Genomic DNA, 144179 nt, shown 5'->3' with positions numbered 1-144179 from the left:
CTCGCTCCAGTGTAAGCTATGTCGTGAAGACAGGGCCTAATTAGCTCATATACTGCATGAATGCCCACGGGACACACCGCGGATGGACCTGCAGCTCTCGAACCGCGAAGAGTAGGAGGTTGCGGTGCTAAGCTGCGACCCGAGGATCCAATTCCGGTCCGTGAGCCGAGCTTTGGAAGTCGCCGAGCACGAAGGGCTCCTGGCCACATCACGCGACCAGCTGTGAAGCAGGGAAAGAAGAAAAGCGCAATGGAGACCCCGCCAGTAGGAAGCGCCAGCAGGAAGGGTGTTCTGAACGGTTCTGAACGGCTGTTTCCTGTGGTGCCTGTGGTTTCCTGGTGGTGCCTGCGTGCTCATCTCTGGTGAGGCCGTTCTGCGTGAAGGATTTGGCCAGGTATCAAGGGAAGTTGAAACGGTTTTCAAATTGCATGAAACGCTGCGATTGGGAAGAAGGGACTTTGAAAATAATGTGTAGTAGTAATCTGGGGTAGTCGCTCTGACTCCTGCGGCGAGCTTCTCTTGTCATGAATGTCTATGAATGCAGTGCGATGCTGCAATTACGGAGCAGTAACCTTTATGCGTGGAGTTTCTCGTTCAGTTATAGATTTAACATTAGCATCTCGTGGCCTTGGAGTATCTGCAGGGTCAACAGTAGACTCAGGTACATCTAGTGACCACTTTCCAATAACATTTACTATAATGTCCTCTCCTAACTAGTAAAGGTGGTGCAATCATGAAATTTGTAAATCACATTACGTATAAAAAAATGATATCTGCCTGGCTTCCCTCCATAGTTAGCTCAGGTTGAGCAGAAAGAGTTCAGCGGGCAATTTTTCCTTTCTGCAAGATGCTACTGAGAGCTCTGTATTCTCTGTGTGCGCTACTGTCCCTGCCAGACAGCCGTCTCCTTGTGGACGGACTAGTGTGAGAAAGCTTATCGCCTTAGAAAAGCAGCATGGAAAAGACTTTCCTATTATCAGAACCCAGATAATTGATTAAATTATAAGTTCTACTCTGCATCTTCCAAAAGAACTGTTAAACAGCAAAGGAGGATTATAACAAAATTTAAACAGGTATCTCTCTAAACCTCAGAATAAGAAGGCTCTATATAGATTCATGGCACAGAATAACAACTCTCCGGCCTCCAACCGCATAAAGTCAATGGTTTGTCTCCGCAGGAAGCTAAGCAACACCTGGAACGTATCGCTCAGGGGCTGCCTTTACGTTTCCAAGTGCAGAAAACGGAACCTTTGCACACTCTCACCCCCCCCCCCCCCCCAGCTCGGACAGCCCCGAGGTGGACGTGTCGGAACTCCTCCCAATTCTTTCCTCGATGCAGTCTGCTGCCCCGGGATCTGATGGGGTTACTTTGGGCATGTTAAAGATTTTAGCGCAAGACTTTCCAACTCCTCTTCTGGATATTGTAAATTCGTCATTGGAAAACTCTTGGATTCCTTACAGTTGGAAAATTGCGAAAATAATTTTACTTTTGAAAAATGCAGAGAATGGATTTCATTTAGACAATATTCGGCCGATTGCTTTAACCACAAATTTAGTAAAGCTAATAAAAAGAGTAGTACACAGTCGCCTCACAGAGCATGTTCATCACGTTAACGGCCTCAGCTCCGTACAGATTGGCTTTCGTCGCGGTTGTTCCATATGGTCAGCGCATGTGGATCTCGAGAGCCGAATACGGCTCTCAATGCGCAAGAGAGAAGTTGCGGCCTTGGTGAAACTTGATGTTGCTAAAGCCTATGACAGCGTTGAACACACGGTCCTTATTAACAATCTTGCTCAGCTACTTCCACTGCACTACATCTATGCTTGGATTTATGAATTTTTAAAAGATAGATTTTTCTTCTGTACAGACGGATCTTTCTGTTCTAATACCTATGTTCAATCAAGACATCTGCCGCAAGGATCTGTTTTGGCTCCACTGCTTTTCAACATATTGGTTTGGGATGTACCCATTCATAATAATTGGTTTTTCGGGGAAAGGAAATGGCGCAGTATCTGTCTCATGCATCGTTGGACACCTGAACGGCGCCGCAAGGGAAGGGATAAAGGAGGGAGTGAGAGAAGAAAGTAAGAAAGAGGTGCCGTAGTGGAGGGCTCCGGAATAATTTCGACCACCTGGGGATCTTTACCGTGCACTGACATCGCACAGCACACGGGCGCCTTAGCGTTTTTCCTCCATAAAAACGCAGCATAAAACGCATTGAGACCTAAGGTGGTGGTGGTAGTGGTTTTATTAAAAATAATAGTAAAAAGGAAGGAAAAGATTTTTGCTTGCCCCGGCATCTGCCATCGATACTGAAGCACCTGAGCGGGGGCAGCGGAAATAAAGGACAGCAGGCAGAATGAAGAAATGAAATGAAAGAGGTGAGGCGACAGGAAGAGAGGATAGGGGGAGGAGTAATATGTACAAGCTATTTACACAATAAGAAATGTGTCCAGGTTGTGCGCGCGATTAGTTCATTTTAGAGGAATTAAATCACACACGCGCACAGCACTGTGTTGGTTAAAACTGGAGTGGGGCGTCCAGTTATTAATCGTTCAAAGTAGAACTCGAGGAGCGTTCGGTCACTGCGTGTAACTACCTGACGGAGAACAGACGGGACGTCAAGCCCGTGTGTTCGAGGAATGCACAGAGGCTCACCAAAGTTCGCTCACGAGAGCGCGCACTGCCCTGCGGCCACAATAGCGTCTTGATGGAGTCTGGTAGTATGCCCTGCGCCCTATAGGCCGCGAGCATATCGCGACGAGCATCGGCGAACGCGGCACAGTGAAGGAGCAGGTGTTCTAGTGTTTGCACTGCACCGCATCCGACACACACATCTTTCGTCGCGATTCCGTGACGCACCCGTCGTTCCCCGGGCCACACGCAGCCAATGCGCGCGCGGAGGATCAATGCACGTTGTGACCGTGTAAGTGCGCGACAGCCGGTAACACTGTCGATGCGCTCACCTCCCGCGATGCGTGGGTCGGGGTGCTGCTTTCGGAGATGGTCGTGGATGGCCGCACGCACGTCCTTCAGCGCAAGGGGCAGATCGCTGGCAGGTAGTTGGTGTGCAGCGGTCGCGAGGTCGTCAGCTTCTTCGTTGCCGGCGATGCCGCAGTGACCGGGCACCCACTGGGCACGCACGGCACAACCTCTCTGCGCGAGGCGCTCGATGCGCGAACGAATTTTCCGCACTAGTGGGGTACCGCGGCCGTTAGATTGCAGGCTGCTGAGGGCGGCGCGGGAGTCGCACAGCAGAGCACTCCTGGGCGGCGGAGGGCCGAGGGTGAGCAGCAGGTCCAGCCCGAGCCGGATCCCCATCAACTCCTCCGTGGTGGAGGAGCCCAGGAAAGCTGCGTGTTGCTGGCTGTGCAGTCGCAGTGCGGGGATGGTGGCCGCCGCAGCAAGGAAGCAGGTGTCGCGGGCCACTGAGCCGTCGGTGTACACGAGGAGATGGTCCTGGAGCTCCTCGTGTATGACGGCTCTGGCCAGCTGCTACACAGCACAGAGGGGTGTGCTCCGCTTTCCCGCAATGCCGACGATCTCTCGCTGTACCTCCGAGCCAGCAGGACAGGGCGCGCAGGAGCCGTAGGGGGGTGGGCCTTGGGTCAACTGCTCACACTCGAGCAGCGCCGCGCCCATTCGTGAGCGCGGGTGCGAGCGCATACGCTGCAGCAGCGAAGCACCGCCCGGTGCGCGGTGAAGCCGGTCGATGTGATTCAATGCCTTGCGCGCTGCTTGGAGCTCAAGTGGCCACGCTCCTGCCTCGGCCAACGTTGCGGCGCACTGCGAGTTTTTGGACAGGCCTAGGCACACGCGCAGGGACTTGCGGTGCTGAAGCTCAAGTTTCTTCCAGCACGGCTTGCGCACCGTGACGAGCGGCAGCGCATAGAGCACCGCCCCCAAAGCTGCGGCATTGTATAGACGCAGCGCGGCTTGCTGGGAGATGCCCTGGCCTCGAGCGGTGAGCTTGTGCACGGCGGCGGTGATCCTCTTCATCTGCAGACAGGCCTTGGTCGCCGCTGGGCGGAAGGAAAGGCGCCAGTCGATGTCCAGGCCAAGGTACCGCACCGATTTACGCCAAGGAATCGGAGTCCCGTCCAGTGACAGTGGCGCAAGGTGCGCGCGCGAGCGCGAAACGCAGGCCATGGCCACCAATTTGTCCGCGATCAGCGACAGACCAAGGCCGCGCAAGCTGGCATCGATTGCGGTCAGGGCTCCCTGAAGGCACCCCCGCACGCGGAACGCCTCGCCCGGTGGTCCTCGGCACCACAGAGCTATGTCGTCTGCATATATGGACATGTACACATGGTGTCGACCGCTCGTGGGGATGGAGGTCGGCACCACTGACATGGCCACATTAAACAGAAATGGTGATAGGACAGAGCCCTGCGGCACGCCCAAGTCGACCGGGCGAGGCTTGGAGAGCTTACCCCCTACTCGTACGCGCATGGTGCGCCCGCTCAGGAAGCCATGAACGTATCGCAAAAGGCGCCCACTCACACCAGCCCCCTCAAGCACCGCGAGAATTGGTTCGCGGTGAATGTTGTCAAAAGCGCCCGAGACGTCCAGTAGTAGCAGCAGCGCAACCTGGCCTGCCGCCCTGGCATGCTCCAGCGCTGTAACAACGTCCGATATAGAATCAGCCGTGGACCGCATCCCACGGAAACCCGTCTGCCGCTCCTCAAACAAATCAGCCTCCGCAGCCCACTCGTTCAGACGCTGCAACGCCATATGCTCCATGAGCTTACCTGCCGCCGATGTTAATGCCACCGGCCGGTATCCGCTCAGCTCCGTAGGTGGGCGCCCTGCCTTTCGGATGGGACAAACGACCGCGCTTCGCCAATCCTCCGGTAGCTCCCCGCGTTCCCACACCAGGTTGATCTGCTTCAGGAGGATCTGTCGTGTCTGCGCATCCAGGTTTCGCAGCATCTGGTATGTCACCCCGTCCGGTCCAGGCGCCGAGCAGCGGCGGCAGCGCTGCAGCGCATTGTTCAGTTCCGCCGCGGTGAACGGCGCATCACATGGACCTTCCGAGGCGACGGGCGAGGGACTGGCGTCGCTTCTGGGGCTCTCAAGAGCAGCTATGTTAGCGGCGTTTGCGGGGATGGGCGGCGCGAAGCGATCGGCAAACCGCTCTGCCAATTCTACAAAGCTGAGCTCGCTGGAGATTGCGAGGGCGGCCAGCGGTTGACGGTTTACCTGTGGTTCAGTGATGCGCCGCAGGGTGTCAAACAGCCTCCGCGAGCTGACATCTTCCTCCATCCTTTGGTATAGTGAAGCCCACTGCCGGCGGTATAGCTTGTTAGCGTGGCGGCGCGCTGCTGCGTCCAAGCGGTTGTAGACAGTCCAGTCGGCGGCTCTGTCAGTCCGTCGCGCCGGTCGCCCTGCGCGATGTCTCTTCTTGCGCAGATTGAGCAGCTTCATATCAGGTGTGGGCTGCCCTGCCCTCACCTCTGCTCGTTGGGTGGCTGCGAGAGCGCTTCGGACTAGACGAAAATAAATCTGCGCCAGTGGCCGCCGCCTCGTCGACCGCCCGCCTGAACGCACTCAAGTTGGGAATGGAGTAGGCACGTTTGGGGCGCGCCCCCAACGCAGTGGGTTCGATTAGGATGGAGTAATGATCCGAGCCCCAGAGAGATGGTGATCGGCGCGATGTCGCCTCGATGCTTCTGGATGCGAAGGCAACGTCGGTGCAGGAGCCGGTTGTTCCGCGTCGTCGAAAGGTGGGCTCGCCGGTGTTCAAGGGGGTGAGTCCCAGCTGCGTTGCTGCGTCGTGCAGGTCGTCTCCACGCGCGGAGTGGCGCGCACTGCCCCACGCACTATGGTGGGCGTTAAAATCACCACAGATGATTTGGCGCGGGGCACAGCACGAAGACACAACACGAAAACACAGCGCGTTCCACGCGACAGCTGGACGCACATAAACACTGGCCACCGACGTGTCAACACCACCGACGAGCACTGTCACCACCACGCACTCCTGGGCGTCAGATGTCGCCGCCGCCGAGCCGACGAGGGTGTGCTGGACGTCCTGCCGCACGTATATCGCGCACCTTGATTTCCCGAGGCGATGAGATGTGTCACAACAGGGCACTGCGGCACAGGTGGGTTCCTCGCACGTGGTGGCTGAGTGGTAGCCAATGTAGCCAGGTATCCGCATCTGGGGCTCCCCGTCATGTCAACGTACGTACATCTCCTGCAGCGCGGAGGGCGCTGTGAGCGCGCGAAGCGAGTGGACATACAGCGCATCGTCTCCACCAACTTTTGGCTGGAGCCACGGTTCCTCGGCCGGAACCCCGTCAACACAGCCGCGTCTGTGTTCGCTAAATCGACAGCTACCTGTGGACACCACTCACACACAGGTGGGGCAACATTTACGAATTTTAGGGCCGATCCTCACTTGCGTTTCGTGGCGACGGCGCTAGGCCTAACGCCTACGCTGACGCTCGGCCGTGAGTGAGTCGCCCACCCGTGTCAAGATGGCTGCCCAAAAAGTACAACGCGGCTACGACCCGGGCGCCATGGCCTGGTCCGAGGTTCCTTCAGCTCCAACGCCTGAGAGTCCGGATTCTGCGCCCATCGAGAACCCCAGGCTCTTCAAACTAGTGGAACGCCGCTCCCGCAAGCGGGACGCCGCCTCCAAGAAAGCGGACGCCACGTCGGCAGGCCGCTCAACACGGCACAGCGCTGCTGCGCGCGCTGCAGCGCTTCACGGAGGGGCCCAGTCTAAGACCGGACCCTCTTGGAAACCAAAGCCACTGCCGCGTCTTCATCAAGAAGACATCGTCATCATCCTGAAGCCCCGGGTGACCGTCGCTCTCAGGGATGTCTACCAACATGGCGAGCTGGGAGCAGCGTTCGCGGACTACCTGGGCGCCAAGGCCGCAGCATCCCTCAGCCTGCTCCCCACATTTGAGCAAAACCTGATCGTCGCAGGCACCAGAGAGCCGCACGTCGCGGACAAGCTTCTGCGGGATTTTCAACTAACATCACCGAAGGGCCAGCTCTCCATGTACGGCCAGTTGAAACTCACTGGAGACGTGTGCCGCGGCTTCATCACCGTGGCCAAGCACGAGACCAGTGAATCCCTCCAAAACAAGATCCAGCGGCGTGCTGGAGAGCTTGCCGATATCCGCAAGCTTGGCAAATCCGACGTCGCGTCGCTCACCTTCGTGGGAAAAGTGGTGCCGCGATATGTGCATTACAACTCTGAGGTGACCCTTGTGCGTCCGTACAAGAGAACCATTCCGGCCTGCGTGCGGTGCGGCACTGTGGGCCACCGAGCAGACACCTGCCCCTGCCCGGATGAAAAGTGCGGCCTGCGTGGCCAAACGGCGCCGACCGTCGACGGAGTCAAGGTGCAGCATATATGCAGTCTGTAATGTGCAGTCTGTGGGCAAGCCCACGCTACCAACCCCCGCGACTGCACGGGAAAATTCCGGCAGCTCAAGGTGCATGGCTTCAAGGCTAAGCGCCCAGAGGTGCCAAAAAACCAGCGACCTGGCAAGCAGCCAAGTCATTCAAAACCAGGTGCCGGTGGCGGAACGCCGCGTGGTGCTCACGGCACCGACCACAAGACATCGTCACCTTCTTCACCGTCGGTGAAACCAGCGCCCGGGAAGAAGACGGCGCCTCCACCGCCCAGCGGCAGAGACACTGGCCACTTCCCGGCCCTCAAGACAATTGGCGCTGCCGACGCCCGGGCATCAGCGCCTCAACACCACAAACAGGTGAGCAGCTGGGCTGAGATCGCCTCCTCTTCCTCCCATCCCTCACCCTCCCCCGTAACCGTCTCCGCACTCGACGCGGAATACAAAAAACAGATAGACGTGCTCCGGGCACAGAATGAGCTTTTGCTCAACAAAATTCAAAATTTAGAATCAAAATTGGCGTCCGCCGCACCGAGCCCGCAGAACTCGGACGCAATGGAGAGCGACGCGGAGATCTCGCCTGCCCTCGTGACAGCCATCTCTGCGATGGAGGAGCGCTTAACCTCTAAATTGCGATATATGATCGAGACCGCCATGGACCAGATCTTGAAAAAGGTCAAATCTGCCGTCCCCGCGGTGGTCTCAAAACACATCAAAACACATGAGGACAACTGCCCCGCTCCTTCCGTCATAACCCCCTTGATGGCGCAAGTAGCTGGCTCTGAGGCAGCCAATCCCTCCTCCTCCTTCCCCCCAAGAATTTTAAATCATGGCGAGACACCTTAATCAAAGGAATTCCGCCATCTCCAATTCGGCCATGTCAACTTCAATAACACAGTGGAACTGTAGAGGCTTTAAGGACCGCACTAAGCGGGCCAATTTCCGCCTCTACCTTGAAAATTTCGAGCCCTTACCTGCCGTGGATGCCCTCCAAGAGCCAGGCCTGGGCGCCACAATTTCAAATTACACGACGTTCCAACAGGATCCCGCGTCTTGTCTTCTTGTCCACAAAGACTACACAGCAAATCTAGTGGATCTCGACCTCCCACTAGAGTACTCTGATGTAATGGTGACCCTCCTACCAGTCCGCCGCAGGGACCCACCGTTGCATATACTCAACGTGTACTGCTCTCCCAAACTAAAGCGAGTGACTTTTGCGGACCTCTTTACCCGCGCGCTAAGAGTAGCGGGCCGCGATCCCCTGCTTATTGTGGGCGACTTTAACGCTCCCAGTCAGCAATGAGGGTATCGCAAGGAGGAGTCACGCGGGCGTAAGCTGGCGGAGCTTGCGTCCACGTTGGGCCTCACCCTCCACACGGACCCTGTCCACCCAACCCGGCTAGGAAATTCCGTGACACGGGATACGTGTCCGGACTTAACCTTCACTCGCAACATACAACACGCAGACTGGCTCAACACCGAGGAGACCCTCGGTAGCGACCACTGCATCATTAACACTACACTACGCACACGCCCCCTCAAGCGTCCCAGAACACAAGCCCATATCCCAGATTAGACGAAATTCAGGCAAAAGTTTAACTCACTTGATAATACACCCATTTCCGCGCAAGGCTACACAGCATGGTCCCAACAGCTGCTGGCACACCTTTCCTCGCATGAAACACACATCCAGCTCTCAGAGGCGGTCACGGACGTGGATAACCACCTTCTACACCTCTGGGAAGCCCGTCGCAGCCTCGTCCGCCGTTGGCGACGCCAGAAACACAACAGAAAGCTTAAAGCTCGAATTGCCGAGCTTACCCAGAAAGCGGCAGAGTACGCGGCCCAACTCGCCGACTCCAACTGGGTAGATAGATGCAACACGGCCGCGCGACAAATGTCCAGCCGAAACACTTGGCGTCTCTTTCGAGCCCTACTCGACCCAACCCAAACACGAACCGAAACACAAAAACATTTGCAGTGAGCCATGCACCATTTTCCTGGCAACACGACTCAACTGGCACAGAAACTTCGGGACCAGTTTCTGTGTACAGCCCAAGACCCCCGTGGATCTGCGTACTCTTATGCAGGCAGAGAGAACACGGAGCTGGATCAACCTTTCCAGCTCCATGATCTGCGGGCGGCTCTCGCCAAAATGAAACGGGGCACTGCGCCAGGACGGGATAAGGTCACCGTCAAGCTTTTGACGAACCTGCCCGACTTGGCATACCAGTCCCTCCTGGAATACGTCAATGCGATTTGGCGCGGGGACACCCCCCTGCCAATCGAATGGAAGACGGCTTTGGTGACTTTTATTCCTAAAGCTGGCAAACCAATTGACACAGATAACCTCCGCCCCATCTCTCTCACCTCATGTGTGGGCAAACTAATGGAGACGATGGTGCGGGATCGGTTATCTACATATCTTGAACACAAACAAGTCTTTGCGAGCACCATGTTCGGATTCCGCCCACACAGATCCGCACAGGATGTCCTCCTGCAACTCAATCGGGAAGTCCTTGACCCCTCGAATGCCCCCATAATGACCGGGTAGTACTCGCCCTGGATCTTAAAGGGGCATTTGACAATGTAACACATGAGATCATACTCACTAACCTAAGTCACACCGACTGTGGCCTCAACACATTCCAATACATAAGCCAATTTTTAATGGATCGTCAATCCTACATTCGAATTCAAGATAGAGACCATGGTCCTTACCTAATCGGCACGCGGGAAACCCCTGAAGGCGCGCTACTTTTCCTGCTGCTCTTTAATCTGGCCATGATGCACCTGCCGGCCCAGCTGAGTGGTGTCGCCGGTGTGCAGCACGCCCTGTACGCCGATGACATCACTCTGTGGGCCACACAGGGCAGCACAGGAGACATTGAAACCAGCCTGCAAACAGCGGCGACGATAGTAGACCGCTACGCCCGCCGCTGCGGTCTTCAATGTTCCCCTCAAAAATCGGAATTTGTGCACCTCCGCCCCTCACAGAAGTGCACAACTAAAATATATCTCTCTCTTGAGAGCGGTCCCATACGCGAAAGTGATGAGATACGGGTACTCGGACTCTACATCCACAAACACAGGCGGCCAGACACTACATTGGCCAAACTCCGTAAGGTGGGGGACCAGGTGGGCCGCATGGTCCGCCGGGTTTCCAACAAACGCGGAGGGTTACGAAGTAAGGATGCCTTGCGGCTGGCAAACGCCTTCGTAACTAGTCGAATTCTCTATTCGACTCCATATCTCCACCTACGGAAACAACAGGAGGACGCCCTTGAGGTCATCCTTCGCAAAATTGTTAAACGTGCCCTTGACCTCCCCATCACTACTTCAAACAGCCGGCTTATGGCTCTTGGGGTGGTGAACACTTTCCGGGAGCTCCGGGAGGCGCACCTTACAAACCAGTACACGCGCCTGTCGCTAACGGAGTCGGGTCGCCGCCTTCTTGCTCGACTCCATATCCAACACACCCCTCCAATGGAAGACAGGTTTCGCATCCCGGAACTGTGGAGACGTGCCCTCCACGTGCGGCCTCTTCCAGCAAACATGTCACACGAAGACCATAATGGTCGGCGCCTGGCACGAGCGGAAGCGCTAGCCCGATATTATGGCAACAAAACAGGTGTCTACTACGTGGACGCCTCCGGCCCTCACCACGGGGGATGGTACACGGCCGCGGTAGTTCACAGCAGCAACACAGTTAACGGCCTAACGTTCAGAGCCCGCAGTGTAACACAAGCAGAAGAGGTCGCGATTGCTCTCGCGGCCTCACATTGCAATTCAAAATACATAATCACCGACTTGCGAGGGGCCTGTCGGAACGTCGAACAAGGCTGCACTCCCTTCCTAGCCTATCGAATATACCAAAATTGCATACGGGATACGGACCCCGCACACCGTTACCTCTAATGGGCCCCTGCTCATCAGGGGTTGGCAGGAAACGAGGCAGCAGACGCAGCCGCCCGCGCGCTCTCTCACCGGGCTGTTTTCTCCTACCCATCCGATCAGGAACCCGATTTTAATCCGGTCTATACATTCAAAGATATTACAACATATTATCAAAATTGTCATCGCCTTTTCCCTAGTCCATGTAAAGGCCTGAAGAAGGCGGATGAGCGGCTCCTTCTCCGCCCTCTCACCAATAAATTGCTGTGCCCGGCAGCGCTAATACATTTTGACCCCTCCTTTAGTGGCAGCTGCCCACACTGTAGTGCAGTGTCCTCTGACACCTATCACATGATTTGGGCCTGCCCCTCCAACCCCGCTATTCCCCCCATCCCCAACCCAACCCGGGAGGACTGGGAGGCGACCCTGCTCGGTTGCTGCCACGACTTACAGGCCCAACAAGCCTTAGTCGGGCGCGCCCGGGCGGCGGCAACCGCCACTGGGGTCCCATACTAGGGACCTCCACCTAGTGCTTGTACGGATCGGTCCCTTACGGGCTGATCCAAACATACCTCCTATTCATCCGTAATAAATGTTTTCACCACCACCACCACCTGCGCCTTGGTAGTGATAATGCGCCACGGGACCAGGCTGGCCCCAGCATCAGCATCACCAATGCCTGCGGCGCATTACTGCGGCGCGCCGCGGAGTTGGACGCGCTCGCTGCCAGCAGACGAAGCCCCAGCCGCAGCCTGGTCTCGTGCGGCGGTCTCGTGCGACGTGTGCCGCAAGGATCTGTTTTGTCTCCACTGCTTTTCAACCTATCGGTTCGGGATATACCCATTCATCCAAACATTAAAGTTTATGTATACGCAGATGATATAGCTTTTTTCGCCTCAGAAAAGGATATTCATGCACTATACGATTGTTTGCAAGCATATCTGAATGCTATTGAAGTCTGGTTGAAACAAATTAATTTATCACTTAATGTCAGCAAATGTGGCGTGTTCGTATTCCGCCCGACACTCCTTTGTACATCTAGCTAGTATACCGCCCCACTCCAATTCCGAAGGTGGAGTCGGTTAAATACCTAGGCGTTACTTATGATCAAAGTTTGGACTGGCGACACTATAATAAGAATAATGTTATTAAATGGGAACGTGCTCTGGGCTGGTTGACACGAGTGGGCAATAAAAAGTTTGGCACGCGTCGTGATGCGCGTCGTGATACGTTACTATGTATTTCACGACCCGGGATGGAGCAAACCTGGTGGCTGGAAATGAGGGACGGGAGAAGATACCGTAGACGGCGGGCGAGTAATTTTGCTAATACTTTGTAATCTGAAATTAGTAAGGTGAAAGGGCGCCAATCTCCTGGACATGTCGAGAAAAGGATTTTTTAGGAACCAGGACAATGCGGCCTCTTTTAAATGTATCGGGAAAGACATGCCGAGTGAAACAGAGTTTTAACACTTGCGAGAAAATGGGGCTACAATACGCCAGAATTGTAAATAGAACACTGGAAGACCATCTGGCCCACACGCTACCATTGCAGCCTTATACTGTTGCAAAGTTGGCTTGTTAAAACTGTTTGCAATTCAAGCCTTCATTTCGAACAACCTTTCAGAGGCTAGATCGGTTCTTAAGCTATCCCTAAATTCATCTGTGTAGTCGCGTAAAATGACTCAACTACACGCAGGTATCATGAGCTTACTTAACTTTGGTATAGGTTTTAATTAATTGATCTTTTTATCAACGCATCTCGAAAATAAAAACAAAACGACAATATAACCACGAACTCTCAAAGAGCGTCCCCTCTTGCTAGTGTGCGCTAAGTAATTGGTTTTTTTGGGGGAAAGGAAATGGCGCAGTATATGTCTCCTATATCGTTGGACACCTGAGCTGCGCCGTAAGGGAAAGGATAAAGGTGGGAGCGAAATAAGAAAGGCAGAAAGAGCTGCCGTAGCGGAGGGCTCTGCAATAATTTCGACAACCTGGGAATATTTAACGTGCACTGACATCGCACAGCACACAGGCGCCTTAGCGTTTTGCCTCCATAAAAATGCAGCCGCCGCGGTCGGGTTCGAACCGGGGAACTAATGCACAGTAGGCGAGCTACCTAACCACTGAGCCACAGCGGCAGGTATGGCTCTGTAGTTAGGCCGCTGTGCTACTGACCCGGAGTTCGCGGGTTCCAACCCGAACGCGGCGGCTGCGTTTCGATGGAGGCGAAAAGCTAAAGGCGCCCGTGTTCTCTTCGATGTCAGTGCACGTTAGAGATCCCCATCTGGTCGAAATTATTCCGGAGCCCTCCACTACGGCACCTCTTTCTCCCTTTCTTCTTCCTTTCTTCTTTCACTCCCTCCTTTATCCCTTATCTTACGGCGCGGTTCAGGCGTCCGCCGATATATGAGACATACTGCGCCATTTCCTTTCCCCAAAAACCAATTTATATATTACTCACTCTCTGCTGTGCACACCTCAATCGCGCCTTCAGGGAATGGCTTAAATAGGCCATGGCAGGCTATCTTCACACATACCCTGCGGCAGCAGCACATCGAGCGCAATTCTCAGTAAACCATTTTGCTTCATTGCGCAGGTTGGTAACTATTTATCTGCCTGTTGCTGTCGTAGCGACAACCGCTTTCTGTTGCTGCTGCCCTGCCCACTGTGTATAAGAAATGCTTTGTCGTACGTGTATTCTTTCCAAGACGATCTGTTAAAATGTGGTGACATAGAATCAAATCCAGGCCCAGATATGACGGAAAGGGAATGCTACAGCAGCTACTCTTGGGCCAAAGCTCCCTGACATCGTCTATTAATGTCATTCTGGCAAAACAGGGTTCTTTTGAAGAAAAGTTAGATAGCTTGACAGATACAATTAAAAGTTTTGAAAATGAGGTAGCAACGATCAATACTTTAAAAACGGAACTGCAGGACGTGAAGTCGACTGTAACTAAACTGGAAGGCACCGTTTCATAACTGTTAAATAAAACAGACGACCTGGAAAATAGGAGCAGTAGGAACAGCCTGCTTATTTACGGAATAGAAGAGAATGAAGAATCAGAAGCAGACCTTGAGGAGAAGAAGAAGAAGGAAGACCTTAGGGACAAAATAACACAGGAAATTTTTGACGAGACGTTAGGATTGGTAATAAACAGCATAGAAAGGTGTCACAGAATAGGTACGAAATTAACAAAGAATCGCCCTGTCATCATAAAATTTAGCGACTACCGAGAAAAGGCTTCAATAATGAAGGCATGGCCAAAGTTGAAAGGTGCAGATTTCTTGGTTAGTGAAGAATTCTCAAAAAGAATTCGTGACGTCAGAAAAAGGTTATGGGAATGTGGATGTCGGGAAAAGAGCAATGGTGCCAAGGTTAAGCTGGTGTTTGACAAGCTTAGCATTGATGGTAACATGTTCGGATGGGATAATACAAGAAACAATCGGTATAAAATCCCGAGGAATCAAAAGTGACACCAGAAAGGAAACAGTCGGGTTTTCAGGTTATAACACGAGACAAAGGCATGCACTAAATATAACCCCTTCGAACGCACGAAATAACTGCACGAAATAAATGGAATAAACTTAATAGCGAGACTGTTGATCATAATCCTTTAAAATGTTCGCCGCCGCTGATCTGGACCCGCCGAATATTTGACGCGCGGCGTCCAGTTAGACCGGAAGCGGCGGGTGACGCGGCCAATAGGAGCACAGAAAGCCCGCTTTTGCGGTTTGACTGCTTGCGCCTGCCGCCGCCAACACTATGACTGCCTTGGTCGACGAGCTACGCAGTGATTTTGGCACGGAAGTGTTATTATGGTAAAACTAACCGCTTCGTGAGGCATGAAATGACGCTTTTTTGAGAGTAGACAACATAATCTTGGGTCGAAGTGCCTATCCTCCATGAAGCGAAAAGTTTCGGAGAAAAACGCGTCGCTGGTCTCCGCGGCTGAGAGGGCATCCCAGGGTACGCGACCTCATGCAATCGAGAACGCAAATCCTCGAATGTCTATGCACGCGTGCTAAAATTAGTGCCGTGGTGTCGAAATGAACACTTTCGTAATTTTAACAGAAGGGTCAGTGTCGTTGCTCTCAAAGACCTGCTCGCTGCGTGGTATTTGCCACTTGCTGATCGCATGTGCTTTCACCTCTTCGCTCCACGTATGCCCAGCCAAGCGTCGCGCTGCCACGACGTTTTCTGCCGCGCGAATTTTGTAGAAAGATTATAAGGAATCTGCAGGAGAGCAGGGGAGACGGCGCATATGACACTGAATTGCGCTGCAGAACCCACTGAATTCCAAGCAATTACCGTAGTCCCTTTCAGCTGGCGAACTTATTGTCATTCCCGACGAATGACATTAGTCTGAGCTGACATCTTTTCTTGCATCGTTGTCACGTGACTAATGCTGCAATATAATTTGCAAATGTTTCCAATTAGGATTCGCCGGAGCATAGGCTCAGCTATACGCTCAGCGGCGGCAGATTGCTGTGTGCGCTGCCGAAGCGCCTAAACCCAGATCCGTCTCCGTTCCGCACTGCGTGTTCCGTCTGCGGTCACCTATGGTTCAAATACCGTAGCAGTTTTGCTAAAAGATTGCATTACTGAGGAGCGTAATCGTCTGCCATATTTTATAGCGACAGCTGTTAAAGGCTTGTTCGCCGGGTTTTGCGTCGTAATGGTATAGTGTGCAAGTGGAGGGCGGTTGCCAAGGGAACCGCCCGGAGGATAGAAACCGTGGAAGGAGGAGGGTTTGGGGACAGCGGAGGAATGAGTACGCTCCGTCTGCAGCTGCTGCTGCGAAACGCTCCGTACAACGAGAGGCTCAGCAGTGCTGACGCCTCGCGCCTTGAACGGCGCACTACAGAGGACTACAAGTCTAATAATCCCGTTGCCCCGTTGCCGCGCAGAAAATCCGGCGTCGGTGTTGTGAGCAAAAAATAGGGTGTCGTAGGGTGGCCCAGGTACCCACCCGTCGGAGAAGCAACCTAGGTCACGTGACCTTGTGGCGTCATCACAGCCTGCCCACTGGATTGTGAGCAAACTGACCACCGTGACAGCTGGCTGTTAAATCAATGACTGATCGCGAAAGGTCGCTCGGGAAGAGCAACTTGGGTTGCACGAGCCCCACCGATGGCAGCGCCGGCTACACACACACACACACACACACACACACACACACACACACACACACACACACACACACACACACACACACACACACACACACACACACGCACGCACACGCACGCACACACACACACACACACACACAAACACACACACACACACACACACGCACGCACACGCACGCGCACGCACACACACACACACGCACGCACGCACCTGCCTCGTCCTGAAGCGGGCTGACACGGCCGGCGGGCGGGCGCTTTCACAGTGTCCGCGCGCGTCTTTCCACGAGGAATAGTTCCTCGCCAAGAGGACGCTTGGTTGGTTTTACCGAATTGCTTTTCGATTTTTCCCACTCAAATCGCCTCCGTTAACGACGGAGAGAGAGAGAAAGCACTTTATTTGCACCCTTCAGAGAGTATGGGTGATGGGTGAGACGCAGCTCCCCTTTCACCGTCTGCCTCCCCCCTAGACGTCAGCCGGAATCAGTTGACTTCCGGCGGCGGCCTGGGCTTGACCGATGACTTGTCGCTGTACTTGTTCTTCCTGGCTATGGAGGGAGGATTCCCATGACTCTCTGTTTCCGTGTCGACCATTTAGCGCTGGGCAAGCCCACAGCATGTGATTTAGGGTCGCTATGTCTTCACAGTTTTTGCAAATTGAAGAGTGTACCTCAGGATGCCATTTGTGTAGGACATACGGGTTTGGAAAAGTACCCGTCTGCAGTTTTCGCCAGATTACTTCTTCCTTCTTTGTGAGAGATGTGTGGGGGGAGGCAGGGTTCTCCTCCCCATTCTGTAGTGTTCTAGAATTTCACTGTAAGTGATTTAGTGCCGCTGTTTGGACAGGGAGTATCCGTTAACGACGGAATATCACCCTTGCTCACTTCCTTTTTGAGCCGAAGGCGGGTTGCAGCACAATCACCCCAGTTCTAATTAACCCTCATAACGCTGCCAATGCATTTCGGCTTCAATTTTAGTTAAGCGAGGGAATGCGCTGCCTGCAGGGGAATATTTTTGCAGATTTTTTTCCTTTCGGATTCTCAATAACATTGGTAAAAGCTGGTATATGCTTCGCTTTATTCGACATTTCATTCTACCTAGTTTGTCTTATCTTATGCAGTTTGTCTCTGGCCAAGCACTCCAGTTGAAAAATGCAGAGCTAGTCGATATGAATACCGACAAAATTTCACGGAAACATCGCTCTGCGGTAATCATCTTGCGCAGATATGACACTGCCGTCATATTTGTATCGTCTTGTGCACTGCAGTACGCCACCCATCAATGCTTCGGAACACAGGCGTGCGTCTCTGGTGCCATGATGCTCGTCAGTGACGAGGACAGCTTGACCATGGCTGGGGTGAGTCAAAGGGGAAGCACAGCTTGCGACCCCTTCTCCGCAAATGCTGGACTGGATATGAAAGAGACTTGACGCTGTAGCTGAGCAATCATTTGATGCGATTCCGATAGTAGTATAGATGTCGAATTTTCGATTGCGTGTTTTCTTCTTTGTAATAACGCGTTAGACGTTAGTGTACATGAATAACCACGTGGTATTCGCCTTCGACTGTTAATAATTCATAATCAAATTCATTCACTCACCTGTATCGGTTACGGTTTCAACAGCCAAGCGACGACTATGACGTCAAAGGTCGAAAAGGTAATTTGAGGCATGAAAAACACTGCGATATGATCATTGCTTAGTCGTTTTGATTCAATGCAGCGCTGAACCCGGCCTGCCTCAAGAACCGTAATCACAACGAGTAAGGAAGCAGCGATTATTTTTTGCAGTTTTCTACATGACTCACATGCCCTGTACTGACATTTGACCTCATAGCCATCGCTCGGCTATTGAGACTGTTTCTCTACAGAACAGAAAAAAACTCTACTGAGAGGTAATAACTGTTTATGCATTCGTTTCTTTTCCCCCACAGATGATTTCTATGGTGGTGGGAGCCTGTCACTTTTTCCACCTAATCCACCTTTTCTTTAAGATCTACGTGTAACGCTGCCTACCCTTTGCGTTGCAAGTTTTTGCTAACTAAATAAGGATGTTTTTATTTTGCAGAAGCTTGCGGCATATGCTGGCAGTTTTTCTTAACCAACACACGCAGCAAAGTAGCTGGACCCATAAACAACCATTCTGAGCGGTGCCACAGTGGCCTGAAAACAGAAAACTCGTGGCTTCATGCAATGCTGCTTTAGTGCGAAAGCGCTTCTTGCCTACTCCCAGCTATTTCGACGATGTCGCACGCGAAGGAAATGCAGCCTCGGCTATAGTATCAGTAAGGCAATGGGTGTGCATGGCAATGGACTTTCTTGGTATGGTGTTGCGCACACGATGAGACGAACATAGGAAAGAGTTGGACGACAGAAAGAGCGCAACGCTCTTTCTTTGCGCTCTTTCTGTCGTCCTACTCTTTCCTGTGTTCGTCTCGTCGTGTGCGCAACGCCATACCAAAAAAGCTATGCACCAACTCGCCCAGAAAGAAGTTCTTCTACAATACATGGCAATGGGCCAAGCAAAGCTAAATTTTGGGGAAGGCCCTGCAAGGTGAGGATGGCAGCACATGGTATGGCACTTAAAGCATGTCCCAAAAATGGTTAGGACCACCCGAAATTCCATCTTGGAATGACCTTAGCCGATATAAAGGCGTGTGAGACACCAAGCAAAGCTCAGTTTGGGGATAATTATTTTAGGGTAAGGATGGCAACACATGGTATGACACATGAGGCATGTCCCAGATATGGTTGAGACACAAGAAATTTGCCCTTGGAATAACCTTAGTCGAATTTGACAGCCAATGGATCTGGGTGTGCTCGGGTGGAAGACAGGCTTGGCCTATAGTCTCAGAATGGAATTGGCCCACCTCCAAAAATTAGGTCGGCTCACCCTCGGAAATTTGAAAATTGAGTTTATCCATGTTCGGAGCCGACTTGAGACACCCCCAAAATTAGACCACCCCCGAAAATTAGAAAATGAGTTGCCCACTTTAGGAACCGACCTAGCACACCCCCAAACTGGGCTTCGCCCACCCCAAATTTTGGTTGGCTCTCTGAAATTTTAGTGGCCCACCGTGGTTTCGCACATTATTTCGTGCTTAGCAATGCTAAACCGCTAGCCATTTTTCTTTTCTAAGTAACCATCATTTTTGTGGTCGTTTACTATGTTGCTGCCTTTGCCGCATGTCAAGACAGAAACATGAGTGCAATCTACAAAATGCATCAGAAGATCCTAGGCCTTAGGGACACAGGCTCACAGGCTTACATGTAAGGCCATGGTAGTGTATTTTGGCACCTAAGGCGCCTATAAAATTACCAAGGCTCAGGGGTGAGAATGATGATTCTTCTATCCCGCAACAGATTTTGAGACTCTGGAGTGTCGAAATACCTCAATGCAGGGCTCAAAAGCCGACCCTCTGGCCTAGGAACGTTTGACGAACACTGTAGCTGATGAATAAAATGTAGAGTAAAAGAGATGTAGAGTAAGTATATAAGCCTCTGTTCGTAGCAATCCTTGCTTGATAGCTTTGCATTTTCTATTATTTTCCCCTACATCTTAAACACGCAACCTCCCTGCTCCCTGCTCCAAGTCGACAGCATCACCGGCTGTCGCGCACTCACTTACGCGGTCGCAACGTGAAATGATCCTCCGCGCGCGCAATGACTGCGTGTGGCCCGGCGAACGACGGGAGCGTCACGGAATCGCGACAAGTGATGTGTGTGACGGATGCGGTGCAGTGGAAACACGAGAACACCTGCTCCTTCACTGTGCCGCGTTCGCCGATGCTTGTCGCGATATGCTTGCGGCTTATAGGGCGGTGGGCATACTACCAGACTTACTCAAGACGCTATTGTGGCCGCAGGGCAGTGCGCGCACCCGTGAGTGAACCTTGGTGAGCCTCTGTGCATTCCTCGAACACACTGGCTTGACGTCCCACCTGTTCTCCGCCAGGTAGTTACACGCAGTGACCGAGCGCTCCGCGAGTTCTACCTTGAACGAATAATAACTGGACGCCCCACTACAGTTGTAGTCAACACAGTGCTGTGCGCGTGTGTTTTTATTTCTCCAACATGAACTAATCACGAGCACAACCTGGACACATTTCTTATTGTGTAAATAGCTTGTACATATTACTTCTCCCCCTATCCTCTCTTCCTGTCCCCTCACCTCTTTCATTTCATTTCTCCATTCTGCATGCTATCCTTTATTTCCGCGGCCCCAGGTCAGGTGCTTCAGTACCGATGGCAGATGCCGGGGCTAGCAAAAATCCTTTCCTTCCTTTTATTATTATATTAATAAAAAACCACTTACTACTACTAATCTTATTATGTAAATAGTTTGTGTACATTACCTCTTCCCCTATCCTCACTTCCTGTCCCCTCATCTCTGTCATTTCATTTCTCCGTTCTGCCTGCTATCCTTTATATCTTCTGCCCCAGCTCAGGTGCTTCAGTATAGATGGCAGATGCCGAGGCCAGCAAAAATCTTTTCCTTCCTTTGTATTGATATTTTAATAAAAACCGCTAAGAAAACTAAGGAAGCGCCATGTGACGTTTTTTTCTCTTTATTTGATGTTATGAACACTAGATGATGGTGTAACTCCGTTGCCGCAGCGTTGTGCTGCCTCAACGCCCTTCCAGAAGGCTTCTGTTCGAATGCCGTGCAGTTCGCAAAGTGCTGAGACCCAATGCCGTATAGCGCTGGGCTACGATAAATTGAGGAAAGGAAACGGCGAAGCAATTCTCTCACTTCTCGGTGGAACAACCCGCTTTCAAATTACCGTCCGTTCGAAAGTAGCAGCGCTGCTAGCGCCGTAGCGTTCTGCTACAATAAGGTGGTGGTTACAACATTTATTGGCACTAAATGGAAGGGATTAGTTGGGGCTGGGGCGAGGCAGTGTGGCTTCCAGTCGGGGCGACCTCTTGAACTTGCGTGTTGAGGGCCAGCTGCCTTGTTTTTCTTGAACTGGCTAAGAGCTTTTCCCATTCCTCCGCTGAGGGGGTTGGAAAGAGTGCCGTCGGAGAGGGTTTGCTATCGCATTCGGGCAGCGAGCGCGCCCTCCGACCCGAATTTCACGAGGAACGCGTTGATCTCATTTCATGACATCACCCTCCACTTCAGGCTGGAGAGGCGCGCATATCCCCCTCCCCACAAATCGTTAACAAAAGCCCAAGAAGTTACCTGGCGCCGACTGCAAACACGCTCCCTTCTGAATCCGGCAGTGCTTGCCCTCATGCACCCTGGCCAGTACGACCCATACTACTATAAATGAATTGAAAGGGCCACATAATATTCTGTGGAACTGAGCAAGTTATCTGCCTCCGGCGGAGCTGATAAAGCTCTCTTCTCCCGAGCGGTGGGAGGCCGTGCTGGTCAGCCCGGACACCAAGATTCAAGTACGGGCAATCGAGCGGGCCAGTGAGGTCGCCGCCAGCCATGGGCTAACGGCCATCTAGTAAGTGTCTCCTGCAAGCTGCTCTCGACGCAGTAAATGTTTTACAAACTAATCCATGAGCCGCCGTAGTGGCTCAGCGGCTACGGCCCTCAGCTGCTGACCCGAAAGACGCGGGTTCAATACTGGCCGCGGCGGTGGAATTTCGATGGAGGCGAAACTGGAGGCCCGTGCCCTGTGCGATGTCAGTGCACGTTAAAGAACCCCAGGTGGCCGAAATTCCCGGAGCCCTTCACTAAGGCGTCCCTCACAGCCTGAGTCGCTTTGGGACGTTAAACCCCCATAAACCCATAAAATTGCTATCGAAAAATCTCCTATGGATGCATGGTTGTCTCGTACGAATTTATATATGTCTAGTATGTGGCCATACGAGATGATATGAGTGCAGTATGTGCCTTGGAAAAGGCAATATGTGTCTCTTATGGCTGATATGTGTCCCTCATATCCCTCGTACGGACTGCTATGTGTCCCTCGTGCTCCTCTTGCGGGCTGACACGATTCTCACGTATCAGTTGTTTGCTCCGAAATATGGCTCTAGTATCACTCGAATGGGCTGATATGTGACTTTTGTATCACTCATTTGAGCGAATATGCAGCTCTCGTATCCCTCATATTGGTGACTGCGTCTCTCAGTCACCTCACATGTGTGCCTTTTATATGGCTTATATGAAATTAAATGGATTACATTTCATCTTGTCTTTCACGCGGTGCACTTGAGCTCATAATTAAAGAACACAGGGGATCAAAATACGTCCCGCTAATGTGGTGGGATGTTAAATCCCAAGAATAGTACCATTCCACGTTGTATCAGCTAAGCACAACATATATGAACAATAATATGGCATTCCAATGCTGTGCTGTTTCAAAGATACATCTCAGCTGAAGCACGCACATTCGAAAAAAAGTTTTAGAGAACCATCACGAAATGAAGTATAATTAAGCCAAGGACACTATCTAAAACAAAATAGATAATAAGGCGACAAAATATTGTTCCATGGGATAAATGACTCAAGTAGCCTCCAACAATAAGGAAGTGACTATACAGATGCAAAAATTTCCTATACATATATCCTAAACTTGAGAGGTGTGTTGAATAATTTGCCTTGTTGTCTATAATGTGCTAATTACTGAAAGTGAAACATAATATTGTAAAAATAAAGCTTCAGATGTCTTTTTCATAGGTGTAATTAATTTTTTGATATAGTCCCGCACTTACACTGATGCCCTTGCGTAATCGATGCACTACTGCTTACAAGCCCTCAGAGAAGAATGAGGCTGATGGCCCCAACTGGGCACTAAAGGTCTTCGAATGTTTCTACAGCTACGGAATAGCCAGAAGCTACAAGGCACTAGGTGAGAACTATGGGTGGGTGAGGCAGAACATCGCGAAACTGCAGCTTATTCAACACTGCGGTTTTTGCACCTAACTGGTTGTCATGCCAAGCGTTGTCACGTTAGATGATGGATTTTTTAGGACAAACTTTAAGCAAAAGTGCACGGTCGTTCAGCATCCTCAAGTTCAAGAATGCCCACAATAACTGTCTGCTTAATGTGACAATCATCACGAATAAATTCATCCGCATGTGCCACGAGCTCAGGTGTGAGATGCAGACAGAGGGCATCCACAGCGCTCCTCGTCTTTCGCACTCAACACAGCTGGATGTTGCATGTAAGTACAGTTTGTACCCACCTTCTGACTGGAAACATAACTTACACATTACCATAAATAGGACTCATTCGACGGTGGATAGTGATAAGGAGAAGACCTTCTGCCATGCAAAATTTGGTTTCGAAAAACCGTTCTAACCGTGCACTGATGTATACCAGGTTTCCCTGTGACTACTTCAATATCAATGGTGCCATGTGCAAAATGATAACATTATGTAAAGTGGGAACATCAAATTTTCTTTTCATTGTAACGTCTCTCTTTCATGAGTCAATGTGTTACTGACCAGGAGGTAAAAAATATAATGAACACCCCTCGTACAAACAGAATCCACAAATACCATCTGTTCAATGAAACAACCCTACATAATACACAAAAACTCTACATAATATATCATGGCACAAGTGTAAGAGTTTTGCACACAGACCACACGAACAACACCGCAGCAAGTGGCATACAATATTAGGTACATTTCTCCATATTTACTATACATGAATACAACTTAAGAATGAAGTGGCAGATGCCTCTCAAAGGACCAGGCGTTGTAATGAGCATGGAGGTGGAGGACACAACCAACAATGTTCATGCGAGTTTTGATGATGACGATGAGATGTCAGCCCGTTAACAGGCCAATGTGATTCATTAAACGTCTGCGTATACAAGCCGAGCACATTGAGCACTGCCACAATGAGATTAGCAAAAATGAGAATGACAGTGTCTCTGATGAGCTATTGGAGACGCCATGGTGGTGGGCTTCAGATTAATTTCAACCGCATATGCGCTGACAACGCACAGCAAAGAGGCGTGTTTTCCACTTCACCTCTACATGCAGCTGCCCTCGCCTGGATTTTACTCAGCTTCCTTGTGCACAGACCACAATGGAGTGAATAAAGATACATCCAAACAACTGTGACGTTACAACTAAAGAACTGAATATGGACAGGTAATGACAAAAACAAAAGTGGGCCACATAGGCCCTCTTCACTGTGCGAACATGTCCATCCATCTGAAAATAAAACAAAAATAAAAATAAAAAGACATCAAGTGTCACTTGCTGAAGAAATATAAAGCCTAAACACTAGTACACCTTTATTCACAAAAATGGAGCTACCTGTCGCAAGGCAATGGGCGTGGCAGGCATGCAGCAACCCAATTATGTATAGTGCGCCATCCTGATTGGCTCAGGATGTCGTACCATCCATGCAAACAACTTGCGAGATCAATCAATTATAGAGAAGCATTTGCCAGTTCATTCTTGAGTTGTATTCAACTATAGTTTACACAATACACAAAAGATAATACGTACTGCTTCTCAAAGGGGCACTTAAGGACATGTCCATGCAATTTCTGTTCTCAGCAAAATATGTTGTACGGCCCTTTCCAGCCATTCTGTTACTTCTTCAGCAGCAAAATATATATTTATTGTTGGGAAAAATGGATTTAAAGATGTTTTTTGTCGCTACTTCATTCAAATTTATATCTAGACTGAGAAATAGTCGGTCGTCCCTGCTAGAAAGTGAATGGTGGGAAAACAGTCTTGGCACCACATCACAATTTCCTTGAGAAAAGGGCTGATGGTGGTGATACTTGTATTAAATTTTTTACCTTTACCAGCTTAAAAAGTTTTTCAATGAAGGTAACCACTTCATCATTGGAATGCAGAGATATGTGTATACATAGCAACTTGAATTTGTCTTTAGTGTCCATTTAAACACGATACCTAACACTGCACCTTTGGTGTTCACACAATGACAAAAGTCAGTGATGAGCTTTCATGAACTGAATTGGTTGGCCATGTAAAACAGAGGTTGCAAAGACAGTTCACACCAAAAATGCCTTGGTTAAGGCTAAGAACAGTTTTAAGATACCTTTTAATGCAACACATATACAATTTATCCCAGGTTTGTGAGGGTTGTTTACTGACATTTCAGTCAGCTGTGGGTTACAACAAATACATTGACCTGTGTACAATTAAGGTTTCTATATTACAGTCATCAAAATGTTATCAGTACGATAGAATTATAGCCCGAACTCTGCAGCACAAAATGTGCAGAAAAAAGGAAGGGGCCCGTGCACACATGTTACATATTGGCATGTTTTTAACTTTATGCTAACATAACTATCATCGTTCAACATATTTGCTCAGTACCTGCAAGTGTCAGAGGCATCAATTACGATAACATGGAAAGCTAGATGAGTTAGTTGTTTCATTCTAAAAAGGAACAGAATGAAACAATGATGAACTTGCCTTTAAAGCCAAGTGCTATATGTCTGTTGAGGGCAGTTTTGGAGCTTCTCATCTTTCATTTGTATTTTGAATCCCACCGTTGTTACATGGGTATCGAAACTGTACATACAAAAAGCCAGTATCTGCCAGTGTCCCATGTATCGTGAACAAGATTTTTTTTAGCTATAAAAAGAGGGTCTTGCAAACTGTGTTGGAAAGCTTTCATAACAGGATTTTGGAGTATGTCAGCGACTACCTGTTTTTTAATGGACAGAAATAATGGGCAACATGGGCTGCAACAAGTTCAAAATGCTGTGGAGAGGATGCTGACAACTGTCCTGGGGATTAGTAATCCGTACACAGTGGGCCTCGACAAGCTCACCCTGACTGCCGGCATTGCTAATGACCTCAAAAGGGTTGCCATAACTACCCCAACTACTCAGTACCACCAGAAGGCAGGGAACCACGAGCAGATGCCAAAACGAATTCTCGCCATCTCCCGTCTCTCATTTATTTCTTCAGGTTTGCACAGTATCCCGGTAGTATCTCTGATTGAATGTTTCAGGTTGGCTGTTTGCATCTGCCAGCCTGTTTCATATCGGAGTGGATTATCTGCTACCATGCTATCAACTACAAGTTCTAAGTAACTTGCTCTAATATGCAGTAAAAGCCGCTCAAAACTTAGCTTAGGAACACAATGCTGCCAGCATGAGTGTCTACAAGTAGAAGCCTCAGATTTGTGTGGTCAATTATTCGCTGAAGAGAAGCACAAAAGCCGGACGTGCGACATGCACTGTGCTGGAATATCGATGCCCTGAGGAGCACGAAGCATTACATGCTCATCACACAGCACCGGAGCTAAGTTAAGAATATCGTAGTGCTCAACCTTGCAGGCAGTTCGCAATGAAGACAGGGGTGTATGTCCGGACACAGTGGGAAGGGATTACCCCCTTTCGTCTGCCGCTCCCTGCTTGGTCACATCAGCAGGGTCATGAGAATCGGCCGACGCCACTGGCTGGAAGGGGGTCCTTTGGCGGGGAAAAGCCGCCGTGTTCTGAAGTTGTACCCGAGTATAGCTGTTGTCCATAAATGGATGAAAGTTTGCGGTCTGTCCGTCTGCATAAGGGTAAATTTGCTGGCATGTTAAAATCACTTCACCTTTGTCCATATTTCGCGCTCCTGTACCTTTCATGAATAAGCGCCAATAAGCCTAGTTACAAGTACTCTTTAGAAAACGTGTTATGTTAGGTGCGCTTCTGAAGGAGCAACGAAGCGGTGTTCAGCAGAAAATTCTTTGTCCGTGAGATGGCAACGCTGTTCCCTGAGGTTCATTATCACAAAAAACAGCCTCTTTTTCTAAAAATGCACTCTTCTGGTTGTGTTTTGCACACTTTGCAGTCTAGCTTCTGACTGTATTTGCTGGCCTGGAGGGGAGACATGCACACTTCGCAGCAAAAATGGCTATGAACGAAGCTTGCACATTTCGGCACTCACAACTTTCTGAAGAGGTGATCTCCGTGCGGCAGGCCCGACCGGTATCCGAACAAGGCATCAAGCGCTGCTCAAATCAGCCCGTTAGCGACAACAAAGGCCATTATCAGAACACCTGCCTCAGCCAATGTCGTCGACGAGCCAGGCAGTGTTTTTGGCGTCATACGTACAGTACACATTGAGCAAGAAGCACTGCACCGTTAAACTGTGGCACATCACCACGGTGCGGTCCTCCGGCACCGTCATCTTGACCGTCGTCCGGGTCACCGCACTCATCACTGCTGCTTTAGTCACCCTCGCTTGTGGCGTCTATTTGCGGTTCCACGCAGTCCGTGTGCGAGAGAAACTATGGTTGGCCCCTCTGGTGTCGTCGTCTCTGCTGTCGTACAAGTGACAGCATTCATCGCTGCTGCCAGTTTCGCCTGTGGCGTCCGCCAACGGCACAGCCCCAAAGTGGGATTCACTGCTAGGCTCAGCGTCACTAGAGCTGCATGAAACGCGAGCGGAGCAGGAGACAAGTTGGGTTCCGGTTACCAGACGTCGAAAGCGGCGTTTCAGCAGTCTCGCTCGACGTGAGTGACCGCTGCGCTGCTTTAGTTAGCCAAGTACACCTTGCGACGCTTTGGTATCGTAGGTTGGCTGTTCTAGCTCATGGAGACGTGATGTAAATGGCCTTTAGGCCACTGCTGACCCACTGACTGTACAAGCAATGCCTCCTGAAGAACATGCCTGAAGCGTCAGAAGTTTTCCTGCCCGCCGTAGAGTGCGCATCCACCGTATGGCGGCGCTGTCAGATGACCATCTTTTTAGGGGCAATGAGCATAGATGAACATGATTCCTGAAGTCTAGGTAGTGACCACGAGCGTATCAAGTTGAGTTTCAGAAGAGAAACCAAAGTAGGACTGAAGCGAGATGAACAATCAGAGGGGAATTTTTACTCAGAAAAGCGATTGGAAGCAGCAGCCAAACTGAGAAAGTAATTTTCGAGGATAGTGAAACAGAATGGACTTGTACCAAATTAACTCGATTACTGGAGCTAGAGCTACCTAAGGTGCGAGTAAAGCTAAAAGAGAAAAGACGCAAACCCAAGAGTTGGGTGGGATGAGGAGGTCAAGAGGGCGATGGAGAAACGTCAGGAAGCGTCCAGGAAACACAGAGATTCCAAGAAGGGGGAACCAGAAGTTGAAGTAGACAGAAAATTGGATATACCTTCATAAAGTGTAGAAGGGAAGCATCCTATTTGATTAATGACAAAATTAGAAGAAAGAGTGCCCAAAGGATGTCAAAAGTAAATAAAAAGGATAGAAAAGCAGCTCAAAAATTCTGGAAGCATTAAATTCAATGAGTAATAAGACCAGGCTAGAAGAAAGGTTTATTGTTACAGATCAGGGTATTCGACTAGAAGGGGATGAAGCGATAAAACACATAGGAACAAGGATGACATAAATATTTAAAGAAAGAAATGTTGCACATAATCTATCGAAGGAGGATAGCCCGGTTACTGCTATAGCTTCACTTGAGCAAAGAGAGTGGGAAAGGGCAGAGAAGAAGGTTCCTAGTGGCACGTCAACAGGACCAGATGGTATTCCGATTATGTTAATAAAGAAGCTAGGACCAAAATCTAAGCAAACATTAATACAGGTAGTTAATAAAATGATAGTGAATGGGAAAGTCCCCGATGAATGGCGATTAAGTAGAATGAACATGATATTTAAGGGAAAGGGAGACAAAGCTGACGTAACTACCGTCCCATAACAGTGACATCTGTGGTGTACAGGGTGGTGATGCAGATTATAAAGGACAGATTGCAGGCTCGGGTGGAGAACGAGGGGGTTCTAGGGGAACTACAAAATGGGTTCCGGAAACAAAGCAGGTTGGAGGACAATCTGTTTTCATTTACACAGTGTATAGAGATTGCTGAAAAGGAACACAGGCCCCTATATGGCTAGCATTTCTGGATATTAAGGGAGACTACGACAACATTATTCAAGAGTATCTGTGGGACATTCTGGGCACATTAGATGTGGAAGATGGAGAAATTAATCTTTTAAAAGATATATATAAGGGTACCAGAGTGCTTTTAAAATGGGAGAAAATGGAACAGAACCTGTAGAGATACAGCGGGGGATCGATTAGGTAAGGATGTCCTCTGTCTCCTTTGTTGTTCATATTGTACCTGCAAGGGTTAAAGACCAAGCTAGAGAGGAGCGGACTAGGCTTCAACCTTTCTTTTTTCAAGCAAGGAGAATTGATTAAACAGTCATTACCGGTACTAATTTATATGAATGATGTAGTGCTAATGGTTGACAACAAGGAAGGTTTACAGAAGTTGATAGACATATGTTGTACAGAGGGAGATAGATTAGGTTTCAAGTTTAGTAAGAAAAAATCTGCAATCATGATATTTAATGATAAGGTCGGCCAGCATAGAATACAGGAGTTCACGCTAGAAGTAGTGGATGAGTACAAGTATCTTGGGGTGTGGATAAATAACGGTGCTGAGTATCTGACAGAGCTTAAAAAATATGTAATGAATAAAGCTAGTAGGAATGCAGCTGTCATGAAATATAGGGCACTGTGGATTTACAATAGGTATAAAGTTGTAAGAGGGATCTGGAAAGGGGTGATGGTTCCTAGCCTGACTTTCGGTAATGCGGTCTTGTGCATGAGACCAGATGTTCAAGCAAGGTTAGAAATTAAACAACGTGGCGTAGGGAGGCTAGCTTTGGGAGCACATGGCAATACACCAAATCACTGCAGGGGGTACTGGGTGATATGGGATGGGCTTCGTTCGAGAGCAGAGAAGCCAGCAGTAAGATAGCATTTGAGGAGCGATTGAGAAAAATGGGGAAAAAGCAGTGGACTAGGAAAGTTTTCAGATACCTGTATTTAAGAAATGGTGATACGACATGGAGAAAGCGAACTAGAAAATTCACAAGCAAATATCTGGACAGCAGTAGGGGGCAAATCAGCAATTATCAGTTAAGAAAAAGGTTAAAGAAATAGAGAGAGCTCTGTGGAAAACAGGGATGCTGACGAAATCAGCACTGGGAACATACAGGATCTTTAAGCAGGAAATTGCCAAAGAAAATATCTATGATAGTTGTAGGGGAAGCTCTTTGTTGTTTGAGGCCAGGACGGGAGTTTTGCGGACTAAGACATATAGAGTCAGGTACCACGAGATAGACACGGTGTGCTTTGCATGCGGAGAGGAGGAAACGGCTGAACACTTGAGAAACTTTTCTGTAAAGGGCTTCACCCTACAGTGCAAAACAGCGGGGCTGATTTATCCATGGCATTGGGGTTTAAGGACAGTGAAGGGAAAGTCGATTTTAAGCGGGTGGAAGTACCCAAGCGACGGCTATCTGATTGGTGGCTAAAATCAAGAGAAGAGTAAAATTTCATAAGTCATGGCTAGGTGGCATGAGCCACCGCTCGATTTAAAGGGTTCAGCCGTATCCATTCATCCGTCCGTCCGTCCATCCGTCCGTCCGTCCGTCCGTCCATCCATCCATCCATCCATCCATCCATCCATCCATCCATCCATCCATCCATCCATCCATCCATCCATCCACCCACCCACCCACCCACCCACCAATCCATCCATCCATCCATCCATCCATCCATCCATCCATCCATCCATCCATCCATCCATCCATCCATCCTAGCAGACGACACGCAGGCAGAACATAATTTTCTTGTGACTGCAGTTGCAGCAAAAGTATGTCTTCTGGTGCGCTGTTTCTTATATTATTTATGTGGTGTATTTGGTGTTATCGTTTGACAAGTGACGCGTCGATGACTGCAGTTGGTGGAGGGAGTAGCGAGCGAAAATGCGTTGCTGCTGCGTTCCGTTTTGCACGTCCAGTCAGCGAAACAAAAAGCCCGGAGTTTCGATCCATGAAATTCCTGCTGACTTAGAACTCCGGGAAAGACGGCTCAAGGTAATTAGAGGAAAAGGCTAGCAGCCAAGCACAACACCAAATTATGCTGCAGTTTGTAGTTTGCATTTCCAGCCAAGGAAATGCTACTGTAGAATGTTTGCCCACCAAGACAGGGATGGAATCTTTTACCCGACGTCAGCGCTCCGAAGAGCGTTACATGGCCTCAAGAAGTTCGTCGATATCAGGCTCAAAGACCGAACGCATCTTCAAAGGCCACTGGAAACATGATTGCTCTGCAACTAGCGTGAATATAATCGCGGGTTTGCCTGTCCTAGCTGAACTGTGAGAACAATGATAGCGTCCACAGGGAAGCACTACTATATATTATATGCAAGAAGTTCATCAAACCATTGCTAACAAACCATGCACTTGACATAACAGACAAGAAAGCAGTTGCGAAGATGTACTACAAGAAACCTCGTTCCAGAAAAGTCTTGAAACTGCTGTAAGAAACGATTTCTGCCGCCTTCATCTCACCGACTCATGCCATTTTTCCTTGAAGGTGCGCACGCGTCTGTGCCTTCAAGCGCAGTTTTTTTTTAATATTCACAAGTCGCTCGCCATGTCTGATACTCCCCTTGTTCCAGTTGTCATTTCATCAACGCACGTGCTTCTCATTTCGAGAAATACGGTCGGTCAGGCCTGCTGTGTTACTTCCAAACTCACTGTGGGCATGTGCATCACACATAAACCTACTGAGTTGTGTTTCTTGCGGAAAGAATAGAGAGAGGGTATGGGTTTATTTAAAATTTGCCAACGTTATTCATGGAGGTACCGTTTGGCGAAAGCTCGTCGGAAAAATGACCAGAAACAGCGCAGGCTGGGCCCTCCAAGATCAGTTTCACACGATCGAAACATCTCTCGCAATGCTCCGCAGCAAGATTAGATCTGAGGGATGTGCCCCCTGCGGGCCAACGACTCACCAGGCAGGTTACCGGCGACGTCTCCGGCTTTCATCCATTAAGCGTCATACAGGTATCCTTTCCCACGGCCGGGTCACGTGGCAACAGTTGAGGGCTCAAGTAATTCCGGAATTCCTCCAGTCCTTATTCTATTTCATGTATTATTTTCCTTCTTTGCTTGTCCGAAGTATTTGATTTCTTGCAATTGGCAGCTGTACAATATACAACCATGCATAATGCAGTGTAAATACTTATTTTGCGGCATTTCTAGCAAGCTGCAGCAGCAAGCAGCAAGCAGCAGCAGCAAGCAGCAGCAGCAAGCAGCAGCAGCAAGCAGCAGCAGCAGCAGCAAGCAGCAGCAGCAGCAAGCAGCAGCAGCAGCAAGCAGCAGCAGCAGCAGCAGCAAGCAGCAGCAGCAGCAAGCAGCAGCAGCAGCAAGCAGCAGCAGCAAGCAGCAGCAGCAGCAGCAAGCAGCAGCAAGCAGTAGCAGCAGCAAGCAGCAGCCAGCAGCAATCAGCAGCCAGCAGCAAGCAGCAGCAGCAGCAGCAGCGGCAGCGGCAGCGGCGGCAGCGGCAGCAGCAGCAGCGGCGGCGGCAGCAGCAGCAGCAGCAGCCGCCTGACTGTAGCCCCAAGAGGTTAGAGACCTGAGTCCAGGCCCTCATTATCTGTTCCAATCGGGGTTGCCTGGCCGATCAGTCTGCGCTGGTCATCCTGGTTTGTGCTCTCGAAACAGTGGCTTCCCATTGGGAGGAAGGGGTTGGGTGTGGCTATGGGAGGTTGGGTTGGGGGTTTGGGTGGGTCATTATTATCATCGTCATCAGTCCGACTACGCTCACTGCAGGAAAAAGGCTTCTCCCATGGCTCTCCAATTATTCCTGTCCTTTGCCAGCTGCGCCCACCTTATACCTGCAAACGTAATCTCATCCGCCCACATAACCTTCTGCCAAACGTTGCCAGGTTCAGATTGGGTGGCTATGTGCCAATATATTCCTGGTGAACAGCAAGCTATTAACACAGACAATTTGCGCAGAAATTTTTCATGCGGGCAGTGATTTTACTAGGTATAATGTTCGATACTTTTGATGGATCATGGAATTCTTTAGTAAATGTGGATTCACAATACGGGCCTCTTGCCGTTCCTTGGTCCGGGCGGCGTTCTGCTTTCGGTGCGTTAGGTATGCACACTGCCCGCGGACAATTGTCTGATGTTGGTGAACGCAGCACGGCGACAGGCCTTGCGTATGCCTAATGCACTTACAGCCGCTTGCTCCGACCTCCAGCATCACAGGTGCTGATAACAGGATTAGACATGCGAATCACCTTTCACTGTGCGACGTTCACCAACATGGCAGCCAAGGATCCGGGGTCCGCCGTCAGAAAAAAAGGATATCGGAATTTCTCCTGGAACCCCTGGTGCGCAGATAACCGGGGCCAATGTACCCTGTCCAATCCACCACCGTGGGTACGTACCATTCAACCAGAGGCCAAAATCATCATCATCAACCGGCGCCAGGCCAGATACGGGCCAGCCGCGAACTTAAGGAACTGAAAGTAGAACGTCACGCGAAGACTGTTTCGCCACACAAAAACTGGTCTCCAGATTTTCTTTTTTGTAATTGTCGAGTTTAACGTCTCGAACCGACACATGGGGTATGAGTTACACCGTAGTAGAGGGCTGCAGAATAATTTAGCACACATGGGGATCTTCAACATGCGCCACTTGTCGCTGCAGCACACGGGTATTTTTGTATTACGCCTCCATCGAAATATGGCCGCCGCGGCAGGAATCGAACTGGCGACCTTGGTATCAGCAGACGACCGCCAAAGGCACTGCGGCGTTTCCGATATGGGGTTCATCGTGTAAACAGACCTTAACTTAACGTAAGAGGAACAAAATTGGAGCCTTCCTCAACAGCCATGGATATCCGCATACCTAGTGTACAAAATTAAGCGAAAAATGGTTGCATTTGCGGCTTACCCGCGCTGTGCATCAAAACAGGTGTTTAAAATAACTTCCTGTGAATTAAACATCAGGCCCCAGCAGCAAAACAGACAATTCCTTACCAGCATTTGTAACGGTGGCAAGCTGAGTGCGATTTGGTACGGGCCTCCTTACGCTCGAAATTGTTCAATAACTGGAATAAATATGCTGAGGATTTTTTTGTGAGAACATGACTGTGACCCCTATCTCGCGAAATTCAGTACATACAATTTTAAAAGCTATTCAGAGTATGTTGCACAGCTTGCGCGTTGCTTCCCGCGTTAAGGCTTCCAAGATGCCCGCAGCATCAAGCAGGCGTTTCCATTACGCTCGTCCAACCAGGATCAGTTGTAACGATACTCACGCATTGTAAAAACGAAGTGAGTACACAAAAAGAGACGCGACTACAGTGAGGAGAGCAATGGATTTGTCGTAATGTCTTTCCTTCTGCCGTAACATGGGCTTACGTTTTGCGCTGGTATATTTACAAATGCGACACCTACCCCAAACCCGATCTGCGCTGAATAATAATAATAATTGGTTTTTTGGGGGAAAGAAAAAGGCGCAATATCTGTCTCATATATCGTTGGACACCTGAACCGCGCCGTAAGGGAAGGAATAAAGGAGGGAGTGAAAGAAGAAATGAATAGGTGCCGTAGTGGAAGGCTCCGGAATAATTTCTACCACCTGGGGATCTTTAACGTGCACTGACATCGCACAGCACACGGGCGCCTTAGCGTTTTTCCTCCATAAAAACGCAGCCGCCGCGGTCGGGTTCGAACCCGGGAACTCCGGATCAGTAGTCGAGCGCCCTAACCACCGAGCCACCGCGGCGGGCATCTGCACTGAAGGAGTAGGTGATTTGTGGTCAACCGTCTTTGGTTGTCGTTGATCTCGCAAGGTTAATGACTCACTCCCATAAAGAGGGATCAGCTCAGAATCCGGCGAAGGCCAAGAAGTGCGTAAAAAGTGTACCTTATATTATTTAAAGGAAATTTGAGTTTTTAGAGATGAACACATCGCGGAACGTCGCAAACCTCGTCTTCCTCATCTTTGGGTGAATCATGAGCTTGCCGTTAAAAAATATAAACACTGATCGAACTGTTCGTTTATGCGGTTGAATGTAGGTAAATAAATGTTATTTGACTCATTCATTCGTTGTGCTTACCCAAATGAAGCTTTAGAATTTACATACGCTCGGAGTGCCTTGTGCTTGTCAGTGAATGGAACGAGGGAAACGCTACGGACGAGGATGATGAGCGCAGTGTAGGTCGTAATTTCTAATCTGTAGCATATATATATATATATATATATATATATATATATATATATATATATATATATATATATAGCAATCGGCTCTTTTAGGGGGAGGGACAGAAATTTTGTAACACCTTTACTATTGTTTCTGGTATACAGTCTGCGAGTTATACATGCTAAAAAATTTATACTTTGCGCTTTGCGGACCATCTGTATATATGCACTGCACAGCATTTTTTCTTTTTCAGCATCGCTGAATGTGGCACAAAGTTCGCGAAGCTTACTCTATTGCCACGTTTTGTGATACTTGAACTGCGCCAAATATAATTTTATGTGCTGTTCGCTCGCCTGATTCTGATAAGTGTATGTAAAGAGTGCGGAAAGTCTAGAATTTTTTTTCTTGGCAGCCGTCTCCAGACTCATACATTCCAGAACCCAGTTATGTGTAGTCTTGATTATCCGTCACAATATTCAAATGTGTGCAAGCTATGTCACCACAACGCGGATCTCAACCATATATATTGGAAATGTCCTTTTGCCCCCCTGGAGGGAAAAAAATTCTGTCGCTTGACCAATGGGAGGCTCTAATATTCAGCACCGATCTGATGATTCAGACAAAGGTCGTACAACTGGCCGAAGACGCCGCCACAAGCCTGGACATTCTGGCTGTCGTTTAGGCGAAGGCCCTAAAGCCACTCAAACTGTTGGAAATAAAAGTTTTACAATCCATATGCAGCCAAAATTTTGCGTTGCGGACTATACACTGCGTGCGGACTGTATACCGGATATTACGGTAAGGCGATAAAAATGCAACGAGTTCCAATCCAGTAGTGCACGAGTTGTCGCCGAATTTCGCGTTACACTGCCGCGACCTGGATGCTATTTGACCACGAAAATCCTCGCAGTCGCCGACGGCAACAGATGACACAGATCCTTGACAGTAACCTCGACTCGCAGACAATCAGTCGTAATTATACCAGCGGTAGCCCCATCGAGAAGGCTTCCCAAATATTCCGCCATGGGGGTACCAGCTGAGAACCACTTACCATGACATGGGCTCTACACACCGGGAATCAAATAACGAACGCCACAGCTCGCGGTCATAAAACCAAGTGGTAGTCGACGAAGTGGGAACTTATCTTGTAATGCAAACGTACTACGGAGACATACTTGAGCCCCTCAGGGACATCAGGAAGCGCTTTCCTACCTGTCATGCAAAACTTGGATCACTTAAGCTCCGCCCTAAGGATATAACGCGGTAGCGCAATCGGTTAATTGCCATATATGCAAACGGTCGTTCTCTACTTTGCATCCAAAAATACCTGGGCATTCAATACCTGGGCAATCAAGAGCTTGCGATTTTTCACTCACAACACCGAAAACACGAACATCGGCACTGGATTTTCGGGTGAACGGGGCCTTTACCGCTATCGCGTTAAGAGCTGGTGATGCTGACGCTAAACTGCTATAGAGGCAAAGAGCTGTTTACCCCAGGCCCTCGCCGGAAATATCGCTCCCGCCTCCAACCATAGGGCTTTCAGATCACGAAAGCTCGCGTGGCTTCCAAAGCACCTACCCTCCGTTTCTGTAGACACCACGGTAAGGGATTCAGAATCAATAGCGCAACACGGGCAATGTTCGTTGAGTATTAAGGGTTGAGGGCTCCTCACAGTGGCGACTCGCCAAAGCCTTTGGCGACGAACCTTTCTGCGCTGCGTCCGGGTTAGGGCTATGCCGCTCACAGAAGGACGATATATGGGCCTTGTGGTTCGATCGCGACAGGTTCAGCAGCCCCGAGGAGCTCGCCTATCGCTGAACAATGAATTGGTCAAGCAGCCTCAAATGCTACTTGATGTCCTGTCGGCGTCTTCTCAACTTGTTTTCCTTCCCTCAAGTAGAAGACCCTCTCAAGGAAAGTGATTCGATCGTCCTAGTATTGACGAAGATCCCGTCACTGAATTTTTTTTTTAAAATCGTGAAAATGACACAGAAGATGATGGCTAGATAATACTCCAAAAAAACTCAGTCAAGTAACACTGAGAATAATAAGCAAAATGTATTCTCCGTAGCGATGTTCTAAAAACCGGCTCGTCTCGTATCAGTTTCGACAGCACAGAGAATTTGCCACATCATCAGACAGGAAGTATCCGATACCAATAATAGCTCATCAAAACTTATTTTCCTTAAGATCACCTTGTGTTCGCTCTAAAAGTGGTTCGATGAGAAGATTTTAACAGATTTTAGAGTTTCGTCAAATTGCCGAAAACGCCGGTCACACGGCTATTTACAGATGTGCGCACATTGCAATACAGTAAAGTTTAGCTGCTTTGCGTGACCATCCTTGTGACGCAGTCCGGGCCTACGACATTCTGAAGTGCACAAGCACCTGGCTCAAAAAGAAGGATTCATGACAAACACTTTATTGTAAAGCGAAAGACAAAAGGAACTGCACACAAAAAACTAGGCCTCTGCCTGGGTCTCCTAGAATTCCCCTTCATCCTCAGCTGTGGCCTCCTGGTACTGTTGGTACTCTGACACCAGTTCGTTCAAGCTGGACTCTGCCTCGGTGAACTCCAACTCGTCCATGCCCTCTCTGGTGTACCAGTGCAGAAAGGCCTTGCGGCGGAACATAGCTGCAAAAAAAATATTATATCAAGCAGGCGGGGTCACACTCCTGGAACTGTCCCCGAAAATGCGCTGTTTCAGAAAATCGACAGTAATGGGCACCTACAATGAAAGTATGTGCTTTTAAGAAACGCTTTCAAATCAAACACGATGGTCACCTGTAAACTGCTCGGAGATCCGCTTGAAAAGCTCTTGAATGGCTGTGCTGTTCCCAATGAAAGTAGCAGACATCTTCAGACCGCGAGGCGGTATGTCACAGACAGCTGTCTTTACGTTGTTCGGGATCCATTAAACGAAGTAACTCGAGTCCTTGTTCTGGACGTTGAGCATCTGGTCATCGACTTCCCGCATGCACATTCGGCCTCTGAAGACTGCAGCAACTGTCAGATAACGACCGTGGTGGGGGTCGCAAGCAGCCATCATGTTTTTGGCATCGAACATCTGTTGCGTCAGCTCCGGCACAGTCAGAGCCCGGTATTGCTGGCAGTCGCGGGACGTGAGTGGAGCTAAGCCAGTCATGAAGAAGTGGAGGCGAGGGAAGGGCACCATGTTAACAGCCAGCTTGCGAAGATCAGCATTCAGCTGCCCAGGAAATCTGTGAGGAATGAGACGGTGCTTGATTAGAAGCCCGCGTAATTCACAAGGGGAGAGAGAATTTACAGAGGTATGTTGGGCGCTCTTGTTTGGGAGCAGTCAGAGCAAGATTGTGGTAAGATTATGGAGCAGCTACAATGGTCAGTGGAGGCATCTTGTAGAATGTCGCGATTGTTGCCGCTGTTCATTCAAAGCTTTTGAATATCGGGTCATCAAATTTGAAATTCAGTTCTCTTCACGCCAGTGCAGACAACGAAGCCCAATGAAAGAACGCACTCGTGGAAATTTCAGAAGTGACATAGTTTACACTTTGCCAGTCTGTTCTAGAGAACATTGAAACTGCATGCCTGTTATTTGCCTCAGCCAAATTACAACGGCGGAGAAACAAACCAGCTCTAGTAAGATAACAAGATTTCTTCTGTTGCTGTTTCGATTCATTGGCAAAATCACAAAAAATAAAAATGGATTCTTCACATGGTCACTGCTTCGTATCCAGCTTCAAAGTTAATACAAATTAATACATTAGGAGAACATCGACAAGTATTAACTTCAACGGTCTGCCGGTTGTCGTGGCACTTTAAAATTATGTGATCGTTCTCCAGGTCCTAAAACACCATCCCCCAACAATGGCAACCAGTATTCCATACTGACTGCACAGCAATCTAATGTGGTACTCTGCTCCCAACTTCCTCAGAGAAAGTGCCACTATTTATCGAAAAACTTCCATACCAAAACATGGGAATTTGTATTCCCTTTTCCCGAAGAGAAAACGGGGATAACTGATTTCGCTGTACGTGAGGCTTTATATGTAGGTCCTGTACGCTAGGATTAAGGAGCTGAACGAGATAAATGTGCGCTTTATAAAGGAGAAAGAGTTCAAAAAGCATTCTCCACTGACACACACCTAAATTATTTCCAAGAGATTTGAGATGTTTCCTTTTTGAACACAGTAGTTTTTCATCATTTACAGCGCCAGGCCTTAATTTACCTTTTCGCCTCATGAGTTTCTGAGGTACAGTGGTTAAACACGGCCATTTTATTCCCAATGTGCGCAATCGCATGCCGTAGATTAGGCGCCGCTCCATTATTCCCGACGACAGCCGCCTTCTCGTTATTGCTGCCGTTGCCAAATTCACTTTCCTTGAAGTGCTTTTCAAAGCTTCCTTGAGCAGCTGCTTGCCTGGCTATAGCAGGTGCGGTGTTTGTTAGATTTTATGCGGACGGTGTGGGCGCTTTTATTGGCTTGTTCGTCATTGTATATTCTGAAAATATTGAGGTGCTTCAGTATCGATGGCAGATGCCGGGGCTAGCAAAAATCTTTTCCTTCCTTTTATACTATTATTTTTAATAAAACCACTACTACCACCACCACCACATGCTCTTTATACATGAAGATTAGCTGTAGTGTATTACTCTAAATATTTTGTAAAAGTCCTTGGCGACCGCAGTCTTTGCAGTGCTTGTTCCATAATGAACCGATCACTGTTGTCGGAACTAGCAATTCGGCGGATGGTGCCGATCTCTTTGGGCTCTTTATGAACATGCATGAGGCACTTAAGTGACCCCTTGAACGAAGCTGCGAAATACTTACCTCAGGCATGTGGTCACACCCGACATCGTTGCAGAAACCAAGTGGTTAAGGTCTCCGTAGGTGGGAGTCGTGAGCTTAAGCGTCCGGAAGCAGATGTCGTAGAGTGCTTCGTTGTCGATGCAGTAGGTCTCGTCGGTGTTCTCCACAAGCTGATGCACTGACAAAGTAGCGTTGTAGGGCTCGACGACAGTGTCCGAAACCTAGAGGTAGCCGCAGGAAGAGAATGAGAACTTTGTGCATAACGACTAACCAAATTCAAGGAAGACGCCTTATAAAGCATTGCCAAAATGTCATGTTTGATTTGTTTCAAAGATGCTGAAATTGGGTCCTGCAGATTATGTCACACACCTTTGGAGAGGGCACTACACTGTAGGTGTTCATGATGCGATCGGGGTACTCTTCACGGATCTTCGAGATGAGCAGTGTGCCCATGCCAGATCCAGTACCACCGCCCAGGGAGTGGGTCACCTGGAATCCCTGCAGGCAGTCACAGGATTCCGCTTCCTTGCGCACAACGTCGAGCACCGAGTCCACCAGTTCAGCACCCTCGGTGTAGTGGCCCTTGGCCCAATTGTTGCCAGCGCCACACTGACCTGAAGGGCGGGTTGTGAAAGGCGTATACTTGCACAAACTGTATCCTGAAGAAAATCAGTACTGGAATATGCAATAAAGGAAAGCCACTCAGAGACAGAGATCTCCACCGAGGCACTCCTTGTAAAAATAGAGGGTGATGGCTGCGTTGTGAGTAGACGCACGACCTGGACAACATTATCATTCGTCATCATTTGCAAAACGCGGCACCTACAAAGCCATAACCTTCATCGCCTTCTCGGTGTGGCGGAGATCTCGGAAGGTTATTTTGAAATAAGAGATGCTTTTCGGGATTTGATGAAAGAAATTAATGTTGTCGCACGAAGGGGTGGCATATCTGTAGGGGACCATGAGATTCCGATTCACATCTGTCTAGGGTCAGATTTGAAATTTTTGCTTGTTGTTCAGGGTCTGCAGTCTGCTGCATCACACTATCCTTGTCCATTTTGTCGAGCAAACCCACAGACAAGGTGCTCAGTTCTGACAAGTAACAGGAGCTTTAATGAGCCTCCTTTGATCCGCACTCTTGAGAACATGAGAGCTGATTGCTGCGCAGAAGTGAACGGGATGAATAACGTGCCATTGTTCAACTTCGACTTTGATTTAATAATTCCTGATGTATTGCACATGAAGTTAAGAATAGTTAACCGCCTTGTAGATGGATTGCTTTCAGAACCAAAAGACAGAGATTACTGTGAAAAAGTCCGCAACCCACGTTGTATGACCATACACGTTCAGGACATCGTTGACGCCATAAATAACTGTGGGATTAAATTTTTACGTCTGGGAAACCAATGAAGGAAACAAGGGAAAAACATTCACGTCGGTATCGGGGGGCGATTGTGAGCGGCTGCTGAAGGCTTTGCCTGAAAATCTGGCCGGGAAATTGCACCCTCAAACAGAGGAAAAAAACTTTGCTCCTTTGGAAGCCTATGCGGAAAATTTTGTACCACCTGGAAAATGGTGTTGAAAGTCGCAGCATAGAAAGAGAAACCTCAGAATTCTTTCACACGTTCTTAGAATTAGGAGCCCAAGGTTGCAAAGGCTATGGTGGCGATAGAGTTGCGCCGTACATTCATATTCTCGCGCACCACGCTTCCGCAAAGCACGAAAGGTTCAAGGGCCTTGGTTGAATTTCAAGCCAAGGGTTAGAGAAAAAAAGACGACGTGCTAAAGCATCTACACCATGGGAAGTCTAACATGTGGAATGCAGCCGCTGACGCTGTCAAGCTGGCGAAAAGGCTTGGAGTGAGAATATCAGACTAAGCCGTGCATATAAAAAGCGGGACCAAGAGTATTGGTTTGAGGGACTTATTCAAGAGACACGGGCGAAGAGGCTACTCAGTGCAGATGAAAAAGTCAGTGAAAGAAACTGTCTGCAAAATGTGGAAGACATGGATGCAGGAGAATTGCGCACGGAGCTTCGGGCTATGGCAATGTCGACGAAAGTCAAATCAATAGAAAAACTTCGCAACCTTGTAAGGAAAGAAAGAGAAAAGCAATGATTGTAGCCATAGGAGGAGATAACAGTTATGTGGTGAGATGTGCCTTTTAGTTTTGCGTGTTTCCTCCTATATTTAGAGTGCTGTGTTGTACTTCTAGTTTAGAAAGTGCATCACTGCTTGAAGATGAAGAGTACTGTTCCTGATGCCTTATGTAACCTGCTTCTAAAGGAGTGTTCGGTGTGTACTAAAATAGTGTATTTGTATTATGTGACTGTTTACCTGCCATATAAGCCCTGAGCATTTTTTGGTGTAATATAAATGTGATATGTGTGTTTTGTAAGTATTGGCGTGTTCAGTTTTAAAATGATCTTTTGGCTTGTCTTTTGCGTAACAAAATTCTTTTATGTAAACAAACCATGGATAACCGATTTATAGCGCAATCAGTACAGCTAGAAAAAGTACATGGGGGGGTGCTTTGAAAATGAACATGCACACACGCCTTTAAGTTCTGCGGGGCAGCAGGAAAACATTTTGCAGCGAATTTAAGAAAACTGATTGGTCGTATAAGGCCTAGATCATATAATACTGGCATCAAGTGCACAATGCGCACAAACAGGCTCGAGAAAAGTGACGACAGCAGTACTGCGCACATTCTATGCCATCGTTTATGTTCATTTGTATGTCGTTCTTTGCTGACTCATTTTGTTTGGCAACCGATTAAAAGTTTGCCTTGTTCTTTATTCTTTTCGCAAAGTATTGCTTCTTTTGTATGCCATGTTGCTGTGAAGTGTGTTTAGTTATATTCCTATTCGTTACGTTTGGAGTGCATCGTTCTGGTTGTACATGTAACATGAACACAAGGTAATGACGCTATGTGATTCTGACTGTACACATTTTGTTTCCAAATGTTGTATAAAAAGTGTATAATAAAATATTTTATGTCGGCACTATAGCCCTTGTCCTTGCCTTTTTGCGGGGAAGTTATAACCCCTTCCGCACCAGCTATCAGATAGTGTGACAAGTGCAAGTTTATTGACAGCGACGCCATGAAATTATACCTACTACATTTGCTCGATTTCCTCCCCAAAGGTGCAAAGGAGAAAAGAAATATAACCTCCAGTCCTTCGAATATTACTGTAAACTGTGGAGAACCTGTTTCCCCCCTCCGTTTCGATGCGGCCCATCTTCATCGTCGGCCGCCGGGACGGACAGCCCCCGGTTGGGTGAGGAAGGAAGTCTCCCTCATGGGGGAAAGGGAACGGCGACGGGAGCGCCACCTCGTAGGTTACGCGGAATTCTGCGGAACCGGAGAGAACCCTTCGGGATCCGGCCAGCGTGGTGAGCGGTTGGAGCCGCACGCTCCCGCCACCTTCCGCGGCAGGCGCACGGGGATCCGTTGTGCCTTGCCGCTGGACTTCTGGTTCCAGGCAGAGAAGCGAGCGCAGCAAACGCGCCCTCTGACCGCCTTCCCCAGCAAATGCTAGGGAATGGCTTTGCCCCAAGAATGCAGCGAGCACGGGAAAACCCGGCCGCCATTATCGGCGCATACAAATGTTCGCCGCCGATACCTCCGAAGTCGCGCCCCTGCCCCAGCCGGTAAGTCGGAAGTCCTTCTTACGTAGCCTTCTATTTCCGAGGAATGCCTCGTTGATGTTTTGTAGCTAGCTGGCCCGCTCTGTGTATAAATTGCAAGTGTAATAAATAGCATATGAGTGTTAACGCTGTGTCGTCCCTTCCCTTTGTCCCTCGAGCACGAACCCCTCCGCGGTTAGCGAGCGGGAACGCTGCATCCGCGGAGTGGGAGTGCGGGCGGGGCGAAAGGCTTTGTCCCCCCGTATTTCCACAATGGCGTCCCAACGTGCGGCAAGCTCTTGGGACGAGGGACGGCAGTCAGTTCGGTTCGTGGAATGCCCGCCCGGATTTGGAACAGCGTTAGTCCTGAACCAAATTCGGAGTTGCTAGCAAGGCGTAGATGCTTTCTTGACAGCGAGATGAGCGTAATAGCAGCATGGGAGGATTGCCGTGCATGCTAAGCTTTTGATGAGCACTTCATCGGTACACCTGTGGAAGGTGAACCTACGAGGTCCGCTCATGGAGAGCGAGACCGAGACGCCCACGGAGAACAGCAAGCCAGAAGCGAGTGAATGCGGAAGCCTGGAGGGTGGCCCGATATTTCTTGTACATAGTTGTAAATATTCTCTGTTCTGTCTCTTTGGCTCTGGGAGCCGGGTGCCGTAGTCGTCAGCTGTTTTGTATTGCAGTCATGATTACAGGAAAAGCATCGGGGCGCTGCGACACCGCGGGAAGCGGTAGGCGCCGTTCGCGTTAGGGTCACCTTGGCAGAAACGTATCTCCTCGTGGCGTTGTGTTCTAGCTATTGTCCTTGGCCCTTTGTTGGCACCCGGAAGTGTAAGAGCGAGTAGGCCTAAGGCTCTTCGGGAGCTGCCTGTCGCCTTTGGGAGGACACAGTCGTACCGTGGCACAAGCACGCGCAAACGGGCTTGCTTGTTGTATATTTAACCTCGCTAGAGCCGAGAGGTCTCGCTCAACTACAGAAAGCTGACTTTGTTCGAACGAACTTACTTTTTTGGGCTGCGAAGCGAATTTATAATTTCGCGGAACCAGAGACGCTAACGCAGCTCAAGTGAGCTTAACATCACCATGCCGGAAAGCGAACCGCGAATGTGCTTCGTCCGAAGAGAGCCAGCTATGTTCAAATGAACCGAGCGTTTGGGCGGTGCCGGATAGGATTGTTTGGCACTTGCATTACTCCGCATTTTACCAAATGGTGAGTTTACGCGGTCTCCATTGTTTTTGCTGCAAACTTTTGGAGATCCTAGGAGCGATATGCAGAGTTGAAGAGAAGCTGCCCCGGCCGCGTATTTTTTGCGGCTGGACACGAATGCGCCGCGAGAAGGAAAGCACTGAAACGAGGTGGAGAGACGCTGCCTGGTTGGCTGAGCGATTCTCGCGGCCGGCTGTTACCAGCAGCGGGCAGCATCCCCCGCGCTGCCTGTCGCTTGCGCGGCAGCGGCGGGGCGCGCGTGCGTTTGCTCGACGCCGCGGCTGCTGCGGCCACGCGGGGTACGCATGTTTGCTACCCCGTAGGTAATCTGGGTAACACATGGTGCAGCCCTAAAACCACTATCATTGATCTCAGCCAGAAAATTTCCCTAGCCCAGCCTCTAAAGCCTGTATGTTATAATGAACATGGGAAGTGGGGCCAAATCATCGAAGCTGTTAAAATCATCTGTGGCTTTTAACAGCTATTGTCCATAGATGACATACGCAGACAAACTGCTGTATGGATGCTGGATATTTTTTCGATAGATGGCTCTTTAGTGTATCTGTTCCATTTTGATTTTCATAATGCTGCAGATATGGCTGTCAAAGGCAGATAATGGTCATTTTGTCAAGCATCATTTGTCAAGAACAGTCTTGCATATTGCACACATTTGCAAAAATCCATTTTTTTTTGTGGAACAGACTCCTAACAGTTCTATGTAATAATAGTAACAATACTTTATTGCTCCACAGTAATAATACATCTATTTGTTGAGTCAGCCCAAACTGCAATTTCTTGTAATGGTGTGTACTCAGCAGTCAGTACAAAATAGTTGCAATAGAAATCAGTTAAGCAATTCAGAATGAATGAAGCATGGTCAGTGGATGATCATGATAATAATGGATTTCTACGGCCAAAGAGCGCCATGGCACAAGGTATTTTCCATTTCTCAAGGTGGGGTCAAAGACCCATTTCCCAAGCATTTCACCCTAAATAAGCCGAGCACTAGACCAGGGAAAAGCTTGTACCCACTGTATCACCAGTGGGTACTCGGCGGCACTGGGGATAGAACCCCGCACCTCCCGCATGCGAGGCGAATGCTCAACCACCATGGTCAATGGAGGTTTTGTTTTTTCTTAGAATGCTTTCAGTGAACTATTCAAGTGCACAGACAATCTATTAGTTGGAAAAGACAAAATTCTGGAGACAAAATTTGGAACAAGAAAAGCAAAACAAAACACCTTTTGATGGAAAGATTTGGGATGTCTTAATGAGTGTGCAGGTATGTGACGTGTTAAGTTTCCTTGACCCATAAGTGAGCGGTTACCACTGCACTATCTGTTCAAAATGTCTGGTTGTTTGCTAAAACAGAAGACCGGGCTTCTTGGTAATTCATCTTCTATGGAACCGGGCAGAAAAGGACACGGATGCAGAAAAGAACACGATGCCAAGTGTTTGAAACAGGTCATTTCTCAGCAATGTGCAAGAAGCAAGGAAGTTGCTAAATTTGTCACACTTTCACATTGCTGGACTGTGAATTTGTGGCATACCTTTTCCATTACTGTCCATGCAGCCTTCAGGGAACTGCCCTATGTGCTACTGGTACCATATGGACAAATTGTCCATGTGAATGAGAACGCGTGCGGTCATTCCGCAGTCACTATAGAGTATTTGGCTGCTCCTCTTCCTCAGATGCACAGTCCTCTTCCTATGAGCACATCAATTCTCAATGTAGCCCCTAGCAACAGGAGTACACTTCCACCACTTGTGCATTAAAAGGATAAGAGCACGTGCTTTGCTTCACCCACCCTATGCTCAGACCTTGTGCCAATGGGCTTTCGTCTGCTTCCCCAGGATGAAGGAAAGTTTGAAGGCTACGAACTTTTCATCTTATGAATAGGTCACCTATGCAGTGTGCACTTAGTGTAGTCAACAGATGCACTAGTAACAGTAGTTACTACCACTAGTGGAGACTGTCGAAAAGTTGGGACTAAATTCATTGCAAACTTACTTTTAAGTGTAACTTCCTTCAATTTTTTCAACTAGTAAGTTGCAAGGCAAGAAGCGAAATTTATTGATTACACCTTGTATTATCAACACGTCTTTAATTTGCAGTTAAAAATATTGCAGTTAAAAAGGTGTTTTCTACAAATGGCCAGTGGCTGATAAGGTCATAGCAAACATCCTTGTTCTGTCAAGACGCACAAAGGACTGACCTTTTCCATAGGCACAGTGAAGAACATGATGGGCTTTTGTGCTTTCTATGTTGCCAGGGAGCATCAGTTGGTGCCAGCATATGCACTACATCCGGGGTTTATGTATCAAGTGCGGGTTCTGACTATTCCGCAGAGAGCTTCCGCAGATATATACCTGTATCTTTTCACTTTGACATAAAGGCGCAGGCGCAATTTCACTTCTTTAAAAATGAAACTGTCAAGAACCACCCCCTTCCAGTTTCACTTCACTTGAATAACACGATAGCCAGCAAGCTCTGGTGTCCTTCTTTCAGGAATAGATTTGAATAGAATAGAAGCTTTATTGTCCGCAATTTTACATATAGATTTTTCTGCCGCACCTAAACACCTTGGTGCTTGTGGGTGGGCCGGCAGAAGCAGTGCACACCATACACCGGACAACGAAACGCTCACAAATATACTAAGTTGACTCATAAATCAACACTATTAAAAAAAAACGGGCAAGTATATCCTCAAAAAAGTGATGCCACACTCTTGTACAGAGTTCAAAGACGTAACAATATGCAGAAGTACAAGAATAAACCATCACAAAAGTAGTGACAATTTTCACACGCAGTTCTGCCGAGTAATAGAGCCAGAAAGCAGAAAACAACGATACACTGCCCCTTAAATGCAACAAATTCTATAAGTGCACTTTTCATGTTCTAAGTAACTGAAGACAGTCATGCTCATGAGACTGATAAGGAAAATGAAATAAACGAATAAAATAAGTACAAAAGAGCAACATAAAAAGATTGGCAAAGCTTTAAGAAACATGAATATGGCAAGCAGGAGTGAAAGAGAAAAAAAAGTAAAAGGAAAAATCCCGTTATAAAAGCACCCAGTTTCTTAACGGGAATTTTTATTTTTTTCTGTCGCTGATACACAGGAGCTCGTCAAGTAAGCTGTTAAACTGTGGTAAATAATACATATGAGTTCTTTTCCCATAATTAGTATAAACTCGTGGCACCATAAGTCTTTCCTTTGGCCTTAGTGTTCTTTGCTCACAGGTTCTTTGGAAACTTGTCATAATAATTTGTTGTTAGAATTACATACTAATATCTGTCTTAAATTCAATAGGCTTAAATTATTCATGATATCTTCATTCTGTCTATTATTGAGTTGTGTCACGTACACACTATTTCTGGAAATCTTACGCAGCAGTTCATTAACTTTTGTTTGCCGAGTAACAGAGCAGCTGCCGCAGATTGTTACAGCGGATCATAGGATGCTTCCGCCTACAGACTGAAACACATTGTAACATGTTTTGACAGTTGCTCCTCGTAAGTTGTATATATATGCCTCAACTTGCCTTAACCTTTTACAAATGTATATGACATGTTCATCCCAGGTAAAGAACTCATCTATGCGCAGACCCAGATATTCGACAGGGTGGGTATAAGGAACTGGGATGCAACAATTGTCACATCGCAGTCCATGAAGCCTTAATTCGCCATTAAGTTCGACGCACTTGTGAGGATTCCTAATCCACATGTTGAAATCGCCTGCTAGACACTAAATTGTCCGTATGGTCGTTTTCCCAGAAGATTTTTAATTTCGAACAAGAACTCACCTATCGGCCCGCTAGGCAGATGGTAAACTGCACAGATGACAAAAGTGTGTTCATCAGACGTTATATTTACAATCACTGTTTCCATGTGTTGTGTAGGTATGGCGGTGCGTTCAGTATTCCATTCGTTTCTAATGTACAGCAGAATGCCGCCTCCTCGACCAGTTTCACGGCAAAAGTAATATGACTGATAAGCTGACAACTCATGTTTCACATGTGGGTTCATCCGCATTCATTTCTGTCAACGCTATTACATCTGTTTGCTCTGGCTTCTCGGATAAATGTAAAAGAAATTCATTCCAATGCTTACGAATACTTCTTATATTGACATGAAGTAAATCGACGCATTTCTTATACCCTTCTTCAAACGCAAACTGCTTTGCATACACGTGCCATCCGTATAGGTCTGTAAAATTTGTGCACCCATTACACTTCCTCTAAGTCATCAATGAATGAATTCGAATGACTTTGTCTCCCTCTTTCTTTCTCATGAAGACCTTGCCGTTTCTTGTCCACGTGAATTTGAAATCTTTCACGCACTTTTGACTTTGCAGCCCACCACAACTGCCGAACATGACGAGTCATGTTGTCGATGATGTATAGATGTCTTCCGATTTTAATTAATCTCTCTTCGCAGCCCATGAATTGCGAACATTTCGATCATTGAAGCGGACCAATACTGGAATTTTTTCTTCTTTAGCTTTTAGCCTGTGAGCAGCATTGACACTCTCGGAATATGGTGTGGGCAAACCAATCTTTTGTGAAAGGAATGCTCAAACACTGAAGTTATCTTCATTTTCCCTGAAAGGGATGCCGTGTATATTTCAATGTTCTTGCGCCATGAATACTGTATAACATCATTTACAGCTATCTTAAGTTGTTTCGTCTCATGGCCACTTTTATCCAGTTGTTCGTGAAGTTCGCACATGTGTTTACAAAGCTCTGCAATGTTTTTTTTTCATTTTCTGCTGTTTTTTCCATGATGTAATCGTACTGCCCTGATAAAAATTTAATCGATTCTTCTATGCTGGCAACTGTTACAGCTTGCTCTTGTGCCGTTTCTAAGATATCGTATTGTCTTGAACTGTGAATGCTCTATCGACTCCATCCTGTTGAGCATATCAGCAAGTTTCTGCAATGTCTCTGTTCCGTGTTGCACAAGGAGTTGAATATTGTCAGCTTCTGTCTGACTGACCTGTTCTCTGGTTCGGTAAACAATGGTCCTCTATACAGTTGTTATTGTCAGGCAGAAGACTCTATGGTAGGGTTACTGTGTCAGTAAGGGTGAAGAAAAGGTACAAAATTCTTAGCATAGTGAAGCTATTATTTAGAGAATAAACAATATTGGAACATTTGCACCTCACAACATTGTTGATTTATGTCGTGCCCCATCTTTGTTGTCAATTTAAAGCACAGCAAAAAGTACAACAGCATGAAATGTGGACCGCATATAAACAAGGCGTCTTTTTCGGTACCTGTTGCAAGTTTGTTCTCAGTGACTCGTGAATATAGGACATGAAAAAATAGTTGCTGTCACGCGAGGACACCAGGGTGAAAACGGTTAAATGGCTCCGATACTTTCTTGCATGTTCTGCAACCTGTGGGTACAAAATATAAATCAGTCTTTTTGTGCCGGGAAAGCTGCATAAGAAAAGCAACGCGCCATATCTTTTTCTTTCTAGTGCTGCACCAAAGCCAGGAGGGCCCTTTATACCATCCTGGGCAGAATTTCTGCAAATAATTTCCTGACTCAGGGTGTAGGCAGCTTAGTGTGGTAAGGTTGAAAGGCCCCCTGCATTACTTTGGAATGTCTGTTGGGTTCGTTGGTAGCCAACGGTTGTGATGGGGCACCATCAAGAGTGTTGCTGGCTGGTGTTGATGGAGAGTTCTGGGGCTCTTCAACACCATTCTCAGGAGTTTTGAAAGGGCTGCAATCACCCTCTCCTTTGTAGGACACCTCTCCTTTTGGCTGCTTGACTTGGGACACCTGATGATCTACAGCATAAACACCATTGGCGCAGCATGCCTACAGCTGCTTCTCTTGACAGTTCATGTGATCTAGACCTTGTCAAATACACACAGAGTATGTTACGCATGAGTCATATGCATTACAGAGTTGTCCTCAGTATGATATTGTCAAGCATCCAGAACCTGCATGCTTCCCAGCACTCTGCCTGTCTCTCAATCTGTAAGCACGCCAACAACTGAACTTTAAACATGCAGTTTTTCTCATCACAATGGAAAACGTGTTTCTAAGGTACTCAATTTCACAACACTTGTCAGAAACACTGTAGAAGATTGTAATTGAAAGCTTTTTGATCACCGAATACCAGTTTTTATGTATCATGAAGAAGCTGGAAACCATGATCAGTGAGTGAAGATCACAACTGCCAGACAGTAATTTTACCATTTTCTTCTATAGAACAGCATCCATTTCAGTTTCCGTACCAAAAGCTGTTATGGCGCAGTGATGTGCGCCTTCTCGACAAAACTTTTTTTACTGCTTCAACCAACAAATGCAGAACACTTTAGCGGCATCTGGTGACAAAAGCTTGAAGCACCTCATTGGCAGTGCGAAGGGAGGGTTCCTTTCCATCGAAGGACGCATTTGAGAGAGCGTAAACTAAAATAAAATATGACGAACACTCCCGAGAGAGAAAACAAATTCTACGCTCAACAAATATAATATTTTACTGAGATATGGTCACATCGTGGGATACACTGATATAGCAGCAAGGTCTCGCTGCAAGTGGTATTTGTTTGTTTTATGCAATTTTCAACAAAAAACTAAAATTATAAATCTTTGTTTCATATTGCAAAGCTCAATTCTACTACATGAGGCAACACATCATTTCCACCACAACCTCAAGACACGTTTTGGTTAGTCTTCAGTCCCTTTAATGTGAATTATGAAGAAACTACCCATACATCTTTCACCTACTCGCTCTTCTGTGGCTCTACTAAACACAAATGCAATAATGCAAAGCTTATTCGGCTCGCAACTGCAGCTGTGTTTTTCCTTCTTTCGAATGATGCACCAAACATTAGTGTATATGGATCACCATGTGGTGTTTGCCTATCACTGCTATATAATATATAATTGATTTTCTTCTGACATGGGTTCAATCCCTGCTGCGGTGGTCACATTTCGATGGTGGTAAAATGCTAGAGGTCCATGTACTGTTTAAGGTCTCTGCACGTCAATAAACTCCAGGTGGTTGAAATTATTCGGTGCCCTCTACCACAGCGACCCTCATGGCCTGATTAGCTTTGGGATGTTAAACCTATAAAACCAAACTAAAACCACATTGAATTTCTACTCTCACCTGTTTCGGTTTCACCGCCGCGATGGCTCAGTGGTTATGGTGCTCTGCTGCTAACCCAAAAGATGTGGGTTTGATCCCGGCAGTGGCGGTAGCATTTCAAGACAAAACGCTACACTCGTGTACTGTGCAATGTCGGTGCCCGTTAAAGAGCCCCAGGTCGTCGAAATTATCCACAGCCCTCCACTATGGTGTCTCTCATAGCCTGAGTCGCTTTGGGCTGTTAAACCCCACAGTCCAAACCAGCGCAGCTAAGCATCTCAGCTGCCGTAAGCAGGCAAGGCACCCATCGTCTTAGCAGCAAACGCGGGAGTAGTCATGCATAACATTGGTTCGGGCCATGGAAGATGCGTGACAAGTGACCACTTCATTCGAGCATCAAAACTGAAAATTGGAAAGGAACCTGACAGCCCTGGGCGGCTCACCACCACATCTGTGCAACCCAGGCTACGCTAAGGGACTTCAAGTAATGCAGAAAGTTGAGCGAGTAGGTGATTCATTATTAAGCTTGGCACCAGCTTAAGTAAAAAGACACAGAAGAGGCACACGGGTCAGCGATTGTCCTGCGTGCCTCTTCTGTGTCTTGTCTTCCACTTACGCTGGTGCCAAGCTTAATGATGCTAGGCGAGCCACGTGCGTCGTCGGCCGTGGCAATAATCTCATCTCTTCCATTGTCAGCAAACAACGAAACAGCGAACGAACGTAAATGTCTGAGAGCAGATGTGAACATGAGTACATAAGTAGATGTTAAGGCAGGTAGGCGTGAAAGCGAGTGAGCTGAGTGAGTGAAAGGACCGGGGTTGAAATCCCTGTGCCGCGCAATTCTCGATCGGTTTTTTTTTAAATTCCGCCTGTCGATGGAATTGCATTATCAGTCGTGGGGTGCGGCCTGACCTCGGTGACCAGAACCGACAACGCACTCCATCACCAGAATAGGATTTCGCCACCCTTGTGCAGTATTTGGCCACAACCTCCCTTATGAACAAACCAATTGAAGGCAAGCACACCAGGGGCGGCAGAAAGTTAGGTGGGCGAATGAGATTAAGATGTTTGCGTGGATAGGAACCGTGGCCCACAGGACAGGGTTAATTGGAGAGATATGGGAGAAGCATTTGTCCTGCTGTGGGCGTAGTCAGGCTGAGGATGAGCGATTGTAAGTGGACAAGAGTCTGAAGTGAGTGAGCCACTTCTCATGATGCCGTGGTATGAGGGAAATACAAAGTCGATGGAACTGCCATATAATTACAGCATTAGAAATGTTAGGTTCATTGGATAGAAACATTTTACTCCCGCAGTGGGCCTTTGCTAAATTTCCGGTTTATTGACTAGATACGCTGAATCGTCGCTGAGGTATAACTCGTTCTCTGAATTAACTGGCCTCTAGATTTTGACCTTTAACATGCAGGAAAGTTAGACGAAAAAATAGATTTGAACAGTTCAGTCAGCAGCGTAAAATTCAAGCTTACCTCGAGCGAGTAGCCACGATAGCAAATGGTTTCGTTGTGCTCATCGTCAGCTTTCTGTCTGCGAATTTTGAAATGCAGCTTTTCAAGACTTGCTCAAACCCATGGCAGCACTCGCGCCTCCGCTAAGTGTCGCCAAGAAAGAAAGTCGCAGACATGTGAAAAAAAAAAGCACAATCCCCTTCTTCCAGCCCAGCGGGTACCTTCAGAAAGGTTGGGTTATCTACAGTCTCGTCAGCAGACGTGTTGAGTCATGAGCAACGCTGATGTCACAAGCGATGGGCCATCTTTCGTTCTTGCTGTGTGGAGCGCATCGGGCCCACGCTGCTCGTTATTTTCGCGTTCCCTTCGAAGACTCGAGCCATGATCCACTGCCGAGGTTTGAAGCGTCTCTGAATGTTGAAAGTGCTGGCTCTATATCTGTAATATTAATCCTGAGCGAAGTTTCTGCCAATGCAGGCCGCCATGCTGCTGTTGTCACTGCTACTGCCGCTGCCTCATTAACTGTGAGACAAGTGTTGATTTATCTTGCGTGAAATAATTATTTACTTTCAAATTTTTTAGATTTGTTTTATTGTTAACTTCTTATAGCACACTACACAAGATGAATGACTGCTTTTAGTGCGTTTCGGCAAAGTTGCACATGACTAAATTCGGCAGATTTTTTTTTGTTGATGAAGCGTTAGTTTTTAAGATGGCCGCGCCCAGATGATGCGTTTGTCCGTGGAGCTGCGGACCAGGCAATGGTCTAGTTCGGGAAGGTTTGTTTTACTTCTCCCGAAGACGCTATTCTTTGAAATTGGTGTGGGTATAGCTGTGCTACATGTTAACATTTGTTTAGCAATGTTTCTTAGTAGCAGTGCTGGTCTTCTGATGCCAACTTTTTATTTGAAATGTCCGATTACAGGACAGACATAAGACGGAAGCAACAACCACTGAAACCAAGGCGCATAGGGGAGTGTTTCTATTTGTTTTAAAAATGAATTTGTGGTGCTGGTCAATGAGAGATTAATAATGTATTCCATCGCTGTAAGGTAATCATAAGAAATCAGAAGAAAAAAAGCCACATGCCGCCGGCGGGATCCAAACCCACGATCTACGAATTTCGCGTCCGGTGCTCTACCAAGTTCGGTTAGTTCACTTTTTTAGCCATTTCTTCAAACCTACGAGGCGTTTCGTCACAAATGTGCTTGAAATTAGCCTCCGCATGCTTTTGTACTCTTAGAAACGCACCACTGAGATTTGTGTTGTGAACGCATATTGATTTCACCGACGTGGTCCGTTGCTGCCGCTAGACTCGGTTCTGGCTAGAAGCCAAATTTTGCGCCGAGCGTTTCTTCAGGTCTGTCCGGTGTGGCTGTGCTAGTTCCGCAAAGTTGGTGCCGCGAAATGTGGAGCTCTGGTTAAGGTGAGGCAGCCTCGTAATACTGCTTCGACCTTTGAGCACCCATGCTTATCACTTGGTAGAGAGAGGTTGGTCAGATGGTTCTTGATAATCACAAAGTGAACACGGGAGGGAAAACCTCACGGTGCTTGCCAGTGTTTCAACAAGAGGACTGTTATTAGTGACTTTCTTATGTTTCCTTACAATTTGTTATTATCTATGTACAAGCGGTGACTTACATCAACAAAAGGTATTGAATATCTTTGTGAGATTGCTCATGCCCTTCATTTTTTTTGCTCCGGAGGCGAAACCCGGTTGAGGTCAGTGGGCTAATGTGTAGTTGAAACAATTTTTAGGCAACAAAACATGCAGATTCTTAACAGGAGAGGTGAAAGAAAAAGTTGAACATCTACATGTTACTTAAGGTTTCAAATCTTGCTCAACATGAAGCCATTGCAAAGATGCGCACATGGTGTTGGAAAGCACGATCTTGCATACTGCACAAACCAAAGCCAGCTGCTAACTGCTGGTCATAATAAATGTGCTCACACCAGTTCAGACACAGACAGAGGATGGTTGAGGTCATCAAAGGGCACATTGCAGTACACATGCTTCCTGCCGGCTTTTGAAAAACCTACTTACTATGCATCTTATGTGATGTTTCATTTGCCGCATACAGCAGGAGCTAATGCTATCCACATGTGGCTATGAGGGTAATGCCAGAAGTAAGCTGACGTGCAAACACTAGGGAAAACTCTGTCCAGTAATAAACCAAGTTGGCTGCTCTGTGATGCACTTTGTGTGTATATGTTAATGCAGGCCAACATTACAACTCTGTATGCAACCCATGTACAACCGATATACAACTTGGTGTCAAAAGTCTCTCTGCCAGCAGTGAGCATATTGTTACGTGACGGCAAGCCAATGAAAACAGGACTACATGAAAGATGGCGATGGAATGATTTAATGGCGGTGGGCCTAGCGCGAGTGCTCCGTGCTGTGCCACTGCCCACTTTGTCGTCTAGTCCATGACACTACCCAGGGCTCCCGAGCGATCGTCCCGATTCTGCGAACTACAACCTTTGTCCGTAAAGTCCCGAAACCGAGTGATTAAAAAAAATGCATTTAACATTGAAATCATTTGTGCAGCACCTCTTCGACATAATCTCCCTTGCAGTCTATACACAGCTTCCAACGCTTCTTGAGATCTTGGAAACAGTTGGAAAACGCTTCTTTTGGCAGGGCTGTCAGCTCCTTTGTCGTCGCGTGTCGAATGGCCTCCACGCTCCCCATCCAGCGACCTTTTAGGGCTCTCTTCACAGGAGGAAACAGGAAAAAATCATATGGGAAGAGGTCAGGCGAGTATGGTGGATGGGGAAGTACTGTAATGCTGTGCTTGCTGAGAAATTTTGTCACGCTGAGAGCAGTGTGCGGCCTTGCGTTATCGTGGAGAAGGCTTCATTGTCCAGATGCCCATAAGTCAGGGTGACGGTGTCGCAGTGCATCACGCATGTGTTGGAGCACGCGGATTTCAAACTCCTGATTCACCGTCCGCCCTTGTGGGACGAACTCATGATGTATGACATTTGTGGCATTGAAAAAAAAACTATCAGCATCGTCGTTTTGGTCTTCTAAACTATCAGCATCGTCTTTGTTTTGGTCTTCTGTCGCCGCACCTTCCTCTACGCCGGAGAGCTTCTGGACTGTCATTCGGCGCTCTGCCTTTTTGTTTGAGGATCGTTTTGAAAACACCATGTTTCATCTTCTGCAGTGATACTCTCGACGAATGCAGAATCTTTCTCTACCTCGGAGAACAAATCAGCGCTCACTGATGCCCGCGTGTCCGTCTACGTTGTCCTGTGTGAGGGAGTGTGGCACAAGTCTGGCATTCAGCTTTCGTTTCCCCAAGTTCTCACCAAAATTTGGTGGCATGTTGTCTTACTAATGTCGAGAGCATCTGATAGCATGTGGACTGTAATGGTGCAGTCTTCCTGTACGATTTCCCTGATCCGAGCCACGTTGTTTACATTCCATGAGGTTGAAGGGCACCCCTGCCTTGTGTCATCTTCCACCGATGTTCTCCCCAAAACAAACCTCTTGTGCCCGCGATAATGTCTCGTTGCCGTAAGCGTCACGAAGGAGCTCATACGTCTGTGTGGCTGTCTTGCCAAGCTTCACACAGAATTTTATGTTTAAATGCTGTTCGAGGTGGACGTCTATCTCTCCACATTCACTCACAGTAGAATGCACAGACTAGCGACAACGTATTTTTCTACATGTAGTGCCATCTAGTGGCCGCCACAGCAACTAACATAAATAGCTCAGGTTAGTCCAAAAAGATGGCGCTACACATACGCATCAACATTTGTTTTGGGGAATCATTTATAGAGAAAATAAATCAGTCTCGAAACTTTACGGACAAAGGTTGTAAAATACAGTGGCGATGAAACGTAAGACGTGGCGATGGGCGTGGTAGAAGGGATGAACAGAGCCCGTGAGAATATTTTGTATGAACTAGCCAAAAAAATTTGTGCCGTTCTTGATACACTGATTAGGAAATAAATGACTTATGTGCAGTAAGAAATGGGAACATTGGCTGTGCCAGATGCATGCATGTTGAGTCCCCGCAGCAGCCATAGCTTGAGCAGTGGCAAAGGGAAATGGAGCTGACAAAACAGCTTATTTGGGGTCATCCATTCTTTGGCTTCCTTTTAAGATACAGCTGTGAGCAGGTAAATCAAGGCACAGAATGTCAAGTGTTTGGGAATAATGCTCTGATTAAATGTACTGCCAGGCTCTGGGTTCAAAAATTCAGCTTGGGAGGTATGCTTCTTCATTGCGCATCCCACTCACTGGACACATGTTGGATGACGCAATACTAAATGTGCCCATAGAAAAAGACAACAACTTCTCATGTCACTTTGCCATACATTTTCGCATTTCTGGGTAAACTGCAAGATTTTGCCCCTACTACATTGGAAAGGCATTCAGGTTGAAAAAGTGAGTATTCCACACACCGTCACATGCCAACAAGCAATGAGTACAGCAGCCTCTGTCGTTTCTCTTCCGTCACTGCAATGGTTTCATATTCGGTTGTATTAGCCACGGTCTGTGTTTCTGCATGCACCCCAGGCACATTTTCAGCACACGAGTCAGTTATTTCCATATCAGTGCTCACTTTTGTAGCAAGATGTCAAGAACAGTAAAAACTTTTCTGGTTACCTTGTGCAATGGTGGTGCATCTGCCACCAGTTCAGTTATTTTGGTCAAGCTTCAGCAGTGGTGGATTTTCGAAACAAAGGTACAGCATCTACAAGCGAGTGACAGGGTACAAGAACAAAGATAAAACTCGGAGCCAGATAGCTCTGCTGTTACTAGTTAGACAGCTGGAACTCCAACAAAAGTATGAGACCTTCACACTTCTGTGCCGCAACAAAAAATCTAAGACGTCCTGAATCGCTTCGATCAGCATTTCACAAGGGACTGCAGTACAACATATGCATCGAAGTATTGCACCACATGAAGTAATGACAAGCCAAGCTTTTGACAGATTCGTGCAAGCTGTTAACGTACAAGAGGGTCAAATCAGCACTATGCACAACAAGATGATTACGAACCGTGTAGGCATGGAATCGGTGACACCGCACTCTGCGAATGTTTTTTTTTGCATGAAAAGACACTTGTCCTATGGAAAGCAATCAGCCACTGCATGGGAGCACAGCTATGTTGTACGTCAAAGAAATGCAAGCACCCAGGTCGGAGGATCTCGCACCACATTGTAACCGACCAAAAGCTTCTGACCTCATGCTAGGCGAAAACTCCGAATGTGTGCTTGCTTGCTGCCAACCGTTTCAAAGTGTCCTCATCGACAGAGGCCCACATCAGTGCCAGCTTTCAAAGACCAATGCAACACGTGTGGCACACCCAGCTGTTACACTGTGTAACAACGAAGATTTGTCAACGCGGTAGTGGCAGTGCTATCGCTGAGCGTGCGCTACTGGCTGGCTCTAGAACAACCGCCGACGGCCAGAAGAACACCGTTCAGTGCCTGGTTCTTTCAGGGCCATTAAACTCCTTTTCAACTGCATCATGTTGCTAGCCCTTGAACATTTGCATATGGTGTGAACATTGTTCAAAGGTGCACCCCCCTTCGTTAGATGCATTCACTGTTTGTCCTACCTGCCAGTGCTAATTAGCCTTAATGACAGTGCAATCACTTGCACTGATGCAGTAGCACGATTGCAGGGAGAGTTCTTTCTAGTGGATTTCACCGGGTGCATCAAGACTGAATTCTTTGTTGTTAGTCTGCCAAGTGCAGTAACGTTTGGGTAATGTGACTCCCAGAGACTGAAGTTCATCCCACACCTCGACAAACTTCACTGTGGGTCAGCTGATATGAAAGCCAGAAATGAAGAGTTCGCAAGCATAATTGAGCATTACAGCGATGTACTTGTTGAAGGGACAGGTCTTCTGCATGAAGAGTACACAGTAGCACTGGACAAAAGTTCGGAATATTCATTTTGGCGCCATATGGATTCTCATCAGACATGAATGGTGAGTTAAATCAAGAAATGCAAACCCAGGGAAAAAAACAAGTGTTCACACAAGTTGCTGAACCAGCCCATTGGCAATTCTGAATAAAAAAAGATAATTGTGTTCAGATCTACCTTGACCCATGAAATCTGAATGAGGCAAACATCCATACATCTGAATGCTGACATTTCATACCTTGCTGTCAAATTTAAATGGTGGATCAGCGTTACTCAGATAAGCTGAAGTTAGCAGGGACCGGCTACACTGGCTCAGAGGCTTCGGCATTTGGCTGCTGGCTTAAATGGCTGTATTTCAATGAAGGCAAAATACAAAAGCACCTGTGTGCTGCGCAATGTGAGAGAACAAAAGAACCCCAGTTGCTCCAAATTAATCCGGAGCTCTGCACTATGGCTTCCCTTATTGTCCGAGTGACACTTCGGGACATTAAACCCCACAATCTGCAATTTGAAGCCAGCAATGGCGAAGATCGGTTACCTTGGCCATGTGGTGTCTGCTGATGGAGTCAAAGCAGATACAACAAAGGTCAAACCTTTCATGCAAAACATTTAGCCAACTGGCCAACAAGACCTACAGTGCTTTCTGGGTATGGCTAACTTCTTGACAAAGCTTACACCACAAGGAGACCTCTAGTTTGGGCTAGTTGGTTCATGATTCACAAAGAAAACGGCGCGAAATACGGGGACAAAAGAGAAACAAATATGACGGGACCATCGCCAACTTACAACTGAGTTTTATTTCGCGCAAAGCCTGCCTTTTTATAAGCCAACACGCCGTAACAACCGTGCACTCACGCATTCGCAAAGTCACGAAGCCAACTCACGCCGTGCAACAGATCACTGAAAGGGATCTAATACATGAAGCAGGATAAGTAACCAAGTAACATTTTATCATGGCCATCTGGAAGAAAAACCCAAGGGACGTGAAGAAAAATATAACAAACAGCTCTGCACAAGTATGAACATCAAACGATCATGACCACGCAAGCCCTTAACCGAAAACTATACAACTACATTAGGAGTGACACCAGATGACCAACAGGACACGTGGAAAAGAATGAAAATTTAAGACCAAAGAGCGTCAAAGGTAAAAAAAGACGGCGAAAGGCGTGATGAGTGCGAAAACCTTTAACATTTGGAGCCGGTCAACCGGCAACCATATGAATGATATCCGATGGCCAACAAGAACATGGAAAAAAAGGGAAAAAAGTCAAAAACAGGTTCAGACCAAAGTCTGCGTCAAAGGCACAAAAAGCAGACAGGAATTTGCGCAAACAACGGCACTTCGTCAAAAAGAATAGCACCCAATGCTGTAGGGAGTGCACGAAAAAACAATAAACCTACAAAATTCCTTCTAGCAAAGTGAAATCCTCATTGCTAAGCGTAAGGGATGGCTTGCTGACGCATCTGCTCCCTTCTTTCCTGATATAAAAGGCTTCCATCACCTCTCTCTACTCTGTCCTTTCCACTCCTCAAGAAGATAGTTTTCTCGAACTCAGGACGGCAATTCCTGCAAGCTTTGCAGGGATCCACTGGGAAGCTTCCTTCATTATTTCGCAGGTCTCGGCAGTGCTCGCTGGCACGCTCATTGAAACATCGACCTGTTTGGCCAATGGATATGAGCCCGCAGCATAAGGGAATCTGGTAAACAACCAGAGTTCTGCACTGTGTGAACTTGTTTTGTTGTTTCACAGTACAAGCCGGTTGTTTTTCTCAGTTATTCATGGCGCAAAGCCTAGAAAGTTTGCATGGGGCTGAGAATGTGACCTGAACGTTATGTCTGCCTGCTACTTTAAGGTTGTGCAAAACCTTGTGGATGTACGGTATTACAGCCACACGACGAAATCGGATCTCTGCTTTCAGGACCTTGCTTCAATTTCTGCAGAATGGCTTCACACACGGAAGAAACCACACAAGAAGGGTACCCTGCTTTTAACTGCTGAACTTGAGCGCTGAAACTTGACGAGGTCATATGGGGGCATGATTTGTTCAAAGCCGCTTGTAAAGAGTTCGAAACAATCGCCGTTTCACAAGCTTCGAATGAGCACTGTTAAAAAGGGAGCAAACCTTTCTTTGAATGTGGACTATACATCCAACACAAGTCATCTTAAGAAACCGTATCCTAAGATCGAAGAACTGGAGTTCACCATTTGTCGGGACCCTTTTTGTCACGGTTGTTACGGCGTGTTGGCTTACAAAAGTGCAAGTTTTACGCAAAATAAAATTCAGTTGTAAGTTGGCGCTGGACCTGTCGTGTTTGTTCCTCTTTTGTACCCATATTTCGTGCTGTTTTCTTTGTGATTTACACCACAGCTAGCCCAACAATCCCAATTCAAGTGGCTGTTGCACAAGAGCACCCTTTTGTTCAATGTCCAGTTCCATGCGATTTTGCATGAGGAACCGCATCTTTGACACTCAGATGCAAGCTGTGAAGGTGTTTTGTTTTCCTGCTGCCAGCTGTTTTCAAAGGCCGACCGGCATGAACTCTAGCTGCTCCTCGTGTGACACCTGGACGGCGCCTTGCTAGTCCAGTTGGTTACACCTTGATGATGCGGCCGCACCTCAGTGAACTTGCTTTTGCTGCTGTTGAAGCAAGATGCATCGCAACTACTTGAGGCTCTGTGCGCGCTCTCTTCAACAGTGCCAGGTCTCTTTGGAGCAGGGTGAGATAAAATGGGTTATCTGCAGCCAAACTGTATTGCCGCCACAGTTCTTCTGTGATGTTCTTGAGTACCTCAGTAGCATCCTGTGAAAAACCCAAAATAGCTCAGAGATCTGTGAAGTGAGGCACTAAAGTACCAACTGTAATGACTTTTGCAATGTACCTCTAGCACCCCACTCACTTTTCTGTACTTTTTGTCCTTTCATCTTATTGTTTACAGCTGCCCTTGGTTATAATGGCCATGTGTTTAGGTTATTCCGATATGGGCACTATAATTTACAAAGCAAATTGCACTGTGGAAGTTTGCAAGGTGCCAACATGATGGATTGTGGAAAAGTAGAACATCAATGCACTGCATCAAGTGAGAGCGTGGGAAGGATAAGCTGGAGCATATCTTGCAATAAACCTGCATCCTCATATACTTGGCACTACTAACGATGCTCATGTCATGAAAGTTATATTACATACATCAAGTACATAAATGTTTAATGCGCAAACACAGAGAAGTAAGCTGTTTGTCGATCGTTTTTACAAATAAACAGTTTTTTGGACTAGCTGAATTATTCAACATGCCTGTGAGGCACGGTACCACAAAAAACTTCCAATAAGAAGCAAGAAATACTGAAACAGCTATGCACTCTGGTTACGAGGAAAGTTTCACATTACACTTCTACTCTGTGACCAATGCTGCCTTTGAAATCTCTGTTCATTGCTGAAATCGGTGTAGTAGCATAGTGAGAGGGTTGGTTAATGCGAGTCCAGTTACAGTTTTGAGCAGGACAGAGAGAGGTTTCAGCTCCTCTTAAATGAGAACCTTGCATACTGCTATAGGGAACTGCCATGCAGCCAGACTTGAAACTCATATATTGTAATGCACAAAAAAAAGAATGTGCCCCAGACCTCACGGCATTGATGATTGGAACTTGGCCCTGCAACAGCAAGCTGCTCCTCAACTTCCATTGTGTCTTGGGGAGAGCTTGTAGCATCTTGCACCAAAGGCTGTGGCTGTGGCTGGACAGGGTCATTGCCTGGCTCGCCTGAGCCGCTCCCTGGCTGGTCCCATGCAGACTCACGGAAGAAGGCAGGATTTTGACACTTGTCACCTAGGGCAAGCCATGCGAGCTGGTGGCGGTCTTGAGTGCTAAGTATAGGAGCATTCGGGAATCCTCCCCCATAGGTGCTGTGAACGAGTGCCTGGTGCTTGCAGAATGCCCCCTGCTGGCCAGCTCGGCAGGTGAAAGTGCCGACATCCTGCCACACTTCATAGATTTTGCCATCCTCTGTGCAGCTGGGAACTTCAAACAGATTGCTGCCAAGGGTGCGGATGCTTGCAGCAGCATTTTCAGGCATCCTTTCGAGGAGTTTGTCGTATAGGAGCTTGTGGCTTGGTACACGGTTGTAAGCGTGCTTCAGCAGCCTCTTCTGCAGGTGACCTTCCCATAAGCTTGTGATAAGGTCCACAAGGGCGACAACATTAAATGCTTTATGCCTGCCCAGAACCACATCCTTAAGGACCCGTATGGATGCTACAGCGAAATTATTGGTGTTGTGGCCCCTTGTGAGCATTCCAGAGCGGTACAGAAGCACCCATTATGCCTTGCGCTCCAGGAAGCCAAGAACACGTGCTACGTAGCCCTTATGAGACTTGGCCTTCATTTCCGCTATGGCAGTATTCAGGTCATTAGCAGTTGATGCATACATAATCTGCAAAAGAGATTATAAAACACATGTCGAATGCACACCAATATTTGCCTCCTGTAATGGCACTATTTGTGCATAAAAATTTATATTGAGTGATCTGTCTCTGTGTCATCTGCAACTTATGCTTCTGATGTTGCAAGGTAACTAACATTTCTGACGCTACTCAATATCGGGCTGCTAAACATGTAGCAATGACAATTTTCCATGAACTATCACCTTGTCCCAAATATTTCACCAAAGTGGTGTTTCCATTCTCATATTCTGAGTTTGTTTGCCCCCTTTTATGATATAGGAGATGTGACTTAACTATCTGATATGTTAATTATCGTACGTTGCATTTTTTACAATGTCTAAGATTGTGTGGGTGTTTTGGGTGCTTTACGTCCAAACCTCACTGTTACCTTCAAACTGCACACGACTGAGAACAGCAGGTATTTTCAATCCATATTGCACAAACTTGTTGCCATTATAGCTATTGATTCATTATTTATTTGTGGGCACAAGTTTGCCTAATCAACAGTTTTCCTCCAAAGATTTCTTTCACCTTTCTCCTTGCCACCACCGCATGACAATTTTATATTAACAATAGCCTGCATGGCCCCATTCTAGAATGTAAATACTTTAATACCTATGCTACCAATAACCTTTTCAGGAAAACTTATGTTAACTACATAACATAGCACCATATGCTCGCTTCACACAATTGCTCACATCAACATCACTCAAAACAATGACAGCTATAGTATATACTGCGTCCAACCCTGTTTAGAATCCTCTTTCTAAAAGCTACGCAAGCAGATTTTCACTAACTAAAGCTGGAGTGAACACACAGAATCAATTACTTTAATGTGTGTAATTAGCAGCATAGCAGAAACATTACAAATATGCAACAAACTCTAAACATGGTATGTCACTGTGTACGTTTTTCTCACGTTTTTCTTAAAATCAATCTTTTCAGAAGATTTCTCACTCTATTAAAACCACCTAAAGGTACCACTGATCGCTCATGGCACTTGCATTCATGTAATGTTCATCGTCCTCACAAACTTGATGTACCTCTTCAATTAATAACACGTATACAGTTATTTCTGTCAGAGACATTCCGTACTTGGAACTGCTTGCCAGGCACATTAGCCACTATCTCCAAACACACTAGCTATTATTCATTTCAGTATGCACTGAATTTATGATGGGTGTTGTGTTCAATGTGTTGCGTCCGATTTTATTGCTCTGGTGGTTCGAAAAGCATGTAGTTATTGATTTCATTTAATTCTACTTGCAGCACGCCTTGTATTATACTCGGTGTTTTTGACTTGCCTCTTCTCTTCCGAACCCAGTGGCTTTGGCTGTCAAACGTAAGCTTGCAAGCTTGATCATACCCGCGGTGCCTTCCGCATAGGGATGACCGACACCCCAACCTGTGACCACTGCGGCCATGAAGAATCAATTGGCCATATATTGTGCTCCTGCCCGCAGTACAGTCCACAGAGGGCATGCCTTAGCCACGAACTTGACCAACTGGACGACCGACCGCTATCCGAAAAAAGAATTCTACAACATCGAAAGGACCTACCGTCGCAGAAGAAGGCCGTGCAAGCGCTTTTGCGCTTCTTACAATCTACCGGCCTGTGTGAAAGACTAACTGGAACGCCTAGTGTGTGTGCGTCTCCATGTGTGCACGTTCCTTTTTTTTTCCTCTCTGTCATCTTTCTAACCCCTATGCCCCATCCCCAGTGTAGGGTAGCAAACCGGAGACTCACATCTGGTTAACCTCCCTGCGTTTCCTTCTCTCCCTCTCTCTCAATGGAAGTGAAATACAAAAATACCCATGTGCTATATAATGTCAGTGCATATCAAAGAACTCCCAGGCGGTATGAAATAACGTGGAGGCCTCCACTGCAGTGCCCCTTGTAGTCCATGTGTCACTTCAGGACATCCAGTACCACGATTTACATTTTTCTTCTCATCTCTGCGTCTTTGTGACATCTGACCAATTTTATGCATTCTTTTCCCTCCTCTCCGCAATGCTTCTTGTAAGCTGTGACGGTGAACTATAAATAGACATGCAAGCTTGCATTTGTAATGAGTGCAGATAATCATTATTTTATGACTACATAACAGAACACTATGCTTAAATGCTTGACAAGTCAGCCTTAATTATAGGCCAGACCTCCCAGCCCAAACTTTTGGCAGGACGATGAAAAAGTCGCAGAATGTTTGCTACCTTCTTGTTACATATTTTAGTTTATGTGGTACTGTGCTCAAATAATCCATTTGTTACTGCACTGCCATCGTTTACGAGCTCTGCCTATCCCAAATGTAGTAGGGATTTGATGGATTACCCTTGTAAAGTAGAAATTTAAAACTTGTTTATGCAACTATGACATGGAAGCCATCATATCTTCAGTGCAACTGTTTCATTACTTGAATATAGTATACCAGTTTCCTCTATTATAAAACTGCATTGGGGCTGCTAGGTTTGTTGGTATGGTAGCTGCTGACAGTTGTAACCCTCCTCAGTGAAGTATGAACAGAGAGCAGTGGTAACAACTGAAAATACTTTATAATAATTTCACATCATAGTGATATGTGCAAGAAGGGCACGTGGCTAAGAAAATGGGGTTCTTTGGTACCATTCCTTTGGTGCATGAAAAAAAATCCACAATATTCGCTACATCTACAGCATGTTTTCACGGCAGTCACAATCATTCAGGCGCACATGATTGCGAGAGCATGCTCATTTAATTTAATGAAATCATTATTTTCCTCTAGGGCACAAAGAAATGAGACAACGGCCCAGTGCCCTAGAAAATCTGCTTCGTTCTTATGCTTTTAAACCCTGCCCCCATGCCAAGAAATGATGCTATACTACTTCTGCTGCAAATCTGTCACTGATTTCAGCACAATAGCGTACTTAATTTCATCTTTGATATCATGAACCACAAAGCTAATGCCAGAAATTTATGAACTTGCCTTGCCTTCAGAGTTTGTAGCCATCAATTCTACAATTCCACCATCTCTCTTTGCCTTAGCAAACCAAAAAAGTATGAGTCGAATTCTTTTAACTTCACTCTGTAATTGACATCATGTTTATATTACGTTGCAATCCACTTTCACAGACCACAGAAATGTTTCTTTTCTGGGTTTTTAAAAAAAAATCTGTGTAGAAGGGAAAGAAAAACTTGCCATGTGTAGTGTTCCAGAAGCCTAACACCCTACAGTGTTGCAGATAAAATGTGCAACTATTTCATACTATTTCAGAGGGATCATTGGCACGAACATGTGCTCTTTGAAGCTCCCATGATGCTGTCATGTGTTGCTTTGAAGGCACCCACCGAAGTACCTTCACTGGGTTCTCCGAGCCATTCATGCACATTCCTTTAATACTCGTTACTGGACATTATATGTCTGACATAGTTCATGTTATTTTATTGTAAGAATTCAAACAGCCGGCATTTTGCATCACTCATCACTGGCCAATTATTTTCTAGAAGAAATTGACAAAACTAAAAGTAATGCATGCTTCATTTGCGTTCACCTTCTGGAATGTAGTCATCAAATCTCGCTTGTCATCCCTGCTGGTGTCGCGTGATGCATGTAGCCAGCGCCACTCGGCTTGAGCCACATGAAAGTGGCAAAGGAGCTGCTTGCCTTCAGGCCATGTTGCTTGCAAAGCAGCTTTCTCAGCTGCCGAATTATCCGTCATGAATGCTTGCGGTGCCTGCAGAATATAAGCAATATTTTGCACCTTTGTTGCTGTAAGTAAACAACTTTATTATTCATTCTAAATGGTATGAAGTCTCTACATTGCTTTTCATTTGAGGCTTTTGTGTTGCAAAGTTTGAGGTGCAAAGGACACAGAGACTTTCTGTAAAAATTGAATTTGACTGCCCAGATGCCCCTTCTCATGATTTTATTAAACTATATGCCTAAAATATTAGCACAGCGGTAAACTGGAAAAGTAAGATTTCTTATCCATTTTTTATTGATGAAGCTTTTAAAAAGGTGGCATGAAAATGTGGTGCTAATATTTCATTATGCCAGCAGAAAGAGCAACAAGTTTAGTGGTCATAGCTTATGCTTAAGACACCATTCCTTTTGTCCTTGACTGGGGAGCAAACAGCCATTCATCTTATGTGCGGCAAAAACACTGACAAGTAGTTGGGCTTTGAATGGTGTAATGAATCGGCATTTTTGAAACTGAGCAACAATGACAAGAGACACTAATGTTTGTATGTGCTTTTATCCTCTCCTATCGAGCCATAAATCAAGCGGCCAAATATCGCAGTAGAAATGATAATGAATAAATATCAACATTTTTATTCTTGAACCTTAACATAGCACTCTATTGATATGGACTTGACCTTGATGCTTTAACTTTTGTTGTGCCATCTGAAGTAACATTATTTTATGATTTATTCTATTAATTATGCACATGGGCAAATGACAGCTTTAACATGTGGCCACTGGGAACAAAAACATGCAAATGTCATTCTGCCCCCCCCCCCCCACCCTTTTACCAAAGATGCCCCTATGTGAATACAACAGAAAGCGTAAACAAAATGCATGTGATGGGCCACTCTTGTTTATATCCACTGCTGTAATTATAATTTGTTAGCTCATGAATGTCCTGAGTATTATTCTTTACTTACATGAGTGCCACCAAAGCAGGTTGGGTAGCTCAGCTTCAGCAGACCAAATGCAGCTTTGTAGCTCTCGCTGCTCTGAGAACTATGTAGTAGTACAGCAAGAGGCATTGCGCCAACTGCAGTTGCTGTAAGTACCACCGTGAGACTGCTTTGTGACTCATCACATGAGGCTGTAGAGTCTACAAATATTATCTCCTTAGCAGCACTCAGTCCTTGCGTCCTTTTCATGACCTGCGTCACCACAAGAACTGCCCAGCAGGTACCATCCTCTGACCTTGTGGTTCTCACATCGGCCCCTGCAAAAGGCAATATAGGACTCCTACTTTTAGCGGCATTAAGCAGAGAAGCAAAGGTAAATAAGGGGCTCGTTAAGATATACATTTAAAAGTTGCCAGCAGTCAAAGCAAATCGGAAATTTCAAAAGATAAGTTTCATGTTCTTATTGATCAGATTAGGAGCAGCAGAATCATTTGTTAGATGTTAGATAATTCAACGCAACGTAGGAGAAAAGGCAGCTACATGCCTCCAATGGAATCTGAATCAAAGACCTCCACGTGTTGCAGATGGTGCTCGACCAACCAAGCTATGGCACTACTACTATCAAGTGTACCTCTGCTAGCGTGCACTTCGCATGTTGAACCTTTTTATCCCTGTTTATGGCATCAAGGGTGCCAAACTAGATACCTTCTTTATGCTTTTTAGCAAGCAAGGGAAGGGAAATGATTGGTTCATTAATATGTACACAAGAAACGATCAATAAAGTCCAGGAAAGCATAGGGGAATACTGTTCTAGTTATTCTTTTAATGTTGTAAACTGTATCGAGAAATTAGTGACAGCGTAATTATTTTTTGGATGTAGGATAACTGCGTAACGTAACGTGACAGAACGCACAAGGAAAGACAACCACATGCTGCCGATGGGGTCCAAGTAGGTTGCACCTGCATGCCCATGTCTGTAATGCTATGCTTCGGGCTTAGGGTGAGGCAAATGTATCACTGAGCAGAGTAATGTTGGCATGTATGGATATTAAATCTCGATATTACAGATAATGAAAAGTAGACACTGTAGCATACTCACTGTTTCACAATGCAGGAAATATTCATCATGGATGGGATTTTTGTTGTAAACCACACAGCTTTAGCAATGCAGACCAGAGAACGTTGCTGTAAGCTGATTTAGACATGCCTATGGCTTTTCATCCTGCTCTATTTTCACCGAAAAGGGGGCCACTGTGGCTTGAATGAATATACTCTAAAGCCTCAGGTGGTCCCTCTAAGGGGAAAGAAAAACTACTGCTAGCCGAGAGGTTACCTCTGTTGGCAGCATGATGTGCTACAACATTTGGTGATTATTCTGGTGAAGCAAAGGGTAAATATTTATGAAATACCTAGACCACAAAAATAAAAATAATTACACAGATATGTGCAAATGCAAACAGTTAAACACCCAAAAAACCTTTGCAGTTCAGTCTTTTCAAAAAGTCGCAGGAATTTCAAAGAAAAGAAACTACACTGCTCAGATATATTGCAGCTTACCCTTGTCAAGATAGCATGGCGCTTTCTCTGAAAGTTTGCTGACAGGGTCCACTGCGCTGCCGTAATGATGATCCCGCCACAGCCGGAACCAGTAATAAACAGTGCCTGCGCTTGGATTCACGGCACCACTGGCAAGCTTCTCGGCGGCGTCATCCTCAGCTTCTAGCTTCTGCTGGTGCATAGCTATGGCCTGTGCTGGTGTGAGGCCATCATGAAAATAGCTATGGAACACAGCTCGAGTGTCAGCTGTGGTGCGCAGGAGACGTAAGACATCAGCACAGTCTAGCGCATGATTATGGTCATCCCTGACATTCACAATGGCACGCAACGGCGTAACCCTCTTCAGGAATGGGTCCCGCTTCCTTGTGTCCCTAGTAATGTTTTTTATTTTGATGTCCACAAAGGCTGGGCAGTTGGTGGCCGTTTGGCCAGTAATCTTATTCCTGTTCGAGTGCTGGCATTTCCACTTCTTGTGGAATGCGATCCTAGTAAAAAACAAATGCAAATGATTTTTCTTAGAATGACACTCATATTTTTGCGTAAGAATATTTTACATTAGAGAGACACTAGTCACAATAATGTAAATATTGTGCAGTGCTCTGTAAGACATTGCTTCCGTGCGGTGAAGCCAGCCTTACAAAACTGATAATTGGAATCTGTCACAATGCAAATGATTTCACTTCTCAGAATAACGCTCATCTTTTCGCTTTAGTCTATTTTACATTAGAAAAACACTGGTAACAATAATGTAATTATTGCGTAATTCTCTGCACTACATTACTGCCATGCGGTGAAGCCAGCATAGCAAAAAGCTGAAAAATTGGAATGTCACAGTCCACAGTTATATATTTTTTCCATGACAGGCTTCAGAACTTGCACACAGCACCCTGAAGCGCGTGAATAGCTATGATAGGAGAAGCAAAGTACGCTCGGCTTCATCGTCGCGCGCCTATGTACTTTTTTCACAGGTGGCCTCACATTGCGAAACAATTATGAATAGACGACCGCTCTTTCGAGTAATACATCAAGTGCATGGGTGAATAAAATGCAAAATTTCCCATACCTTTTAGGCTTTGCAACTTCCCAGTCAACGATCCACGTGGTTCTCGTCGCTACACCGTAGCTGGTGAGCCACTCGTACGCGTCTCCGTCGGTGTTCAGAGCCACACGAAAACAACTCACGTTCTCGACGCAATTGTCACTGTCCAACTCGCATTCGAACGGCAGCGATGATGCCGCCATAATTCACGGATGGAACACGCTACTCGAATAAAAAAAGTCCAAAGCAGCCGCAGCGGACTCAAAACTTTTATGGGGCGGTAATGTAGAGAAAAGGAAAGGCGGGAGGGGGGGAAAAGGGGATGCTGTCCACTGTATGTAACAGCCGACCGCGAGAATCGCGCAGCCAACCAGGCAGCGTCCTCTCCTCCTCGCTTCAGTGCTTTCTCTCTCGCGGCGCATTCGTGTCCAGCCGCAAAAAATACGCGCCCCGGCCTGCTGTCCATTGTATGGGTCTCTGCCTGCTGCCTTGCGGCCATGAGTCATCGAGCTGCAGAGTCTCCGGCGAGCAGTTTGCAGCGGCTACGAGAGGGGGGGGCCAGCCCCTCTACCTTCCAACAAAGGACGGGTGCCCGGTGACCTTGCTGCTCATCGGATGACCCCGGCACCCCGCCTGTACGAGCTGTCTTGCAGTCATCATCGCAACGCTCGTGGCCCCTTCGTCGATGGCATCCATGGACGGGTTCAACCGTAGGCCGACATTTAAGGAGGGAGGGATGTGGAGAACCTGTTTCCCCCCTCCGTTTCGATGCGGCCCATCTTCATCGTCGGCCGCCGGGACGGACAGCCCCCGGCTGGGCGAGGAGGGAAGTCTCCCTCATGGGGGAAAGGGAACGGCGACGGGAGCGCCACCTCGTAGGTTACGCGGAATTCTGCGGAACCGGAGAGAGGCCCTTCGGGATCCGGCCAGCGTCGTGAGCGGTTGGAGCCGCACGCTCCCGCCACCTTCCGCGGCAGGCGCACGGGGATCCGTTGTGCCTTGCCGCTGGACTTCTGGTTCCAGGCAGAGAAGCGAGAGCAGCAAACGCGCGCTCTGACCGCCTTCCCCAGCAAATGCTAGGGAATGGCTTTGCCCCAAGAATGCAGCGAGCACGGGAAAACCCGGCCGCCATTATCGGCGCATACAAATGTTCGCCGCCGATACCTCCGAAGTCGCGCCCCTGCCCCAGCCGGTAAGTCGGAAGTCCTTCTTACGTAGCCTTCTATTTCCGAGGAATGCCTCGATGTTTTGTAGCTAGCTGGCCCGCTCTGTGTATTAATTGCAAGTGTAATAAATAGCATATGAGTGTTAACGCTGTGTCGTCCCTTCCCTTTGTCCCTCGAGCACGAACCCCCCTCCGCGGTTAGCGAGCGGGAACGCTGCATCCGCGGAGTGGGAGTGCGGGCGGGGCGAAAGGCTTTGTCCCCTCATATTTCCACAAAACGTAACAGATCACTTCCCATGAGTGTTATCGTTACGAAGGCTTCCCCTTCATTCATGGTAATTTGCTGACATTGTGCTTTCCGCTACGTGCTATAATGACATCCCCGCCTGCTATAATGACATCCCCGCCTATTTGATATTCTCATTAACTTTGTAACATAGAGTGCAATTCGGGACTTTTTTTATTGGTATACATTCCTTTTTAGCGTCTGGTTATTTTTGTTGCGCTCTACTTCTCTATTACAATTCTATTTGGTTTGATTTACTAAAGGTTGCTGCTTCAAAAGTAAGCGATAGTATTGTTCAGTGCAGTACAATTAGTTTTTCACCTGACCGCAGAAATCAAAGCTGCTGCAGGCAGAGTAACTTGGGAACTGGGAAAAGATACAATGAAATAATACAAATTAGTTCTATTACAGGCTATAAGGGACAGCGCACTGGAGCGCTTCGAACTAATTCGACCCCCCGGGGGTAAACAGCCGGAGCGTTGTTGCATTTCGCGTACGCTGAAATGTGGGCATAGCGGCTGGGTCCTGAGCCGGCCTTACATCACCCGGCACCCTGTGCAAGACTTTGCCACCCCCCCACCCGCCCCTCTCTCTCTTTTTGAATGTATTTGTGGGGGTGTTTCTCTTGATTTTTATTGGCCGTTCTAACGGGGGGCACTTCTAGTTTTCATTCTTTTAACAGTCTTCATGTAGTATTTGTACTGGTGTGGGCAGGACACTTAGTTGTTTTTTATTTTTCTTCCCCCTCTAATTTATACCCCTTGACATCCTTTGATCTTGCTATTGGCGGTCAATTTTTTACACGTTTTCATAGCATTTTAAAGAAAATGAATCTTAAAAGCATGCTGCTTGCGATAACGCAACTCATCTATTATACTGGTGAAAAAGAAAAATTTGTTGCTTAAAATGATTACAGCCCAGCCTCAAAGGACAGGTGCAAACGTTCTTCAAAGAACACTGTCAAGACAGTCGCTTCAGACGATTGATATGACATCGCGACTAACCCTGTTAATCCGTGGTTAACCCTCTTGCACCTGGCGGCCCCTTGCGATGTCACTCTGAGAGGTGCGGGAGAATTAAATGCGATATCATGACAATCGGCCGACGAAGCAGCGTAGCGGCTGGCAGCGTCGCAAATTGCGACAGCCACCATATTTGCCATTTATATATACCGTTACGAAATGCTTCCTTGATGACGTCCATGTAAAAGCGCTTTTTCGTAGCCCAGAAGTGGACACAATTAAATTCACCAATTTGTTTGCAAAAATGGAAAAAAGTTGGCGGTATCTTGCGGTGTCTTTAAAAGCGAAGTTTCGTACCTCAAAAGCGAAGCCTCACTTTTTCAGTTGTGTTACACAGGATGGATCCCGGCAATACATCATGCATGCATATTACAGAAGTCAGAATGAAAGAACAGCAAAAAAAGTCGGCAATAGCTGCAGCAATAAAAGTATGAATAGTGATCATGCGTGAAATTTTTCATTCATACATTCACACTAATATATTTTCTATAGAAATGAGCATATTTATTAAAATTAGTTGACCAAAACAAAAGGTTCTGAACCCAGGTTAGAACTCTAAGTGCAAACTCGAGTCACCATATTCGGACAACGCTAGAGTCACTAATTTGAAAGCATTACAGGTGAACGTGACAGTAACAACCTGAACGTCTATCTAGACGCTATTTGCTTCTAGATTCCAAATTCTGTGTTCTGCCCAACAACAGCTGAACAGCTTCAGAATGTTTCTGAGTAAAGCTATATCATATTTTCTTAAATAAGTATTAAAAGAATAAACTTAAACATTTATATCCGCGAATACTTTTTGATGTCGGCCGTTTGAATGCCGCTACGCTCTTTAAAAGTAACAAGAATAGCTAAAATTCAGGCGAGCTAGCTCTCATACCCTAACATATCATGATCACACGCCCCAATAAACTTTTTAGATAATAGCAAAGGGCTGACAATTTGCAAAGTTGCTCCACGACAAGCATATATGAACAGCCGCGAATATTTTATGTAGCTGCGTTAATGCATGGTCATCGTAACAACCTTCTTTATTTAAAGCTCCGGTCGAGACACTGCGTTCGAGCTCTGACATGTGTTCTTGTCTGCAAGGCAAAAGTCACCCGATAAAAAGGTAAGCGTCGAAATGGACGCAACTTCAGCAGTCCGAACGAGTTCTGCAGTGTAGCTCGCTACCGGGCGCCATCTTTCATATTTTAGGCAATATCAGGTTCCAATTAAAAGGCCTCAGGAAGCTTCTTGATCAAAGCTATGCCAGATCGTTGCACACCATTTTAAACACCATATATTTGGGTACCTAAAACCAGGAAGCATTTTCGATATCTATTCGTGTTAAGGTGCTATACAGTTTCAAAGTCTGGAAAAATGCCAAAACTTAGGCCCCCTCCCGTAGGCAGCATCGTATAATATTCAAACCCGCTGGGAAGCTCGTGTATTAATAGCACAGGACAGAAACTCCGGCACATTCCTCAGCTAAGTGTATATTACACAAATCCCCGAAGCATTTTTGTTGGTGATTTTGTTCACGTTTTACGATTTTTTTTTGTACCCCTTCCCATTCAGTTACGCTCCCTGTCGATGCCACTGCCGGTAGATGGCACAAGTAGTAGATGTCCCAGAAAGCTGGGCATGAAAGAAAGCCATGCCCTGGGCGGAGAAAACAATACATATGCTGCGTGGTGGAGGTAGCGAGAAGAGAGATAAACAACGCTCAACACAGTTGAAGTTAACAGCTTGCGGAAGTTCCCGATAATGCGACGAGTGAAAGAAGTTGAAAATATATGTTCAACAAGTCATGGCTCGCATTGTACTCAGCTACAGAACACAATCTCTCCAGCGAGTCCCTATGTAAAACGGGTGACAAATGACATGAACACAGGGGAGGGAGAACCGCCAGCTGTGCTCATATCCTGTGTTATATCGGTCTGTAATATTTTGTTTTATGCCGGATTGTCCCCGCAGAAGGCCGCCTCCCTTCCTTGTGTAATGCGCCACCTATGCGTTTTGCCGAGTGATGTGGTGTTGTGTCAAAGGCGGATGGAATTTTTTGTAGCGAGAGCTACGCTAGTATATAGCCAGCGGCCCATTTCGGGTAAGCGTGTCTAGTCACTACTGCGCATGAGCCACTAGTTGCACCGAGCCATAGGTGTTCCGCCACTGCGTCACGCCACACCTTTCCTTAAATTCGATTTTCAAGTTTTTTTTTCTTGTTTCCATCCCGCCTTTATCCATTCGATCTAGTGTCCACCGAGACATATGAGACAGTTGCTGCTCCATTTACTTTCCTCAAACCAAAACAAAATGAGCCGCCGGCGCTCATTTGGTGCATTGGTGTTGACAACGTAGAGGCCGTTCATTTTTACGAAAGGAAAGGCGCAAAACTGGCTCCCTGGGTCAGTGGACACCTCACTTTCGCTTTCATGTAACGTGGCGTTGGCATGCGACTGCAAAAAATGAATGTGGATTAGCTCAGTTAATCTAGGGTATACAACGCGAAAGGTGTCGGCGTTCACTGTGTTCTTTGCGTTGACAATGTTCTAGACGACGATGGAGTTGTACAAAGGAAGGGCGCATAACTGGCTGCCTGGATATGCGGACGCCTCATTCGTGATTTGATGCACGTGGCAGTGGTGGGAGAGAGATGTGGCCTGAATGCAATAGCGCTGACAGCGTTGTGGCTGACATGCGGCACTGCAGCAATAGCTAGGCTGCTGCGTTCGTTTGCTGATCAAGATCTCGCGATCAACCATTAACTGCGTGCCACCTCCCAGGGTGGCAGGGAGGACGCGCTGCCTATGCAGTGTGGGGAACGCCATCAAAGCAGTCTTTTGCAGTTGGAAACCAGCGCCACGTGCATGAAAGCGAGATTTAGGTCTCCACTGACCCACGGAGCCGGTTGTCCGCCGCGGTGGCGCAGTGGTTAGGGCGCTCGGCTACTGATCCGGAGTTCCCGGGTTCGAACCCGACCGTGGCGGCTGCGTTTTTATGGTGGAAAAACGCTAAGGCGCCCGCGTCTTGTGCCTTGTCAGTGCACGTGAAAGATCCCCAAGTGGTCGAAATTTTTCCGGAGCCCTCCACTACGGCACCTCTTTCTTCTTTCACTCCCTCGTTTATCCCTTCCCTTACGACTCGGTTCAGGTGTCCAACGATATACAGGACAGATACTGCGCAATTTCCTTTCCCCAAAAACCAATTATTACATTTATTATTACGCCTTTCCTTTCGTGAAAATGAACAGCCCTTTCAATGTTGTCAACGCCAATGAACTATGAACAGCCTCGGCTGACTAGTTTTGTTTGGTTTTGGAGGAAAGGAAATGACACAGTAACCGTCTCACATATCTCGGTGGACACCCGAACCGCGCCGTAAAGGAAGCGATAAAGGAGGGAGGGAAAGAAAAAAAGAAAACTGAAAATTTAAAGTTGGATTTTGAGGAAAGGCGTGGCGCTGCGCAGCGGCGGACACCTGTGGCTCGATGCTACTAGTGGCGCATGCTCAGTAGTGACTAGGGAGCGAGAAAGAGAGAAATATGCGCGGTGAGCCGCGCGCTGTGACGTTATGGGCTTCCTCGGAGCACCGCCACGGCGAAATCGCAAGTTTGCGGCCAGTAAAGCCTTCACTTTAAAACCCCATTTGATTGCCTTCCGCACTTTGGATATGCAGCGCACTCACCCTGCCTCTGTGGCAGGTTGCAGTTGATGATCGCGAGAGGTTGATCACCCAATGAACGCTGCGGCCTATTACTGCAGTTCCGCGTGTCTACCACGAAGTTATCAGTGCTAATGTATGCAGAGACCCGCCGCGATGACTCAGTGGTTAGGGCGCTCAGCTACTGCTCCGGAGTTCCCGGGTTCGAACCCGAACGTGGCGGCTGCGTTTTTACTGAGGAAACGCTAAGGCGCCCGTAGGCTGTGCGATTTCAGTGCACGTTAAAGATCCCCAGGTGGTCGAAATTATTCCGGAGCCCTCCACTACGGCACCTCTTTCTTCCTTTCTTCTTCACTCCCACCCTTATCCCTTCCCTTACAGCGCTGTTCAGGTGTCCAACGATATATGAGACAGATACTGCGCCATTTCCTTTCCCCAAAAACCAATTATTATTAATGTATGCAGCCCACATGTCTTCACCATCGTCACGTACCTCGAAGGGCGAGTGAAGCGTCCACTGACCCGGGGAGCGAGTTTACGCACTTCCTTAAGCGTCTAGAACGGTGTCCACGTCAATGAACACATTGAACGCCGACAGCTTTTGCCTTGTATATCCTCGATTCGAATTCATTTTATTTTCGAAATGGCCCATTTTGCCCCGCCGCGGTGGCTCAGTGGTTAGGGCGCTCGACTACTGATCCGGAGTTCCCGGGTTCGAACCCGACCGCGGCGGCTGCGTTTTTATGGAGGAAAACCGCTAAGGCGCCCGTGTGCTGTGCGATGTCAGTGCACGTTAAAGATCCCCAGGTGGTCGAAATTATTCCGGAGCCCTCCACTACGGACCTATTTGTTTCTCTCTTCTTTCACTCCCTCCTTTATCCCTTCCCTTACGGAGCGGTTCAGGTGTCCAACGATATATGAGACAGATACTGCGCCATTTCCTTTCCACCAAAAAACCAACCAAGTGTTCCCTCTCTCGTAATATGCTCTTTTCACGGCGCACTACATTCTTGATGAACCACCAAGCTTGCGTCTCAATCTTGGCGGCCTAGGTTTCGCAAGGAACTGATGAGAATGTCCATAGATCAAACTCGAATTTCTTGATTGCGTGGCTGTATTAAACTGACTGCCACTCGGACTGGATCATACTGAGCGAGGATTCGCTGTGCGTACAGAGATGTGGGTACAAATTTAGCCAGTTGTGCGCTTTAAAGATTAGTCTATACTGTGCGCTCTTGTGGGTGTGTTTATGTAGTAGGTTTTAAGCCGAGAAGCCCCTTACCGAACACAAAGTTATCCGGCCGGAAGAGTGGTCCAAACCGTCCCGAGCGGACGGCGTCCATGGTTCCCGGCTCCAAGTCAACCAGGATGGCCCGAGGCACGTATTTACCTCCTCAAACAAAAAACAAATATCAGTTAGCGGCAACAAAGATACCGTGCAGTTATTACAAGTACCTGCGTCACAACAAAGCCAGTTAAGGGCACAGGGTAAGGTAAAATTAGAAAAAAATCGTTTTTTTTTTCTTTTGGAATTTTAGAAGTTCAATTCTTTCTACACATGTTCCATGATCGCACTTTCCTCAGAAAGCCATATTTACGGCTGAAAAACGCTTTTTCCGAAACCAAGTAGTGAGCGGCCACGCCCACTTTCAGGATTAACGTCAATTTTTTCAACCAAAAAGTCCACCACCTGATTTCAAAACTTGTCTAAAATCAGCTACATATAAAAAATTGTCTGGCAACTATTGTACAGCTCCTCTTTTTTAGTCAAGACAATCCTGAGACGCTTTGCACGTTTTTTCCACGTTTCTGCAACCTTCATGCAGCTGCGTCCGAGTGCTATCCCTTTCGATCAGTATTGTAAATTGTGCCGGTGTTGGTTGCTGCTGATAAGTTGAGATGCCCAGCGCAAAGAAGGCCTTCGTCAGGCGTGAATTTCACGGCAACCGCTACGCTCATCATGAAAATCAAAAGGATGTCCACGACCGAATGAGATCCCGAACGCCAAACGCGCCGGCTCCTCGACATCGAAGCTTTCAAGATTTTCTCTGTGCTTCCAGGAAGAGGATGTGCTACAGAGCAGCAGCCAATATGCCTTAATGGACATGGACGGCATTTGTGCCGCAATTACACAGATTTGTGTGTGCAGAGAGTGCGGTGGAAGTGTTGAGCTCATCGAAATTGTGACAAAACGGGTAGGTGTTGCAAGCGTTTACAGTTTGAACTGTGAAGTGTGTAGTGCCGCACAACGATTTGAGACGTCGAAGAAAACTACTTCTGGCCTCTATGAAGCCAACCTCAGGTTAGTGTATGCCTTGAGGTCCATTGGTAAGGGAATGGCTGCAGGAAATATACTCTGTGCTATGCTAAACCTTCCTAAGCCGCCGACAAAGTTTGCGAAATACAATCAAGAGCTTCTAGGTCACATCGAAGCTGCTGCTCAGGAGTCGATGAAAAGGGCAGCTGACGAAGCTGTGCAGCTGAATGAGGGGGATAAAGACATCGCAGTTGCTCTTGATGGAAGCTGGCAGAAGCGAGGCCATACTTCCAATAACGGCATAGTCTCTGCGACCAGTGTAAACTCTGGGAAAGTGCTGGATGTGGAGGTTTTGTCTAAACGTTGTCCAAAGTGCAGCATCAAGGGTACAAACAGTGACCCCCTTCATAGAGAGGTGTGCCAAAGCAACTATCAAGGCACCAGCGGTGGAATGGAAGTCGCAGGAGCACTGGAAATTTTCGGCAGGAGTGAGGAGCTTCACGGCGTTCGATACGTCAAATACCTTGGGGATGGTGACAGCAAGGCTTTTATGGCTGTGAAGGCACAAATGCCATATGGTGATTCCGTTGAAATATCCAAGGTTGAGTGCATAGGGCACGTGCAAAAAAGGATGGGCACAAGGTTACGAAGGCTAAAAAAAGGAAACAAAGCAGGAAAACTCTCTGATGGAAAGAGCTTCTCGGGCCGAGGCCGACTGACTGATGCAGTAATAGACAAGCTCCAGACGTACTATGGTTTGGCCATCAGAAGAAATGTAGGAAACCTGGATGAAATGCGAAAGGCCGTTTGGGCAACCTTCTTCCACTTATCGGCCACAGACGATGACCCATGCCATGGACTTTGCCCAAAGGGACCTGATACGTGGTGTGCCTTCAAAAGAAGTCAGTCAGAGGGCAAGCCATTTTTCCACAAGGAGAGTTTGCCTGCATCTGTCTTAGAGGCTATCAAACCCATTTATAGGGAGCTATCGAAGGCTGAGCTCCTAGAGAAGTGCCTGCATGGGCGAACTCAAAATGCAAATGAGTCGTTCAACCATGTTGTTTGGGAACGCACGCCAAAGAATGTGTTTGTTAGGCTTCGGACCCTACGGATGGCAACACTGGATGCTCTTCTTTCATTTAATGATGGTAGCATCGCACGGGCCAACGTTTTGAAGGCGTGTGGATTGAACCCAGGGAGCAACACCATCAAGTGGCTGAGGGAAGCTGACCATAAGCGCATGTACTTTGCGGACCGAGCAACACGACAGCTTACAAAAGAGGCCCGACAGTCAAAACGACAAGCCGAAAAGCGAAAAAATGACGGCGACAGTGACTACGAAGCAGGGGGCTATTAAACCAATTACTATGGAGGCGTTTCTGCGAATAAAAAATGGTTTTTCACATCCTTTTTCTCTTTACGCTCTATTATCTCAAAACAGTGTTTTTTCTTACAAAGGTACCATTATTTCCAATGCCTTTCAAGACAGACGGCTGATTTTTTTTTGCAATCATATACATAAGTGTTGCCAACTACTGAACTAGAATTAAGCAATTTCACTGAGCAGTTATTCTGTTATGAATTTTGAAATGCGCAAAGAAAGGCCAGATTTGTGTACTACCGGAAAAAATTTTATCAAAAATCGAATTTTCAACACATTTCAAATATTCTAGTTCAGTAAAAAGAGCACAAAATTTGGCAAACAATGATATATGTATTATTAGGCTACTGTTATTAGTTAGTGAGAAACATGTACCTCAACATGGCCTAAAATGCATGGGAAGTATAGGGCTTACCCTGTGCCCTTAAAGAAATGAGAATGGAGCGCGCCAACTGTAGTTGTCATAGCAAATAAAAGCGGCACTACTTGGTCCTTGCGCCACCTCCCGGCCTTTAAACAGCAGATCCAGCTATATTTATTAATAAAATATTTAAATATCTTTCATGGAAAAACAGAAGGTGAAATGTTGATAGATAAATTGAGATGGATCAAAATGATGTCACTACATTAACATCCTGTTGCGACTCCTGTTTCGATTCTGTTTCGTATTACTAAACTTACGGTGTCCTATATGGGATTAACATTCCGAATGCTGTACATGGGCTGTCATCAACGCAGTAGTGCAGGCCTCTGGATAAATTTGCAGCACCTCGGGTTACTTTACGCGCAATAAGATCGCAGAACACACGGCTCTTTATGATCTCGCCTCCATAGAAATGCGTCCGCCGAATCATGGATGTCATGATCGAGCCCCTTCCAAATGAAGCACAGCGGCGGTATTAGCAAACATAGAGTTAAGAACTCCTTACAAACTCACTGCAGCAAGAGGAAACGTAGTAGAGGGGAGACGTACTATGTCCTCGTCAACCCTGACGAGGGAATTCAGAAACCGGGTTCGAACCCGACCGCGGCGGCTGCGTTTTTATGGAGGAAAAACGCTAAGGCGCCCGTGTGCTGTGCGATGTCAGTGCACGTTAAAGATCCCCAGGTGGTCGAAATTATTCCGGAGCCCTCCACTACGGCACCTCTCTCTTCCTTTCTTCTTTCACTCCCACCTTTATTCCTTCCCTTGCGGCGCGGTTCAAGTGTCCGCCGATATATGAGACAGATACTGCGCCATTTCCTTCCCCCAAAACCAATTATTATTATTATTATTATTAAAAACTCATTCGCGTTGTGAACATTCATTGCCTATGAGAAAAAAGCCTTTGGTCAAGAACCTTCAAGCTAATCCCTGCGGGACTTGTGGCAATGCAACCTGAAAAGCTGCAATGGCCTAACATAACATGCCGCAAGCAGAAGAGGTCACTAGACGTTGCACTTTGACCTAACTAGATTTGCGCGATCGGTTGTAGAATTTGAAGCTTGAAGAGCAATGGCCTGCCGTTGAAGAAGCTCCATTGACAGGCCAGATATCAGCTTAACAGCACAAACAGCTCTATTAATGCAGGACCGAGAAAAAGGGACAACCATACACACAGCGTTCGGTTTTGTCTTTCTCTTGCTGTTTGTGTTGAAGTCATGTGGCAAACGGCCCGGCAAATTTCCGTAATGCTTAGCAGTGCGAAAAAGCCGCAAGGCAAGATCAACTCGACGGGGAAGCCTCAAAGTGAAATTATCAACCGAAATACAGCCAGAGGCGTACCGGAGGCCTCATTGTAGTAGACATTGATGCGCTCCAACTGGAGGTCCGAATCGCCATGGTACGCCCCGCTTGGATCGATGCCATGCTCATCGGAAATCACCTCCCAAAACTGCAGACGGGAAAAGATTTCAGTAATCAGAGCGGCGTCACATCGCGCAGTGGCGGCAGTCAAAGCATATTTAGAGGCTGTAATTCACAGCGAAAGCAACATAACTGCTACAGTTCCCCTTGTCAACTGGTTTTTGTAGTCAACTCGTCAACTGCCATCGATTCTCACCCGCCATGTGTCTTGCTGATGGCGGAAACCCGGCAGGGCCTAAGATCACTTGAGGCCTTTGAATTGCATCATACGCGAAAACTAGGTCCTGCGAAAAAAAATTCCGGCAAAGAATCCTCGCCGATCGCTTTGCGACAGTCATTTTCCATAAAACTGTTCCATGTCACCTCTCCGCCAAGACCGATTGTCTCAAATTTTTTACAACCGGGAATAAAATCTGAGCTATATGCCATAAAATAACAATAATATCTCAACGCTCTCAAATCGCGAGCAGTAATTAAAAGGTCAGAGCGAAAGGAGTGGTCAAGAACAAGAGATTCGATGAGCATTAGCTAGGGCTCAACATTGTCCAAAGCAAAGAGGCCACAACTTTGAACGAAAGCAGTACGTCTTGTAAAAGCCGCGACTGCTTCACAGGCAATTGCTTTCGCCCGTATCCTGAAACGAGATTCTAGTACGTGGCGTTTAGGACGCAACGTAATCACCAACGTAAAACGCGCCGGGACCGGCACTGGGACCGAATGGCAACCGCGATCCCCTGAGCCGTGAAATAACCCACGAGGTAGTAGAGGTGGCTTACCTTCGCCCCAATCTGGTTGCCACACTGGCCTGTCTGGATGTGGACTATCTCGCGCATGTTCGATGCCACTCCGAGACTGAGCTGTCAAGATGCCGACTGCCTGCCCGGGTCAAGGGTCCACGTATTTGTAGCCTTGCGCCGCATCAACGCTCACTTCTTCCTCAACTCTGTTCCTATGTGTACGTGTGTCGACTCAATAGCGCAAAAAGTAGTGCCGCAGCTGGTTCCTGCCATGGTAAATGCGTTTCAGAGCTTATATATAAGGCCTTGATTTCACGTACAGGATGCCGTGTAAAGGATTTGCGCCGTACAACGCGAACTATTTTTCGTTTCGCAAAGCTTCCGGCACAACGGGGTTCTCTCAACTGGCTGCAGGGGCAAACTCGGCCTCTTCTACTTTCTTTTCTCGGTGCTCGAAATTGGTTTCGCTCGAAAGAACTAACGTGCATTCTGCAGCATAATTTTTTCACTTTTCTAACCTTTCGATTTGTGCGCGTGCGGTCGGTTCTAAAGTTTGAATGTTACCGACCGATTGGAAAACTTTAATTCATCATCATCTGCAGCAGCAGCAGCAGCCTGACTGTAGCCCCAAGAGGTTAGAGACCTGAGTCCAGGGCCTCATTATCTGTTCCTATCGGGGTTGCCTGTTCGATCAGTCTGCGTTGGTCATCCTGGTTTGTGCTCTCGAAACAGTGGCTTCCCATTGGGAGGAAGGGGTTGGGTGTGGGTATGGGAGGTTGGATTGGGGGTTTGGGTGGGTCATTATCATCATCGTCGTCATCACACCGACTACGCTCAATTCAGGGCAAAGGCTTCTCCCATGGCTCTCGAGTTATTCCTGTCCTTTGCCAGCTGCGCCCACCTTATGCCTGCAAACCTCTTAATCTCATCCGCCCGCCTAACCTTCTGCCAAACGTTGTCAGGTTCAGATTGGATGGCTATGTGCCAATATATTCCAGGTGAACAGCAAGCTATTAACACAGACAATTTGCGCAGAAATTGTTCATCCTTGAGTGATTTTACTAGGTATAATGATCGATACTTTTGATGGATCATGGAATTCATTAGTAAATGTGGGTTCACAAAACGGGCCTCTTGCCGTTCCTTGGTCCAGGCGGTGTTCTGCTCTCGGTGCATTAGGTATGCACACTGCCCGCGGACAATTGTCTGATGTTTGGTGAACGTAGCACGTCGACAGGCCGTGCGTATGCCTAATCCACTTACAGCCGCTTGCTCTGACCTCCAGCATCACAGGTGCTGATAACAGGATTAGACATGCGCATCACATTTCACTGTGCGACGTTCACCAACATGGCAGCCAAGGATCCGGGGTCCGCCGTCAGAAAAAAGGATATCGGAATTTCTGCTGGAACCCCTGGTGCGCAGATAACCGGGGCCAATGTACCCTGTCCAATCCCCCACCGTGGGTACGTACCATTCAACCAGAGGCCAAAATCATCATCATCATCATCATCAACCGGAGCCAGGCCAGATACGGGCCAGGCGAGAACTTAACGAACTGAAAGTAGAACGTCACGCGAAGCCTGTTTCGCGACACAAAAACTGATCCTTTTTAATTGGTTTTGGGGGAAAGGAAATGGCGCAGTATCTGTCTGATACATCGTTGGACACCTGAACCGCGCCGTAAGGGAACGGATAAAGGAGGGAGTGAAAGAAGAAAGGAAGAAAGAGTTGCCGTAGTTGAGGCCTCCGGAATAATTTTGACCACCTGGGGATTTTTAACGTGCACTGGCATCGCACAGCACACGGGCGCCTAAGCGTTTTTCCTCCATAAAAACTAGTCTCCAGATTTTCTTTTTTGTAATTGTCGAGTTTAACGTCTCGAACCGACACATGGGGTATGAGGAACACCGTAGTGAAGAGCTGCAGAATAATTTAGCCCAAATGGGGATCTTTAACATGCGCCACTAGTCGCTGCAGAACACGGGTATTTTTGTATTACGCCTCCATCGAAATATGGCCGCCACGGCAGGAATTGAACTGGGGACCTTGGCATCAGCAGACGACCGCCAAAGGCACTGCGGCTTCTCCGATATGGGGTTCATCGTGTAAACAGACCTTAACATAACGTAAGAGGAACAAAATTGGAGCCTTCCTCAATAGCCATGGATATCCGCATACCTAGTGTACAAAATTAAGCGAAAAATGGTTGCATTTGCGCCTTCCCCGTGCTGTGCATCAAAACAGGTGTTTAAAATAACTTCCTGTGAATTAAACATCAGGCCCCAGCAGCAAAACAGACAATTCCTTACCAGCATTTGTAACGGTGGCAAGCTGAGTACGATTTGGTACGGGCCTCCTTACGCTCGAAATTGTTCATTAACTGGATCAAATATGCTGAGGATTTTTTTGTGAGAACATGACTGTGACCCCTATCTCGCGAAATTCAGTACATACAATTTTAACAGCTATTCAGAGTATGTTGCACAGCTTGCGCGTTGCTTCCCGCGTTAAGGCTTCCATGATGCCCGCAGCATCGAGCAGGCGTTTCCATTACGCTCGTCCAGCCAGGATCAGTTGTAACGGTACTCACGCATTGTAAAAACGAAGTGAGTACACAAAAAGAGACGCGACTACAGTGAGGAGAGCAATGGATTTGTCGTAATGTCTTCCCTTCTGCCGTAACATGGGCTTACGTTTTGCGCTGGTATATTTACAAATGCGACATCTACCCCAAACCCGATCTGCGCTGAATAATAATAATAATAATTGGTTTTTTGGGGGAAAGGAAATGGCGCAGTATGTCTCATATATCGTTGAACACCTGATCCGCGCCGTAAGGGAAGGAATAAAGGAGGGAGTGAAAGAAGAAATGAATAGGTGCCGTAGTGGAGGGCTGCGGAATAATTTCGACCACCTGGGGTTCTTTACCGTGCACTGACATCGCACAGCACGCCTTAGCGTTTTTCCTCCATGAAAACGCAGCCGCCGCCGTCGGGTTCGAACCCGGGAACGCCGGATCAGTAGTCGAGCGCCCTAACCACGGAGCCACCGCGGCGGGCGTCTGCACTGAAGGAGTAGGTGATTTGTGGTCAACCGTCTTTGGTTGTCGTTGGTCTCGCAAGGTTAATGACTCACTCCCATAAATAGGGATCAGCTCAGAATCCGGCGAAGGCCAAGAAGTGCGTAAAAAGTGTACCTTATATCATTTAAAGGAAATTTGAGTTTTTAGAGATGAACACATCGCGGAACGTCGCAAACCTTGTCTTCCTCATCTTTGGGTGAATCATGAGCCTGCCGTTAAAAAATATAAACACTCATCGAACTGTTCGTTTATTTGGTTGAATGTAAGTAAATAAATGTTATTTGACTCATTCATTCGTTGTGCTTACCCAAATAAAGCTTTAGAGTTTCCATACGCTCGGAGAGCCTTGTGCGTGTCAGTGAATGGAACGAGGAAAACGCTACGAACGAGGATGACGAGCGCAGTGTAGGTCGTTATTTCTAATCTGTAGCATATTTCCTTGCCATGAGATGCCTAGCATTTCCTGTGTACTGAGAAAGAATTTGATATATATATATATATATATATATATATATATATATATATATATATATATATATATATATATATGTATATATATATTAGCAGAGAAGGCAAATGAAGTGATAGGCTCGTTTGACAAACATATTAAAGAAGCCAACAAGCTCTCGCACAGTTTCCGCCCTCGTCGTTAGATGACGTTCTACGTCACACTTGCGGTATTACAGGACGTGCTACGTCCACCGCTATGAACGAGGATGGCGCCGGTGCACACTCTCAAGGTTCGCTTACACGCAAAAAATAAATACCCACGAAAGCAGCAGATTGGACAGCCGTCGCCGTAGCTCAGTTGGTAAGAGCACCGGACGCGATATTCGGAGGTCGTGGGTTCGGATCCCACCGGCGGCATGGTTGTTTTTTCTGCTGCTTTATAAGTAATTTCCGGCGGCCGTTCCATCACGCGCCCGAAGTTGATATTCCAAAGGGCCGCTGACCTTGGTTGCCGTGGCAGGGCCATTCGCTTCACTGCAACTGGTGGAGCTGCAATGCGGTCATCGACTGTCAGCGGGGGTGTCTCATTGCTCTGCCACATACGTGATGGCGACCAAGCAGTTGAAGCCTTTGGTGCCGCCGACAGATGTTCAGAATGTCCACTCGGGAGCTCTGGAGAAGCACATGCTGACCCTCGAGAAAGCAAAACAGAAGGAGGTGAGGGAGCGATGAAAAAGAAGTAGGCCATAATCGGTATGACTTTTACCTCTAGTTTGATTACTTGCCACTAGACGCCTGTATTTTTACTTTTACTTTTTCCTCTTGCATCTTCGTGCCTCCCCTTTTACTAATTCTTTCCTGGCCGAGACAAGGGTACTCCAGGGAGGATGTATTCCACGACGCCCTCAGACTTTCTTTAACGCGTTATCTGCATATTGTACCCTATTGTGAGAAGTCGTCGGGCATGATGTCGGCTGAACAGGGGTGCTCCACATTGCCACTACGTCATCACGAGATGGTGCGTTCAGTTGGTTGATATCCTGCACCGCCGTAGCTGATGTCAAGGCAACCTAGTTGCACATAAGGTCACTTTTGCGCTCATCGGAAAGAGCAGCGAGAAATTGGCATGAGAGTTGTCGTAACTTTTTATTTTCTGTGTCTGTAGCTAGATAATATTTTGGGGACACCGAGTACAAATCGAACTCGATTTGTCCTTAGTAAAATAAATTTTTTGGCTTTTTGTGGCTCTGTTGGCATGCGTTCTGCAGCAAAAGACACATTTATTGCTGAGAAATTCGGAGTTGAACGTGTAATAATTTTTCTTGCCAGTCTATTGAAACTTGTGACGTTGATGATCACGTGAAGGCCATTGGGACTTCGTGATCTCTGACTGGAAGTAGACCACAGCGTGGTGAAGCTTCAGAGTTCCCAATAAAATGATGCATTGACGTCATCGCAGCTGCTTGTGAAAGCAGCCTGTAGCGACCGTAGGTGAATTTTTTTATGTCTACTTTATAAAGTTTCTTTTACAGAAAGGAGTGTTTTTGTAATGATATAGCTGCTGCAATCAGCCGATATAGACCAACTTAATTTCTTACCGGTTTCCTACAGGACAACCAACTGTTATAGTTATCTAGTGGTTTCTAGATCTGTCGTGGACTTAAATTGACAGCCGTTTTATGTAGAGAGTGTAAGAAACTTCTTTTTTTTAATATGCGAATGCCTCTTTCATCGCCGCCTACACTTTCCGTCGTCTTCTTTAACCAATCACCTGCCGCATAGCGGCTGCCCAGCGGAACTGCTGGACGCATGTTTCATGAAGGTGACAGGTTCCGGTTGTTTTCTCGCTGTCAGCTCTGGCGACAGCGACATTTGGGGCTGACCGGCTATGTGGATCCGACTTTTCTAATGACGGCAGGTCGTCCCATCGAAGCGTCACAGCCACCATCGATTCATTTCTTGGGAAGAATGGGAATTATGAGAAACATACGAATACGAAGGAAGAAAGCCGTTAGTCTGTAATGACCGTAGATGGCACGCAATAAAGTACTGCGCTAAATTGACACGACAAACCACCGATGACAGCCAATCGATGTTCGATTAACACGAGTGTCGACGACACGTTGGTGACATTGATGCAAGGAAGAGTAGTTTAGGTTCCGAACCCCAAGGAAGGAAGGTCTCCGCATTGCAACATAGTTGCACAGTCATCACCGATTCGTCTCTGGGCTGCAAGATATACTGCGAGAGAGAAAATAGTTGGTTATAAGGATCATGAACCCCACCAAAGCAAGCACTGCTTTCTGCTTCTTGAAGAAAACGGACCGGCATCGACGCCTAATCAGCTGACTGTTGGATTCAATCGCATGTTGATGCCGGTGGCACCAGTAACCGCAGTTTCTGCTCCTGCTCTTTCACGAAACGCAGACCCCCCCATTCGGCAACTATATATTATCAGTTATATATTATCTTCAAACGTACATGCGCGAATAGCCGGAGAATCCCAGCGATTGCGGAATCACGAACCGACGGGCTCACGAGTGACGTACATTTGCTGCACGACTGCAATCAATTATTCATCCGGCAGCGGCCAGACTCTTTCCTTCAACACGGCATGTAAAGTCTTCGCAGATCTGCTTGAAAAGCTGAACGGCCGAAAACCGACGGAGTATGTAACGGTGCCACATGACATACACGCCATGAACAATAACTGGGCCCGTCACAGCGTGAAAACTGTGAAAAAAAACTTCAGGTGGCACCTAAGCTCCAGCTGAAGGACATGACTCAATAGCGTCTATGGGTTTCTTCAGCGGCCTGGTCCTCTTTGCGTATCACTTCGCAAATGCGGATATTTTTCTTTCTTTCACCCTCACAGAACGCTTAATCTGCCCTTAAGAGTACCATGCGACAGCATTAGATATCCCTCCTGCGCAAGTGCTTTTATGTCGCCAAGATTCTGTCTATACATGCCTATGCATGCGTACTTGGTCATTCTCATTTTACATTCATAGATCGCAGACAGTCCTCATACCATTCCTGGTGTGGTGGTGGCGATTCAGTGGTTAAGCGACACGGCACTGCCCCGACAGGTGGCTGTTTCAAACACAACCACAGGTGGTGCTTGTGAGACAAAGGTGGTTCTCCCCGAGCAACCTATCGCGACCAATAATTGGTTTACCTACCACCTACCATGGTGGGCGGGATGTGATGACGCGACAAGGTCCCGTGACCTAGGTGGCAAGTGGGCCACGTGCTTTTTAGCTCACAGGGACACTGACGACACCGGATTTTCAGTAAAACGGGAGCCTTCAAGCTATCGCGTTAAAAGGCGAAGTAATAGCCACGGTCTCAGTGGACGTCTCAAGCCCATTGCGCAGGAAAGGTAGTGTGAGCATCCTGTGGGTTCATCTTTCTCTTGTTGCAGAAGACGGCACACTCTCAATACATACAGCCCATTAGTCTCGTGGCTCCCTCTCAGCGGCCACACGAGAACGCTCAGATAATGGAAGAACAGAGCTAAGTTAAGCAGTAGGGGAGTTGCGAGAGACGATATGTCAAGCTGTTTGCCTTGTTTTAGTATTAATGTGATGTGAATGCAATGTTACGGTTACATGAGCAAATTGTTCAATATTTTGGTAATCATCTATTTTAAGCCACATGTTTCTCAAATCGCCAGTCTTTTCATTTCCGTCCTCTTCCAAAGTATCCTCATCTTTGGCTCCTGCTCTCGTGCGGATCCGTTCGACGCCTATTCTCTGCAGCAAACACTCTGATTATTTCCTTGCTACTAAGCACTATGGCAAATCAGCTGAACGACAACGACCCCTTTGCAGCTTCAGCACATTCAGTCGAGCGAATGTATCTGTCACGTCAGGTCGAAGCAGCGGCTGCGTGGAACAGCTCGCCCGGGTACAAGATGGAACTGCCCTTTCTCCAGCAATCAACACGCCTCGCTACAAAAGGGTTGGGACTCTCACCCAGGCCAGGACTACTCCAGGCGTTCAACCACTTGACGGTGACCGAGGCAAATTTCAAAACCACATCAATAACGACGGTGTCATCAGCCCCTGCGGCGGCTCCGGCTCCCACATACAGCGATTCCACAGCCACCGTCGATTCGTCTCTCGGGAAGACGCTGCAGGAGAGAAAACCGCTGGTTTGTAAGGATCGTGGACGGCACCCTGCCATGCCGTTGGTGTACTCATGGATACGACGGGCCACTGCAGAGAGCCAATTGCCTTAAAACTGACTGGGGTGCAAGCGGCAAGCCAGTGGCGGCGGCGACACCTACCCATGTTGCGGCTCCTACTCTTCCGCAAAAGGCAGGCTCTCCCGCCGGCAGAGGTTCCTCAGCCGTCACCTTACCCACACTTTTCGTGGAATTCTGAGGTGGATGTATTGGCTTTAGGAGGCCAAAAAACGAAGGAGCCGCCACTGACGCTGAGAAGGGACGCGATGCCATGAAATTGCGAAAAGAGGATATGAAGCTCTTAGAATTTTGTGAGGACTTAGCTGATTTTTATTTAGTCAGGTGCGAAATATGGCCTTTAATTAAATGTTGTCTAACGCAACGTCATGTGACGGTTGAAAGCAACTAAGACCACCGTGCAACGCACGACTGTATACCCTGGCACACGTACGCCACCCACCTCAACTCATCCCACACCTTCTCCCCACAAGCGCGCAATCACTTTCTGGTGTGGTCGAATGGTGCGCGCTGGACTAAGCTGTTAGTTTGCCACAAGTCGTAAGCATGCGCTTTGCTGTGGAGCGCCGTACACGCCATAACCGTGTAACTTCAAATTCAGTGGTTAGCGTTGACAACTGTCCTAAAGCTATCATGGGCATGAGTGAGTGAGTGATTGAGTGAGTGAAAAATGTCACACACACAAAAAACACGCTGGAGATTCACGGAACTTTCCCTTGGCCGACGTCTTCGTTCGAGTCGTTATGCCGCGAAGTACCGTTCTGTCGCCATCATGGTCCTCTGTAGAAATGACCTGCGCCCACGATGAAAGATTGGGCAGGATTTGATGCAGCCACGAACAAGAAATCAAATTCTTAATGCCACAAAAGTCGCACTGTGGCAGGAGGCATATGCCAATGATGTTGGCACCGAAGGATAGGAGGACGGAACAGAGTGAGCTCTAATCGTGCCTAGGGAACTCCATTAGAAGGCTTTCATGAAGTGATCTATGGATTCAACTTCACTGCATGACTCGCACTGTTCGGCCGTTTGAACCCGAAGCGGCATAACAAAAAAATGAAGCTTAGAATTATGTACCGAAAAAGCGGTGCCGACACGCTTCTGCGCTGGACATGCACTGCCGTGCGCTACATGAACGAATTCCATATGAATCATACATCTTGGCACTCTGCGCTAGCAAAGAGGAGCCTGGCATAGATATAAGTTGAAAATCCCGAACAAAGTCCGCGCTGTTAGAAGCTGAAGGCGTGAAATTAAGCCAAGTACACGTGCCTCCGTATGTAAGACAGTGGCAGCGACTTATTTTGGCAGTAGAAAAAGACTCACAGCGCCCTTCAGTGAAATAAAGCAAGTTTGAAGCTTATACTCCGGATGTGCAGAGAGCAAAACACAATCCAGTCAAGTATGGGTCTCATATAGGCATTATAGGGAAGCAGTAGCTTGTTACGGCGCCCGCTGAATTATTTGTTGCTTATCCTCGTCACCTCCGAAAAGCACGCTCCCCTTTCAACGCAACGCTTCTCCTCAGAGGCCCTGCCAGCAGAGGTGAGCAACCTCATGAGGTCGACCTCAACCTCAAAATGACTTCAACCTCACGTCGTGAAGTGAGGTTGAGGTGAGGTCGGCGACGGCTCGACATTTTGTGAGTGACGTCACAAAACCAAATCTCAACCTCACGCGTGAGTTTGAGGTTGAGTGAGGTCGTCATTCAGTGAGGTAGAGACCTTTCGCAGTTATCACGTCTTACTCCGACGCGTGCCGCTTCCGAAGCGGAGTTGCAGCGCATCATCGCAGTGTTCATGCAATGACGCTTGGTGTTCGGTTTCCCCTGTTTGGACAACCGGATGCCACAGTTTCCTCTTAGCGTCCGGTGCTGCGCCGCAATTTCCGTTCAGCCGGAGCTTACAGGAAGACGCACCCCTCTGGTCTTCCTGGGAGGAGTGCTGCTGGCATAGCACGCCACTCTCCATCCCCCTTGCCCCGCTGGCGTGCACCCGTAGCTGCCTGCCGGTCGGCTCAAACTCCCGGGAGCGCGCAAAGCACGTAACTCACGTTGACCCGCGGTAGCTTCGCTTGATGCCGCAAACAAATAAGTTCAGTCCAACAGGCACGCAATAAATTCGTCCCAGCGCGGATGGCACTATGGAAGACTGCTTCGTGTTCATGCTCGTTGCCGGCCCTGACATCATGGTTCTTGCCTTGCGGTCGAATAAACGGGATCCTGCTGTATATTACAAGCTGAACTCCGCCTCTGCATCAACTTCTTAGCTTTCTGGAATCTACAAGCCAATGCATTCGCATCGAGGATTCCATGATGACTGTGGACTGCTGATTCTGGAGTCATTGACGGTCAGAAGACTGCCTTCCATGCAAAAGACGGAGCCGAATCTTGTGGACGGTGTCACTGTCTCCATTGCGCTACCTACGCACGTGTCGGCCATCAAGCGTTCGGCCGTCACTGGTGCTGCACCGTCTATAATAAGTACAGCGCAGTGCTTGTTTCGGTATCGTTCATGATCCTTACAAACCAGAGCAGCTTGCCGTCCTGCTCCATCTTCGTCCGGACAGACGAACTTATGATGCCTGTGACCCACAGCTGGTGGAATCTCCTGCCATCCTTGCCACATATAAATTATGGTGAAGCATGAAAAAGAATAAAAATAAAAGAGCCTCCGCTTGTGCAACAATTATAACAGGCTTAAGCTAATAATACAAATAAATGTGCAGCCACTAGCGAAACGAGAACGAAGGTAGCGGGTTTGATCGGCGGGGGTTTATCTATGATCAAAAGATGGTTATGTAAATAGAATGCTTACAGAATGTCTACAAGGCTTCTTTCTTGTAGGGGTTTCATTATACAAATATTAATATTGCATTGCTATAGAAATTTACGACGGCTTGAAATCTTGAATCATCTTGCACCGTCTTCGGAAGTACAAGACTTCGCTGTTTCGATGTGGAGCAATGGCTTCTTTTGGGGCCCTCGAGCCGTAGCACCTGCAGTTTGCAGTTGGATCCGGCTCAGGGGTCGCTGGTGCCGCCGTTACTGACGTGGCTTTCTAACTCGCCCCAGCCACCGTCACGTGGCTGGCCGCCTGTATCAGCCATGGCCTGGACAGGAGCCCCAACTTCGCTGGTGTCAGAGTTGGCGGCCGTTCCATCACGCGCCCGAAGTTGATATTCCACAGGGCCGCTGATCTTGGTTGGCGTGGCAGGGCCATTCGCTTCACTGCAACTGGTGGAGCTGCAATGCTGTCATCGACTGTCAGCGGGGGTGTCTCATTGCTCTGCCACATACGTGATGGCGACCAAGCAGTTGAAGCCTTTGGTGCCGCCGACAGATGTTCAGAATGTCCACTCGGGAGCTCTGGAGAAGCACATGCTGACCCTCGAGAAAGCAAAACAGAAGGAGGTGAGGGAGCGATGAAAAAGAAGTAGGCCATAATCGGTATGACTTTTACCTCTAGTTTGATTACTTGCCACTAGACGCCTGTATTTTTACTTTTACTTTTTCCTCTTGCATCTTCGTGCCTCCCCTTTTACTAATTCTTTCCTGGCCGGGACAAGGGTACTCCAGGGAGGATGTATTCCACGACGCCCTCAGACTTTCTTTAACGCGTTAGCTGCATATTGTACCCTATTCTGAGAAGTCGTCGGGCATGATGTCGGCTGAACAGGGGTGCTCCACATTGCCACTACGTCATCACGACATATTGCCACTACGTCATCACGAGATGGTGCGTTCAGTTGGTTGATATCCTGCACCGCCGTAGCTGATGTCAAGGCAACCTAGTTGCACGTAAGGTCACTTTTGCGCTCATCGGAAAGAGCAGCGCAAGATTGGCATGGGAGTCGTCGTAACTTTTTTGTTTCTGTGTCTGCAAGCGGCGCGCGGCCCTTGGTGGCCGGATGGCGCCACTGCTTCATCCGTCGCGCGTCGATTACTTCTTTCGTCGAGCGATATTAGAATACTCAGGGGCTTTAATGGTGGGTGAAGGACACTGGAGGCCTCCCATCACTGCTCCGCGCTAGAGTCACTGGCGACGAAGAGGCGCTCAGGGTTCACAGTAGTCAAGTGCAACTGGATGATATTTTGGAAACAGCGAGTACAAATCGACCCCGTTCTGTTATTAGCAAAATTAAACTTTTTGGCTTTTTGTGGCTCTGTTGACATGCGTTATGCAGCAAAAGACAAATTTATTGCTTAGAAATTCGGAGTTAAAATGGAAAAATTTTTCTCGCCACTCTATTCAAGCTTGTGCCGTTTATGATGACATCAAGACCATTCGGGATTCGTGATCACTGACAGGAAGTAGCTAGATGACGGCGTGGTCAAGTTTCAGAGATCCGCAATAAAAAAATATTGATCTCCTTGCAGTTCCTTGTGAATGCAGCCTGTAGTGACCGTAGGGGAATTTGTTATGTTTACTTTATAAAGGCTCTGTTTTCACAAAAAGCAGTGCTTTTGTATTTATTCGATTCAAGTCAGTGCCATAGTGGCGAAGAGGCACTTGGTATTACCCGCCACTGGTGCATGATGCTAACGCGCGTGGCACCTTCATAGGAGTATTCTCCGAGAAGAACAGGGTTAGTTCAAGAGCGACTGCGACAAAGGTTATGCCATTTCGAGGAAGTGTATTACAGTTTCTTGACTGCTGAGTACAAGCATATTTGTTGTTGCAGAGCAGAAGGTATATTAATGGTCTTCTGAACGTATATCAAAAAGGTATATTAATAATCTTCACACTTCTGAAGTATTGCAGCGAGCGTGTTCTTCAAAAGCTCGCAGAAATCGGTGGTAATCAACTTTATCATACCACGTAACTTCCGCTATAAAGCTCCAGCTTTTGTTTCACATATTGGCCGAACTTATCTCTATTGAAGTTGTGTCTCTGATCAACAAATGACCTACAAGTAGCTGCGGCGTATCGTAATGAATTTTAACGCGACAGCATTAAGGGCCCCGTGACGCAGAAAAGCCGGTGTCGTCGGCGTCGGCGGCATTGGCCGTGAGCGAAAAATCCGAGAAGCATTAATAAATAAAACCGAGTAGTAAATTGTCGAGTTGGGGAATCAAACCAGGGCATCCGGAGTGCGAGACGAGCTTGCTAACCACACCGCCACGTCACGCCAGCTCGATGGTTTGGAATGAACAAAGGCGCGTGTAGTGAATACGGTGTCGTCTTAGAAGAGTGCTTTTCCGTCACGTACGGCGCGGTCTGTGTGTCCACCGAGATATGTAAGACAGGCGTCATTTCCTTTCCTTAAAACCAATTTTATTTTCATTTTCCTTGCCTTACGGCGTGGTTAGGGTTAAAAAATTGAAAATTGGTTTTTGAGGAAAGGAAATGACGCAGTATCTGTCTCACGTAACGGCCGACACCCGAACCGCGCCGTAAAGGCCGATTCATACGACGTACCGTTCGCCCGCGGCCCGCGCACCACGTGTTCGTGCGTCACCAAATTGAGAGGCGTGCTGTCGGCCCGCGGACTGGACAACCAAGGAAATTCAAGTGCCCCTCCCCTCGCGGGAATTAGCGGCGGCCCGCGAATATGCGCGCGCTAGCTCTGGCAACCACCGCTGTTGCTAATATTTCGGCTGCCGCGTTTCGCTGAGTGACGTTGAGCTGGCGCGCTGATTTGACAAGCTGCACTGCGTTCACTACCTTGACAAAACGATCGACGGGGCTATCAAGGCGGCCCAGGCCATTGAGGAATATTGGACAAAGGGTCGCACCTGCGCCATTCAATCGCAGTCATGGGTCGTATATGCGTTCCAGCGCTTCGGATATCTTTAGTCTTCTTTCATGTCTAGTTCTGGGTGCATGCTTTTTGGGAAAGGGGGATCCTAATGTGGCTCCTGTTCTCCTTGTTAATTTCCTTCCTTTCTTCTATAATAGCTTGTTGGTTGTTAGGGAAAGGAAATGGCGCAGTATCTGCCTCACATCTCGGCAGACACCTAAACCGCGCCGTAAGGGAAGGGATAAAGGAGGGAGTGAAAGAAGAAAGGAGGAAAGAGGTGTCGTAGTGGAGGGCTCCGGAATAATTTCGACGACCAGGGTATCTTTAACGTGCACTGACATCGCACAGCACACTGGCGCCTTAGCGTTTTGCCTCCATAAAAACGCAGCCGCAGCGGTCGGGTTCAAACCCGGGAACTCCGGATCAGTAGCCGAGCGCCCTAACCACTGAGCCACCGCGCTGATGAAATAACTTTAATTGCACCCGTCAAGGAATCAGAGGGCGGTGAAGTCTTGATTCTTGACCGCCGTCATCTTCCTTCCTTTCGGGAAAACTATACGAGCGAGTGGTAATAAAATAATAATATCTGGTTTTTGGGGAAGGAAATGGCGCAGTATCTGTCTCATATATCGTTGGACACCTGAACCGCACCGTAAGGGAAGGAATAAAGGAGGGAGTGAAAGAAGAAAGGAAGAAAGAGGTGCCGTAGTGGAGGGCTCCGGAATAATTTCGACCACCTGGGGATCTTTAACGTGTACTGACATCGCACAGCACACGGGCGCCTTAGGGTTTTTCCTCCATAAAAACGCAGCCGCCGCGGCCGGGTTCTAACCCGGAACTCTGGATCAGTAATCGAGGGGTAACGCAGAGACTTCAGCACTACATGGAAGACAACGAACTACTTCCTCACAGCATGTTCGGGTTTAGAAGAAAATTATCAACTCAAAACATACTTCTTAAATTATATGAAGAAATACTTCGGAACGTTCCTAGGGACGGAGAAAACGTAATAATGGCCCTAGACATCAAAAGGGCTTTTGACAATGTGAGTCACGAAGCAATCCTTACGGGCCTGGACGACCTGAACTGCGGGCGAAGGATTCACTGCTACGTCAAAGCCTTCCTATAACAGAGAACTGCAATCATCGGTATAGGAGAACTTCGGTCAGACTAATACTGGCTCACTCGGCGAGAAAGAGGATAGGCTAGAAGAAGCGGCCACCTGCGTGGAAACCTACGTCAAACCAAGAGGGCTAGCGTGCTCGACCGAAAAATCTGAGCTCCTACGGGTGGGGCGAGGAAAACAGAGCCGAACAGCCCCTATCCGTAAAGAGCTTCGACTAAAAGTCTAACTCGAAGGAGAACCATTACCAGAGAATGCACTCATGCGAGTCCTAGGGATGTGAATACAGTGATATCAACGCTGTACTCATATCCTTGCGCTATTAAAGGCATGTACACTCCAAGTGGCCCGCATGGTTACGCGCATCTAACATAGACGTCATGGCATGCGCGGAGAAGCACACTCAAGCTGGTCAGAAGCCTAGTGGTCAGCCGGGCGACGTGCAGTCTCCCGTACTACAACCATATCAAGGGTGAAATACAACAGGCGGACACGATTTTACGTAAAGCCTATAAAATCGCACTTCGGCTACCCCGTAACACCTCAACTGAAAAGCTCTTAGCCTTGGGACTGCGCAACACGTTAGAAGAACTACGTTAAGCGCAGCACGTCGCCCAAATGCGCAGACTGCAGCAGACCCCACCAGCAGAGTTCTCTTAAAGAAACTGGGCTGCACCGAGTGAATTCGGGAAATATTGAGAACTGAAACGATCCCCGATGAGAACCGCAGCACGCTCAAGGTGGTACCTATACCAAGAAATATGGACTCCAACCTCCACAAAGACCTCAGAGAGGCAACGGCCGACCGCTTACAGAAAACACACGCATCCCAGGATACAACAGTGTACGTGGACGCTGCCACATACGCCATGACCACGGGACAAGACACCAACAACGCAGTGGCAACTGTAGTCAACTCGGAATTACATGAGATTACCAGCGCCTCGTTGCAAGACTGCACGATAGCCGAGGCTGAAGAGGCGGCCGTCGCTCAAGAGGCATCGGAGGGCTATCGGATTGGGTGGTCACTGAAAATTCTTACTGACACACGCAGCCTGCGGCAACTATCCTTGCGGCAGAGTCAGTCACAGAGCACTCCGCGTACTCCGCTCTGTAGACTGCAAGACAAAACAGACAGACGCAGAACCGATCAAACATAAGATCATCTGGGTACCGGGGCACACGGGGGTGGCAGCAAACCAAGAGGCGGACAGGATAGCTCGAGGATATACTAACTACCGAGCATCCCACGTCAACGACCTTGAGGAATTCCTGCTAGTACCTCAGGAATACACGACCACACTAAACAACTACAAAGGCAGCAGGATGCGGTACCCACCACTACACAAATCCTTAAACAAAAGGAGGCTGTCACATGGAGACAACTACAAACGGGGTCATATCCCAACCTAAACACACTAAGTAAAATCCACCCCGAACTTTACGAAAACAAGTGTCTGTGGTGCCTTGAAAAACCTACACTATATCACACAACATGGGCATGTCAAAAAGTCGACGTAGTTCAAATTATACCAAACCCAAGTGCGGAGCAATGGGAGGACATGCTCTCCAGTGACTGCCGCGATGACCAGATCGGTCTGATACGGCGAGCTCAGCTGACGGAAGCATCCAGCGGAGCCCTGGAATAGGGGCAACCGGCCGTTGCGGAGATGGTCTCACCTAAACAGCATAAAAGCACTTACGCTAGAGCTAAAGTTATCATATCCTATCCCCTTTCAGCAGGCGGTCAGCGGTGTCCATGGCCAGACGGATGACTTTTTTTTGTTCTTGTTCTTTATGGCTGACCATTAAAGCCTCCCTGGACTCTATATTCCTGTCTGGTTCGTTGTTGCTAGGGCATGTCCGCACCATGTGGATCATGTCTGCAATTTCATTACACTGTTTACACCTGGGGTCTTGGATCGCCGGACGCCATCTGCTTAGTGCTAGTGGGTTGAAAAAAAAAACCCGCCTGTAACTTTCTCCATATGACCTCTCCCTTTTTGCTGAGGCTCTTGCATGTTCCAGGCAGTGTCTGTCTTCCTAATCTGTAATGGCTAAGAATATATTGGTACGTGTTCAGCTCCTCGTCCGTCTGGAGGGGCTCTCTGCTCGATGAGACCGCATTGGGATCCCGGTGTGCGAGTCCTCGGGTCAATGCGTGCGCTGTCTCGTTTCCTCGGAGGCCCTCATGGGCCGGAGTCCAGACTAGGTTAATTAGCTCTGCAGGTGTCGGGCTGGCAGTCGGAATTTTGTCTGCTACGGCAGATACGCTACCTGCGTTGTAGTAGTGCATATCCGATTTCGAATCTGTTATAAACGTTCTGTTGAATTAGGGCCAGCGCAGTGGCTACCTCATCAGCCGCTAGCTGTTGCGTCCCTCTGTCCGATGCTGCAGCACGAGACTCGGTCTCCGCTCTCCCTGGCTGGTAGGGCTACGAAACCCGTTCGTATGCCGCCGTTTCCATGTAAACCACGTCCTGTCTGTTGGCTAGTTTTTTTCAGCCGAGAGTTCGCTTTGCCCTTTCGTCTACCCTCATGGTGTACCGGATGCATGTTCCTTGGGAGTGGTGAGATTTTGATTTTGTTCCTTATGTCTGTTGGGATACTTACGCGACAGCGTTATGGGCCCTGTGTCGCAGAAAAGCCGGTGTCGTCGGCGTCTGCGGCGTTGGCCGGGAGCAAAAAAATCCCAGAAGCGTGCACGTAGCGTCATCAGGCACCGCCCACTAAAACCACTTCCTCCTCTCTTCCTCCTCCTCCTCCTCTTCACAATGTACTCCACTGCCCCAACAGATAGCGCGCGTTCGTCTCGTTCGGGCGCAGTGGGGCCGTGCGGGGACGCAGCAATCGCGCGGTGAGCGGCGAACAACGCAGCGCATATCCAAAGCGCGTTCACCACGAAGCTTGCGGCTTGCTGCCCGTTCGTTGGGTGCAGAAGCTATGCTGGCGTTCGTGGCATCGGGTTTGTCGAGAACGATGCGCCGACGAACTACGACTGCAACTTGAGTTCCGCGCGTTTCGGCAAGGCGCCTAGCAGCGCTTCTACGCGGTTTTCCGCTCCGCCCGTCCGTTTCACCGTACGTAGCAGAGCGATTTGTCTAACGGGCAAGGCGTCGCGCCGAACGGGCGATGCCGTTCTGTGGACTCCCTGGCAGTGCTGCAACAGGCTGTCGAGTTCCACTCTTAAAGGCGAAGCTTAAGCGTCCCCCAATTTTGGTTTTTCTGTGTAGAAGTGAGCGGGTTCTTTTATTAATGCGAAAGCGTTAAATGGCTCACTTTCAAGGCCATATCCGCAAAAAAGTGCCCGCAAGAAATGGCACCAGGTGGCGTCACGGGCCGACGAGTCGTTTTGAGTAGATTTTAAGCGGGTAGAAATAACCAAGTGAAGGTTATCTGATTGGTGGCTAAAATCAAGAGAAGAGTAAAATTTCATAAGTCATGGCTAGGTGGCTTGAGCCACCGCCTGATTTAAAGGGTTCAGCCGTATCAATCCATCCATCATGCGACGAAGATTATCAGGTCACATAATTAATGATAATCAATATAATTAGATAACGCGAAGACTGAGAGTATAGTTAGGGATGACATATGAGTGCGACGTCATACCAGGTCACGTGACAGCGATGTATTGTGCCATCAAACCTAGTCACGTGACGACGCGGTAATATGACATCACACCTACTCACGAGACAACGATGAAATTTCACGTCATACCAGGCCCCTATCCACCCCCATTTCAAGATTCATATGGATCCTATATTTCTACAATTGCGCGCATGATGCACTACAAATATGCCCACAAGCCGGTCCACAATAATGACATTAGGATTGTCCAGCAGGTAAACGCGCCAGTTCTCATGCATGTATGACATACTGCAAAGATAATGCAACGACACATGCCTTTGACTCTCGAGATGATGGCGATGATAAAGATGCTAACAGCGTATCCTTATGAGCCCGGGGAAGTCTGATATACCGCTACCAAATTAAAATTTTCCAGAATATAGATCAAATATTGTACATTACCCAGCAACCGAAGAAAATTATTGTGCGGGAAAATGGGAATTCCTGGAGGTAATAAATAGGGATGATGATGATGTTCCTGTGAGGCCAAAACTCTTCCCCGTTTCCGCAACTTCCCTCCAGGTGGCGATGGTAATGGACGTGTTTTCGTATCGAGTCGCCAATATTGGTCACGCATTGGCAAGAACAGGCCACCATTGGAACACGGATCGCCAACGCGTTTACAATATCGGGCCGATGCCATGTGCTGCCTGGGTTATGTCTGTTGGGATATTCACGCGACGGCGTTAAGGGCGCCGTGTCGCAGAAAAGCCGGTGTCGTCGGCGTCGGCGGCGTTGACCGTGAGCAAAAAATCCCAGAAGCGCGCACGTGGCGCCATCAGGCGCCGCCCACTAAAACCACTTCCTCCTCCTCTCCTACTCCTCCTCCTCTTTGCAATGTACCCCACTTCCCCCACAGATAGCGCGCGACGGAAGGGGGGAGGGGAATACTAGTCTAAACATACGTCGGGACCAGTATCCCCCCCCCTTCATAGCAATACTGCAATAGCTGCAATACGCTGTCGCGTTCCACTCTTAAGCGTCCTTCAAGTTTTTTCCTCGTCGATCTTAGTAGTGGCTCCTCTCTGTATACGATGAATATTAGTTTTGCAAAACATGTAGCCAAAGTCACAAAACAATAGGCACTTTGAAGTCTTATGGTGTCTTCGACTGGTCGCTCCCGCGATCCGGTAAGGATCTGTCAGAGTGGGAGCCGCTCTCGCTCTGAGCGCATAGCCAGACTAGTCAAGCCGAATGGTCAGCGAGTTTTTAGAGCGCAAAAAGCAGGAGGCAGAAGGGGGACGTAACTTCCGGAACCACTACGCGGCACCGCTGCTGATGTCAACAGTAGCTGCACGTAAGGTCCCTTGATTACCTTTAGTCACACGTGGCCGCACAGAGTTTGCATCGCGGTCGCCTCTTAGCCTGTATCGATCGCTACCCCGGGTTTCCGTCCCACGGGACGCTCATTTTTCGAACATCGCCTTGTGGATAGCACTGTCGTCCTCGTCTGAGCTGCTGCTGGAATCACTGTTGTCGTGCAACAGCAACACAGACGGCATTCCAAGCGTAGTTAACCGGCGCCTCTTGGACATTTTTTGTTTCACACAGCGCGGCCCACGCAGAACACAACACAGCAAGGACGGTACAACTGCGTGACTACACCAAAAGCCGACACTTGCTCCTGCCTACGAGTAGAGGACGCCGCTGTTAACTCGCACCGCTCTCGCGACGTAGCGGAAGTGGCTCTGTCACGTGAACACATCTTGGAGCCGCTCCGACTTTTTCTCGGAGCGCGTCAGAGCGCGCTGAGCTGGAGGCGAGCGCTCAGAAAGAACCAGCCGAATGTAGTCATAGCGCCCGGTTTCGACCAGCCGAATGTGCGGTCGCCTCTCAGAGCGCTCTAAAGCGATCTAAAGCGATCAGTCGAAGACACCATTAGAAACGATGACATGGAGCCATCGGCACGTTTGGTCGCGCTATTCGTACTGCTGAAGCTTTCCTGCTTCGTCCAATACCGGTGTGGCAGGCTGGGCTCTGCTCTGGGTCATGACTGCGCGGGAACGCTGTTTGTGGTCACTTGTTTATGTGCGCTGGCAAAACGCAGTGCAGGTGGCCAGTCTTTCTGCGAAAGTCTCCAAGGAAGGACTCCATACTCTGTCGACATTTGTACTCTACCAACTTGTTTTCCTGGCAACGCTTGTGCAGACAAAAATGCATTGAAATATACTAATTTTACACCACCTGCTTACTTTTTGTAATACGTGGTTTCGCTGCAAAGTAGTAGAAGTTCCCTTGATCTCGTAAAGACGATTTCGGTAAATGGCAAATATATAATATTTATTGAGTTAACAGCATCCATCGGTAAAAATTCGTTGGAGGCACTTAGATATCTCTTAAACGCGGGAAGGCGAAAGCCGTTTGTGACTCATTGCACTGATTTGAATTTGCCGCGATTGAATTCATTTCACGACAGAGGAGCTGCGCGAGCGTGGCAGAGAGCTCACGTGACCTAAAATGTAACATACGGACGCGAGTATGAGTCATTAAAGTTATCGCCTTAAAATTTTAAGACGTGGCAAAACACAATGCACGCATCACGGCTTGTTTCAAGAGAATCTGAAGAGAGGCGGAGTGAACATTAATACAGCGCAGCGCTAGGCGTCGAGTATACGACCTTGACATGTTACCCAAAAGAGCAGCAAAACGGTCAATACAAAACGCCCCATTACGCGGTCCTTGATTTGGCAGTTTTTTTTTGGTATTCTTCTGACAGGACCTGCACAGTACGCGAATAAAATCCATCAGTTTTTCCGCCCTCGTGTTCGAGCCACGTCTCGAGTGAGGCGCTGAGGGAATGAAGCGCGCACCAATTAATAAAGCCGGCTGAAGACCGTCATTGTGGGTATTCCGTCAGGTGCAGTCTGCTTCTCAGGCTTAATGCTCTCCGAGTCTTTCTTTGCGGGGTCGTTGGTGGACAACATTCGCTGACGTTGTTTGCTGACTTCTAATGGAGCAAGAACGCTTGAACGGTACGTGTTATGAAGAATCTGTGAAGTAGCTAGGGCGACGTGTACCTTTTGGCGTTTCATGTATCTGCACTAAAAAAAAGGATGGTTGCCTCGCCGATTTCGTGTAACATCGCATTCCAAGAGAATTAAGTGATGACGGTTACGTACGGCTTTGCGACATTAAAAGCAAAGGATTCTGAGCCTGGTAAGAGCAGTGTGGTCAGCTCTTGGACGGTTGCTGCGACAATGCATGTCACCAGAGGATGTTGCTCAAGTGCGCTGGAGTCAAGACTGGTGCAGTCCCTGCAGTGCGCGTTCACGGGAGAAAAACGTCGCCGCCGAAAAGTTAGACGTTCTACACTCCAGGCAATAAGTGAGGCTAAGGAGCCTATGTCAAGGCTCAAACGCGTGTTTTCATAACTGCGCTTCTCAGGCTTATTTATCCAGCCACAACTTCGCGGGCACGTGCTAAGTGGGCCTCTTTACGTCAACTGGGGGCCTGGTACGGCGCGTGACGTGAACACTGAGCCGACAGATGAACTTAGCTGACATCGGCGCCGTGCTTAGGGCCGTTGTACGATCGTTTCGGAGCGCCTTCCGCCTCGTCCGCTTCGCGAGCGGGCCTGGCGGATCCGCCTCGTTCGGCGAACGGATGGAAGTTGGTCAACTTCAACTTTCTGGCGGACAAGCGCATCCGGCCGGGGACCGGATTGCAGCTATTGGCTGCTTTTCCCGTGACGTCTCGAGCCCCTCCGCCCTCCGCCTCGGTTCTGCCCTGCCGGGGCAAGATGGCCATCCGTCGACTGAACTGGGGAGCGCGGCCTGTGCAGTGGCAGCGATGTCGCGAAGCATATTATATTGGACACATCTTGATATTACCAGTGTTCAGAGCGACTGCAAACTTCGCCGCGTTCAGCAGTAATCATCTACGCTGACGGAGTTGACAGAGCGCCTCTTCAAACCGATGCGAGACCTGTGCAGTGGCGGTGTCACGAAGTGTTTATATGGAGCTGTTTGTGGTTGTTGCAAGCGTTTGTAATTCCTGCGAGTATCATCACGGACAGCGGCGAGTAACAGCTGCTCACGGTCAATTTCTTGTGCGTACATGAGCTGCGTAGCACAGTGACAAGTGTCCGCGTAGTGAACGTGATTGCGATCGGAGCGAGTGCTTTTACGTCAAGGCAGAGAAATGTGTGCCTGCGAAAGCTGACGACGGACGCCGTGCTTTGCGAATGCTGAAATGATCGTGGCGTTACGCAGCTAGTCGCATTCGTTGCGATGGTTGCAGTGATCGCTACCACACGACGTTATTTCTGCTACGTATCCATTACCATTTTGACCGCGATTCGTGCGGGCACTGTGCTCGAGTACTGCCGTGTGTGCGACGTGGCACGATCTTGGCTGCACGGCCGTCGGACTGTTTTCTGCGGCGACAAAAGCAACGACGCCATCCTTTTACATCTTGGTGCTCCATTCAATACATTTTGTTATTATGGGTGCTCGGGTTACGAGTGGCCGGCCGACTGTGTAACTTTTGTGAAAACATGGGTGTGCAGTGCAGATGTATCTTCAAGGGCGTCATTTCTTTTTATTTCCTGCCCGCAGTGCAGACATTTGTCTGCAATAAATATTTGCGCGATGAATGGGTGACTGAACACTTCCTCTAGCCATTTCGGTTTAGGTTGTGACAACATGGTATTACGCGATTACAAACAAGAATCATTGCCGCATTTAAATCACGGCTAGGTCACAGTGTAGAATCTCTCATATGTGTTAACTCATGAGTCTACTTTTCAATGTACATCCACTCTGTTGCGCAAAAAATAATAACTGGCAGCAGCTTATGGCGTAAAAACTGTCCACAGAACAAGTTGGGCATAACGAGTCTTGTTGAAATATATATATATATATATATATATATATATATATATATATATATATATATATATATATATATATATATATATAAAGAAAATCTTTCCCATGGCTTTTTTTCTCTTTTTGCTTTGTCAAATTCTTCGCAATGTGAAGCTGAAGTGGAATCTAGGTTTCCACTGCAATCAGAAAAATTCGGTGATCTTGAAGCGCCTCATGAACCGTGACACTGTTTGTTGCTGATTTTGCTCACTGTCCCTTTCGATCAGAAGATCAGCAGTACGAAAGTGGATGTGTGCACAATGCTATTGTTGCAGAGCAGCTCGTGAACTCTGCTTTGCTGGTGTTAAGTAGTTATTCAGCAGCACTCGCTGGGACAGCCACACCAGTTTGTTTAACAACACAATTTCGAAGCCTTGAGAAGGAGATGTCAGAATGCATATGCACCCTGCTACCTTCATTTGCCTGTGACTGCTTGCTACGGACATGATTACTTGTCTGCTGAGTGACGGCGATGGCGAGCACAATCAGCTGTGTATCGACAGTGTAGAACGCTTCCCAGATTTCCTTAATCCTCCTTACATTTTACACTAACAAAAATTTATTTGCTGACATATAGACGCATATTTGCACCTTCCCCAGTGATCGGCTAGGTTTCCTGGCCCACTTATCCTTTTACATTTGTGTGGTCATGACAGTATCATTCCTGCCCAGATTCAAAGCTACAATAACAAGGCTTGTTTCAGTTCTTTGAAATGTGCTAAGCATTGTTGCATGGTGGTTGGTTCTGCAATACCGACGTTGCCCTGTTTCTGGGAGTCCTGTATTATCAATGGAACCGTTGACCTGCCAAGGCAAAGACCACATTTAATTTGAACCCGTTCCTTTACTTGAATGAAATGGCTGTTGCTGCTTGCATTAGCAGATTCCCCGCTTTGCACCAGCGCCTAGTTCTGTTCTTGCCCGCTGAGCATGCCTGAATCAGGAGTGTTGCATTTTTCTTTTCTTCTGCGGTGTACTCAGTATAAAAGGTGCTAACCTAGCATTGCGGGCTGCGGGGAGCCATATGTGAGGTTATAATATAAGCAAGCGATTCTGTTGTTTTAATTTTAAGCAGGTTAGTTCATTTTGTGCAATGAGCAATCCAAGCCAGGATGTGAGTCGCCGAGCCCTGACAGTGATTTTTACACTAGAAAGAGAAGCTCTTTGGCAACCAGAAAGTGTATGAGCTGGTTAGAAATCAGTGTGCCTGGCAGTCCACGGGTTAGCATAACAGTCTGTGCAGACAGTGGGGCAAGCATTGTGATGGCAATTCCAGTGTGCAAGAAAGGTATATGATTCAGGCAGCGTTCGATTTATCTGCTCAAATCCAAAGTTTTAAGTCTTTCCCCTCTGCACATTAATGGGACAAGAACACATGCGACAAAGGGCCGTACGCATTTTCACTCTGTCCACTATGATCAGCAAGTTTCTATGTTAGCAAAGCGTAAGTAAAATGAAAAAAGTTTTTTCCCCAGAAATACCGCTAATAGTTTGAGTCCATATTAACGAGGACTATACTAATGAGGAATGGCTGTATATGTGAAAGTTTGGTTAATTTTTTTAGTTCTGATGATGACACAAGCAATTAATCTGTGTTATTTTGAATACGAGACTAAAGAAGTACATTTATCTTGCAAATTATGAAGATGATTAGAAGGATGTGTTGTATGGCACAGTAGTTTGTTGGTTGAAGAATAGCGATTGGCTTTACCTGACACCACTTAAAACTGCAGAATGTGCCCTGTAGAGCTGGTAAAGGTATGTTAGGAACAAAGTCGACGGAAAACAGCACCACTGCACATAGTAACAATTCTTGCTCTGTTGTCCTCGTCCCTTAGCGCAGTTTCAACATGCAAACTTACTGCCGGCTCACCCGACAGTACACTCGTACCAAGTTTTGTGAAATTTGTAGCAAATGTCAACAGGACAGGAAGCACGGTGTACGCATATCTAGTGCATACTGTGCAGATAGCTTCCTGCCTCATCATAGTTCGGCCCCTCTATGTTTCTTAACCTTCATTTCCCAGCACCTATGGCCCTATTTATGCCATTGGCATGTGCTGCAAATCACCAAACACATTTTGTACTCTTGCCCTGCTAGATTGTTTTGGCCCATTAAGTTGTTTCATCCAAATTGGCACGCTTTTAGAAAACATTCCTGCAATAGCCAACTTGCTCTTGTTCTTCACGACATGCACCTTGACTGCAATATCCCCCTCGATGCTTTTCTTCTTGGCTTTGAAAAAGCATGTGATTCGCTTATTTATGTATGGCATTTTTGTCGTGCTTTAACTTGTATCCAATCGCTCTAAACTGGATCCAAGCCAGCCGTCGGCAGATTTCCCTTGCCAATTCTTAAGCATCCTGCCTTTTCCTGCAGTCTTGGATGTCCCCCAAGGCATTACCCTTGAGCCTCAGCTTTTTACTACCTACATTATGGCTTTCCTTTCAGTGTTTTGTTACATGCCTTCATTGATGGCTATATTAAGGGGTCTGCCATCTTGCAATCAATACCCATGTTTTAGTTCTCCAAAACAACATTTTGCATGCTCTAGAATGGCCTGTTTGCTAATGTTACTAAGAATGCACTCATATTTTTTTTTATTGTAAGCAAAACTACATTTTGCCTACTTGTAAGGCCTTACCGAGAAAGGTATATTCACTGGATACTGGTTGAAACACTCAGCCATTCACATGGCTCGCATGGTCTCACCTCATAATGCTTGTATGCCCTCCCACAGCCTAGGATATTTACACCCTAACATGTACTTAGCATTGCCGTCTTCCAAGTTACTTGCGTTCAGATCCTCTGTGTAGCATCACCTTGGGAGTTCTAATGGAGCATGGCACAAACCGAACTTAACTAAAATCCTAGAATGAGTTCAGACCTGAGCCCTTGTTTTATTTTCTCAGACTATTGTTGAAGCTCCAATTTCACAGCACCAAAGGTGAATCTCCAAAGGTGAATCTTCAAATTTCTTCATGTCGTGCAGAAACTGCAGGGTTTTTTTTTCACTCTTTACCGTCACATAACCAACTAATCTGTTCAGACTCATGTTTCCTTCTGCACTAGCCGCACTAGTACTGTTGTGCCTAGTTAGCTCACGCCACAGCATTTCAAGATTTATTTTTGTTTTTGCCACTAAAGGCTGGAATGGCCTTCCACCTCGCAAGGGTTACTAACCTCTTGTCCCTTGAGCTAGTCACTGCAGAAATACACGCAATAAATGATGATGCTCGTCCACTAATTAAAGTAATTCCCTCAAGGCAGACAATATTTGTAATAAGGGAGTAAATACTCATTAATGTCCACCCAAGTGCAGCCATAAGGCCACAAAGAAGAGCTACAAAGCTTTCCTTTGTAGCCGTATGGCTGTGCTTGGATGCTAATGGTTGATTACTTCTACACAAAGCTGACTACTCAAATATTGTCATTTGGTACTGTTTAGGTATAATAAATGTCAAAATAAATTGTTCTAATGAAGTGCTTAGTCGCTTGCTCAGCTCGGCAAGCCAATGGAATGTTCTCTTAGGCGTAAGAACTTTTCTCACAATCTATTTCAAGTAATATTGGGGAACATTTACACAATAGTTTTGTCGGACGGCATACAGTTGCATTTACGCTAACTTTCACACTGTGCACAAGCTAGGTCTAGCCAACAGCCTGTGCACTCAAAAGCTAAGCATGCATTATTGTGCCTATCTGTGTCAGATTTTTTTTGGTTTCTCTCTCTTATCGTCTCTTCAGCTAAGCAACACACCGCCTTCATAACATGGCTCAGTGAGAATGATACGAATGCATGTTTATGCATGTGACTTTTATATATTCAGTATAGTGTTAACAGAGCTGTTGGTTCATCTTGAACACAAAAGCTGTCAACTTCAATTTGCAGCAAAGAGACACCAGTAAAGACAAAAGTCATCACTGCTTTTCTGGTTTTTTTTTGGCTTTCTTTGGCCTAACTTCAAATTGGTCTTTTCCAAGTTTCTAATGCCTATCCATGCCTCAATTAATTGAAAACCAGACTGGCAGTGAAATAGGTATATTTTGCTCAAAATGTTGATAGTCGGAAACTAATAGCACACTCTAAAATTCAACACATGTTGAGTGGTATATACATGAGTTAACCGTAAGCGATGGTCAATTTTGCTAGCTGGATTGTGAACTGGTCACCTTTACATTCAATAAGTCTACATTTTACTAATGAGTGAAAATAACTCTTAAACATTGCTTTAAAGTTATATCAGAGAACGTACACTTATATGCCTGTCACATACTTAAATGGCTCAATTTCTATTTCATTTTATTGTGCAACATCATAGACCTCATACTGGAAATCAAAGTTTACAAATTCTGCTTGAGTTGTTGGTGTTTGCTCGAGATAAGCAGATTATAGGGTCATTGTATCCTGTTTCCCTGACTGTACAAAGTATTCTTTCCCAGCCTAAGCCAGGAGCCAGTGCAGTGTAAACCCTCCAAATTGGTTCTTGTATTTCCTCTACCTGTAATCCACTTTACCGGCTCCCACATCTCATTATGTGTATAGTAATAGAAAGACATGTGTAGACTTTTATGCAATACAAAGGCACCCAGATTGTTTCCCACTCACAGCGACATTTGAGAATGCTTTGGAGTTGCACAGAGTATATACCAGCTAATTTTGTACATGGCAACAATGACATGTCCTTCAGCAGAACTTCCCATACTTGTTTTCAGTGCTGTAGTCTGACTTGTGCAACGGCGATATCAGCTCATGAAGATATGCTAAAGGACGACCTGATGGCGCGCAGTCTCTATGGAGAACAAAGCACCTTGCACTATAGCCAAGTGATGCATGTCTAAGCCCCTTTGCAGCCACACAGTGCTATTTCTATTTTGGCTTTAATAATGGACTGAAAAACAACAAAATAAGTCACTATTGTTACATTGTCAATGTTCTGTAAAATGTAGAACTGCTTTAATTAGAACTGATTTTACCAAGCTATTCCAAACATCTTGAAAAGTCATAATTTCTCATGTGCATTTTGCGTTTGACAGCAGTGTGCTAAAATCTGAATTTTTAATGCATACACAATTCAGGCACACACACACACACACAACGTATATATTGAATAGATAAGCATGTCTTTTGCATTAGCAGTCAGCTGGCTGTAGGTAGTTGGGGGGGAGGGGGTTGTTTACATATTAAAATGACAACTATGCAAAAGACAGGCCAACAGTCGCCCGATTCGGTCTGCCAAAACCATGTCATCGTGATGTCTGGCTCTATGTCACACTGCACCGATGAAAACAGTCGGTCGACTGTCGACGTCGGCGCCACGTCTCCCACAAGACGGCAGTTGGCCGATGGTTCGCCAACTCCCATGTCACACTAGCGAGACAACGTGCGAGACCTCCCGCCGACTTGACCCTTTCTCGTTCTCACTCTTCTTTTGTCATTTCCTGCTATGCGAAATTCATGGGCTGGGACGCTTTACTTTTAACTCTTTTAAATAAATCCCACCTTAGTAAAACAAACTCTTAACACTCGTGATTATGAACCTAGATTGAGTGCAGCCTAGTACTGAGCAGCACTTATTGCTGGGTCAGAAAGGCATGGCTCGAAAAATAAATCCAGTCGCTCGCGGGTAAACAAGACGGGGGAGATTATTTAAAACTAAATTAATAAAAAGAAGAAAAAAATCCCCGACCACGCGGATTCGAACTAGGAACCTCTGAAATGCGAAGCTACTGCTATACCCACAATGCAATCGAGAACAGAGCATTTCGTTGTATTCAGAGGTGCTGATAAGAAGCACTCAGCAGTGTGACACTCGCGACAAAAGTAAAAAGCAGGCGACCCATGTGCGAAAACTCGGCCGGCGCGCTGCACCGGTCGCTGCTTGCGAATTGTAGCCCCACTGCAAGCAGGGACACACGGAGCAGCAAGCATCGTTGCGCCGCTCGACTCAAGCACTCGAGCTCAAAACGTACGCTTTGCCACTCGCAGCGGTCTGATTACTGCTTGGCTTGGTGTTGAAGTTCGCACCAGAAAAGACAAAATAGCCATATTATCAGAAAGACCGCCTGCTATACACGAGCAGCGACAAAGCATGCTTGCGCTAGTAGCGGGATTTCGGCAACGGCACATTCTGCGGTCGCGCCTCGACGAACTGCGCTGCCGCCTGGCGCAGCACACGCCGCTTCGCGAGTAGCCTGCGCTATAATATCTCTTAATAATCTCACCATAAACTAAAATTATGGTCAATTTCCGCGACACCTTCGGCTACGGAGCCAGCGGACCGCTGCGGGCGACAGGCGAGCCGGGCCGAAACGGTGGGCCAGCGGCAGCTTGCGAGGCGATTCTGGCGAGAAATTTTGCTCGTATGAGTTGTTGCTTTTGCCAGCAACTCGGTGTTGATCAACGATCCTCAGGAATGATACATTTAGCACATTTCTCTGTCTCAGCGTTTACTGCTTGCGTCAAAAACAATCTTAAGCTGATTTTTATTACGGCGGAGGACGGGATCCAGGCTGGCCTGCCGGCGAGCAGGCTCGGTTTACTTCACGTTCACAACAAAAAAGACAAATCAGCCATGCTATCAGAAAGGCCGCCTGCTATATTCGAGCAACGACAGCATGCCTGAGCAACAGCCGCGCTTTCGGCAACGACGCCGCCTGCGGGAGTGCCAGTGCGACGAACTGCGCTGCTTCCCGGCTGCCGTGCTCATCGCTAAGCCTAGCTGGTTTCGCATCGATGCCGCAGCTCAGGGCGCTTTGGAATTAGCCAGCGCCGTAATAAAGATTCTTCTCTAGTCACCCCTTCACTGCCAACCTGTCCCATAATAAAATAAAGTTATGCTCGATTTCCGCGACGCCTTCGGACGCGGATCTAGCAGATGTCAGGCGAGCCGCACGAAGCAGCAGCAGCAGCAGGCGGCTGAAATTTGCTTGTGTCGTAGTTATGACTTCAACCAGCACCTTGGCATTGGCCAACGATTTTCAGTAAGGATACTTTTTTGGACATTCATCTATCCCAGAGCTTGTTATGAACTTAAACAAACAGCACTAGAGCGTCGTTGTTCTGAAAACCTGAGGGTAGCCTAACTTTCAGAGGGGGCAGCCTTCTGTTATTTTGGCAAATCGTCGATTGTTGTGAAAACATAGCGACGAACGAGGAGGAGTTCGCGATATTTTTCGGTCTCTTGGATATAAATGGTCCACATGTCGTTTCCCACACATATCACAGCCGACCACGATTGTACCTTCGACGAAAATCCTGCGGCAAAAAAAAAAGCGTTGATGGAACGGATGTCTCGAGTACGCCGAAATTAATACGGGCTATCCCTACTGCAAGATATCTGCGTGTTTTGCTACAAGCATGCATGCCTGTACCGCCGCACGCGATTAGACGGCAGGCACTGCCGAGCGCGCCAATCGGAAAGCTGGGACCATCCGCCTCGCTCGCAAGCGCCAAAGTGATCGTACAACACCTTTCCGCCTCACGTCCGCCTGGCGGCCGAAAACTGGCGGACCGCTCGCGAAGCGGACGAGGCGGAAGGCGCTCCGAAACGATCGTACAACGGCCCTTACGTCGTCATGTGTCACCTAGCTGTGTCGCCTAGGGCCACGTGCAGCTTCACTTTGTGGACGCATTATTGCGTGTAGACATGCAACTGAAAGAGAGAGGAAAAACTTTACTCAGCAACCCTAGTTTAGTTGCTGAGAAGAGAACAGGCTTATTCCACCAGGGAATAAGTCCTTGGGCCGACGTCAGTCAGGCACTCCATGAGGTAAGGGGTTGGAAGAAAAGTGCAGTTATCTCTTCCTCAAAATATGTTCTACCTTGCAGACATGCCAATGCAGAATGGACTAACTCGTAGCAGAATTGTGCGCGAACAGTCTTATTGAATATAAGTACTGCTACGACATGTACTGGCTCCTGTTGGGACCGTAAATTTCTTAACGCGAACCACTTTATACGATCCGCGCAATTATTTTTGTGTAAGAGGGAGCATAGCGAATTTCTACAAAAGTTTCACTAGCTCAGAGCCATGCGTCAGTATCTCCAACAAAATGTGCAACGGAAAGTCTTATCGATCTGGATAAATAGAAAAGCCTAAAGAATGCAGCGCAAACCACAGACAAGTAAAAAAGATGAGAGGCGAGCACAGCCCTTTCAGATACTTGAATGTGTCATAAAATTGCGTTAATAACATTTAATAAAACTCTATAACGCAGCAATGGACAACCCAAGCATAGCTTAGCAATAACGTGCAGTGCACAGACTAACTTCGATTAGCACATTATAGGATAAACAATATTTTAGAAGACGTCCAGGAAGAGGGAAGGTCTGAATTTACCACAGGCTTTGTAAACAGTCGCAGAAAATCAAATATAATTCATAGAAAAGAGAAAAACAAAAATTCCGAAAAGTTTCATATCCTCTTTTCGCAATTTCATGGCATCGCTCTCTCTTTTGGATGCCTCTGGCTCTTCCCCAGCTTCTTCGTGCTCTATGCTCCACAGGCTAGCAGCTTCAGCCAGTGAAAGACGGTTGGTCGCTGTAGAACCACAGCCGGTGCGAGGACAAGAGTCGCGAGCGTCGGAACTGAAACTGCGGTTGATGGCCTCACCCTCACTGACATGCCATAGAGATCCGTGTCAGCCTTCAAGCGACTGGCCGTCAGTGTCTGTCCGCCGTCTCCACGAAGTACACCGCAGTACTTGCTTGCGTGCCGTCCGCGGTTCTTAGAAACCAGCTGCTTATTCCCGCGCAGCGTCATCTTCTCGAGAGACGCATCGATGGTGGCTGGGAAACCACTGCTGGTGGGAGCACATGCCATCTTTGCAATTATCGGAGCCGGGGTATTGGTTGATGGCACCGCCTTTAGCGACGTGCTGCTGAGACTTGCCTCGGCCGCCGACACAGGGCTGGTCATCTGCTGTAACACTGGCTTGCACAGGAGTCCCATCCCTGCTAGAGTCGAAGGTGGCTGCTGTAGACGACGCGTTTCTTTCTCGTGCACGGGCGAACTGTTCCACGCTGCCGCTGCTTCGGGTTGACGTGGCACAGACATTCCCTTGGCTGGCACTGCAAGAGCCATGCACAGCGTAGGTGTTGGCTTCAGCTGGTCTGCCCCCGTGATCTGTCCCCTAGCCGACAGTGAGGAAACAGAAGGAGCCGTTGCTGCAGAGGACAGTCGTGCAGTAGGTTCGTTCGAGAGCTGTACTACAGCAAACGATGATGATATTGAAAAGGGTGAAGGGGAAGAAGACACCGGTGACAAGAAAGAAGTACGAAGATTCGATCTTTTTTCATTTCCTAACTATATAATACGCATTTACGGAGAGAATATTTGATATCGATCAGGAATTCTTTGCAGAAATATATGTGGGTTATTACAAAGCAAGGAGTGTTGGCACGTGCTGTCCAGTATCCCTCACTATCCACGGAATGGAGCCTTCAGTACATTTCGCTGGCGGGAAAAACATGCAGCACATGTGGCGTAGCCGCGATGAGTGGCGTTTCGAGTTGGACACAAAGACGACGAGGAGACGAGCGAAGCAATATCGCAAAGGTGACGACACGCTGCTGCTTTTTGCTACGAGCGCAATAGACTGGCGACGCCATCCAGTGGTGGGATATTGATACTAGGGAGCACCCGCCGTCACTCAAACCTATGAATACGGTCTGGCATTTATCACAAGCCTTTATCACATTTATCACAGTCGTTGTGAGAGAGCTATCAGATCTAAACTGATCGCATTGGCAGAAGAATATTCCCTGCCAAGGAGAGCATTACACGAACTACGATTGTCAAGAAAATTCTGCCATTCAGGTAAAGGAGACTAACATCTCTTAATGGTGTTCGAGCAGAGGCGAAATTGGTATTGCGGAGCAGGCGCCAGAATGAGCGTACATTACAGCAAGCACCATGCTTTTCTAAAGCTTATCAGGATTAATTGTAATGAACTTCGCATTATTGCGCACGAAAAAGTTCCCTCTGTTGGCTCAGTTGCCCTTTGTCTTGATCCGTCTAATCCCTTGTGTTCTTGTGATGTCGGGGGCAGGCGCGCCCGCCGGAAACGTTGACAAGGCGCAAGTTTGAGGTGGTACGTAGAACAACCCTTTATTCACGGCAGTCACACGATATATAGCCTAGGGCCACAGGAACCATTAATTGGCCGACTTCCAAGGACACGCACACTAATGGAGCCATAAGTCAATCCAACAATCCGCAATCAAAACTAACAAGTACGATATAACATACATTCCCTCCCTTCGGGAGAGAACCGCTCATGGGGGATCAGTAAATCAAAGGTGTAGCGCTCCGTATGAGATTTAGATTTACATACCACTAAAGAATCCAGACATCAGAGAAACATTACACATGACAGAAATACCATATAAAAAATCCGCACACATGTGAGACAAAGCACTTGCCTAGAGTGATGGCCAGTGCCAAGAACAGTTCAATGACATTCAAAATGTTCTTTGCTTCCACTCTTCCCCCCACCTCCTTTTAATATTGCTTGATTTCAAGAGTGCCTCTGCTTGGTGCATACTTGATGCCGATGTATATAGCTCAATGTAGTTGAGACACTTGGCATAGAGGTAAAGTGAAGGTTATTTGTATGATGCTTGGAGAGGGTACTCATCTGTTGATGTGTATGCAGAGCTGTGTGTAGACATGTGTAGAGCCGCCGGCGTGCCTGCGCTGCGAGCAGGCAAGCAGCAAGGGCTCTGCTGCTTTGTCAGCAAATCAGGCGATGCTGCACGAGGATAAGGGTTTGAAAAAAATCGATGCTTTTGAAATTTCCTCGCATGAAGATGCGTTATTCCTTGTGTAGAGCGCACTAGTGGTGCGGCGCCCTGCGTGCGAATAAAGTGACACCTCGTCGCCTCTGCTAGGTGCTGAAGGCAACGCTAGCGCAGATGTAGAGCTACATAGACCTACGAGCCAGGTGGAAAGGAGCAAAAGGCTACTGAATAAATTTCAATTTTTGTTGCTTGGGGCGCCCTGCTCTGGCATTGTGCACAACGGTGATGCAAACTGTACATTTGGGATCGCTTAAGAAACACCGATACGTGCTAATCGCACTTCAAACATATATAGTTACATGAACATATATGGTGGCTCTCTTCCACGCTCTTTGCGGCAGTTTGGAAGTGCATCGTTCTAAATTATGTGACTGAAGAAAAAGGAACGCCGACCAAAGGGTTGTTGTTTAAAACGAAGACGTTTCGGCTTTCATACGGAAGCCTTGATCACTGGGCGGAAAGCCCAAAGCACAAAGCTTAAGTACGTCGCGGTTGCAGTTCTGCCTTGAGAACACTTATTTTGTTTTCCGGGGTACAGTCTATAGACAAGTTCATGGCACAGCTATGGGCGCATCTATATCGGTCACAACCGCAAACCTTACCATGGAAGCAATAGAAGCTCGCGCACTGGTTACCTTCGAACCGCGCCCAAAGGTTTTTGTGCGTTACGTCGACGATTGCTTCTGTATTATCAAAAAGAATGCGTTAGGTCCTTTCACCGATCACATCAATAGCATGGAAGATTCCATTCAATTCACTGTAGAGGAGGAGGCTGCATGCCGTCTTCCTTTTCTGGACGTTTTGGTGGAACGCCGTGGAAACCGCCTTTCTTTCAAAGTTTATAGAAAAGAAACCCACACAGGCCGTTATCTTCATTTTAATTCTGTCCACCCGGTTTGCCACAAACGCTCCGTCGTGGCTTCCCTCGTCCGACGTGCCAAAAACATCTGCCCACGGCCAGAAGATCGGGCTGCTGACCTACGCCATGTGCGCCGAGAATTGATTGAATGCGGCTGCCCCAAGCACTTCGTGGATTCTGTTCTTCAACGGTCTTCACGCCCATCAGAACCAGTTGTTCCTCCTTGCCGGATCCCGAGCCGCTATCCCATATGTAAAGGGCGTGAGCGAGTCTTTGGCTCGCGTTCTGCGCACTTACGGTGTGCACATCGCTCACGTTCCTGCGTGCAAGCTGAGGCATGAGCTGGTGGCCGCCAAAGACAAGATAAAGAAAGAGAAGTTTCCTGGCGTCATCTATAAGATTCCCTGCGCACACTGCGACTACTGCTATATCGGCGAGAGCGGGAATTTCGAAAGGCGATTGAGGGACCACAAGAACGACGTCGGGAACAAAAAGATTGCATCTAATGCACTTGCGGAACACGTGGAAGCCGCGACGCACAATATAGCTTGGGAAGAAGTATCAGTCATCTAAAGAGAAAAGAATTGGTTGTCACGTCGATATCTGGAATCCCTGATAATCCAAACTACAGACAAAACCCTAAACCACAACGCAGGCAATCTCCCGCCTACGTACGCAAGATGCTTGGGGCGATTACTGCGACGTACTTAAGCTTTGTGCTTTTTGCTTTCCGCCCAGTGATCAAGGCTTCCGTATGGAAGCCGAAACATCTTCGTTTTAAACAACAACCTTTTTGTCGGCGTTCCTTTTTCTTCAGTCATGAATCTTCTACCCGACCAGACGAGATTTCGTCAGACTTTAGATTTCTTCTACATTATGTGTGTCGCCAGCTTTGCGTGTAAATGAAGGTGAAGAAAGTAGCACACAAATAAACGCATTATTGTGCGCGTACGGAGGTGCAACTATCTTCGGTGATGGGTATTTCGCAGAAATCTGTGTCACCTAAACAATCGCGCCACCTAATTGGTGTTCAAGTGTAACGGACACATATTTGTGGCTGGCGCCTTCCATGCGACTATAACTTGATATGACACCTTTCCGCGCTCATGAAAATTTATGCAAATTTACTACTGTTTGTTGTATTGGCTGTCTACAGCCTATGCGTTTGAACAGAAATCAGTTGGATGGAATCGAATATTTTTGCTAGAAGCTACTGTGGTCTTGCAAGTTAAGTTGTACTATAATTTACAATGGGTGCGTTGAAAATTGTCTCTATGAAACCAAATTACAAATTAAAAAAAAGCAAAGCATAGTTTAATCTTGGGAACACATGTTTCAGTCTTATAAAATAATTACAGGTGAGAGTAACGTGGAAGATCCTGGAAGCGATGCGGCCAGAAATAGCTTATATGTATCGTGTTCTTGCATGTGAATTCCTTTGTTGTATGAATTCTTTCTTGAAGAAAAAATGCTAACAAGTAATTGATCCCTTATTACAGATCTACTCCACTTCGATAGAGTTTCCTAAACATTGAACCAACATCGTTCCCGCTTTAAATTGTTGATCATTTCGCTCTCGCCCCACCATATGCTAGCCATCCCGGTTAGCTCAGTTGGGTAACTGCCCCGATGAGGCGGTGGTCCCGTGTTGGACTCTGAACCGAGAACGAATTTTTCTTCAACTACAAAGTTTCTGTGGAAGCTGTATAGTCTTTATTTGTAGCCCTACGTCTGCGCTTGGATGGATGCCGACTAGTAATTACACCCTTGTTACAAATCTACTCTACGTTGGGGGATTCCCCGAAACATTCGACCAAGACTCTCTGTATGCTGACAGCATTGATTTTTTCGGTTGGGGTAGAGATCCATGAACTGTACTGTAATTGTTGGAATCGTACGTCAGTGTTTGAAGTCTGTCTATACAGCAAATATTTTCTCCTTAATGTGAACAAAAGTGCCCCCTTCATTTCTCCAAATGCGATGTAATGCTGTCAGCCATTTTCTCAGGTAGAGTCAATAACGTGCCTACCATATACGCCCTGAATTGTACCGGCCTCTTCACATCAGAAATGTTGTGTTGAAAGGGTAGCATGCTCTTCGTAAGCTAACGAGTTGAAACGCAAGACCGTGTAACTTGAAAGTCGGTGGTTAACGTTGATAACTGTCCTAAAGCTATCATGGGCCAGTGAGTGAGTGTCATACGGAACTTTCCCGTTTGCCGCATGACCGACGTCTTCGTTCGAGTCGTACCGTTATGTCGCCGTTGTCCTCTGTAGAAATGGCTTGCACCCACGATGGGAGATTGGACAGGATTTGGTTTAGTACCGAACAAGAACATGCAATTCCTAATGCCACAAAAGTCACACGCTCGCAGAAGACATGCCCCTGATGTTCGCACTGAAGGAAATGAGGATGGAACAGATTGAGCTCTAATCGTGCCGACGTAACGCTATTAGCAAGGGCTTCACTGAAGATAAAACAGCGGAAGGAAAGGATATTTATTGTGATCTGGGGATTCAACTTCACTGCATGACTGACAATTTTAGACGATATGAACCCGAAGTGGTTGTGATAAGAAATTTAAGCTTAGAATTTATGCACCGCCAGAGCGTTATTGACACGCTTCTCTGCGCGGGAGATGCACTGCCGTGCGCTACGTGAACGAAAAATCAGTAGAAATCATAACATCACGGCACTCTGCGGTAGCAAGGTGCGGCTCCGCGCTTGGCATACATATATGTTGAAATGTCCGAAAAAAGTTAGCGCTGTTAGAAGTTGAAGGCGTGGACTTAAGCCAGGTATACGTGTGTCCAAATGTACGGCATGCCAAGGCAGACAGGCCAAGGCAGAATGGACAAACTCGTAGCAGACTTGCGCGCGAACGGTCTTACTTAGTATGGATACGACATGTTCTGGCGCCCTTCGGGACCGTGAATTTCTCAACGCGAACCACTTTGTACGATCCGCGCATTTTTTTGTGTATCAGAGTTCATAAGCGAACTTCTGTTGAAGTTTCACGGGCTCAGAGCCATCCGTGAGTATCTCCAACAAAATGATCAGCACGAAGTCCTAGCGCTCTGGATAAATAGAAAAGCCTAAAGAATGCAACGCAAACCACAGACAAGCCAGAAAGATGAGAGGTGAGCACAGCCCTTTCAGATACTTGAATGTGTCATAAAATTGCGTGAATAACATTTAATAAAACTCTATAACGCAGCAATGAAGAACCCAAGCAAAGCTTAGCAATAACGTGCCGTGCACAGACTAATTTCGATTAGCATAATACAGGATAAACAATATTTTAGAAGACGTTCAGGAAGAGGGAAGGTCTGAATTTACCACAGGCTTTGTAAACAGTCGCAGCAAATCAAATATAATTCATAGAAAGGAGAAAAACAAAAATTCCGAAAAGTTTCATGCGCTCTTTTCACAATTTCATGGCATCGCTCTCTCTTTTGGATGCCTCTGCTTCTTCCCCAGCTTCTTCGGGCTCTAGGCTGCACAGGCTAGCAGCTTCAGCCCGTAAATTCCGCTATGGCTGTGGACTGTTGGTCGCTGTGGGACCACAGTCGGTGCGAGAACAGGAGGCGCGAGCATCGGAGCCGAAACTTCGGTTGATGGCCTCACACTCACTGACTTGCCATAGAGATCCGTGTCAGCCTTCACGCGGCTGGCCGTCAGTGTGGGTCCGCCGTCTCCACGAAGTACAGCGCAGTACTTGTTTGCGTGCCGTTCGCGATTATTAGAATCCAGCTGCTTACTCCCCCGCAGCGTCTTCTTCCCGAGAGACGCATCGATGGTGGCTGGTGAACCACTGCTGGTGGGAGCACTTGCCATCTTTGCAAGAATCGGAGCCGCCGTATTGGCTGATGGCACCGCCTTTAACGATAAGCTGCTGAGACTCGCCTCGGCCGCCGACACAGTCCTGGCCACCTGCTGTAGACCTGGCTTGCACAGGAGTCCCATCCCTGCTGGAGTCGAAGGTGGCTGCTGCATACGACGCGTTCCTTTCTCGTGCCCGGGCGAGCTGTTCCGCGCTGCCGCTGCTTCTGGCTGACGTGGCACAGGCATTCCCTTGGCTGGACCTGCATGAGCCATGAACAGCGTAGGTGTTGGCTTCAGCTGGTCTGCCACCGTGATCGGTGCCCTAGCCGACAGTGAGGAAACAGAAGGAGCCGTTGCTGCAGAGGACAGCCGTGCAGGAGGTACGTTCGAGAGGTGTACAGCAAACGATGATGATATTGAAAAGGGTGAAGGAGAAGAAGACATCGATGGCAAGAAAGAAGAACTACGCAGATTCGGTATTTTTTTTTTCATTTTCTTGGCTATATTATGCGCATTTACAGAAAGAATCTATGATATCGATCAGGAATTCTCTGCAGCAATATATGTGGGTTATTCTAAAGAAAGGAGCGTTGGCAGGCGCTCCCAAGTGTCACTCACTAGCCACGGGATGGAGCCTTCAGTACAATTCACTGGCGTGAAGAACATGCATCACATCCGACGCAGCCTAAATAATTGAAACCAGTGCTTCGAGTGGCGCACACAGATCATGAGGATACGAACAAAGCGATATGACAAAGGTGACTTCACGCTGCTGCTTTTTACTACGTGCGCAGTGGACTGGCGACGCCATCCAGTGGTGGTGCATCGATACTGGGTAGCACCCGCCACCACTCCATGCTACGAATACGGTTTGAGATTTATTTCAAGCCTTTACTACATTTATCGCAGTTGTCGTCGTGAAAGAGCTATTAGAGCTATGCTGATCGCATTTGCGCAGTATTTCCAGCTGAGTAGAGCATTACTTGAACTGGGAATGCCAAGAAAATTCTACCATTCAGGGAAATGACTGACGTTTCTGAATGCTTGTCGAGTAGAGGCGACTTTGATCCTGCGGAGCAGGCACCGGAAGGACCTTCCAAAGTTCACATCTTTTTATAGTATTGCAGCGAGCACCATGGCTTTATTTTAACCCAGTAGAATCAATGGTAATGAACTTCGCATAATTACGTAATTTAAACGAAAAAGTTCGCTCTCTTGTCTCTGCTGAGCGGCGGCGCTGGCAAGCATGTTTATTTTTCTTTCTTTTTCTTGCCCATTCTAAGATATATTCACTCTCTTGACGTTTGGCTAGCTCCATTTATTCTCTTATGGTGTTCTGTCGCCGATCATACGAATGAACTGCAAGAAGTTGGGGCGCCTTTTGGTCACTTCTATTTAATTTTACCGAACCTGTTACCAGAGTAAAAAAATAACGAGCATTTGGAATAACCTGACGCTGCGACATGGAGGTATCTGCGCCTTTCGACAGCCTATAGAACTGTCGACCGAATATGTAAAGAGGAGTAGGATAAAAGAAAAAATACAAATGGTAAAAGAGATGCGCAGTGGTGGCCTAGTCGTTTGAGCATCCGCCTCGTATGCGGGAGGTGCGGGGTTCGATCCCCATTGATGCAATGGGCACAAGCTTTTCCCTACCTGGTGCTCGGCTTCTATCGGTTGATATGCTTGGGGAATGGGTCTTGACCCTACTCAGAGTAGAAGAAAAACCTTGTGCCATGACGCTCTTTGGCCACAGATGCCCTTGCGCCATAAAACTCATCACCTCCTCGGCTCCTTCATTTGGACAATTTTACCCTCCTTTCATCAGGAAGGGAACTCCTCCGGCGCCGCACACGTGCTCTCATCAATCCGTGTGAGGTAACCGTCCCCCGCAGTCTTACCCGTGCAGAGGAGGTTGCGCTTAGGAGGATCCGGGTCGGGGTTGCCCTCACAACAGCCATCACTCGGAAGTGGCCTCAGTACCGAGAATTGTTTCCTCGGCCATGGTGTCCGATATGTAAACACGAGGACATTGAGGCCGACATTCATCCCTTACTGTGGGACTGCCCAGGTCTCAAGCCTAGAAGGATCCGGCACCTGATGGTAGCAGGTCTTTCACCAAGCAACCCTGCTTCATACATTGCCTGGACGCAGGGACCGTACCATCGTTCTGTACTGAACTTCATCAAATCAGCTAACCTTTTTTCATTCATTTAATCTCTACTACATGATTCATCACACCTTCACAAATCATTGATGACCTGGGGCAATAAATTTCGCTCTAAAAAAATCATCTTTTTCAACACCACCTGTGGGATTTTATCCTTCGTCTTCTTTAATGTCATCATCTGCACCAATACCTTCTAGCAGGCCTATTGCGCACCCATAGTCGGCAGCACGGTCTCATGCTTTTTACTTGCCACCTACGCCGCGGAGCAGCTATTACGGCAGTAATGTGGTGGGAAATTGATACTGGGGAGCAGCCGCGGCCCCAACCACTCTATGCTACGAATGCGGTCTCACATTTATCACACGCCTTTATCATATTTATTACAGTTGTCGTTGTGAGAGAGCTATTAGAGCTAAACTGATTGCATTTGCAGAAGAATATTTCCTGCCAAGGAGAGCGTTAATTGAGCTGCGGACGTCAAGAAAATTCTGCTATTCAGGGAAATGACATTAAAATATAATAATGATTGTCGAGTAGAGGTGATTTTGATCTTGCAGAGCAGGCGCGATAAGGACCGTCCAATAGTTCATACTTTTTGTAGTACTGCAGCGAGCCCCATGATTTTTTAAAACTCATCAGAATCAATGGTAATGGACTTCGCATTATTCCCCAACTGAAACGAAAAGGTTCGGTCTGTTGGCTCTGCTTACGTTTTATTAACTCCGCCTATTTCTTTGTGTTCTTGTGATGTCGGGGGCAGGCGCGCACCGAGGAACCGTAGACCATGCACAAGCGTTGACCTGAAACGTAGAACAGCCCTATATTCAGGTCTGTATTGGTTTTCTGCAGGTCTGTCGTTTTTCGCACTTGCGAAAGACGACAAGAGGAAGATGAACCTGGGCTTCAGCGGCTTTGTCATCGCCGCGTGTATCTATGCTCGACCTGGATAATTTTAGAATGTTTTAGCTGCTGCTCCCGTCGTTCCCGTTCCTTTCAATAAACCCCCGTCTTGCGAACCGGTGTGTATGCTTACGGCATAGGTTTTTTTTCGCCTATGCTAGAGATGCATCCATGTACTGTATTAGAGTTGTTGCAAACGTACGTCACTATTTGAAGTCTGGCTCTACAGCAAAAATTTTGTCCTTAACGTGAACAAAAGTGCCCTCCTCATTTTTCTAACGGCGATGTACGCTGTGAACGTGCCTACCATGTACGCCTTAAACTGTACCGGGGGCCTCACCTCAGAAGCGTTGTGTTAAAAAGTAGATTGATCTTAGGTGATGACTATTCCGCAGAAATCTCTGTCCCCTCAACAATAACGCCGCCTAATTTGTGTTGAAGTGCAACATACACACATATCTGTGGCTGACACCTGCCCTGCGACTATAGCTTTTTTGCGGCACCTTTCCGCGCTCGAGAAAATATATCTGGCGACACTGGGGGGCAGAGGTGAGCATTTGACTTAAAAATGTGGACATCACCTCAACCTCAAAAAGAATTCGCCGATCTCACTCAACCTCAACCTCATCAGTAGAGGTTGAGGTCTCTTTAGACGCCCTCACCTCACTCTTCCTGAGGCCACTGCTGACCTCACTCAACCAAACCTCGACCTCAAATTGTGAGGTTGAGGTCGGCTGCTCGATCTCCGAAAACAAACGAAAATCAAAACAAAAAGCAATTAAGACGTTTTTTAGTTAAAAACAATTCTGAGAATCCTGTGAGACAGGAAACCAAAATGATGGTATTATTTAATAACGTGTGTACAGACACTATTGATGTGCGCGCAATAGGAAAAGATTATAATCTGGGATGAACTCTCAGAGAGTATATGGCCCGAGGGCACAGATGACGCGTACACGGTTACCACCAGTACGTCGGTGAGTACTTTATATGTGCCAATATTTGGCAACCTGCTTCGTGTATACATGTTTGTATTGCAAGCCTCTCGCTCATTCACGGGCGAACCGGCAGTTGACAAACACAGACCTTCTACACCATCTACTAGAAATTGGTAGGGGGGGAGGAGGGATGGGGAGGTATTCACGATACTCTTTTCAGGTTTGAGAATAGTTACCGAATATAAAGAAACTGGTCGTCGATGTACTTTCTAATGCGACGGTTATGTAGACGCATATCAGTATATTTCGATTTTCTAGCTCTATCCGGAATAGCGAGAATGCTGTTTTCACTCCTTCGAAACAGTTAACAAGCTGCGACTGTAGTGCACCAACAGAGGCACGTTGTATTTATGTCTGTGTAGAAGCGAGCGGCTTCTTTTATTAATGCGAAATCATTATATGGCTCACTTTCAAGGCCATATCCTCAAAAAACTGTCCGCAAGAAGCGGCACCATGTGACTTCACGAGCCGACGAGTCACGCGACGAATATGGTTGCATTGCATGATTAATTATTGTTAATTACTATAACTATGTAACGCTACTACTAATTAGTATTAGCCATCAAACATAGTCATGTGACGACACAACGCTGTATTATGACATCACACCTACTCACGTGACAACGATGTAATTTGCCATACCAGGACCCCATCCACTCCCATTTCAAGATCCATATGGATGCCACATTACTACACATTTGCGCATGACGCATTACAAAGAGTGCCCACAACCCGGTCCTCATTAGTGATATTCGGGTTGTCCAGCAGGTAAACGCGCCAGTTCTCATATATGACATACTGCAAAGATCATGCAACGACACATGCCTTTGACTCTCGAGATAATGGCGATGATGATGATGCTAACAGTGTATCCTTATAAGCCCGGGGAAGTCTGAAATACCGCTGCCAAATTAAATGTTGCCAGAATCTTGATTAAATATTGTACATTACCCAGCAACAGAAGACAATTATTGGGCGGGAAAATAGGAATACTTGCAGCTAATAATAAAAGATGATGATTTTGATGTTCCTGGGAGGTCAAGACCCTCCCCCGTTTCCACCACTTCCCTCCAGTTGGCGATGGTAATAGCTTCGAAATCCTGGGAATTCTCCGCAGACTCGGTGATCCCGCGGAATTTTGCAAGAAAGGGCTAGATTGCGTCTTCGAACACTGTGCCAACTATTAAAATCACACAGGCCGAAACAACTGGCCTAGAGCGCAGCGTGAACCGCTCTCTCTGTCAAGAGCACCATGGCTTCCCGCTCAAATTTCCCCGCAGCGAAATCTTTTTCCGAGCCCCTGCCAACACCTGGACAAAAAAAAAACGCCTAAATACTCATACGCCTCACCATAATTCTGGCTACCATTTCGTCAACCAGTCTGAGACAAGCTGCTTTAAGTCAATCACTTGTTTTCCTTGAAAACTGAACTAATTAATGGACGCCAGCATCCTCGACGTTTTTTACGCACGAGCACCGCGCGAGCATTCTGCGAAGCCGTTTAAGATGGACGATGGGTCTCCGCAAAAATAGTTCAAGGAAAGATAACGTGTAGTGCCTGGTTGTCTGCAAGGCAGGCTGCCATCCTAACTGATCCCATACGATAAAACAAAAACAGAATGATTAGAAACATACGAACAAAAATCGCACACTAAAAGCAGTAGCTAACAACAGCATGTCCCATTAAACATCATATTAGAAGATTTGAAACATCGACTGAGCAGCACAGCGCGAGCATGTAATCAGTTCTATTCGCACATATCCATTAAAAAAGCAAGAGGAATCAGCGACCACATTAACATACATCCATTATAGTTTTGTATTTTTTCGCCGCTGTAACACGGCTATGCTGCTGCGTTCGCCTCGTGTTTCGGTGTTTCGCCATAATAAGCGAATTTCCGTCAAGGAACAAGGAACCGGAGACCAAAAGAGAGGTTATTCGGAAGGATTAAAAAGTGAAGTTATATTTGCATCTGCTTACATTACGGAACGGGAATATACAGAATTAGTGTGAAATTCGAAAGGGGAGGTCACTGATCAAAAACTTCGACGGTGTTATGCAGGTTTTTCTGGCTTCGAACTTTTTTAATCAAATCAGCAGGTGCCTTGTTAGGAACCGCCTGGGCCTCATTCTCTCGCCTCTGCCGACTACTCCAGTTTCTGTTAGGTCAGCTTGTAATGTACAGCAGGATTCCCTTTATTGGACCGGAAGGCAAGAACCATGACGTCAGGGCCGGCAACGAGGATGAACACGAAGCACTCTTGCTTAGGGCCATCCGCGCTGGGACGAATTTATTGCGTGCCTGTTGGACTGAACATATTTGTTTGCGGCATCAAACAAAGCTGCCGCGGGTCAACGTGAGTTACGTGCTTTGCGCGCTCCCGGCAGTTTGAGCCGACCGGCAGGCAGCTACGGGTGCCACGCCAGCGGGGCAAGGGGGGTGGAGAGTGGCGTGCTGTGCCAGCAGCACTCCTCTCAGGAAGACCAGAGGGGTGCGTCTTCCTGTAAGCTCCGGCTGAACGGAAATTACGGCGCAGCACCGGACGCTAAGAGGGAACTGTGGCATCCGGTTGTCCAAACAGGGGAAACCGAACACCAAGCGTTATTGCATGAACACTGCGGTGATGCGGTGGAACTCCGCTTCGGAAGCGGCACTCGTCGGAGTAGGACGTAGTAACTGCAACAAGTCTCGACCTCACTGAATGACGACCTCACTCAACCTCAAACTCACGCGTGAGGTTGAGATCTGGTTTTGTGACCTCACTCACAAAATTTCGAGCCGTCGCCGACCTCACCTCAACCTCACTTCGCGACGTGAGGTTGAAGTCATTTTGAGGTTGAGGTCGACCTCATGAGGTTGCTCACCTCTGCTGGCAGGGCCTCTGAGGAGAAGCGTTGCGTTGAAAGGGGAGCGTGCTTTTCGGAGGTAACGAGGATTAGCAACAAATAATTCAGCGGGCGCCGTAACAAGCTACTGCTTCCCTATAATGCCTATACGAGACCCATACTTGATTAGATTGTGTTTTGTTCTCTGCATATCCGGAGTATAAGCTTCAACCTTTCTTTATGTCACTGAAGGGCGCTGTGAGTCTTTTTCTACCGCCAAAATAAGTCGCTGCCACTGTCTTACATACGGAGGCACGTGTACTTGGCTTAAGTTCACGCTTTCAGCTTCTAACAGCGCGAACTTTTTTCGGGCTTTTCAACTGATATCTATGCCAGAAGCGGAGCTCTTCTTTGCTAGCGCAGAGTGCGAAGATGTATGATTTATATGGAATTCGTTCATGTAGCGCACGGCAGTGCATGTCCAGCGCAGAAGCGTGTCGGCACCGCTCTTTCGGTACATAATTCTAAGCTTAATTTTTTTGTTATGCCGCTTCGGGTTCACACCGTCGAACAGTGCGAGTCATGTAGTGAAGCTGAATCACTAGATCACTTCATGAAAGCCTTCTAATGGAGTTCCATAGGCACGATTAGAGCTCACTCTGTTCCGTCTTCCTATCCTTCAGTGCCAACATCATTGGCATATGTCTCCTGCCATCGTGCGACTTTTGTGGCATTAAGATTTTGATTTCTTGTTCGGGGCTGCATGAAATCCTGCCCAATCTCTCATCGCGGATGCAGGCCATTTCTACAGAGGACGACGACGGCGACATAACGGTACTTCGCGGCATAACGACTCGAATGAAGACGTCGGCCACGTGAAAGTTCCGTGAATCTCCAGCGTGTTTTTTTGTGTGTGTGACATGTTTCACTCACTCAATCACTCACTCACTCACTCATGCCCATGATAGCTTTAGGACAGTTGTCAACGCTAACCACTGAATTTGAAGTTACACGGTTATGGCGTGTACGGCGCTCCGCAGGAAAGCGCATGCTTACGACTTGTGGCAAACTAACAGCTTAGTCCAGCGCGCACCGTTCGACCACATCAGAAAGTGTTTGTGCGCCTGTTGGGTTAAGGTGTGGGATGAGTTGAGGTGGGTGGCGTACGTGTGCCAGGGTATACAGTCGTGCGTTGCACGGCGCTCTTAGTTGCTTTCAACCGTCATATGATGTTGCGTTAGGCAACATTTAATTAAATGCCATATTTCGCACACGACTAAATAGAAATCAGCTAAGGCCTCACAAAATTCCAACAGCTTCATATCCTCTTTTCGCAATTTCATGGCATCGCGTCCCTTCTCAGCGTCAGTGGCGGCTCTTTTGTTTTTTGGCCTCCTGAAGCCAATACATCCATCTCAGAATTCCACGAAAAGTGTGGGTAAGGTGACGGCTGAGGAACCACTGCCGGCGGGAGGGCCTGCCTTTTGCGGAAGAGTAGGAGCCGCAACATGGGTAGGTGTCGCCGCCGCCACTGGCACCCCAGTCAGTTGTAAGGCAATTGGCTCTCGGCAGTGGCCCATCGTATCCAAGAAGTACACCGGGGGGCATAGCAGCGTGCCGTCCACGATACTTCCAAACCAGTGGTTTTCTCTCCTGCAGCGTCTTCTTCCCGAGAGACGGATCGACGGTGGCTGTGGAATCGCTTTAGGTGGGAGCCGGAGCCGCCGCAGGGGCTGATGGCACCGTCGTTATTGATGTGGTTTTGAAACTTGCCTCGGTAACCGTCGCGTGGTTCAACGGCTGGAGTAGTCCTGGCCTGGGCGAGAGTCCCAACTTTTTTGTAGCGAGATGTGTTGATTGCTGGAGAAAGGGCAGTTCAATCTTGTGCCCGGGCGAGCTGTTCCACGCAGCCGCTGCTTCGACCTGACGTGACAGATAGATTAGCTTGAGTGAATGTGCTGAAGCTGCAAAGGGGTTGTTGTCGTTCAGCTGATTTGCCACAGTGCTTTGTAGCAAGGAAATAATCCGAGCGTTTGCTGCAGAGAAGAGGAAGGAAGGGAGGAAGGCCTCAGACATTGCTGGCACATACCCACTGCGGGTGTGTGGCCAAGACACAGGCAGTTAATTGCTGGATACAGGAAAGTATTGATGGAAAAAGGAGTGGTAATAGTATGTAGTCTGATAGATTGGAAGACGGAAGGACAAGGGTCCTGTTAACTTGGAGATCGAAGACGGGACAATGGCTTAATGTGCATAATAGTGTGCAATGCCTGTAATGTTTCAATGTCGCACTGACTGAGAGCGGGAAAAAGAAATTAGAATGGGAGTCGCTGCGTTTCTTGAATAAAATTTTACACAGCAGACCGCACAATCCTGTCGCTTCGTCCAAGCAAAGAAGCGCCAATGGAAAGAACAACCGCGGAGGACACAGGCAAGCCCAGTTGATGAAATGGAATTTGCAAAAGACGCTTCCTCAAATGAAAGAAGCGGCGACAGAACAGCAGGAAGTGATCTGTTGTCTGAGGTTCGGCACAAAAAGGGCACAATGGGGAAGCCGCCAGGCCAGATATGTGGAGGCAGAATTTTAGAAGGGGAATCCGGCAACGCAAACGCGTGAAAGAGACCCCTAGTCTGCGCGAGCGCCAGTCTTTGCTACTCCAAGGATGCAGAAGATGCTTATATTCGGGAGGTGATGTAAGAACCGAGGCAGCAAATTCCTGAAATATTGTGTTGCTGCGAAACCTCTCCGCAGCTGTATATGCACACGTTGGCAGGACAACAACAATTGGGCCGCAAAGAGAGGCTCTTGCTAAGGAAACTGCAACCTCATTTAAGTCAAAGCCCATGTGACCTGATACCCAAAGCAACTTTACCGAATTTAGATGGAGCGGAATCAGGAACTTAAAGAGGCGTAATGCCTGAGACTCAGTGGGGGAGGATATTGAAGAGCAAATGGACAGAGAGTCTGTCATAACCAGGACCTGGGAAACGGTAGTTTCGAATTTTCGTAAGGCTAAGATTACTGGTAATAATTCAGCCAGAAAAATTGTAGTAAAGTCAGGAAGACGGAGAGGAAAAGACCAATCCCGTGAAGGCGAAAAAATTCCCACATCTTCCTTTTCGTGATCCTGCGAGGCATCGGTAGCAATAAGAACATGAGAGGGAAAGGAACTTAGATGGTCCTGCAACAAACGCTGCAGAAGCGGGAAGGGCTGCAGCTTTGCATTCGATGGGAAGATGTCATCGAATTCAATCTGGACAGATGATGAGTTGTTATACATTTGGCGAACAACTGTGAAATGAATATTTATGGGATCAAGGAGGGACTGCACGTAACATATCTGCGGAGTATGAAAACGAGACCAGGCGGCACTAAAAAAGGCGGAAGGTTGACTAAGAAATATTATACTGGAAGCGTGAAGAGGTGAATCGTTTAATTTTAAAAATGTTTGAACTGTTAAAAGGCGAAACCTAGCTAATAACGATGGAATTCGTGCCTCAAGCTGCAGAACAACATTGACGACACATTTTGGAAGCCGCATACAGAGGCGCAACGCCTCACGCTCCAACAGCACAAGAGGGCGAAGTTTATAGGCAGGAGCACCTGAGAATAAAACACACCGAACTCCAAAATTGGGCGGACGTACATTTTATAAATTATCAGAAGTGTATGTCTTCTCATGCCTGACCTAGCACTACAAAGCCTGCGTAGGATGCCAATGACCCGAACTCCTTTCGCCGAAACTTGCTCAATGTGTGGCCACCAGGATAGAGTAGAGTCGTATATTACTCCGAGATTCTTCACCGTCTGAACTTGAGGTATTATGTTATTTCTATAGACCAGGCAGATATTTACAGGAACAGAAACCGGAAATACTAACAGTGCGTATTTCTTAACATTGAGGGACAGTTGAATTCTTCCTAACCAGTTGTCAAGAACATTGAGGTAATTTTGCAGGGTTCGATAAAAAGTGTGAATGTCACCTGCTGATGCAAAAAATGCAATATCGTCGGCGTACACATAAGTTTTCACATTTTGAATGCATAGAATTGAGCTCCGAAAAATGTTAAAAAGAACACGTGATAGAACTGATCCTTGGGGTACACCCCTTGTCTGTGGAAATCTTGAGGAAACACCATTTTGGCAGCAGTAAAATTCTCTTTTTTGCAAAAAAAAAACAGAAATCCAGGTTACAAAATAGCTTAGGAAGTTCAATTCCTGTAATCTTAGTAACAGAGTCGAGTGCTCAACTCTGTCGTATGCTTTACTGATATCCAAGGTGACAAGCGTAGCAAACTGTTTTCTATTGCGTGATAGTTTATTACGCCTCTCTAGGTCAATATGAGCACTCCAAATTGAACAACCCGGCCTGAAACCAATTTGACATGGATTCAAGAGGGCATTTTCCGAAATGAATGACATGACTCGGCTGAGAAGGACCCTTTCCACCAATTTCACTAGGTTCGATGTTAATGAAATAGGGCGTATGTTGTCTAAAGCTAAGCCCTCCCCTTGCTTTTTAAGCGATGGAACTATTTCAGCAAGACACCACTCATGAGGTATCCAAGGACGTTTAATAGAATGGTTAACTAGAGCAGGTCTGCAGGAGATTCATTGAACAAAATTTTGATCATAGATGAAGTCACCTTATCGGGGCCAGATGCCGCTGGGGATGAGCGCAGAACAATTTGCGACAGCTCAGGCATATAGATCTCAGTGAAATCACTTGAGATGCATGTGAATATAACAGGAGAAGGTAGAGCAGATGTGAAGCGAAGCTCTAGGCCACATGCAATATCCTCTAAGGCCTTTGCGATGTCAGCAGGGGACTGAACGAGGGATTCAATGTTGGCAGCCGGTGGAATCGCCTTGTTCCTCATGAAATAAACAAAGCCCGTTTATTTCCTGATTGTGAAAGGTAATAATAATTATTTGTATTATACTACTCCTTTGCACGGGCGACAGTGCGCTTAAATATTGCTGCAACATACTGATAATCCAACCAATTTTTTAGGCATTGATTGATGAGAAGTTTCTTCCAAGCTGCATTCCGTCGTTTATATGCACGCGTGCACTCAGCATTCCACCAATTGTTCGCGATTGCACCCTTGGTTCCCTTAACCAAAAATTGAGACTTTTGCCTTGCATGGTCCAGTATTGAACATAGATGTGCAGCCTTGCTTTCAGTATTTGTCTGAGCGCAAGGGTCTGAAGTGATTTGGAGGGCTGATTTTAGCGTGTCTTTTAAGCAACTGTAATTTATTAAGGCGGCTTATGTCGCTCAGGAAGAGTTAATTTACACGCAAACTTGAAACTAATCGGTAGATGATCACTGTGTGTTGCACAGTCAACAGGCGCCCAAGACATAAGAGAGACTCCTTGGGAGGAAAAAGTTAACTCCAAGGCAGAGCGGCGTAGACTCCGAACAAACGTTGGCAATCCAGAATTGTTGCACATCAAGTTGTTGTCAGAAGCAAAATCAAATAGCCTAGAACCAAAGGTGTCTGTTTTAAACCCCCACGTCACATGGTGCGAATTGAAGTCTCCAAGTAACAGAACCTGAGATCGGCTACTAGACATGAGTGAGTCAAGGGGCCGAGTGTCACGCACACCAGACGGGAAATGTGCTTTAGCTACCGTAAAGGGCTGTTGACCTGGGACACTGAGGTCAACCGCAAGGATTTCACATTCATTGTCCGCATATTGGAAAGAAATGCATGCTCAGTAGAAAAACTTTGTAGAGATGAGCACTAACAACCCTCCCCCTCGTGATGACTGGTCAAGCCGGAACGGACGGTAATTCTTGAGATTACAATTAAAATTTGTAGTTAGCCATGTTTCCTGTAAAGCAACTAAATCTGGTAGAAACTGATTGCATAGGCAATTTAAATCTGTTAAAGCTGAGAATATAGATCGACAATTCCACTGGAGTACAATTAAGAACCCTTTCTTGGCGGGAGTGCCGCAGCCGCGACTGCCTTTTCTAGAATTCTGGTCTTAGAATTTTGACTTTCGTTACTTTTCTTTTTGTTTAACTGGGGGCAAGATGGACCTGCAATATTCAGAGGAGACCCACTTCGTTTATGGGCTCGAAGATCAGACTGCATATCCACACAGTCCATAGAGGATGCGTCCATAACGCTGTTCAAAGGAGAGACCTGAGAGGTCTTTTGTTGCTGACATTGTTCTTGGCCCTCTGGAGCGGAATCGATTTCTACAGAAGGAGTAGCTTCCGAAGCCAAAGAAGGCAAGAGCGGAGCGGTGGACACCTGCAGAAGATTGGTCATCTGAGCAGCTGTGACCTGCAAAATGCACGTGGATACGGTTTCCATAATGCGATCCTTTGCATTTGCAACAGCTTTCTCAACTGCCGCTGTAATAGCCTGGGACCAACTAGAATCCATTATGGGGGCTATTTGGCGGCCACACTAGAGTAGCCTGAGGCACTCTTCTTGACTGCGACAAAAGCCTCTCTCCGCGTGCATCTGCGCTTGTCTATAAGCTCAAGCATCTGAACTTCTTGTGCTCGTGCAGGACATTCAGGCGAATCAGCAGGGTGAGCACCACTACACAAAAACATTTCTCTTCCTGTTCAGGACATTCATTTCTGCAATGACGTTCCCCACAGACACAGCAGCGTAAGGCCGATTTGCAGGCTTTGCCGCTGTGGCCAAATCGCCAGCAGTTTTGACACTGAAGGGGCCGAGAGTTAACGGCATCTACTCGAAATACCAATGGCCACACCTTAATCTCTGACGGGCAAAATGTTCCTGCCAATGTCGCAATGACGGACTCCGTAGTAATTTTTACTCCATCAACCATCCTGTTGCATCGATGGACAGCAATCACTCCTGCAGGCGAGAGGTTCTCAAGCGTTTCCATAGGGCTCAATCGAGAGTCGACCCCCTCGGACAAAACCCTTGGAACATGCTAGATGAGGCGGAATGAATGCGCTCACCGGGTGGTTGGCGAAGGTCGTACACTTTAGCAGGTCTAAATGCAGTCCTTATCCGGTGACCTGCACAAAATACCACCCCTGCCGAACTGCCTGACATCCGTAATACACATGAAGTGCTTGGATGTGGATTGAAGAGCCACCTGCACTGCATCCGGATTGTTCAGTCGAATAGCGCCTCAATCAGAAGGCACTAAAGCGACCGGAATGCTCGAAACTCGACTGCCGAAAAAGATCAATCGGGAGCTGGTCTTAAGGAAGAGATGTCGACCAAGGGGAGAACCGCTGCCCAGAAGAAGTAGACATTAAGCTCTCGTCCCGCGCCCAATCACCTCGAACAGGAGCAAGCAGGCACAGACAAAAAGAAGGATAAATATAGTAAACAAGCGCAACACCGCCAGGTACTTAGCGGCTACCCCGCAGCCTGGGTTGCTGGGCCACGTCGAACGGATCCGCACGAGAGCAGGAGCCAAAGATGTGGATACTATGGAAGAGGGCGGGTATGAAGAGACTGGCGTATATAAGAAACATGTGGCTTAAAATGAATGATTACCAAAATATTGAGCAATTTGCTCATGTAACCGCAACACTGCAATCACATTAATACTAAAACAAGGCAAAGAGCTTGACATATTGTCTCTCGCAACACCTCTACTGGTTAACTTAGCTCTCTTCTTCTTCCATCATCTGAACGTTCTCGTGTGGCCGCTGAGAGGGAGCCACGAGACTAATGGGCTGTATGTATTGAGAGTGTGCCGTCTCCTGCAACAAGAGAAAAATAAACCCATGTGATGCTTACTCTACCTTTCGTGCACGAAGGGGTTGAGACGTCCACTGAGGCCGTGGCGATTACTTCGCCTTTTAACGCAATAGCGTGAAGGCTCCCGTTTTTCTGAAAATCCGGTGTCGTCAGTGTCCCTGTGAGCTAAAAAGCACGTGGCCCACTTGCCAACTAGGTCACGGAGCCTTGTGACGTCATCACAACCCGCCCACTATGGCAGGTGGTAGGTAAATAAATTGGTCGCGATAAGTTGCTCGGGGAGAACAACCTGGGTCTCAGAAACACCACCTGTGGCTGTGTTTGAAACAGCCACCTGTCGGGGCAGTGGCGCATCGCTTAACCACTGAACCGCCACCACCACACCAGGAATGGTATGAGGACTGTCTGCGATCTATGAATGTAAAATGAGAATGACCAAGTACGCATGCATAGGCATGTATAGACAGAACCTTGGCGACATAAAAATACTTGCGAAGGAGGGATATCTAATGCTGTCTCATGTTACTCTAAAAGGCAGATTAAGCGTTATGTGAGGGTGAAAGAAAGGACAATATCCGCATTTGCGAAGTGATACGCAAAGAGGACCAGGCCGCTGAAGGAACCCATAGACGCTATTGAGTCATGTCCTTCAGTTGGAGCTTGAGTGCCATCTGAAGGTTTTTTTCTCACCTTTTTCACGCTGTGACGGGCCCAGTTATTGTTCATGTCGTGTATGTCATGTGGCACCGTTACATACTCCGTCGGTTTTCGGCCGTTCAGCTTTTAAAGCAGATCTGCGATGACTTTACACGCCGTGTTGAAGGAAAGAGCCTGGCCGCAGCCGGATGAATAATTGATTGCAGTCGTGCAGCAAATGTACGTCACTCGTGAGTCCATCGTTTCGTGATTCCGCGATCGCTCGGATTCTCCGGCTATTCACACATGTAAGTTTAGAGATTGCTCACTGATAATATATAGCTGCCGAATGGGGGTGGGGGTTGGGGGGCGGTCTACGTTTCGTGAAAGAGCAGGAGCAGTAACTGCGGTTACTGGTGTCTTCGACATTGTTATTGCGCTACTCATGGTTTACACAGACAAGAACGACACATACAGACAGGGCGCTCTTGTCTTTATGTGTCGTTCTTGTCTGTGTAATCCTTGAGTAGCGCAATAACAATGTCGAAGATTACCAACCAACTAGGCCCATTTGAAGCTCTTCTTAGATTCGTTACTGATGTCACCGGCATCAACATGCGGTTGAATCCAACAGTCAGGTGATTAGGCGTCGATGCCAGTCCGTTTTCTTCAAGAAGCAGAAAGCAGTGCTTGCTTGGGTGGGGTTCTTGATCCTTGTAACCAACTGTTTTCTTTCTCGCAGTATATCTTCCAGCCCAGAGACCAATCGGTGATTACTGCGCAGCTATATACTGCAATGCGGAGACCTTCCTTCCTTGGGTTTGGGAACCTAAACTGCTCTTCCTTGCATCAATGTCACCGACGTGTCGTCGAAACTCGCGTTAACCGAACACCGATTGGCTGTAGTCGGTGGTCTGTCGTGTCAATTTGGCGCAGCAGTTTATTGCGTGCCGTGTACTGTCATTACAGCCTTATGGCTTTCTTCCTTCGTATTCATATGTTTCTCATAATTCACATTCTTCCCAAGAAATGAATCGATGGTGGACAGCCACTTCGGTGGGACGACCTGCCGTCTTTAGAAAAGTCGGATCCACGCAGCCGGTCAGCCCCAAACGTCGCTGTCGCTGGAGCTGACAGCGAGAGAACAACCAGAACCTGTCACCTTCATGAAACGTGCGTCCAGCAGTTCCGCTGGGCAGCCGCTATGCGGCAGGTGATTGGTTAAAGAAGACGACGGAAAGTGTAGCCGGCGATGAAAGAGACATTCGCATATTAAAAAAAAGAAGTTTCTTACACTCTCTACATAAAACGGCTGTCAATTTAAGTCCACGAAAGATGTAGAAACCACTAGATAACTATAACAGTTGGTTGTTCTGTAGGAAACCGGTAAGAAATTAAGTTGGTCTATATTGGCTGATTGCAGCAGCTATCATTACAAAAACACTCTTTTTTTGTGAAAGAAACTTTATAAAATAGACATAAAAAATTCAGCTACGGTCCCTACAGGCAGCTTTCACAAGCAGCTGCGATGACGTCAATGCATCTTTTAATTGCGGAACTCTGACGCTTCACCACGCTGTCGTCTACTTCAAGTCAGAGATCGCGAAGTCCAAATGACTTTCACGTCATCATCAACGTTACAAGTTTCAACAGACTGGCAGGAAAAATTATTCCATGTTCAACTCCGAATTTCTCTGCAATTAATTTGTCTTTTGCTGCAGAACGAATGACAACAGAGTCAGAAAAAGCCAAAAAGTTTAATTTTACTATTAACAAAACGAGTTCGATTTGGGCTCGGTGTCCCCAAAATATCATCTAGCTGCAGACACAGAAAATAAAAAGTTACGACAACTCCCATGCCAATCTTGCGCTGCTCTTTCCGATGAGCGAAAAAGTGACCTTACGTGCAACTAGGCTGCCTTGACATCAGCTACGGCGGTGTAGGATATCAACCAACTGAACGCACCATTTCGTGATGACGTAGTGGCAATGCGGAGTACCCCTGTTCAGCCGACACCATGCCCGACGACTTCTCACAGTAGGGTATACAATATGCAGCTAACGCTTTAAAGAAAGTCTGAGGACATCGTGGAATACATTTTCCCTGGAGTACCCTTGTCCCGGCAAGGAAAGAATTATAGTGAAAGGGGAGGGCCGAAGATGCAAGAAGAAGTAAGCGAAAAAAATCCGGGCGTCTAGTGGCAAGTAATCACACTAGAAGTGAAAGTCATACCGATTATGGCCTACTTCTTTTTCCTCGCTCCCTCACCTCCTTCTGTTTTGCTTTCTCGAGGGTCAGCATGTGCTTCTCCAGAGCTCCCGAGTGGACATTCTGAACATCTTTCGGCGGCACCAAAGGCTTCATCTGCATGCTCGCTGTCAGTTATGTGGCAGGGCAATGAGACACCCCCGCTGACAGTCGATGACCGCTTTGCAGCTCCACCACGGTTGCAGTGAAGCGAATGGCCTTGCCACGCCAACCAAGATGAGCGGCCCTGTGGAATATCAATTTCGGGTACGTGATGGAACGGCCGCCAACTATGACACCAGCGATGTTGGGACTCCTGTCCAGGCCAGGGCTGATACAGACGGCCAGCCACGTGATGGCGCCTGGGGCGAGTTTGAAAGGCACGTCAGTAACGGCGGCGCCAATGACCCCTGAGGTGGCTCCAACTGCAGGTGCTACGGCTCGAGGGTCCCAAAAGAAGCCATTGCTCCACATCGAAACAGGGCGAAGTCTTGTACTTACGAAGACGACGCAAGATGATTCAAGATTTCAAGCCATCGTAAATTTCTATAGCAATGCAACTTTAATATTTGTATAGTGAAAACCCTACAAGAAAGAAGCCGTGTAGACATTATATAAGCATTCTATTTACGTGACCATCTTTTGATCATAAATAAACCCCCGCCGATCAAGCCCGCTGCCTTGGTTGTCGTTTCGTTAGTAGTAGCTAGCGACCTTTTTTTTAAATAAAATTTCCTTGGCGTTGGCCCCATAATTATTTGTAATAATGGCTTAAGCCTGTTATGCTTGTGGCACAAGCAGAGGTTCTTCTATTTTTATCCTTTTTCATGCCTCACCATACTTTACATGAGGCAAAGATGGCAGGATATTCCACCAGCTGTGGGTCACAGGCATCATAAGTTCGTCTGTCTGGACGAACATGGAGCAGGAGAGGAAGCTGCTCTGGTCTGTAAGTATCATGAACGATACCGAAACAAGCACTGCGCTGTACTTATTATAGACGGTGCAGCACTAGTGACGGCCGAACGCTTGATGTCCGACACGTGCGTAGGTAGCGCAATGATGACAGTGACGCCGTCAACAAAATTCGGCTCCGTCTTTTGCATGGAAGGCATGTTTTCTGACCGTCAATAACTCCAGAATCAGCAGTAAACAGTCATCATGGAATCCCCGGTGCGAATGCATTGGCTTGTAGACTCCAGAAAGCTAAGAAAGTGATACAGAGGCAGATTAACGAAAAGAGAGTGATGCCATTAAAATGCGAAGAGAATATAAGCAGCTTCTTGGATCTTCTTCAGCCTAGAATGATTTCTATATAGTTGTATACGTCGTATGCAATCCACCCACAGTGGAAACCAGATTGCAAATTGACTGCTGCAACGGCGTGAAACCATAGGCCTTTCCGGAGGCAGCGACAGTATTTCAAGCCTCTGCCTATATTTTGCTTCACGTCTTGACCATCACGCACCTGGCGGTCTTGGGACATTCGATCCAGTTGTATGCGCAATACGACCTTTTTCAGCATGCTTTACTGCGTAGAATGTGTGGCGACGTCTTGAATTTGAACTTCGCTTTTGTGACAGCTGGGCATTTCATTCCTCAATACACAAAGTCTTGGCTTTCATGACTTTCCTACACCTGACGGAAGCCAACAGTCACCTAAACCAAGAGGCACAGGAGATTTTTTTTTAGATTTGTGGTCATCTATAGGAGAGTAGAAAGTAATCAAATTTAGAAATAATTAATTAGAAAGCAAAAGAAACACCAACATCTCAGCTGTGGGATCCGAAGCCACGACCTCAGAATTCCTTGGCCGGTGCTTTACCAACTGAGCTCCGGCGACAGCTGTCCTATCTTCTGCTTTCGGGGGTATTTATGTGTAGTGTAACCGAACCATGAGAGTGTTCACCAGCGCCACCCTCGTTCATAGAGGCGGATGGAGTACGTCCTGTATTGGCGCGAGTGCCACGAAGAAACGTGGTCGAACGGTGAGGACAGAAGCTGTGCAGGAACCCTCTTATGCTACCTGCGGCATCAAGACTACCAGAATGGAACTCTTCTTTAGCTATAAGCAGACAGGGGAATAGAAAAGTGGGGCTCATTGTGACGTGCGTGACGAAAGCCAGTTCACCGAAACCAAGTCACCAATGCATAGGAATTTTTTTAGATTTGTGTTGTGTATTTTGGGAGATTAATAGTTATTTAAAGATAATTCGTTACAAAGCTCAAGAAAAAACTACCACATGCCGACGGTCGCATTCGAACCCACGACCTCTGAATTTTGCGTCCGGGGACTATATTTCGCTTCCAGCGTTTGTTATAGTTTAGTTGCCGAGGAGAAAACAGGTTTATTCCAACCGCAGCGGTGGCCAAGTGGTGGAGCATCCGCCACGCATGCGGGAGGTGCGGGTTCGATCCCCAGTTCCGCCGGGAACCCACTGGTGGAGCAATGGGCACACTTTTTCCCCTTGCCTGTTGGTCGGCTTATCAGGGGTGAAATTCTTGGAAAATGGCTCTTTGGCCCCACCTCAAGTCATCGAAAATACCTTGTGGCATGGCGCTCGTTGGGCATCCCCGCCTTTGCGCCATAAAAATTTATAATCAAGAGCCTTGTTACACCAGGCAGTTAGTCCTTAGCCCGACGGCAGTCAGGTACTTCATGAGGTAGGGGTTGGCAAGGCAAGTGCAATTATCTCTTGCTCGAAATGTATTCTACTTTGGAGACGTGCCAAGGAAGATTGGACTAACTCGTATAGCATACATATGCGCGAACGGTCTTCTGAGTATGGCTGGGACATGTTCTGGCGCCAGTGGGTACCGCTAATTTCTCAACACGAGCCATTTTGTATGATTCACGCATTCTTTTTATAGACCTGGGCTCATATGCGAATTTCTATTGAAGTCTCACGGGCTCATAGCCATGCTTCAGTTCCCCCAACAAAATACCCAGGGGAAATTCTTACCGCTCTGGAAAAATTGAAAAGCATAAAGAACACAGCGCAAACCAGAGACGAGTGACAAAGTTAAGTGGCGAGCAGACATAAGTTGCATGATCAACATTTAATAAAACGCCATTAAATAAAAATGCACAACCCAAGCCAAGCTCAGCAATAACATGCACATCACATGCAGAGTAATTTCGATTAGCCATAAACATCATTTTAGAGGACGTCCAGGAAGAGGGAATGTCTGCATGGACCACCGATTTTGTAAACAGTCGCAGAAAATCAAATATAATTCATACAAATCAAAAACTTCCGGAAAGTTTCATATCCTCTTTTCGCAATTTCATGGCATCGTTTTCTCTTTTGGATGTCTCTGCCTCTTCCCCAGAGTCCTAGAATCCACCAGCCAGCAGCTTCAGCCCGTGAATTCCACTATGGCTATGGACTGCTGGCTGCTGTAAAACAACAGCCGGTGCGAGGACAGGAGTCGCGAGCATCGGAGCCGAAACTGCGGTTGATGGCCTCACCCTCACTGACTTGCCATTGAGATCCGTGTCAGCCTTCAAGCGACTGGCCGTCAGTGTGGGTCCGCCATCTCCACGAAGTACAGCGCAGTACTTGTTTGCGTGCCGTTCGCGGTTCCTAGAAACCAGCAGCCTACTCCCCCGCAGCGTCATCTTCTTACCAAGAGACGAATCGATGGTGGCTGGTGAACCACTGCTGGTGGGAGCACTTGCCATCTTTGCAAGAGTCTGAGCCGCTCTATTGGTTGATGGCACCGCCTTTAGCGACGTGCTGCTGAAACTTGCCTCTGCCGTTGTCACAGGGCTGGTAATCTTCTGTAACCCAGGCTTGCACAGGAGTCCCATACCTGCTTGAGTCGAAGGTGGCTGCTGTAGACGACGCGTTTCTTTCTCGTGCACGGGCGAACTGTTCCACGCTGCCGCTGCTTCGGGCTGACGTGGCACAGATATTCCCTTGGCTGGCACTGCAAGGACCATGAACAGCGTAGGTGTTGGTTTCAGCTGGTCTGCCCCCGTGATCTGTGCCCTAGCTGACAGTGAGGGAACAGTAGGAGCCGTTGCTGTAGAGGAAAGTCTTGCAGCAGGTTCGTTCGAGAGCTGTACTACAGCAAACGATGATGATATTGAAAAGGGCGCAGGAGAAGAAGACGCCGATGGCAAGAAAGAAGATGTAGGCAGATTCCATCTCTTTTCATTTTCTTGGCTATATAATGCGCATTTACAGAAAAAATCTATGATATCGATCAGGAATTCTCTGTAGCAATATATGTGGGTTATTCTAAAGAAAGAAGCGTTGGCAGGCGCTCGCCAGTGTCGCCTTCAGTACAATTCGCTGGCGTGAAGAACATGCATCGCATCCGACGCAGCCCCAATGATTGAAACCAGTGCTTTCAATGGCGCACAGAGATCATGAGGAGACGAACAAAGCGATATGGCAAAGGTGACGTCACGCTGCTGCTTTTACTACGTGCGCAGTGGACTGGCGACGCCATCCAGTGGTGGTGTATCGATACTGGGTAGCACCCGCCACCACTCCGTGCTACGAATACGGTTTGAGATTTATCTCAAGCCTTTACCACATTTATCGCAGTTGTCGTCGTGAAAGAGCTATTAGAGCTATGCTGATCGCATTTGCACAGTATTTCCTGCTGAGTAGAGCATTACTTGTACTGGGAATGCCAAGAAAATTCTACCATTCAGGGAAAGGACTAAC

At 47.5% G+C, this 144179-nt stretch overlaps 1 protein-coding gene and 1 pseudogene across 1 annotated transcript; both read right to left on the bottom strand.

The window, feature by feature from the left end:
- Positions 1-38233: 38233 nt before the first annotated feature.
- Positions 38234-83549, bottom strand: LOC144107960 (tubulin beta-4 chain-like; annotated as a pseudogene).
- Positions 63732-71269, bottom strand: LOC144110491 (uncharacterized). Its single transcript, XM_077643803.1, has 4 exons — positions 71091-71269; positions 70028-70512; positions 68495-68787; positions 63732-63845 (listed from the first exon to the last, which is right to left on the bottom strand). The coding sequence occupies exons 1-4, from the start codon at positions 71267-71269 to the stop codon at positions 63732-63734; spliced, it is 1071 nt and encodes a 356-aa protein (XP_077499929.1).
- Positions 83550-144179: the final 60630 nt, after the last annotated feature.

This window comes from Amblyomma americanum, chromosome 1 (assembly GCF_052857255.1).
Source record: "Amblyomma americanum isolate KBUSLIRL-KWMA chromosome 1, ASM5285725v1, whole genome shotgun sequence".
NCBI classification, from domain to species: domain Eukaryota; kingdom Metazoa; phylum Arthropoda; class Arachnida; order Ixodida; family Ixodidae; genus Amblyomma; species Amblyomma americanum.
Note: the sequence above shows the minus strand (reverse complement) of the source record. Positions and strands in the feature narration are given on the sequence as shown.

Coding starts and splice junctions, on each gene's coding strand:
- LOC144110491 (XM_077643803.1), bottom strand. CDS start 71,269: ATGGCGGCATCATCGCTGCCGTTCGAATGCGAGTTGGACAGTGACAAT. Junction 70,513..71,090: donor GAAGTTGCAAAGCCTAAAAG/GTATGGGAAATT, acceptor GTTTTTTACTAG/GATCGCATTCCACAAGAAGT. Junction 63,846..68,494: donor CCTGCTTTGGTGGCACTCAT/GTAAGTAAAGAA, acceptor TCTCTTTTGCAG/ATTATGTATGCATCAACTGC.